Source organism: Manacus vitellinus, unplaced genomic scaffold (genome assembly GCF_001715985.3).
Source record: "Manacus vitellinus isolate BGI_N305 unplaced genomic scaffold, ASM171598v3 scaffold_6_pilon, whole genome shotgun sequence".
In the NCBI taxonomy this organism is placed as follows: Eukaryota; Metazoa; Chordata; class Aves; order Passeriformes; family Pipridae; genus Manacus; species Manacus vitellinus.
The window spans coordinates 35,050,508-35,194,686 of record NW_021940750.1 but is presented as its reverse complement, the minus strand read 5'-3'; the positions used below and the strand labels follow the sequence as shown (position 1 = coordinate 35,194,686).

The 144,179-nt window shown below is 43.8% G+C and overlaps 3 protein-coding genes across 8 annotated transcripts in view; 1 reads left to right on the top strand and 2 right to left on the bottom strand.

The window, feature by feature from the left end:
• Window positions 1-28,087, top strand: part of AHNAK2 (AHNAK nucleoprotein 2) — a 40,885-nt gene extending 12,798 nt beyond the window's left edge. Inside the window, exons 2-8 of one of the 2 annotated variants that reach the window (XM_018082761.2) lie at window positions 13,529-13,605; window positions 14,355-14,444; window positions 15,218-15,274; window positions 15,871-16,012; window positions 16,781-16,956; window positions 17,756-23,027; window positions 23,100-28,087. In XM_018082761.2, the coding sequence (XP_017938250.2) occupies window positions 15,877-16,012; window positions 16,781-16,956; window positions 17,756-23,027; window positions 23,100-27,100 (9,585 nt within the window). In that variant the 5' untranslated portion in view covers window positions 13,529-13,605; window positions 14,355-14,444; window positions 15,218-15,274; window positions 15,871-15,876 and the 3' untranslated portion in view covers window positions 27,101-28,087. Of the gene's footprint in view, window positions 1-13,528; window positions 13,606-14,354; window positions 14,445-15,217; window positions 15,275-15,870; window positions 16,013-16,780; window positions 16,957-17,755 lie in introns of both variants that reach the window. The other variant, XM_018082760.2, reaches the window with a different exon arrangement.
• Window positions 28,088-33,610: 5,523 nt separating this feature from the next.
• PLD4 (phospholipase D family member 4) lies at window positions 33,611-48,594 on the bottom strand. The gene is made up of 11 exons (XM_018082234.2): window positions 48,490-48,594; window positions 45,468-45,557; window positions 43,501-43,709; window positions 42,641-42,824; window positions 41,154-41,274; window positions 40,669-40,796; window positions 40,300-40,500; window positions 39,746-39,885; window positions 36,649-36,814; window positions 35,524-35,620; window positions 33,611-34,234 (listed from the first exon to the last, which is right to left on the bottom strand). The coding sequence occupies exons 1-11, from the start codon at window positions 48,490-48,492 to the stop codon at window positions 34,032-34,034; spliced, it is 1,542 nt and encodes a 513-aa protein (XP_017937723.2). The 5' UTR covers window positions 48,493-48,594; the 3' UTR covers window positions 33,611-34,031.
• A 4,921-nt stretch (window positions 48,595-53,515) lies between these two features.
• Window positions 53,516-112,150, bottom strand: CEP170B (centrosomal protein 170B). Of its 5 annotated transcripts, XM_018082663.3 has the most exons (21): window positions 112,113-112,150; window positions 110,706-110,841; window positions 98,784-98,873; window positions 95,720-95,798; window positions 93,194-93,252; window positions 91,785-91,923; window positions 83,276-83,377; window positions 81,775-82,251; window positions 79,497-79,559; window positions 77,861-78,624; window positions 75,672-75,860; window positions 75,365-75,473; window positions 72,171-73,943; window positions 68,625-68,874; window positions 66,245-66,404; window positions 62,381-62,419; window positions 61,675-61,818; window positions 60,079-60,167; window positions 59,431-59,524; window positions 58,460-58,511; window positions 53,516-57,732 (listed from the first exon to the last, which is right to left on the bottom strand). In XM_018082663.3, exons 2-21 carry the CDS (start codon window positions 110,808-110,810, stop codon window positions 57,497-57,499), a joined length of 5,013 nt encoding a protein of 1,670 aa, XP_017938152.1. In that variant the 5' UTR covers window positions 110,811-110,841; window positions 112,113-112,150; the 3' UTR covers window positions 53,516-57,496. The 5 variants fall into 5 exon arrangements, with proteins under 5 accessions (XP_017938152.1, XP_017938153.1, XP_008926086.2 ...); XM_018082664.3 differs by lacking the exon at window positions 62,381-62,419; XM_008927838.4 differs by lacking the exon at window positions 79,497-79,559.
• Between the last annotated feature and the right edge of the window lie 32,029 nt (window positions 112,151-144,179).

The following is a 144,179-nucleotide window of genomic DNA, read 5'->3' as shown; positions in this document are numbered from 1 at the left end:
AATAGGAACTTAATAGAAAACCCAAATAATGTGTTACAGAGAAATAAGCAAGTCTGGTAACTGATGTTGTCTGAAGATGACAGCCAGATTCTCTTACTGCACTGCTGTTAATTCAGCTGAACACCTTCAGAAAACAAATTTAGGTCAGAGAACAAAGTCTGAATCGATGTCTATGAAATAAGAGGAAGATTATAATCAAAAAATAAAATCTTGCTTTGCCTTTGCTGTTTTCACCCCCATAATTCTACTGCAGCAAAATGATTAGAGGCAGGTATTATCAGATTGCGGTAGATGATTTAAGTTTGCTGCCAGCACACTTGGAACACGTTATCTGCAGCATGGCAGGGAGAGCAAGGCTTGGGTAGAGATAGTCTCCCTCTGGTTGTGCCTACGCAGCACCGGGAAGGTGCCATTTGTGCAGAGCCAGTGTCAATCCAGCCCGTCTGGGGACAGGAGGAGTGGCTTGTGTAGCAAGCACTGGCTTCCCTGGAGAGTTGGTTGGGTTTGTGCAGCGTTCACTGAAATCCCACAGCTAGAGAGCTACTAGTCCCTGAGCCAGCTAGTTTAAAGGTTGCCCTGAAGGCTCTACAGAAGTGGTGATTTTTTTGCCTAGGCAGAGTAGGCACATTCCTGCTTTATTCCAACCATTTGTCTTCTCTTCCCTGCACCTTTTCAGGAACATGAGCCCTGCTCTGTTTTGACAGCTGCATTTAATAAAAAACATATGCATGAAAAATGTGTTTTCCAGTATTCCTGAGCTGGCACTGCTCTGCAAGGAGAGCTTAAACTTCCCTAGAAATTGTTCAGACACATTTTCAGATCCCCCTCTTCGAACACGGAGCTGTGAAGTGTTCATGACCTCCCTTCTGCAGAGGTGTGCAGAGTAACATAGATGTAATACCCACACCTACCCAAGTGATACGAGTGACAAAACCATCAGAGCCTCCTTGTACCAACCAATCCAGAAGTTGTTAACTGGGCCAGTGGTTCCAGCTGCAGGGGATAAACCTGCAGTAACATGTTACTTTGCACATGTGTGCTGAAGCCCTCTGAGAATGGGCCTTTGAAGTCCAGGAATCAAGAACCAGACCTAGCACCAAGCTTTGGCCAAGCTGTGTTTAAAAACAAAGAGCTCTTTTCCCAGATCAAACTCATAACAGGAGAACATGCCCCAGGAGATCCTGCATTTTAGCCCTGACCTGTTCACTGTGCTTTGCTTAGTGTTGTTGATCTGGGTCCTACACACTTGAGACCCTGGCCCAGGTGTCTTTTTAAAACCTTTTGAAATAATTTTTCCATGGTAGATTTACCTGTTATAGAAGTGCAAAAGGACATGTTTTTCAGTTAGCAGCTCCTGAAGCAGGACTTCAGGAGGCTTTGAGCAACTTGGTCTAGTGGAAAGTGTCCCTGTCCATGGCAGGGGGGTTGGAATGAGATGATCTTTAAGGTCTCTTCCAAAACACTCCATGATTCTATGATTCCATAACTTATTCTGGTCTATGTGTTGGTTGTCTTTGCCCTTGTCACATCTGTGCCCATTGGACCAAGCCCTGCACTTGATTTCTCTGAAAAAATGAGAGTTCTGGCTGTTTGTCTTCTAAGATCAGCAGAGCACTTTTCTGTTTCCTTTATTCTCTTTTGGTCAAATGGGGACAGACCTTCTCCACAAGTGTTCAAACTGTGATTAAGTAGTGTTCAAAGTAGTTGCAGTGAAGAAACAAATTCTGCTCTCAGTGTAGTTGCAGAATTCTGTCAAAACTGGCCCCAACACCACTATATAAAGCAAATATTTCAGTCACCACCAAAATGTTATTGAAATCTCAGTCCATGGAGGGCTTTTGGACTGCAGTATTTAAAAATGTCACAGTAAGACGGTGGTGGAACTTTTTGTTTTAGACAGGATAATTTCACGGTAGCAATTGTTCTCCTTTTCTGGCTTTATTGACTACAATCTGTGCACAGTGTGCATAAGTTGTGCAGAGTGCAAGGAAATATGCTGAGTTGGAAGGGACCCACAAGAGTCCAACCCTTAGCCCTGCACAGGACCATCCCTGAGAGTATGTCCCCCCATGTGTCCAAGATTATCGTCCAAATTCTTCTCAAACTCAGGCAGGCCTGGTGCTGTGACCCTTGGCAGCCTGTTCCAGTGCCCACCCACCCTCTGGGTGAAGAACATTTTTCTAATATGCAACCTAAACCTCCCCTGACACAAATTCAGGCTGTGCCCTCGGGTCCTGTCACTCGTCACCACAAAGAAGAGATCGGTGTCTGTCCCTCTTCTCCTCACGAGGAAGTTGTAACTGCAATGAGGTCTCCTCTCAGTCTCCTCCTCCACCTTCCTTAGGAGAAAGCAGTAGTCTCTCTGCTGCACACAGTGAACTGCAGCTCACAGAGAGCAGAGTCCTCACTGGGGCCATTGGATCAGGCAGGGTGCAAAAGAGCTAAGTAGTAGAACACCATTGGTTTAAAAATACTCTTTGCAAGGATGTGCAGCAAGCCCTACAGATGGACTTAAGGGCATCTCCAGGTGCCTCCCATTCTTTCCTCTTGCACTCACTCTTCACAGTTCCTCAGATCAAGGTGGTCATTGCTATTCTTCAAAGAGGAGACAAGCCACTGGATTTAAATGCACAGATTTAAATGACTCTCAGATCTGCCGCAAATAGGTGGATCTGATTCTTCCCTCTGGAGGCTTCTTCAAAGACTGTAACTGAAGTCCCTGGAGTCTTCATTTTGCTTATACTGGCTTTGTATTGGTACAAGGCTGTTTTATTTCAGTGGAGCCCTTGATTCATCTGAATAGGAAAATGTAATTTACTCTTCTTTATATATTAGTCTGAACCTAGCACAGCTGTTCATTGAGAAAAACCTTACCATGTGCCTTTAAAAAGAATGAGTGCTTTTTTTAACAGAGTCAAAAAATACTTAAACCTGAGCGTGAACAGACCATTATGATAAAGAAACAGTCATTTTCATAAGATATCATGATTTTTGTAATACAGAGAGGCTCTGAATCTTTGGAATCAGATTTAGGGTTGATAATCAAATCCAAGAAATATTTCTCTTAGTGCTTTCAAACAACTCCACCCATCTCAATTCATTCACCAGTTACTACATGGATGAACCACAGTGTAGTTACTTTCTTGCTATTCTAGTCTCTAACCAAAAAGAAATCCAGAATTGCAGTAATGAGTCTTTGAACAAATGGTTTCTCCCTATTCTTTATACTACTCTGTGTGAAACATGAAACTGAAATCTATTTCTTTAACTAAACTGTGTTTTTCTCTAATCTATTAGGCAAGCATGCTGGTTTGTTATTTTTGGGTGCTAGAAGGCACAGAAATATAAAATCAGTACTGAATTATTTAAAAACCACATGCAAAGATTAATTTTTTTTTTTGCAAAAATATAATGCACTGACAGTTTGTTGTCATCATCAATTTTTCCTTCTATAACCTAATATGTACTTAAAATTCCAGTGCTTTTCAGTCCTACATAATTATTTTTAATTTCAAAAAGTAAAGATTAAGTTCACAGATTTTATTTGGAGAAGAGGACAGTTATCAAAAGACATGTTTAGAAAATGTTGGGGCAAGGTATACATATGTTAGGGAAAGATGTTCAAAAAAGAGGTACAACCCAGTGGACCAAAATCAAGAGATAACATTTTTTAAAAGAATTTGGTAGGTGACCTATTCAATTCTTTTGAAATCTGACCTTTTTGTGACTGAAAACCAAGTTTATAATCCATTTATTCAGATTTGAATTACATTGATGTGGACAGAGCTATACTAATTTATTTATTTATCTGACTCAGTTTATCTGTAAATGAGCTTTTATCCTTCTGTAAACCCACAGTCCAGAAATTCTCTCTAATTCTGAAGAGAATGTCCTACTACACAAAACTGAGGAAAAGTGAGCTGTGCCAAATGCTGTTTTGCTACCACCACTGTTTATTGACAGAAAAGATTTTTATCTTAACAAAGCGAGGGAACTGTTAACTTTATCTTTGATGTAAAATATTTTCCCATAATAATTTTCTGTCACCTTTATCCCATATCTCTTGTATTACATATACATTAAGGAATTTAAAAGCTTAAAAGATATTTTTTCCCTGTGGTGATTTACATCCAAACAAGTTGCAGAGAGAATTTGCTCTCAAACTGAAAACCTGTTTCCAAGGGCAGATATTTATATAAAAGCCCCCATAAAAGGTTGTGGAAAAACTACACTTATTTTTTTTTTTACTGCATTCCTGTTTTGAGAGGGGCTATGCCCAGCATACCAAAGAGATGGCCAAAGTAACATCACTCCATTAATATTACTGTATCTGGGCACCTAATTGTGCACTGAATTTTATCAGTGGAGTAAAAGTGTTCCTAGATCTTCAGACCATAAGGATCATTATATGTACTTTCTCTATATATATGTATGTATGTATATGTTTATATTTATCTCTAAATACAAAAATTTTTACTGGGCATTGATTCTGATGAGGATATTTTTTAAGCAGTGGTTTTGAAGAGCGTTTTTCAGCAGTTTGGGCTAAAATGTCTGTTTCTAATTTGGAGTGGTAAGTGCCACTTATATAAAGCCTGCATCAGTCGCTTTGGGCTTTTTGCATAATGTTAGTAGATCCTCTATTCTTATTCTTCTCATGAGACTATTCGTAGGGAACAAACGTGCTTTCTACCAAAACCACCGAAAATTAGCATCTTCCTTTAATGTGTCAGAGAGAGGACAAAGAATGGTCAGCTTCCCTTTCTACCTCTCCTGGTCAGTACTGGGCTACCTTAAGAGACAGCTTTGGGTCACAGCCACTGCTTCTGAAGAAATACTGACTGAGGAATTGAGTCTCAGGGGCTGCCAATCAAGCCTACACAGGCAGAACGATAGTTTTCCATAAATGTATTCATTTGATTCATTTATAAATCTGAGCAGGGCTGTGCTTTGGCAGTAGAACAGGCAATCTGCTCTGGGAGAAGCCTGGATTCTTGGAGGGGCGAATCAGCGAGGAGAAGGAATGTGGAAAAGTTAATTTGTGTGAGCTTTATGGGCCTTATCTGCAATAGGCACCCACCTGCCTCCGCTTCTAGGCAAGTCATGGTAAGAGCTGAATTCACAGCTATCTAACAGGGAGGACAGTGGGAGTCAGCTCCTCACTCTGAGAGGAAGGCAGCTGTGCTTCGCTTTCCAAGTCTAGTTTGTAGTATAGGTGAAGGAGTTTCCTTCCACGGGAAGAAAACTGTAGTGTGCCTAATCAATATATTGGATAACCAAATAGCTGCAGAGTAGTTCCCACTAGGGTTTCTGAAGCTGGTAAGCAAGTGAGAGCTCTTCATTTGCAACATGTCCCCGAAGCCCTTCTTAAAACCCAGACCATCCAGATGGACAGTGACACCCCAGGAAATTCTAGCTGGGTATCCGTGCAACTAACTATTTACAGCGTGATAGAGACTCAATTACAAGTAAAACCAGTATATCCCAAGAGATAAACTGTTAAGAGTCCCAGGAGATAAAATTGTTGAGGATTACAGTGGATTAGACAAGTCTTTATTTCTTTATTTGGCTATGAATTGCTAACTTGCTTTTGCCCGGTCCAAAAGGGTGGTAAGCAATTTTGGTTCAGTCCAGGAATTAGAGCATACATAAAAAAATTGCTAAAAAGTGATTCCCTTCTCATACCAAATTTTTGAGAATAGAAGCCCTGCAATCCTGGAAAAATCAGAATTGATAATTATCAGAGACGGTGATAATTTACTCCATGTGATAATTTACTCCATTATCACAATAATTATGCAAGGGAACACTGTAGGAATTCATACAGGAAGTAAAACACAGATTGGAAACCCATTCTGTCACGTAAAACCTGAGAGAGAGGAAAATTCCTGCCTAAGACAAGCAGACACAGAGACACAGGGTAGGATGTTACACCTACCCTCCAGGCAATCAGACAAACTATGGAGATGATAGAAAACTTGAGCTTCTGAGTCAAAACCATGGCACAGGAGAAACAGCACTGAACCTCGGGTTGTTTGCTGGGTGTCATGAACATTTTCTCTAGCTGTCCTTTTCACTCTGCCACTTGTAGCTTTCATCTAGGAAGAGGGTAGATAGACTGGGAGAGACAAATTCAGGTATCAACCACTGCTGACTGCTTTTGCTGTTGCTTTTGGACATCGCTCTATTCATGTTCTTGCAAGAAAATTTGGTTAAGAGCTTGTTTTCAAACTCTATGAAATGTTATTCTGTTTTAGTTAGAGGTGAAATATCAGACTAATGAAATACTTTTGTAAATATCTTATTCTTGTACCAGAAGAATTATGTAGATCTGGCCAAACTACACTTCCTATATAGCCAAGTAACCAATAAATGGTGATAGCTAGATGAAAGTCATTAACCCAGGATCTGGGAAATTTCAATTTGACAATTGAAGAAAAAAAAATTCCCTTGTGCTTTTCAGGTTTAAATATGACTCATTCTGAGAAAATCTGTGCAGAGCTTCACCAGAGTGATTTATTCTCATGCTCTGAACTGTCCTATGTATTCTATTAAGTTTATCTTTGCCATCAGAGGAAAGATGGACCAGTGTAAGAATCAAGAGGTCCTTTCTGATCAGTCTTCCTGAAGGTTTTGCTCCTATTGTGAAGTGCGAGCAGGAATGCTTTTAATAGTTTCAAATCTGTGGGCAGAGCTTATCAATAAACACACACTCACAGGAAAGCCATTCACTCTTCTTTTCATCTGGGGGCTGTTAGTTTCTCTTTTTATGGTAGTGTTTATATATCTTCTTAGTTGCCAGTGCTCTTCCACATCTTTCCTGATATTAGTCAACCTGTAGAAAATGCTCTGTAAAATCCTACAGAGTTCAGTATGGTCTGTAAGGAACCTTAATTCCCGAGTCATTCCTCTACTTGGATGTACTTGGCAGAGCAGAGTACTGTTCCTTTTGATAAAAGCAGGCGCTAACTTCATGGACAAGCCTCTGGCTGGGCAAGGAGGCTCATGATTGTAACTTACATATATATTCTTTTCTCAAAAGGTTTTCAGATGAAATGATTTGAAGGCTTTTAATGAAGTACTCTAACAGCCAACAAGGGCAGCTTAACATACCAAGGCACTGAATCAAAACATCTTGTTCATGCCTTGAATGGAAGGAAACTATTCACACGTTGGTTATTTGGGAGTAGCTGCTCCTTCAGCACAACTGTGCCACAAGCCTCTGCTTTCAGCTCCGAAGGCTGAGCTACATTCATCACAGCACAAGTATGCAGCCCAGGGACAGAGTGCAGCCAAGGGGCATTACCAAACCAATGCAAAACAAAGGCAGGAGTATAGCTTAAACACTGGCCCAGCTGGTTCTGATAGCATCCCGCTGATAATAAGGCCTGTTAAACCCCTTCAGCAGCAAAACCTTTATCTTCATTCCACAGACTAGCCCTTTGTCTTCATCCCACAGAAATTTCAGGGCTTGGTGGGGAGGGTTCCACTCCCAGCACAGGGCAGAGGGGAAACACTAAAGGGGAGGTGCTGATCCTCACTTTATCACCTTTTCTGAGGCAGAACGGTTGCTTTTTCCACTGTGTCAGTCGTTCATTTCAGAGCTGACAAGCTGGTTCTTCTAGGTGGAGCTACTGGGTGCCCCCGCTGTCTCCCTGGCAGTGGTTCAAGTGAAGTAACATGACATTCCTGCGATGGAGGGCTGGGAGAGGCAGCCTCCTCCGTGACATTGCGCCCGCACTCCCCCTTGCCATGTATCCTGCCCAGATAGAGTGACAGCCGTGGCATTCCCGCTGCGGTCCTGCCATGCCCCGGAGCCCTGCCCAGCAGTTGTTGTAACTCAGTCCGTGGGATCTTGCAGGACAATGGAATGAATCCAGGTCTCTGGAATGCACTAGGAAAGCTCAGTAGAAGATGGATGTCTTGATTTTTTTTCCCGACGGTTTTCCCCAGCACAGTTGGAGCTGCTTACTGGGAATGCCATGAGCCTGCTGGAGCTCATGGTCAAGCCTACACAGACTGTGCAGAAGCCTGTGCCATAAACTGTGCTTTAAACCTCATGGTAGCTTCCTCTAGGAACACAGTACATGCGTAACAAGGTTTATTTGCAGACACTTTCAGATTCTTATCTTTGCAACTGATGCTTGCAGGATCATTTTCCTCCATCATTGCTTACATGAAAGTCAGGTGAACTTACCTATCTGAAAAAGTGCTCTTGAGAGGCCAAGATGAATGCCAGGCATGTGCATAGTGTTCCTGTTATCAAGTGCTTTCCTGAACTGGGACCCACAATTTTAAATATTCTAACTATTCTAAGTATTCCTTATTTCAAATATAAGAAGTGAATCAGAATGGGCTGCGGGACTTCACAGCAGCACTGCTCAGGCGACTGTGAGAGCTCTGAGGGAGGAAGAGGAATCCCAGTAATTCCAATACCTGCAAGAGAAGGAGAACAAGCTGTGGGGGAAAAAAATCAGGCACACCACCCCTCTTGAGAAAGGGATGCAATTTTAAAACCAGAAGACACTCTGAAGCAATTAGCAGTTACTTGCCATTCATGCATGAGAAATAGCAGACCCATGACAGGGTGCCTGGGGGCAGAGGGACAGACAGACTTGCTGGTACAGGGAGTGATGGTTGCAGGAAGAGAGGTCTGATACAGGAGCCAGCTGAAACTGTCCATGACAGCAGCCATGCACGTCTTTGTTTACAACAAGACATAAGCACACGAGGGAGCCCCGTGAAAACTGCTGACCTACATGTACGAATTCTTTAGTGGGTCAAACACAGTGCCAACAGTGACAATGACATTAAATTATTACTGCTGTTGTTTGTCTTGCAATTACTCACTCCTCCTTCTCCTTGTTAATAATACAAATCAGGTTAGGTGCCTGGAGTACTTTGCACTGTCAGAAAAGACCTGATCTAAAGATGTCCCAGCCTTGCCCACATGCCAAGGCACAAGTCTTCTCGTGCTATGGACTCACAGCTATTAATTTTCACAGTACTGCACAATCAGGACTTTTAGTTTCTTGTCATAGCTTAGAAATGGTAACTAACATACACCAAAATCCTGATAAAGAAAAGGCACAGGTTGTGAGCTCAAGTAACAATAAATGAGTGAGCAAAGCATAAAACTTTTCACCTGTGGACAGATATTTATCATGGATCAGATTTCTATCTGTTAAGAGAAGCTGTTTGTTGAAGTAAAGTTGAAGCTGATGCAAGGAAAAGTAATATAAAGTAATATAAGAGCAGGTTACTTCAATTCACTATTCATATACAAACATAACCTTGGTATAAAATCTTAAAAAGCAGAACCCCAAATCTAAGAATTGCAGAGAAAGGGATATAGTTTGTAAGCAAAGCTGGGATGATCAGCAAAGAACATTTTTGTTTCTTTTATTGACATCTCTGGTATTCTCATTTGCTGTTTTATTTTATTTTAAAGTGTACAGATTACAGTGATTTTATATGCCAGTGTTCCAATTAAAGCTAGGTTTCTCTTTATACAATACATTAAAGTGCAGTTGATTTGAATTCAATGACACTGTCCTACTTGAAATTTATTATATTGTCTCAAATGTGGTTTTGGAGACTGTTACTCTCTGAATGTGAATACTGAAAAAATAACCTGTTTTTATTTTTTCTTTGTGGTTTTACCCAGAACAGTCCATCTGGGTTGCTAGGCTAAAGATAAAATATTTTTTAAAAATTGCATTTCGAACAGCAAATACAAATTTCAGTCATATGATATGAAAACGATCCAGCCTATATAACTCCTACTGCTTACTTTCAAAAAATTCCCTTGTTCTGAAGTCAGTTCAGTGGTTATTACAAGTAGTCACTGATGTAAATTCCATCTTGTTTATGAAAACCTTTTGAACAAAGCATTGATTGTCCAGGGATCATAAAAAAGTTAAAATCTATAAAATGTTGGCATTGCTACTATTTGGGGCATGAGAATGACATGCATATAAATCATAGTTTATTGGCACAGGCTTTTATACTCAGAAAGAAGGCTTTGCTGAAAAGGTACTGTAATTCCTCTCTTTTATAGATTTGTTTCTAAAGTATTCTGAATCAGGAGAAAAATCAGAAGCAAATTCTGGTCTGCGGTAGGAATCAAGGGCACAACAGGTCTTTTATGGCATGGGTTGACAACTGTAGATGGGCAGTTTAGGCAGAGTTTGGGGAAATCAGGGTGTCTGGAAAGGCCTTGGTGTGAAACTTTGGGAGGGAAAGTCATCCATGTAGCTGATGTCCCTCCATGCAACCTCAACCACATCTCTGTTATCCTAGGGACAGTAATCTGTTGCTCCATTTTGTAGGAGAGGGCCCTACTATCATCATTTAGAAGAGGTAATGGTTTATTAAAGGCTTTCAGAGGAGTACTCTGTCCCATTCTACCCATCATGAGGTGGGTGAAAGAGGGCTTTTATGCTGACAGATTTTCCTCTTAACAGGAGGGGATTTTTCCAGGGACATTTTTGCAAACCTTGATCTGTAGCCCCTCCAACAAGGACAAGGAGAGCAATCTCCTGCCAATACTTGGCTAAGCACATGAAGGCCCCTTTGTGCCTCATACACCACTGCTTTTCTTGATCCATGGGTGGTGAAACTCCTCTCCTGGTGCAGTCCCAGATGAGACGTCATCCTGGCGAGGTCTCTCTCTCTATATCCACACTGAACAAGAACTGGCAGTGTTATTTGTTGGTTTAAAATGGCATCATGGTGGAAAATAAATGTTCAGATCTCACTGCACAAAGTGATCTAATTCTCTTGGATTTTATGGCAGGAAGATTTTAAAGGTGTTGGTCACCTATTCGTTCTAAGAATGACTTAGTTTTAGAAGCTTCAACTCAGCTAGAACTTGTAGGATAGCTGCAGAATCCCAGTCTCAAAGGGCATGCCCCACTGGATGGTGTAAAATCAACAGCACAGACTGTACAGGACCATTCACGTCCTGAGATCAGAGCACCCCGGTCTGGCATTGCTCCAGTTCCAGACAACAGAACTGTCACTGAAGTTACACCAGAGTAAAACTAGAGAAACAGCAGTGAACCAGCCTAAGAAGCCTCGCAGCTAAGTCTTTCCTGTTTCTTTTCCAGTAGCAAAATTATTGGCAGCCACCAGGGATCAATGCTGTTGTTAGCATTAAAGTGCTGCACCGAAGAGCAAACACTCCAGCGATCCAAGCAATTTTCTGTTAAGTCATTCTACTGGACTACAGGGCTTGTGGGTGGGATTATCCCAAGTGAAAAATATGGCAATGCCGCAAGACTAAGTCCTTACTATTTCTTGGAATTTTAGTAAGAACCATAAAATTTGTTGTTGGCACCTGAATCTTTAGAAGCACTAAGCAAATTAAACAATCAAGCCTCAATCCTGCAGCTCTTCTCCTCATATGATGCTTATTAAAATTCATGTGGTGAAGTGCTCCTTGAATGGATTCCAAAATTTTCAGGCAGAAATGCCTAAAATCAGGTTCATAAATCCATATCTAAATTTTTTAACAAGGTTAAAAGGCTCATTTTCCAATTTTCTTGAGCTTCTGAAGATTGCAAATTCTAGACCTTTTGGAAAAAAAAAGAAAACCAAATTTTAAGAAGGTTTTTAAACTGAATTAGAGTCTGCATTAAGACCATTTTCTAGAATTTTCTGGAACTGTCCATCGTACGTGTCAGGACTAGTCCTGTGAAGGCTAAAGGAGGCATGATCTAACAGCCCTGTTGTGTTCTGGGTTGATTCTAGTTCTCTGGAGCTAAGATACCACAGGAGAGCTGATTAAGATGCTGTACATATGGCTAATGAGGATAACTTCTGTCAAGTCTGAGACTTGACCCACAGACAGTTATGGGATATTCCCACTGGAAGCACAATATTTCTACTCCCCTTAACAAAGTGGTCCATCACTGATCACAGGCCATGACTATTCCATAACTCTGCCTGTAATAAATAAGTTCATCCTCAAAAAAAGTCAAGGAAAAAGTAAATGTAGGAGATCAGAAAACTGTGAAGAATGGCTAGTAAAATCACAGCCAAAATTTTACAAGAGCTTGACCGTGTGTGTGAGTCAGAGCCATGGCATACATGCCTAAGTCGTGCCAGCTTGTCTGCACACACAGCATGTAATAACCACATCCAGAAATGTTGTGTTACAACCCAAGGATTCTCCATTTAAAGGAGACAATTAAGAGTTGCACAATTCTTCTTGTAATTGTCTTCTGTAGTGTTTGATCATATTTTTAAGCCAGAGGATCTGTTCAGGAGAGCCAAAACTATGTATAAATCAAACAGAATCACAGGATATGTTGAGTTGGAAGAGACCCACAAGGATCACTGAGTCCAACTCTGAGGCCTGCACAGGACCATCCCCAAGAGTCACACCATGTGAGTGCCTGAGAGTTGCAGAACTGGGTGTGAGGGAGCTAGACAGCCTGCTGGCCTGGCAAAAACAATGTTGAGACAGGAAAGACATAGTTATCAGGACAAGCTGGTGTATCAGGGAATGTGTAGCTCAGCCACACTGTCCTCTACTGACTCTCTGAAAACCATGTTTTCATTCATGCTGTTTTCATTCTTTGGTGCCCAATTTAAAGCATTTCAACAGAATCATACTTTCAGAGAGCCCATCTCCTTCATCTCATCTCTCTCTGCCCTCAGTACTTCTAAAAACCAAGAAAGCAGTCTTTATGACTATGAAAGCTTCATGATGTTTGCTCTCCAGCTTTTAAGACCTTTGTCAGAAGCAAGGAAGAGTTTCAATATGCTCTGGTGTAGTCTTCTCTTTCTCCCTCCTCCTCTATTTATGTTGTCTCTTTTTCTTGGTGGTTATCACTCTTTCTTACACACATTTTCACAGAAGTGACGGAAACTTCTCCAACCGCTTCAGCAAAGTGGAGCTGACTGCAAACACCACATGTGGCACAGGGTGGTCTGTGACCTCCTCCCACAGAGACCACCCCACAGCCACCCTGCTGCCAAAGCCCTTCAAATTCTACCCAATCCACAGCTCAAGCCCCCCTTGGTAATAATAACACAAAAATACGGCAAACTTACAATTGTACACGTTATCCAATCTGGGGATTTTTTCCTTCACAAAAGCCTTCCTTCCCATGTTTCATTCCTTACCTGGATATGAATATTCCTGGTATCTTTGGAAAGATTGACCGGACAAGATCTAAGATAAGGAAAGTGGTGAGGCGCTGGCACAGGTTGCCCAGAGAAGCTGTGGATGCCCCATCCCTGGAAGTGTTCAAGACCAGGTTGGATGGGGCTTTGAACAACCTGGTGTAGTGGAAGGTGTCCCCGCTCACGGCAGGGGGTTGGAACCAGGTGATCTTGACGATTCCTTCCAACCCAAGTCCTTCTGTGATGCTGGGAATCTAAATGAAAGCAGGCCTTTCTACCGCTGGCCCTTGCATGTCCCCTGGCATGCTGCTCCAGAGGTTTTCAGCTTGCAGGCTGACTGCTCTGTGCCCTGTGGGGATCCTGCAGACACCAACAACCTGTGTGCTGCTTTCAGGTTCTGGACGACAGCTGAGACCAGCTGAGCCCCCCGGAGATGCTGATGCCAATGCGGATGCAGAGGATGAAGATTCTGTGAGTCTTTTAAAGTTTTTCTGTGATGAGAGTTTGGCAAAATGAGATCTTAAATATTTTGTTTATAGCTGGATCTTGCTGGTGATTTTCCTCCCCATTAAAAATCCCCGCTTGGGATTGTCCTGCCAGCTCAAAAGTGAGAAAGTTGCTTCAGTAAAAAGGCTTCTGCTCTTTGCCGTGATTCATCAGCATAAGTTCACTACCAAGACTTAGGAAACTATTACATGGCTGTTAACTACAGTAATTTTTCTTTAAAGATTTAGATGGTTTAGGTTCCCTGTTGTCTGACTCCAGAAGGAAGCATGCCAAGCACTTCTCAGCAGAAATTCCTGCTGGGACTTTTCCATGGTTTGCTTGGTTATACAGGGCAATAAAGCTTGAAGCCACAGGATGCAAATAAAGCAGGGGAGGGATTTTTTTTGCCTTTTTCGATTATTACTTATTGATCTGTCAGTATTTTCAGTCTGTTCCATCTGTAGATGCAAACAATACATAAAGAAAACCAGAATCAGTGTAGCACTGGTTTTGTCTCTCAGGTCTCTGTCCCTTGTGTTTTTGAGTGCTTTAACATGAGAATTTTATTTGATTTTGACCTAAGAAAAGAGTTATTGGTTATTTTTCATCCGACATACTAATGAAAGATTTATACTCAGAATGAGACTACGAGTAACTAGAGAAACTCTCCTAAGAAAATGAGTCACTATTAATTGGTTGATGTTTCTTTACCACCACTCATTTCTGTTCCACAGGTTAATGAAGTGGCAGTAGAAGACATTCGTCCAAGGCCACAGGGATCCTCTCCAGTTTACGAGTATCCCACAGAAGAAGAATATTTAAAGGCAAGACACTGAGTTTTTCATACAGGCATGGCTTTACCAAGTTGATTCAAGAGGCTTTAACTCCTACAACTTGCAGAGACTCATATGTGGTATAATGGGATGTTGTTGCAGCCATATTGTCTTCCTGTCCGCACCAAAACCTGGTCCATGTTCATTGATGGTTTTATTTTGTACTGGATTTACTGGCCATGTTCTTGTTTCTTGGAAAAAAAAAATTTGACTTCATTCCTTAAAGGACACGGGACAGAGCGTGTAAAGAAACCACAGTGTTTTTCCTGTTAGAATATATAAGTGACCTGAATCTAGCAAATAAGTGTTTCAAAATTACCTGTACCTCTTGGTTATTCAGTGTTAGGGATTTAATTAGTACGGCCATGTTAAGATAAGTAGGCAGCAGTTTGAAATTCATACTGAAGTTGAATAAGTAAAAAAAAAAAAAAGCACATTTACAAAAATAAAAGCATGGGCAATGTGCTACATTAAGACACAGAAAAGCTCCCCATGTCTTAAGACATTTGGTCTCTGGCATTCAAATGAATTAAATAATGCGAATTTTGGTACAATAAAGGGAGGCCTTGGCATCTAATTTACTACTGGGAATAGCATATTTAAATCATTCATGTTGTACATTGCACTTACAGATCTGAATTTTGCTCTGTTGCCATTAAAGTCAGCCTCAGTTCTTAGTCTAAACCAGGACTTTTAACTGACTTTTGTTGTACCTGACTTCAGCATGACTTCTGAACACTAAATAGTTGAAAATTATTTTTCAGCTTCAAGAAGAAAACAAAAAACATTCTACAGACAAATCAAAACAGAGTCATTCACAGGTCAGTCCTAAAAGCACTTGTAGGCATGAGCCTTGCAAAATAAAGTTTATTATTACACACAGACATGAAGGATGGACAGAAGGAAGGACAAATGAGTGAAGAATCGCTTTAGACTTGGCTTGACCAGGAACTTCACAAATTGCTTAGTTATGGCACAGGCATAAGCACCTACTTGTCCTATTCAGGGTCCTTCCATAATTCTTTTTAGCATTCTTCCTTTATCCTTCTTTGGTTTGAATACAGTAGAGCATTAGCTCTTAGTCTGTCTTTTTTGGCCCACTGACTTTAATTCAAGTGTTAACCATCTTAACAGAAAATCTTTCAACCCTAAAAGATTCCATGTGTTTCACATTTTAAAATTATAACATGTTTTCCCTGTGGCCTTGATCCAGCATAACCCTAACACATGCTTAATTCTAATTTAGAACAGAATTGAATCCACACTGAACGCGAGTGGGTTATCTCCATTTTAGATAACCTTTCCTGAGCTATTGAAAATATACCTCATCAGACTCAACTTTTTATTGTAGAGTAATGTAGAACTCTTTGATACAAATGAATAAAAATGATAAATTCACACCTTTTTCAATCTCTAGGAGACAATGGAAGTAACCCTGAAAACAGAAGCGGAAGCTGGTGCTAGTGGTTTTAGTGTGAAAGGTGGAGGAGATGAAGGAATATTTATTAAAAAAGTACTTAAGGAATCTCCTGCTTCAAAAATATTTAGTCTTAAAGAAGGTACAGTCTGATTTTTTGTTTTGATTTTATTCTATATCTTTAAGTAATGAGATATATAGCTGTGTGTGCACATAGATACCTGCCTGATCTGTCATCTCTTTAGGTAACAAAAATAGTAGATTGCAAACCAACTAATGTTTATGTGAGTGCTTAAGCTGTCTGTATTAATAAATTCAAAGATCACTTGCTTGAACAATAATGAAATATGATTTTTTAGTATGTGATAAAAAAAATTTTCACTGGAACAGTGAAAAAGACACATAGAAAGTGGTATATACGCAACTAAAATAAAAAAAAAAAAGGCACAACTCATGACATGCACGAAGAACCTTCCTTTGATTCTTTCGCAAAATGTATCATGCCACAGAACTGCAGTAAATAATGGTTTAAACAAGAACAAAAGTCCAAAGTCTAAACACTGGAAAATGTAAGAAAAAACTTTGTTACTGTCAGGGTGGTCAGATATTGGAACGGGTTTTTCAGAGAGATAGTGGCGTCACCATCCTTAGAAATCTTCAAAACCTGACTGCACACAGACCTGAGCAACTGCCCGTGGTTGACCCTTCACTCAGCAGGGCAGTTGGACTAGATGATACCCAGAGGTCCTTTCCAGCCTTACCTATTCCATGATTCTATTACGTGAACATAATTTCATATTTTAAATAAAAGGATGTGATAATTATTTTTTTTTGGTCATTGTTTCAACAGAATTTGAAAAACTGTAAGAATACACAAAGTAATTAAAATGATCCATGATTCCACTTGCAGGTGATCAGCTTCTAAGTGCTACAATCTTTTTTGATAACATCAAATATGAAGATGCACTCAAGATTCTCCAGTATTCCGAGCCGTACAGAGTCCAGTTCAGCCTCAAAAGAAAAATTGCTGTGAAAGAAGAGCTGGAACATTCTACAACTCAATACAAGAAGGAAAGAATAAGCCAGGTAGCTTTTGATTAGTTTACAAAGTTTGGATAACATAGTGTAGCAACGTGGAAATAGATCAGAAAACACACTTGTGTCTTCTTAAGACTGAGGTGTGTGTTTAAACTTATTAGTATGACTATTCATGACCAAAAAACAAAAATCCCACGCAGTATTTACAGCTTTTTAAATCCTGAGTGAGACCACAGATTTTATATAAATACACAATTTTATGTTAGGGTACAAAAGTATTCTTTAGTGAGTCTGTCTTTTTTTATTCTTTATTGTCGACTGATAGAACAGACTCAGGTAATCTCTATAATAATTATATGCAATATTTTCAAAAATGTAAAATATCAGTAAACATTTTTCTCCAAAGGTCATCCATGAGATTTTTTTTTTCTTAAAAATATGTGTTTAATCACTGATATCTTGATAGACATGATCTGTTCATAGGTTTCCATCACCTTAAAAATTATTTTTCTTCATATGCATCTATATAAATAATATATATTATATATATTTGTACATAGAGAAATATATATAGAAACCTCAATTTAGTGCAGTGTTTTGCAAAGAATGTAAACCTTCAGAAATCAATATATTACAGCCATAGAATCCATTTGTTTTGTGTCATTTCTTCCTGACACTATATACATATATACATATATATATATAATTTTCATTATTTTTTATATAAGAAGTAGATACTATTAATAAAAAGAACTTTTTTCTACACATTTTACAGTATGTCTTTTATTTTCTCTTACACCTATATTTAGGTTACTTCTAATCTTCTGACTACTATTTGTTCTTTCAGGAGAAAGAACTCAGTGAGAGCATTCCTGAAGAAACGCTTCATGTTTCAGGAAAAGCCATTTCAGAAGAAGACAGGGAAACATTAATTGCAAGCCAAAGAGTAGGAAGAAGCAAGAGACCTAAAAAAGACAGATTATCATGGCCAAAATTCCAGTCAATCAAAAATAAAAAGATATTGAGGCACAGAAGATCTCATAGTACATCAGATGCATATGAACCTGCTGTACAGGATATTTCTCCTACAAGCACAGACACAGAGTCTCAATTTCCACAAGAAGTCCATACCAAAGAAAAAAAAGGAAGCCAAAGGAAGCTGAAGTTCCCTAGCATTGGATTCAGAATGCACAGGTCCAAAACAGACCTACAAGAGAAACAAAAAAAAGAAATAAAAACTACACTGATCTCTGAAAGAGAAAAAATACATGAAGAAGATATTAGCCTGGAAAATCCTGAAATCCTGACTGTTGAATATACCACATCTCCTGCTTACAAAATGAAAATAGGGGAGGTACAGGAAACTTTAACAAAAGACTTAAAAGATATGAAAAATGGCATCCCATCTCATGTAAAACAATGCCCTGAAGTTGAAATAAGCATTAAAAAAGAAAAAGACAAGGAATCAACATCAAAATTTAGTTTACCTGAGGTACCAGACATAACAACAGAGATACCAAAGCCCAGTTTAGAAACACCTGATCTGAAAGCAAGTCCAACTGAAAAAACATCACAAGCATCATCAAAATCCCGAAAAAAGAAACAGAAAGGAACACCAGTTAAAAAAGAAGGAGAAAGTGAAATTAACATAGACTTGATGAGTCACACAGCTAAAGGATCTACACAGGTGAAAGGCCTAGAAATAGGAACTGCAAAAGCAGAGTTAAACATATCTGACACACTGGAAGCAGGAGAAATTCAAGTAGAAGAAGACACAAAGATACTAACAATTCAGAAAACAAAATTTGGGATTTCAGTGCCCAAGAGAAAAGAGACAGAGACTGAAACCACCAAACTGGGAGGTGATGTTCCACATTCAGAACCAGAAAAAACAATGGATGCAACTTCAGAGGATGGCAGGAATTTGGATGTGAAAACACACATACCTGATGCAGAACCAGAAGTATCTTCTTGGAAAATACAAATGCCATCATTCAAAATGACGAAAACACCTAAAACTGACATAAAAATAGCAAGACAAGAAAGCACAGGTGAATCAGAAGATACTGTAAAAAAGGAATGGATAGAAGATGGCATTCCCACAAGTGACAAAACCTTAAAGTTTGAAATGAAGACAGGTGAGAAAGATATAGAGGGAAAAGAAAGCAAATTCCGACTCCCAAAGTTAAAATTTCCTACATTTACTTGGTCAAATACCAAGGAGGAAACAGGGAAAACTGAAGGACAGATAAGTGAAATGGAAGGAAAAATGCCAACACTAAAAGAAGGAGCGGAAGCAGAGATATGTGGATCAGCGGAAGAAATTAAGGTACCAAGTGTTGAAGTGAAAACTGAGATATCAAAAGGAAAAATAAAAGAAAATGACATGAAAGAAAAGACAAAGGTCCAGCTGCCAAGTCCGAAAAAAATAACTATAAAACCTTGCAAGGTAGAAAATGCCTTTCAAAAAACTACTGGAGAAATATTGATGTCAACAACTGATATTGAAATAAAAAATGGTGAAGAACAATCAAAAATTGACATGAAGGCTCCCAAGGTGGACATCAGCGTGCCCTCCGTCGACGTCACCCTTCCCAAGGCCAGCGTTGACGTGCAGGCGCCCGAGGCGACCCTCAGCCTGGAAGGGGAAGCAAAAGCCCCAGAGAAGGAGGCCGCCAAGACCAAGGACGGCAAGTTCAAGATGCCCAAGTTCGGCATGCCTTCCTTTGGCTGGTCCAGCAGCAGAGAGGCCAAGGGCAGCGTGGCCGCCGAGGTGGACGTCAGCCTCAAGGAGCCCCAAGTGACGGTGCCCTCGGGAGCCGCCGAGGTGGACATCAGCCTCAAGGAACCCCATGTGACGCTGCCCTCGGGAGCCGCCGAAGTGGAGGTGAGCCTGCCCGGCGCCGAGATCCAAGCGCCCGGCGTGGAGGTGACGCTGGAGGCGACCGCCACGGGAGAGGGCGAGAAGGGTCGATTCAAGATGCCCGACATCAAGATGCCCGACGTCAAGATGCCCAGCGTCAAGCTGCCCAAGGTCAAAGCTCCCCACGCGCAGGTCAGCCTGCCAAAGGCCGAGGTCTCGCTGCCCAAAGGCCAGGAGGGCGAAGTCGCCCTGCAGGGCCCCGAGGCCGAAGGCGGCCTGGAGGTGGCAGCCGGCAAAGTTGAGGGCGGCGGCATGAAAATACACATGCCCAAAGTCAAGGTGCCCAGCGTGGTCTTCTCCAAGCCCACCGTCAAGGCTCCCAAAGTGGAGGCAGACGTCAGCCTCCCGCAGGCAGAGCTCAAGGCCGGCGCCGCCGACGTCAGCATCGCGGCCCCCGACATCAAGTTGCCCTCCGTCGAAGGCTCCCTCGAGCTCCAGGCGCCCGAGATAGACCTCAAAGCACCCTCCGCTGAAGTCTCGCTCGACGGGACCAAACTGGAAACCTCGGGCCTGAAAGGAAAGCTTAAGATGCCCAAGTTCGACAAGCCCAAATTTGGAGTGTCCTCCCCCAAAGCGGAAGGGCCCGAGGTCAGCCTGCCCAGCGCAGAGGTCGAGCTCCCCTCCGCCACCGTGACGGCCGCGGGGGAGGGCCCCGGCCTGAGCCTCAAAGGCGACGTCCCTGGCGCCAAAACCGAAGGGGCCGGCTGGAAGCTGGAGAAGCCCTCCCTGAAAATGCCCAAAGCTGACATCAAGGCTCCCAAGGTGGACATCAGCGTGCCCTCCGTCGACGTCACCCTTCCCAAGGCCAGCGTTGACGTGCAGGCGCCCGAGGCGACCCTCAGCCTGGAAGGGGAAGCAAAAGCCCCAGAGAAGGAGGCCGCCAAGACCAAGGACGGCAAGTTCAAGATGCCCAAGTTCGGCATGCCTTCCTTTGGCTGGTCCAGCAGCAGAGAGGCCAAGGGCAGCGCGGCCGCCGAGGTGGACGTCAGCCTCAAGGAGCCCCAAGTGACGGTGCCCTCGGGAGCCGCCGAGGTGGACATCAGCCTCAAGGAACCCCATGTGACGCTGCCCTCGGGAGCCGCCGAAGTGGAGGTGAGCCTGCCCGGCGCCGAGATCCAAGCGCCCGGCGTGGAGGTGACGCTGGAGGCGACCGCCACGGGAGAGGGCGAGAAGGGTCGATTCAAGATGCCCGACATCAAGATGCCCGACGTCAAGATGCCCAGCGTCAAGCTGCCCAAGGTCAAAGCTCCCCACGCGCAGGTCAGCCTGCCAAAGGCCGAGGTCTCGCTGCCCAAAGGCCAGGAGGGCGAAGTCGCCCTGCAGGGCCCCGAGGCCGAAGGCGGCCTGGAGGTGGCAGCCGGCAAAGTTGAGGGCGGCGGCATGAAAATACACATGCCCAAAGTCAAGGTGCCCAGCGTGGTCTTCTCCAAGCCCACCGTCAAGGCTCCCAAAGTGGAGGCAGACGTCAGCCTCCCGCAGGCAGAGCTCAAGGCCAGCGCCGCCGACGTCAGCATCGCGGCCCCCGACATCAAGTTGCCCTCCGTCGAAGGCTCCCTCGAGCTCCAGGCGCCCGAGATAGACCTCAAAGCACCCTCCGCTGAAGTCTCGCTCGACGGGGCCAAACTGGAAGCCTCGGGCCTGAAAGGAAAGCTTAAGATGCCCAAATTCGACAAGCCCAAATTTGGAGTGTCCTCCCCCAAAGCGGAAGGGCCCGAGGTCAGCCTGCCCAGCGCAGAGGTCGAGCTCCCCTCCGCCACCGTGACGGCCGCAGGGGAGGGCCCCGGCCTGAGCCTCAAAGGCGACGTCCCTGGCGCCAAAACCGAAGGGGCCGGCTGGAAGCTGGAGAAGCCCTCCCTGAAAATGCCCAAAGCTGACATCAAGGCTCCCAAGGTGGACATCAGCGTGCCCTCCGTCGACGTCACCCTTCCCAAGGCCAGCGTTGACGTGCAGGTGCCCGAGGCGACCCTCAGCCTGGAAGGGGAAGCAAAAGCCCCAGAGAAGGAGGCCGCCAAGACCAAGGACGGCAAGTTCAAGATGCCCAAGTTCGGCATGCCTTCCTTTGGCTGGTCCAGCAGCAGAGAGGCCAAGGGCAGCGTGGATGTTACGCTTACTAAATTCCAAATTAATCTAACAGAATCTGAATCAAAAATACCATCTCTTGCAGATGAAAACCTTTCAGATTTTGAAATTGTAAATGAAGATGGTTCTGTGGAGGAAGAAGGTCTGAAGTCCGAAGTTAAAACTAGAGCTGGTGAAATGTCTTTGGCTGACACAGATGTTACAGTTAAAATTCCTAAGTTTCGAAAACCAAAATTTGGAATTCGATCTAAGGGTAAAGCATCAGAAAGTGACATTGGTTTCAAAGTGGAATCTGAAATTTCCAGGGAAAGGATAACATCTGATATGACTGATCCTGATACTGGAAAACCAACTGACATCTCTGATGTCAAGTTAGGTGTAAAGTTGCACAAGCCTTCACTTGAAGTTGTTCTGGACGCACCAATACTGGATCCCAATCTCTCACCAATGGAAGTTACCATGCCAAAATCAGAAGGAGAAATCCATAGCACAGATTTAGACTGCAAGGCAGACCAGGAAGTAATTTCAGGAGAGAAGGATGCTGAGGAGAAAGAAAAATCTAAATCATCAAAATTCAAACTGCCTTCATTTCGTTGGTCTCCAAAGAAAGAAGCTATTGTTCCATCTCAGGTTGAGAAACATCTGGAAGAACCGCCTTTGTCTACTTTATCTGGAGACACAGACTCTGAATTAACTTTTACTACTCCTGAGAATCAGTACGTTCATGTAGAACTTGACACATCTATAGAAAAAGATGGTGAAAAGATCAGAAACAAGAAGTCCCAATTTACCATGCCAAAGATCTCATTCCCTAAAATTAAGGGTCAGAAAGTCCAAGTCTCTTTGCCTGTACTGGAAACTGATATTTGTGGTCCCAAACAAGAAAAAGAAGGTGTTTCAGTACAGAAATCTGAGAAAGAGATTAGTGGGGAAGGGGCTGGAATGAGCATAAAAATGCCAAAAGTTACGGTCCCAACTTTGGAATTTTCCAAACCAGAAGTCAAAGCTCCCGAAATAGACATGGATATTAGCAGGCCAACAGGTGAAGTCATACTTAGTATGTGTGAAGAAGATGATCTAAAATTGAAATCAGCTGCTGCTAACGCCAGCCTCTCCACCTCAGATATTAGGACGACAACTGAAGGTTCACTTAAGATGAAGAGTCCTGATGCAAGTGTTGAAAGAACATCAAGTGAAATTGCTGTGAGTGATGTAGAAATAAAAGCTGAAGGTCCTGAAGGGAAAACAAAAATGTCTAAATTCCAAATGCCGAAGTTAGGAATTACACTTTCTAAAGGGAAAGGGCCAGAAAAGGAGGTCAGCCAATCCAAATCAGAAGTCAAGGTTCCCCAGTTAAAAGCAACAGTAGAAATATCTGACATTGTTGTCGAAGGACCAAACTTGGAGGTGGAATGTGGCACAGGAACAGAGACTTACAGCCCTCAAGTCAAAATGACCAAAACTGACAGTAAGGCATCAGAGGCTGATGTTCACCTCCCTTCAGCTGACATTTCTATTCCAAAACCAGACAGTGATATTCAAGATTCAGATGCAGCACTAAAAATCAAAGGGGAAATAAAGCCAGATGGAGATGGAGAAGAGAAAGAAGGACATTTCAAAATGCCAAAATTCAAACTTCCATCCTTCAGTTGGTCACCAAAGAAGGAAACAAGTGTTAAACCTGATTCTGGAGCAAATCTGGAAGACCAAAAGCTTGCTGTAATGTCAAGCAGAATAGATACAGAAGTGAGAGGAACTGGAATGGATGATGAAGGTAGTGGGACAGGCCTTGATCTGGAAATATCTACAGGAAAAGTTGAACAAAAAAGTCCAATTAAAAAGCCTCAATTTGTCATGCCTAAAATTTCACTGTCCAAGATCAAGGTTCCAAAATCTCAATCTCACTCGTCAAAAGTTGAAGTTGATGCTACTCTTCTTAAAATGGAAAGAGAGGGTGATGATTCAATTCAGATACCTGATATAGAAAGAAGTCATTCTGAAAGGACTGAAGAAGGGGCACAAATAAGCATAAAAGTGGCTGATCTTAAGTTCCACACTTTGGAGTTTTCTAAAATAGAAACTGAAGCCTCTCAAAATGAAATGGGAATCAGCTCAGCCAAGATTGATGCTGCTCTGACTCCCTCAGAGGGGAGTTTTCAACAGGTTGACCTAAAGTCAAGTTCTACCGATGAATGTAACATTCAAAAAACAGATATTAAGTTCCCCAAAGGAGAAGCTTCAGTTGAACTGAAGAGCCCTGATATAGTAATAGAAAGATCATCAGTTGTGGATGGAAGAAAAGTGAAATTAGAAGGTCCCGAAGGGAAGATTAAAATGCCCAAATTCCAGAAACCAAAGTTTGGAATCTCCCTAACAAAAGGGAAATTCCCAGAGGCAGAGATCAGCTCTCCAAAAATAGAAGCTGAACAACCCCAGCTAAAAATTGCTGACATTGCTGTGGGAGTTCCAGCATCAGAACTTATATCTGATATATCAGATCCTGGAGTAGTTGTTTGTAAAATAAAAACACCCCAAGATCTGACTGATGGCATTGAAGCTCAAAAAGTAGACATAAGCCTCCAGTCAGTGTCTAAACCAAGGACAGAGGGAGCTATTGAGAGTCTTGAGGACAAAGAAATCAAATTAAAAGAAGAACATGAAATAAAAGCTGAAGAAGTTCGGACTGAAGAACATCAGGGATGGTTTAAAATGCCAAAATTCAGAATACCTGCATTTGGCAGGACATCCTTAAAGGAAAAAAAATGTGATGCTGATATTGAAAGTATGGAAAAAGCCCAGGCAAGCATTCCCTCTGCAAAAGTACAAACTGAAACAAGTATTCCTGAAAATACCTTCTCATTACCACATGCAGTTGCTGAAATTACTATTGGAAAAGAAGGGATTAAAAAAATTGAAGATTCTGTGAGGAGTTCTGATGTTAGCTTGTCGAAGATGGAAGGAGATATTTCATTGTCCACAGAAAGAACAGATAGTAGAGTGAATATTCCAAAAACTGAAACTTATGCAGACATAGTTAAGCGTGGTGCTGAAGGACAAAAAATGCATACTTCAGAATTCACAGTGTCTGCAGCAGAATTGCCTAAATCATACCTAAGTGCTTCAGAAACTGACAAAGACAACAGTTTAACAAATAGGTTTTCTACAGGTACTCTGACTTTTCAAGAGCATAAAGTCAAACCACAGGATATGGAAGTTCCAAAGGTAGAAAGTTCCACTAAGTTAGAGACTTCAGGAGTAGGATGCAAACCGTCATCAGCTGAAATTACTCTGGATGCAACACAGGAGAAAACAGATGTTAGACTTCCAAAGGAAGAGCTTGATGTTCAGAATAAAGAGGCAGCAATTAAAAAAGGAAAGATAAAGGGTGAGGTGAAAATTATAGGAAAAGACAGTGAAGAAAGTCAGTTAAAAAGGACTATGTGTGAATGGTCTACAACAAAGGGATCAGAAGATGGTACTTATGTTACTGCTAAGCTGGAAGATCTAAAAGTAGAAGTTCCAGGAGTGAAGACGAATGTTAAAATTACTAGAGTAGATCCTGAAATGAAATTTCAAGTGAAAAGTGTTGAAAAGGATGTGTCTGCAGGAATGGAAGTGCAAGTAGAAGATAGAGCAGAAATAAGTAAAACTAAAGCATACAAGTTTAAGATTCCGAAGTTTGGAATGTTTCATTCAGAAATCAAGGGTTTTGAAGGTGATAGCAATGTTACAAAGTCAGAAGCTGATTCAATATCTAAAAGCGAAATAGACACAGCAGAAATGCAGTTACAAAAACCAGAAGGATCTGTTGGCCTGAAAAGTCCAGCTCTGGATTATATGGAAGCATCTGACAGAATAACAGGGGAAACAGTGGACCAATCAGAAAGTGGCCCAGAAGTAATTGTAAGAATTCCCAGACTAAAAATACCAAGATTCACTTTTAAAACTCTCCCAATTGAAGCTGATGTTTTAGTGTCAAAAGTGGCAACAGATCCAAAGGGATCTAGTACTGATATTGAAATAGTGCAACTGGAAGCAAGCTCTGCTATCTCTGATGAAACACCAGGGGCTTTAGAGGGGAGTATTCAAAAAGCAAAAAGCAAAATTCTGATGCTGACTGAACCTGACATTAAAACAGCACAAATGACAACTACCATAGAGTCCTCCCTTTCAAATGCAGGGCAGGACATTCATTGGTCTTACATAGAAGGCCAAGAAGTGAGTGAGAAGGTAGAACCTGAACATGTTGCTATTGAAAGGTGTGAGATCTACACTACTGAAATACTGAAAGAATCAGAGATTCTGTCATCAAAAGTCAAAACTGCTACATTGGGATTCTCATTGCTCAAGGCAAAGTTGCCTGAATCCCACAGTGACTTAGAAGTGCTAGTCCAGCAGCCATCTCCAACAGAAGGTGGATCAGTGAAAAAATCTACATGTGCTGGGGAAAGCTTTGGAGTAGCAGCACAGAGAACTGGCAGTGCTGAGCCTAAACTATCTGACAAACCACATCATGAGTCTGAAAAATTTAGTGGAGAAATAAGTTTGCCAAAGTTAAAAACATATGCTGCTGAAGCAAAGCCTTCTAGTAAACTTGAAGAGGGTCTTCCTGATAAATCACCAGAGCGAATAACTTCAGGTCCTCTCTCTAAAGATGAGGATGTAGCTGAAGCCGTGGAAGGTGAAGAAAAAGACAAAACCAATGAGAAAGAAAAGGCTGATAGCAAAAGATCTCCTGGAAGATTCAAGTTTTGGCTTCCAGGGATTGGCTTTTCATCTTCTGGTGATGAAGCAAGCACAGATGTAAAAACAGAAGTAAAAAAATCAGATCCAGAAGATATGAAATCTGCTGACGCATCAGATGATTTCTCTAAGCAAACTGAAAAAACTGGATGGTTTAGATTTCCCAAGCTTGGTTTCACATCTCCTTCCAAAAAGGCTAAGTCTGTTGAAAAAGAAGAGATGGGTCATAAAGAGGGAAGAATCTCAGATGAAGATAGCCCATCAGATAAACCTGATGTATTTTTTGATGCACAAGAAAGCTTATCACCTAAAGAAACAACAAGGGATGAAAAAGTTGAAATTGATGGAGCCTCATCTATTGTGACATCTTTGGCAAGAACTGAACTAATCTTGTTGGAGGAAGAAAAAGATAGTAAATCTAATATTGATGGAGATATAACCAAATGAAGGTTGTATTTTCTCAGTACTCAATGAAAACAAAATCATCAACATGCACAGAAAAAAATGGGTTTTTTTAATTTTCTGGTAACTGAAAATTAAAACCCAAAGCTGATGTTAATAAAAAGAGTTTAACAGAATTTACCACATGTAAATTTTCAGGTACATGGATGTACTATATTGTGCACTAATAAAAATAATGATTTCTTCAAATCTGCCCCAAAGGCAAGAATTATGACAAGTACAGAGGAGCCCATAGTTTGATCGAAGTCTGAAAAAATATACCTGAATAATGAAAGTAAACCATGGAAAGGCTCAGTGAAAGCAAAAGGCTTTTTAAATAGGCTTCTCAAAACACACAATGTAATTACATTTGGATAACAGTTTATTTCCGGAATGGGTTATAAACTAGTACTATAAGAACTATATTTAGCTCTTTAGATTTTGGACCTTTCTGACCTACTTTTACTTTCTTATTAAAATGTTTTTCTTTATTTCAGCTAAAGTAGTATGTATATTCCACGAACATTTTAATATATAAAATAAAAATTAAATACTAGTGTAGAGAGACTAATGCTTTACCTCTTCCTCTCTTCTGATTTTTTTATTATTGTGGTGGGTCATATTTAGCCTTAAAAATACCAAAACAAAACCCAACAGAATAATTTCAAGACCAAAAACTTGTAACTATTTCACATTTTTAAGATACCAGAATAAAACATGCTTACAAAGAATAATTATATGAATGTGGATAAATAAATTTTAATGTATATATTTATGGGATAGTTAAATGCTTAGAATGATCTGCCACACTGGTGGAATTGCTTCAAAGATTTTCTGGGAAAGGAGGTGTATATAATTATTTGCTTCTTTGTTTATATCAATGCTTCTCTCGAGGGCACAATGGAAACCAGAGTGCATATGTGACAGCCTTCACATGTACCATTAAAACACTGTCTGTATTATTAAGTCACAATAAACTCACCATATGGATAATAACTCGACTAGTGTGAGTTACTGATGTTTCTGATTCTGAAAATCCCAGCTTAAATTTGCAACAGGTCTCGTTACAGTAGTTTTCTAATCCTCTTTTTCCTTTCTCCATGTTCTATTTAGTACAGGGAAAGCAGACACAGCAAAACATTTAGCAACTGGATTTTCAATGAAGTGTACTTGATCTAACCATCTGTAAGTTGAGATGCTCTTCATTTCTAGGTTTCTTCATAGAATCATATGATGTTAAGGGTTTGAAGAGACCTCAAAGATTGTCTAGTTCCAATCCCCCTGCCATGGGCAGGAACACATCCCACTAGACCACATTGCTCAAGGCCTTATCCAACCTGGCCTTCAATAGTGCCAGGGTTGGGGCATGTGCAACTTCTCTGGGCAACCTGTTCCAGTATTTCACCACCCTCATAGTAAAGAATTTCCTCCTAATATCTAACCTAAATTTCCATCTTTTCACTTTGTACCCATTACTCCTTGTCCTACCAGTAGACTATTCCTGATGAAGGGCCCCTCTCAAGCTTCCCTGTAGGCCCCCTTCAGATACTGGAAGGTTGCTTTGAGTTCTTTACACAACCTTCTCCACTCCAGGCTGAACAGCCCCAACTGTCTCAGCCTGTCTTCTTAGAGGAGATATTCTAGTCCTCTTATCAACTTTGTGGCCCTCGTCTGGACTTACTCCAGCAGTTCCATGTCCTTCTTATGCTGGTGGCACCAGAGCTGGATGCAATGCTCTGGGCGGTTCTCACAAGAGCAGAGTAGAAGGGGAGAATCACCCCCCTTGACCCGCTGGCCACACTGCTTTTGGTGCAGCCTGGGACATGGTTGGCTTTCTGGGCTGTGAGCGCACAATGCTGGCTCATGGTGAGTTTTTTCGTCAACCATCAGCCCAAATCTTTCTCCACAGGGCTGCTCTCAATCATTTCTCCACCCAATCCCTAGGTGTGTCTGGGATTGCCATGACCCAGGGCCTTGCACTTCACTTTGTTAAACTTCATAAGGTTTTCATTGCCCCACCTCTCAAGCATATCTTTGAGGTACACTTAAATTTCTGAAGAGAACTGCAGGCAGTTATTTTAGAGAAAACTCCAGTTATGTCTGAAGAGACTCGTATCATAAGTGTTAAGCATTGTATTATTTATTTGGATCATACAGAATTTCCCTGAAGTTTCCCTGAGTATACACATCATTGTTGAATAGACCCAAAATTACCACATCAGGCAACAACAGCACATACCAGGACTGAGGAAAACATTGCAAAGTAGACAGAAAAATTGAGTCCAGAAAAAGGTGATGTATACAATAAAGGACATGCTATTCTAACAGCAGCTCACATCTGCCTGCAAAGCAGCCTTCACATAAGACATTTCTCAGGTAGTGTCCATTTACTTGGGCCCACAAATAGGAATCCATGTGGGCAGCACTGACCATGAGTGTGGCAGCAGGTGACAGAATCAAGTCAATTGAACTCTGAGACAGCAGTGGCCACAGAGCAATAATCTGTGTGATGTTTTCAAAGGATGAATGAAATAGTTAAGGGAAGAGCAGTAGAGAAAGGAAGCAACAATAAAACCTTCCTCCATGGAGGCTTCTGTCAGCTTTGGAAAAAGTGGAGGGTAGCAAAACAGGAACCAGGTTAACAAGGTATTACCCAAGGGTCTGACCACAGGAATAGCTAAGAACAGAGCTCAAAAGAGTGCAAGAAGCACAGCAACAAACCTGCAGCACGTAGATATCTTTTCTGCAGGCTGATTCTGAACACACCTGCACACCTTGTTTGAGATGCTCAGGTCATTCTTTCAGCTGTGGTAGGTTTCCTTGATTACTGCTACTTATTTTTTTAACATCTGAAAAGGTGGGCTGTTCAGTTAAATATCTACGTTCAGTCCCCAGTCAAAAAACCCTGCAGCTGTGATTTGACATGCAAAAGAAGGTATAAATGCATTAAAAAGACAGACACTCTGACCACAGTGATTTTTTGCATTGTTAAGAGCTGAATATTGGTTGGTTATTGTTTGTTCTTTGAAGCAGGACCTCTCATATATCCCAAAGGCAAGACAGCCAAAATTAATCCTGAATGAGATAATATATATGAAGAAGCATAGAGCAGAATAATCACAGAATGGTTTGGATTGGAAGGGACCTTAAACACCATCTAGTTCCAATCTCCCTGTGATGGCAGGGACACCTTTCACTAGACCAGATCACTCAGTGACCCATGCAACCTGGCCTTAAACCCTTCAAGGGATGGAGCAACCACAGCTTCTCTGGGCAACTTGTTCTAGTGCCTCGCCACCCTTACAGTAAAGAATTTTTTCATAATATCTGATCTAAACTATCCTCTTTCACACAAGAAAGAGGATTTAAAGCCATTTAGAATAGAATAGAACAGAATAGAATAGAATACTTAATTGGAAGGGAACAACAACAATCATTCAGTCCAATTACCTGACCACTTCAGAGATGACCCAAACATTGTCAAAATGTTAAAGTTGTTAAGGGAATTGTCTAAATGCCTCTTGAACACTGACAGGCTTGGGGCATCAAACACTGCTTGAGACAAGTCTCTTTTGGTGTTTGACAACCGTCTTGGTAAGGAAATGTTTCCTAATGTCAAGTCTGAACCTCCCCTGATGCAGCTTTGAACCATTCCCACACATCCTATCACTGAATACCAGAGAGAAGGGATCAGCACCTTCCTCTCTACTTCCCCTCCCTGGAAAGCTGCAGAGAGCAGTGGTCTGTGAATCAGTGAGGACTCAGGAGCTGTCTTCTAGGGATTAGGGAGATATTTACAACTGTCAAGAAATTAAGTGTACCTTGATACAGCATAAATGGCAGATGAAATGTTTTCTCAGTACCTGGATGAAAACAATGAATGTATGTTTTATCTGGAACACTTGGTAAAAGAAAATCCTAGGTAACAGCAAGAAAAAATGAAAGTAGATAATACTAAAGCTTTTGGAACAAGCTGGTGTCCAACATGTGAAGCCAGGTGGCTTTGCAGTCCTGTCAGTACTCATAGCCTGTGGAGCCAGCCAGGTCCTGTCTTGCTGTCATCTGCATTGCTGTCAGCAGTGCTGTAGCCACAAAGCACTGCACCAAACCAAGGGCTCTCAGAAATGAGCCTGCTGGGAGAGCAGTGCAGCAGCTCCACGTGAAAGGCACTCAGATAAAGCAGAGGGCTGGTTCACTCACGTTGTAATCATAACACAGGTACATGAGATGAGCTGATCAGAGAAGAGCATCCTTGCTCAAGATCCAAGCCAGCAACTCTTTGTAGACATAAATAAATCAATACTGGCAAAAATCTGAACAGCCTGCAATCAAACTAAAAACTCATAGAATATTCTGAGTCAGAAGGGACCCACGATGTCCAGCTCCTGGCTCTACACATGACATCCTCATGAATCATGCCACATGTCCAGGAGTGTCATCCAAATGCTTCTTGAACTCTATCAGGCTCAGTACCATGACAACTTCCCTGAGGAGCCTTTTCCAGTGCCCAACCACCCTCTGGATGAAGAACCTTTTCCTAGTATCTAATCCATTCAAGGATAATAAATAAATGCTAATGAATACCACTGGAGTCCCCAGCTTACGTTTGGTACAGTCCTCAGAAATCACAATCTAAATGAAAGAGATAAGTAACATATGCATGCATAGGTATTAGTATTAACTCTGTTCCATAAATGGAAAAGAAAAGAACTGAAACTCAGCCTGGTTATAATTTACATGATACTCTACTTTTTAAATAGAGAACAAGTAAATAAGAATCAAGTTTTGAAAGGGCCTAAAAAGTCTCACAAGAAACCAGGAAAATAAACTCAAGTTCATCTTAGATCTCATTAATTGTCTTGATTGTAAACCACCCCTTCATATGTAGAGGAAAACCAGCAATGGTTTCAGTAGAGAAAATAAAAGAGTACTCCCATAAATGTCAATTTTTCCTCTATAAGCTGAACCTTAAACCGCATGAGTCTTGTATGGCCATAAGACAATTCTGCCAGCTTGTCCAAAAACTCTGTCCCACTGAACAATTAATCCAGCACTGTCAGATTTGAGTTCACGAGAGGAGGAGAAAGAAGTTTTCCTTTTGGTTCTACAATATCTACCTACTCCAAAACAGGGAAAACACAGCTTCGAGTGCCATCTAGAGGAGTGCAGACTCTACAGAAAACTGTTCTGTTGGTTAAGGATGTAACTTCTCACAAAGATTTTCAAGCTGACTCTAGTAAGGAAATAGGAAATGAGAACGCTAAAAGCACCTGCATCTTCCTCAATATTTTTGCATGTATGTGAATACTCAAAAAAATTCAGTGATATCTGTAAATGTAACTACATGTCTTAAAAAATTCTGCCTAAGTAACAAGATGTATTGATTTGTAATGATCCAAGGAATCCAAGGAATCTTAGAAGTGTGTGGAAAAGATAGCTAAGGAGCAGCCTGGGAACCAAAAAATGAAAAATCTGTTGGGATCGTTTCCAGAAGTCCTTACTTGTGTGGGGATCTGTGTGTATTCGCAGAGGTATACATCAGTCCACACACAGAGGATCACAAAAGGTCCCTTTGTCATTCTCAGCACAGGGCAGGGATTCAAAAGCACGTCCTCTGGAGGATGGAGAGGTTGCACCGTGGTGGGAAAGCCTGTACTCCCCCTACCCAGTGCTGTGTCTGTGGCAAGTGAGGGACCTCCGAGCCAAAATGCAACTGAGTGAGCCCTGCCAGGCCAAGAGTGAAGCCATGCATTGCCACACACATTTGAGGGCTGGAAAGGTCTGCTGCATTTTTAGAGCTCAGAGGTGGAGTGACAGGACAGGTTTTTCCCCAGTCCTTCTGTGGAATCCTGCTCTGGACCTCAGTCTCTCTCCCCTCTGCTGTACATCAGTCCCCAAGCGAAAAGTTGACTTTATGACTCTAATTGCAGTGTCAGGCAGAGGTGCACAGCCCTGCTAAGGCTCATGGAGCCCCAGCCACGTGTCAGTCACACCACTCCACAGTTGGAGCACATGCCCTGCTCTCCTTTCCTGTCACTTCAGAGAGTCACCCAGGGCAGAGACCACGCAGTGGTGGATATGGATGTAAGGCACCAGATGGCTCAGGGTTATGGCCCCTGTGTGACTGCAGAAGAAAAGGCAGCCAAGAGACATAACACTGGTCAGGGCCAGCACCTGGGCAGCCCAAAAAGAGCGAAGAGGCTCTCCAAGCACTGCCCCCAGTGCAGGTGGGGTGCCTTTGCCAAAACAGCACCCATGCAGCAGCTTTGCTCTGCTCCCCCATCCTGTTTGCTGCACAAGACCAACACACAGACATCCAAAAATCCCCAGGCACTCAGGGCTCCAGGGCAACTGAGCTGGAAGCTGGAAGCTGCTCCAAGGTTTAAATCCCAGGCATTTATCTCCAGCAAGTAGCCTGAACACTTCAAAATAGGTATTTCCCTAATTCCCTAATTCCTGAATGTTTTTAAAAATCTGCCTTCGCTATTGTAGGTGACCATATACATGGCTCAAATCTTAAAGTGGCCAGGAGTTTATTAAATATGCTTAAACACATGTAAGCAAACATTGTTAATGGAGCGTTTAGGTTGAAATATATAATCTCTTAAGATAAAATAGCACAGCAATAGTGGTCTCTGGTATATTAAGGTCTTCCACGTCTACATTAATATCAGACAGCTTGTCATACAACACTGTATGCATTTTATTAACTCTGGGATAAGGTAATCACACAAAAAATTAAACATCACACACTGACTAATGGTTTTACAGGTATAGTCAGCTATCAGAAATTCTCGTATTATCAATGTGGACACCATGAGGAAGCAATTTCTCTGACAAAGACAAAAAGAAGAACATTCCTTGATTTGCACGGGAACAAGGTTCCAATGTATTTTTTTGTTTTTATTTTAAGTGCACTTTTCAATTCACTTCAGAGTCAGCCTTGCCAGTTACAGTCTTTCTGTCCCTGCACATCTTCCAGATTCACTGCATATTTGGAATTCCAGTCTCGCTCAAAAAGGTTTTTTACCTGTTCCTGGACAGGCAGTTGCCTTCTTTGCAGATTGGTCCAATTCTGTTTGATAATTAGTCCCACGCCAGCTGTATTAGTGAAGTAATCTTCTGACCAATTGGAAGTCCCTGTGCAATGGAAAAGTAGCTGATCAGAAAACATTCATTTCCCAGTGTTCTGTTGGATCTCCAGGCTTTGTTGATTTGCTGTATGACTGCAAATCTCATTAGGACCAATGAGGCAGAAAAAATCAGGTCACCTCCTTCTTATGCCAGACCTCAGGTTTCGGAAAGTAAGTATTAACTGCAACCCTGAAAATTCATAACCTTCTGCTTCCTTAGAGCCTGTGACAGAATGCACAAATCTACTAATTATAAATATGGGAATAGAGTGCAACACTTGATTATTAAGAGGGGTAAAAGCCACTGGTTGTCATGGGTTTCTCTGTTTAAAGAAAAGAGTCCTTAATGGACTTAATTCTCTTTACTTGTTGAAAGAAAACAAGAGAAGAAACTAGACCCTTGATCAATAAACCCTCAGGAGCTGTTCTGAGCTCAGCATGCAATGCCTGCTTCTAAACCAGGCAAAGCTGGGAATCCAGCTGCAGGCATTGTCTAGTCTCTCCCCAAAGCTACCTCAATTCAGAAAATCAAACACTGTGAAAAAAACAAATGTTTTGTCACTTAGCACTTCCCCTTGTGATTGCCTGAGTCAGAAAAATCTACTGTCAATTCCAGAAGGTGCTTAGGCATGAAAACAAATTATCTGCGTATCTGCCTTCAAAAGACAACTCAGTATGAAACAAGTTATTAAAGTATTAAAGGCAAATGGAGCTGCAAACCCTCAGCCAGTTGGAAAGATGGGCTGTTTGCTGGTGTGCATTGCTTGGAGGATGAGCTGACTGAAATGACAGAGCCCTCTCACATCCCCTTTTTTGAGGGATCCTAATAAAAGAGTGAAACGTAAACACCATCCCGACTTTCAGGAACTGAGCAGCAATTGACATTACTGTTTTCTCATTTCCTTTCCTAGAGTTCTGTTCAACAAACAGTGCGTGGAATTAATTCCTCCCAGCAATTTCTTGTTATTAAAGCACGATAATGTTATACACTAGAGCACCAGCTACCACTGCATCATTCTGAGCACACAGGCTGTGAAACTCCCACTGTGCTTGTCACAGGCTGTGCACTCAGCCTTGTCATGCTCTGTTCCTAATGGTTCACAATCATATGAAATAATCTCTTACTGAACTTGACCTACATTATCATCTCCCCTTCACATCTGTACTTCTTTACCCAGGACAGACTGCTTTATATGGCAAAATGAGATATTTTCTGATATTGCAGCCCATCCTGTCTCAGTCTCAGTCCAATAGATCTGGAGACACTGTAAGTATTTGAAAGACTGGAATACATACCAATGTAGGCTACTTTATCAGTGACCATGTATTTGTTGTGATTCACTCTCCCATAAGGAATGTTTGTGTGATTCATAACTGGAACAATGAAGAGTTTCTGGAGGGAGAGAAATTAAAAATATAAACAGAAATACTAGAGTGAGGAACAGACTTCATGATTGGACAGTGCATGCTTTCTATAGTTTCAAAGAATAGAATAATATGGGGAGAAAGAACATTCCACACTCTATTATTAAATACACGATAAAAGAAATTTTACTCTTATCCAAGAAAACTAACAAATAGTACTTCCACTATACATAAAATTGGATAAGCAATTGCGATCAGATACAGATAATGTTTGCCTCACAATGTTCCATTAGTGGCACAGCTATTATCATTACAGGGCAGACAATTAAATGCAGTTTTAGACAGCTGTTTAATAGATCTGCATTTACCACTGATTGCTGCTCTTATTTTGTGCTAAAATGGGCTGATCACAGACATGAGGGGTACTGCAGGAAACAATGATGCCTAACTTTTTGTGTTAACTCTTACCAAAATCTTCATTTCTGTCCCTTTTTTTTTTTCTTTTTTTGACTAAAATCCTTTCTTTCTTCTGTGACATCTCTCTGTTGTGGTAACTGCATCATGTTGGGAGTACCCACACCATCCCCACTCTACTTGATACATTCCAGCCTAGTGCCTATGGCCTGTGCGTAATATTTAGTGTTCAAAAACAAGTCTATTTGTACAGATATAGTAGATCTCTCAGTTGTAAAAAACTGATAGCAATTAGACCAATTTAAAATGCTCCATGCAGGAAGAGGTCTCTGAGAGGAGCACTGAGTTATCATATGAACTGTCACTGTCACGGTGCTCAGCAAAAGCAACTGCCTGGATAATGTCTCAAGTGCCACAGCCAGGCACATTCCTGATATCACTAGTGGCTTGGAAATAGCTGCTTCCTCAAAGATTTTATCTTGGGCCTTATTTTCACAAGGATGTGAAACAGTCACTACAAAAACAGACAACCTACTTCTCTAAGAGCTAATCCTTGCACATGCAAACGGCAGCTTAGACTCAAAAATCAGTGTGGGGCCATATTCTCAAGCTGTCTTTCCAAAACCAGGTTTGTTATCATACCACGTCGACCCTGATGTGGGCATGTGGGTTGTTGAGAGCACGCAGGGACCTCAGATAGTTGAGCATGGCTGGGTCAGAGTGTGTCCAGCAGCTGGCCAGGAGACGGACTTGCACTCTGTGGTTGAAAGCTGCACGTCTCAGAGCATTGTCGATGGCTGGCCAGTATCTGCAGAAAAGGAGGTTTGTGGAAAAAGGGATACTTTTTAAACAGTTCAGCAGAAAGCTGTGACAACAAATTGAGACTACAAGTGACGCCGTGCACAGATGGGATCTCTGATATCTCCTAAGTGGAGCACTTGTGCCTTCCCTGGAGGGGATTTCGGCCTTTTACCGAGTCCGTTCTTTTCACAGTGTGTTTTGAGGCCTCCCAACTCTGCCAAATTAGGTTGGAACTGATCAAAAAGTTTAAAGCTTAGTAAAGTGCATGTACACAGATACATACACAGCATGATGCCATCATGCCCATTTCCTTAGGAAACTAAAAATAACGACAGCAACTCCAATGTAAAGCCAGATCATGCAGCAGAGAATAAAAAGGACAGTGCAGAGGCCAGAGGAAAGTTTAAGAACCGTTTTGCAGAATATGGCCTTTTCAGAGACCTGGAGACTGTTTCAAGTGTCCACAGGGGTCCTGTGCCGTGAGCCTTCGTGGGCAGGCTCCATCCCTCCCCACCCCTCCTTGCCCTCTTTAGCATGCTGTGTGCCCCTAAGGTAACAGACACAGCTGTGCTCTCCTGAACACGGGAAAATCCGTTTTCCTGACACTTGTGTTGGCAGTAGCTTAGGGAAAAATTTTTAACATCCTTCACCCAGCTACACGACACTAAGAGCTGGACAATGCACATCCCAGGGCTCGTAACTCCAAACACCCACGCAGCATTTTCATTCTACAGATTGTAAGAAGTGTTGCATGGAGGAAAACAAGCATCTTTAGTACAGATTGGAGGGTTGATGCAGAGAGAGGACTGGCACTGGCTCACAGTCCCATGAGCAATGATGAATTAATTTGCCTAACTTAATCCTTTTGGTCTTATGTACAAAGGCCTGAATTCTCTAATCCTCCCTCGTGCATCATCCTATTGCAATCAATGGACTGGCCCTGTGCTCTCAGGCTCAGCTGACTTATAGATCCTGAAAAACTTTGAAAAACATGCTATTTGAAATGCTATTTTTGAACAGTTTTAATTTTTTAAATATATCAGTTTCTAGTTGATTAACACTCAGGCATTAGACAGCAGCTTTGTTTCCTCTGCCTCAGCTGCTGGAGGAACTTAACCTGAACTAATCAGCCTCAATTCATGGCACTACAGCTGGTTGCTGTGGAGATAGCCCCAGGCCCTGCACCGCTTTCCCTGGGCCTTTCAAACTCTTGTTTGCATCTGATCAGCCCTAGATGTCACAAACGGTGGATTAAGCCTTCAGATGAAGAAAAGGGAGTATTAACACAATCCTAAGGGGGGAAAGAGACTTTCTGTGAACCTATTCGTGGCTAAAATCAGGAGGTGAGAAGCCCAGAGACTCAACTGTATGACACAGAAACTGAAAATGCTCTAAGGTGTTTGATTTGTTAAAAATATCCTCCAAGTGGAAGTTAGTCTTGAGATTTTGTTTCTTCCTGCTAACACACACATGCCCCAGCCAAACAACATAGGCTTTACACCACCATGACACAGGACATAATGCATGGTATCATTCCAGCTTAATGGCAACCCAGAGCTTACCCTATTCTTTGCAAGCCACGTTGTACATAATTATTTCTCTTGAACTTCTTTCTCAGGTTATTTAGCTGTTTGGAAAACTCAGAAATGTTATAAGCAGATAATTCAGAGCACTTGGTTGCATGTAAAAGTCCTAATTCAAGCATATCTAAGAAGATTTGGAGTCTTAGTGCTGCCCCATGACTGACTAACTTTCTGTGTTACTCAGATTTGAGTTGATGTGCAGAGTCTGTATAATTCTGCTGTGACCTTGGGCAGCCCACTGGGACCGTGGCAGTGGTTCACCACATGCACGCTCAAGGCCAGGTTAGGTGGGGCTTTGAGCAACCTGATCTAGTGGAAGGTGTCCCTGCCCATGGTGGGGTGGGGGGAGGAACTAGATGATCTTTAACCCAAACCATTCTATGATTACTCCAGATCACCACTACCACTCTCTCTCTGAGAGCATGCTGCTGTTCATATCCAGAACTTGGATGTCCTTAGATGGAATTATTAGAAAGAAAAAAAAAACAACACACCCCCAAAAAATCACCACAGAATTTTCTTTTAGAGACTGTTTCAGCTCTCATTGCAGAGGTCAGCAAGGACAGCTAGTTACCATCCTCTAAACTATGGGTCAAATACATCAAACAGGCAGCAGAGCCAGAAGTCAAGGCTCCTCAGAAGTAAAGGACAGAAAAAAAGAAAAACAGGAGCAGAAAAGGAGACCAAAGCAATATTTTCTCTGAAAAGTCTGACGTCAGATATAGATCTCTCGTATTCCCGTTCCTCTCTCTGCTCTGTTGAACTCTTTCATAAAGCTCCTCTGCTGAACTTTGAAGGAAGCTGTACCTGACTAGTGTGGCACTTCACAGTTTTCTTGCCATGTGAAGAATAGAGGAGGCTGCTTTAAAACACTAGCAAAGCACATGGGCAGTACTGGATACCATCCTTCCTGTAGCATCAGTATTAGAACCATAGAATCCCAGAATCATTAACGTTGGAAAAGACCTTTGGGATCATCAAGTCCAGCTGTCAACCCAGCAGCACCACCGAGTTCACCACTAAAACATGTACTCAAGTGCCATGTGCATACCTATTTTGAACACTTCCAGGGATGGTGACTCCACCACTTCCCTGGGTGTCTAATGCCTGACAACCCTTTCTGTGATATTTTTTTCCTAATATCTAGTCTAAAACCCCCCTGGCACAACTTGAGGCCGTTTCCCCTCATCCTGTCCCTTGGTACCTGGAAGGCACAGTCCGCGGGACAGTTGTAAGTGCAGAGCAAAGCCTCAGTTCTCTCCACTCTGAATGTTTTCATTGCAGAAAGGGGACAATAGCATATTTTTCCCTTAAATAGTTCAAGTCAACTTATTCGCTCAAGGTTAAAATTGTACCTTCTTGGATGAGTAAAACGGCTGGTGGGAAAATATTCCATAACAGAAACATACACAAACTTCCGCGCCTGACTGATAATACTGATTATAGAATAGAGGTCATGGGTGCGACCTTTTGGACAAAATGCTGGAGGAGAAGCCTGTAAAGAAGAAAACACACATGTCAGTGATTTAAGTGTTTTTGTTGGTTTTTTTTCCCCTTGGTCAGACTGTGACTCATTTATATTCAGATCTGTCCAGTTTTCATTAAAATAGCACAAAACTCTTGAGGTGGACTACTATCATTCCTCATGCCTTCCATGTCCTGATGGGTGAGATATTTATTGATTTATTGAGCCAAGGGGTGATTAAAAGAGACCTGCACACTGTTCCTGCCATAGTACCTGACAGCTGATGCTCGGTCGATCCTTATTCTTTGAGTAGGTCCAGAGAAACCTGATGAAAAAAATATTATCCAACTGGAACACAAGTACCTGAGGAATGCTGAAGAAACTTTTCTGACCATTCCTTAAACGTAGTTTACAGTCTATTATTTTATTCTCAAACGTACTTACAGAAAAATAGGCTTTTGTCAAGATTCCATTAAATTCTACTTCCAGAGGCCGATGGTTGTTAATGAGGGTAGAATAATTAAGAGGCCAAGGGAATGGGATGGTAGCATTAGCATATCCAAGATCCCAGTAAGTACTAAATGTTTTCCAGAGGTCTTTGGCCAAGCAGCTGCAGTTGTATATCACAGCACCAAACTCCTTCACCTGCAAAGAGAGCAAGACATGTCACAGCCCCAGAAGGAGCCATCTCCAGGGGTTTCTTTGCTGCTCCTTCCACTCAGTCAATATTTAATATCATTATGATTTTTCTCTGTTGTGTGGTAGAACACGAATTTTCCCCCAGATTTTTGAATATGCAGCAGCAGAGCTTACCTGAGATAAAGACCTCCAGTCCATGTTTGCACTACCAATATATATGTGTTTCATGTCTACTATCCAGAATTTGCTATGCAACACTCCTCCTGTCAAATGTCCAAAATCAATCTTTTTCACATGAGCCCCTGAAGAAAGATTGGGAGGGGGAAAAAAGGAGTTTAGATAAAGCATGGAGATGGTTCCTCAACAGCCAGAACATGTCTGCATATCTGACTCTTGCAGCCAGTAATAACTACCAAAATTCACAAGCTCTCATTCCTGAGAACACAGTAATTTTAAAAAAATATGCAAAACGTGAACTTTCAGAAAAATCCTTAAGGGTGTGACAACATACAAAGAAACCATGAACTAGTGAAGAGATAGTGCTTATCCTGTGAACCTGTGTAAGCACTATGATGGAACAGGCCCTGCAGACCAGTTTCCCTCACGTGTCTTTTTGCAGTGCTGAAGTTCTGAGTGTGTCACTGAAGGGAAATAATTACCTTTTTCCTCTAAAAGTTCAAGGTCTGTTGATTTTGTAGCTAAAGTTGGCACACTTGCTGCAACATACACAGAGACATTCTCTGCGAGTAATCTCTCAAACCTCTTCAGAATATCTTCACCCTGTGTAGTACATTGTTATTTTTTATATTTTGTTATAAAACATTTAGTAAGATATATGTAAGTACAGTGTTACTATGGGCATTTCCTTTGAAGAACCCCAAGGCAAGGAAGGTCAGAAATTTCACCTATTTCAGGAGTGTTTCAAGTAAAGAAAAAAAGGAACAAAGATTCTGATCCAGCATATGAATTAAAGTTTGTTTTCTGTCATTTAATGCTATTATATATAATGTTTAAAACTATAACCACAAACATCCCAGATTTCAAAGATTAATGTCCCAGTGCAGATCAACTGCTAGATCCTGATGCTCAACAGATACCTGGGGTCATCTCTCCCTGAGGATAAAGTTGACAGAGACTGTCCTACACTGAGCTGTCCCTGAGCAGAGACGGGGCTTGGCCTTATGTCTGTCACTTTCACTTCTTCTCATGTGGAGTAAGTGACTCTTTTTATCCCACCAGAGACACCTGGGGAGGAAGACAAGAAGAGCAGTCCCAGAGAGTCCATATGGACAGTGAGGAAGGTGTGCCAGGAAGGAGGCAGAGGCTGAGGCCAAAGTAATAACTAACCCAGCAGCTGGTCCATCAGCAAACAGCACGATTCCCAACACAGCTAAGCTCCATACCGGCCTGAAACAGGGTGGCCTTGTCCCTTCTGTTTTCAGAACAGTCCCCCAGACCCTGCTCAGGATTGCCTGGGAAGTTGCTAGCTGCCACAGGCCAAAATGGAGCCAAGGGAAAATTAAACATGATGGACAGTTGCAAGGTGAGCCTGGGCCATGGCCTCTGTCATTTATTTCTGGTGGTAGAGTCAGAGAGGCTCCACAGGAAGCCTGGCCACTCAGGGTGCCCAGGAGGACAGCCCTGCAAAGTAGAATGAACCTCCTTAGGTGCTGTCCAATGGCAGGAGTCAGGGACAGCTGCACAATGGGCAGATGCAGGTGCTGTGAGAGAAGCAGCCTCTGAAGCAGTCAAAAGTCCAGCAGACTTTGCTTCCTGACCCTTCCAACTAACCAGTGGGAACTGGCACACTCACTTGTGTACATGGGATCCTGTGGGCTTCTCAACTCTGCCACTGGCAGCCCGTAACACAGGTGGACCATCCACAGGGTAAGCAAGTGTGGGTTTGAGGCTGATCTCTGCTTGCTCTTAAAATACAGCATAAAAGTACTCAGAGCCATGGACAGAGCCCAGATGGAGTGTAACTTTACTGAAGAAGGAAGGCTGGAGTGTTGCTTCAGACCGGCATGGAAAACTTTCCTGGGTTTGCAGGAAGAGTCAAGCAATGTCCCTGAGAGACAGACCTCACAGCCAATCTGCCACATGTACACAAGAAATACAACCACAGATGTGCTTGATTTTATCTTACCTGCTTGGAAGATGAGTCATTGACACTGATATCCTTCCCGGTAAGAGACCAATAGTAAGAAGCCACATGAATTTTTTCCTGGGCTAGATCAAGCAACCTCATCCAAGCTTGATACAAGGGTTTGGCTGCAGTGCTATTTATCTCAAAGGGTAAGTCATAAGGAACATTTTCCACCAGGTCAAAGCTGCAATGGCAATTGGACATTATGAAGCAAGAGACAGTGACCCAAGCAGGACACCTGTCAGGCCATACAATTGGCCATTTCAGAAGTCAACCTCAAAATCAAATAAGCTGAGCTGGATAAACAAGCTGGGAGTACTCTCTATCCCTAGTTTTTATAGCCAGGCTTAGACTGTACATGCTGCAGAATGACTTCTCAGTAGCTGTTCCGAGCTTTTCATTTTACTGTCCTTAAGATGAGGAGAAAAGTAACCTTGTGGGGCTGTCTGTCACTTCAATACCCTCTCCACCCTCTCGCAGGACAGACAGCCCCTGCCATTCCAGCCTCTGAGAGGAGGTGAGACCAGCAGAGGTTGATTTGCCAGCTGGTCTCCTTGCTGCCTCCCACCATTGTCACAAAGGGAGGGTGGCTGGAGGTGGTAGAGGAGCAACAGAGCTGTGCTGAACATACAAGCACAGGACTGGGAGTGGAGCTCTGATACTGCCCCGACTGCTTCTCATAGCAGGCAACTACTAATTACCCAGTGCCTAAACAACAGCCACACTCTTCCCAAATTAATGTTACTTTATCAACTTATAATACAACAGGAAGAGAACAAACTGCATACTGAAATTATCAGTATTGTAACTAGTTCTCCACCGGGTGACTGCTTGTCCACATGCCATCAAACCTGACTCACCTGCAGGAGTCATTGGATCTAATGGTGTCCTCCTCAGCTATTGTGGTTCTTGGGAGATCTCCATAGAGTCCTTCTTCCTCCTCCAGCTGTTTGTAAATGCTGACAACTGTTTCTTCTCCATTAGGATCAGTTGTGCTGTCCACTCTCAGGAAGTAAACAGTCATCGCGACAACAACGCCAAGCATCAAAATTGCCCCTAAGATTTGAAACTAGAACAGAACCCATACAGGAGAAGATTTAAGTGATCACCAAGTCACTGATACACCAGTGAAAGGATGACTACCTGTTCAGGTAAATAAATCATGATCTTTGAATAGTAGTTCTGCTTTCAGCTACTGCCAGACAGTGTTCTTAGATGCACCACTGAAAGGGAGGACCACTTGTTCAAGGTCAGCTTGGATAGGACTTTGAGCAACCTGATTTAGTTGATGTCCCTGCTCATTGGAGGAGGGTTGGACTAGATGACCTTTAAAAGGTCCCTTCCAACTCATACTGTTCTGTGATTCTATGACCACAATCTAGGTGAGGGTTGCTTAGTTTTGATTTATTTTTTTCTGTGCCAACATATCAACCCCCTGTTTTTTTCCCAAACCTTTGACGTTGATTAGTTTTATTTTAGCACAGGACCAGTGGAGGTTCAACAAAATTTCTAGCAAAATCAAAACAAGGAAATCCCTAACACAAGATTACCTGTGGGATCAAGCCCACCACTACCATAAAGAGAAAGTTCATGAAGTCAGGGGAGAAAAATCAGGTCAGAAGCAGAGGGAAGTTTTGTGGTTTCTGAATATGTTCTGCTTTTGTCTTCTAACTTAAACTCACTTAAGTGAAACTATAGAAATCTCATTTATCCACATCAACAGTATTCCCTTGTCATTCTAGCGTTGTGAGTTAGCTTCATTTCCCTTTTGCTGTACTTTCAGGGTTTTTTTCCTGAATGTAGATTAAAAAAAAAAAAATACCCTGGCTACATTGTATATCCAGGTCTGAAATCCAGCCACTCACTTGCTGGAAAGTATAGCACCAGGCTCTAAATGCTGCCCTATACTGAGGAGGAAAAGACAACCACCAGTGCAGATCCATTTCCCCCCAACAATTATGATGTCTGGCTCCCTGTGGCAATTCTTGGGAGCTGGGAACATCCCCCAGCCTGTGATAGGCAATGTGCACTTTAGAGCTGAGCTTTTGAACTTCTAGGCAGGAGAGCCAAGTCTGGGGTGGTTGTGAGGCTGTAGCCATAAATCTGAGCTCCCAGAAGGCCACGTGGGAAAACCGCACAGGAACCAGTTGCCTCCGAAAGTTTCTATTTTGATTTCTATGCGGATAAATCTTCTTTCTTTTCATTTTCTCTGCTTTTCTCATAACCTACAGTGCTGCCATTGATTTCAGGCAGTGACTTGAATGAGAAAAACATTTTAAAACTATCTACTTAAAATTTTGCCCTCTGTCTTGTTCTCCATCTCATCAAGGGCAAAAAAACCCAAACCCACCAATTTTTGACAGTTCTGCATTTCATCCCATGAACACGCTGACAAGACTTAAACATTGCCCAGGTTTTAGAAGACATTCCTAAGGTAAGAAATCTATTTTGAAGTCACATCCTGGCTGTCACCATGCTACGCACTGTGATGCCCAGGTGCTCCAGGCATGCTGAATAAATGAATAAATGAATACATTAATAAATGCTATGTTAATGGTGGAAGTGAAGCTCTTTGTGTGAGTGTGGTTTAGGTCCTGAGCCAGACAGAGCTGCAGGATTTAGCTCCACATTACTCTCTCTCGGCAAGGTTTGATCAGTCTACCAGATAAATCAATGAGGGTTTTGTCACTCACTTGTTTACAAATAGGATTGAAACCTACATGGATTTCTAAAATGGGCAATAAAATCATTCCTCTTAATCTGTTATTTCTTTTCAGAAATGTAATCTCAGCTCTTGTAAGCAAATGTAGTATATCCCCATAATTACCGTTTTGATGTCTTTTTGATTGTTCACGCCTAATTTCATGTTGGAGGACTCATTAAACCTCAGGGATGTTTTTAATGCCTTTTTCACAATCTGAAAAACAGAAATGTATGCAAGGGGAAAAATAAAGCTTTATGACAACATTTGTGTACAGCCAGTCACAGACAAAAAAATGCAGGTTACTGCCATTGCTTTATATAGTGCTCTGAAATTTAAGTACAGATCTGTGCAACATCCTCCCTGTATTATAGGGATCTTGAGTGACATTAACAGATTCTAAAGTGAGAGAGAGAGACAGGTCCCTGCAGTTTTTCCCTGGTGCTGTCTACACACAAAAATCCCTGCAGTAATTGATGTGTAAACAACTGCATCGCTGCCTCTTCCAGCCATCCTTCAACACCCACTTTTGTCCTGTTACAAGCGAACATATTTGCCAACAAGCAGTAATTAAAGTGCAGAAGCTGTGGGTGAGAGTGTACAGCATCAGTGTCATCCTCGTCTGACTCAGGCTCCTGCTCTCTTCCTGTGCCTGTGAGTTGCCTTCAATGCCAGTGTCTCTTCCAGAAGGGAGTCTGTTAAGAGGACAGGGACGAGGCTGAAATAAAAAATCCTCCTCTGCCCTGTTGCAGCCATGACTAGAAAATAAGTTGTCTTCTTTTCCTCCTCAAGCAATATTGCTCCAATCTTGTGTTACCACCAGCAGAGGCAACTGTAAGAGCAACTACCAAAATATGCCGAAATTCATAGCAGATGGTCAGGCAAGGGGAGTTGGCACTTGCCTGTTTTGCCTTCTCAAAAACCTGACAGATGCCCAGTGGGTCACTCATCATCCCTGCGTTGGCAGAGGTGAATTTACCCCATAGGAGTCAGCTGTCATTTTTTGTGCTCAGAGGCAAGAAGCACATCCTGGGGTGTGGTAGATTTCAGAAAGTGCTACCAGATGATATCACCACCTGCCCAGTCCCCAAATTACCACTTCCAACCCCTGAGCCACTGGGTGTTTGTGTCCTGGAGGATGGTATCGGATACGCAGTTGCTCTGTGGGTGGCCACACTCAAGCTTTAGGTAGGAAGGATCCTGCCAGACTTGTCCCATCCATCTTGCCATATGTTCACAGCTATTGTCACCTGAACTGGATGGGCTTATGGTGTCTGCCCTGCCCCACCAGTAAGGCAGCATGGCCATACACATTCATGCTGCATCCAACTCCTGCCCACTCCATCTTTCTGTACGGATGCTGTGACTGCATGGACCAGGCAGGAGTTGGACACAGTACAGATACAGCCCCAAAGGCTTCTTGTGGTACCCAACTCACAAGAACTGGTGGAGCTGAACCAAAAGGGTGGAGGATGTCTTGGAAGAGAAGGGAGGTGAGTCTGAAACAGTAACTTGGGAAATGCAGAGAGGGATGTGAAAAGAGCAGATGAGAAAGAATGACAAAGATGGGAAAGGTAGAGACGGAAGAAAATGTACAGACACTCATGCTTAAAAGCATACTAGAGCTGCAGACAGTAAAGTTATGTTTCCATTTCAGGGTCTGTTTGTTGCTATCATCTGTAATCACTATAGCAGTGTCCACCTCCCAAGGCAATTTTACTCACAATTTTCACTGTCACTTCCTTTTGCTGCCCCCAGGCTCAGTTGCAAGCTTTTACACTAGAAATAGTTATAAATGCTGGCAGGTAAACATCCGTTCTCCCAGCCCCAGAGAAATGGGGTGGCTGCCAGCAGTGAAGGACACTTGGCCATTCCCTGGTTAATGTCAGGTCCCCATGCCCCCAAGATCCCAGTTTATGTTTTAAGCACAGTATGAAGACCCAATGTCCTACCCCACAGAGTTGACAGTCCAAGCAGACTGGGGGGCATATAGCACACCATGCAGAGAGAGCTGTGTGACAGCAACACATATCATTCCCCACCCTCAGAGAAAGTGGTCACATACCAACCCAGAAAACTTAGGGAAGAAAGGGAAGAGAGAGCAAGAGAGAAGATCCTAAAGAGTTGGGTAGGAAACTGAGGCAAAGGGATTTTAAAGGAGGAGGAGAAAGGCAGCTGACAAACAGCAGCAGCTGCCCTTCAGCCTGGACCAGGAGAGCCCACTGAGGCTGCAGGTCACACTCCACAGCTCGTGGCTTTGGCACAGCTGTCCCAGTCAGCTGGGCTGGCCAGGAACAAACAGCTACTGCATGTGCTCCTCGGCACAGAACCAGAGCTGAGAGGTGACACCTTGTCCCTCTGGCCCCCAAAGTCACATTTGGTGACCCAGGCAGTGTCTTGGTAAGGAACTGCAGCTGTCAGCACACTTACAGACATGTGATGACCGCAGGAGGATAGAGCTTACCAGAAACTTGTTTCAGTTCTCTTTTTCAGCAACAGTTACAAGATGGTTTAAAATAGCAGCATTTTTCTTAAAATATGAAAGTGAACAGATCTTATACGTGCTGTCATAGAATCATCTATCATTTGGTTCAAACAAAGCCCTGCTTGACCCTATCTTTGACTGGTGATAGGTTAGAGTCCCACCTGCTGTACAGAAGTCATGAGAACTACACTAAAATAGGCAGTCTGATTTTCAAGAAGGAAAACATCAGAGACTAAGACAGAATTCTTAAGAATAATATTGTAGCTGGTCAGCAATTAACTATGGCTCCCTTGAAGCTTTCAGGGCTTTACCAGCTGCCAATTTCAATGACTGAAGTTCATCCAAGAGTAATAAATACAAATGCTACTTAGCATTGCTTCACAGGCTGGAACACCAGCTAATACCAGGCTGCTGAGTATACGCAGGAGATTGCTGTTTATAACATTAAGCCTGCTTTCTCCCTTCCCCCAAAATAACTTTTCATACTTCTTTTCTCCACCAGTAACACACTGTATGAAATTTTGGATTTTAAACACAAGGATGCGCTTTTTCACTACACAAAATCCTCCACAGGAGCTGTTTGAAGCTCCCCAGATGAACAAGGTGCGTTCATCTCTCCATGTCTAACCCCAGCTCTCCCAAGATGATGGCGAATGTTCTTACCATCCTGGAAGATCTCCTTCTGTGTGGATGTCCTGCTGCACTCTGATGTTACTCCCAACTCCATGTACGAGGGGCAGCGCGCATGTTTTCGTCAGCAGATTTGTTTGGGGCTCTTCTGGTTTTTTGCCCTCCTCCTCTAGATCACTTCCTCTTAAACACCAAGTTTCACAACACGCACTGACAGAGTCCCAAGTTATCATCTAGTTGTTGTGACCCAGTTCTTAGACGCCAGGTCCTGATCTTCACCTCTTTGACATAACTTTCTGCAGTGTCTGAGTTTGCCTGGTTCGAACTCTGTTGGATGGCCAAGTTCCCGCTCAGTGGTGTGAAGTCAGAGTCTACATCAGCACGAGAAAACACTGGTTGTGGTTGGAAGGGCTGCTCAGCTTTGGTGCTGTTTGCATCCTGGACATGGCAATATTCTCACTGCATCACTCTTAACCCACCAGAAGCTTCATTTTAAACAAACAAACCCTTCAAACCCACCTCTCTGCCCAGTTCCTCTTGCAAGCACTCTCCTGTTCAATCATCCTTGGACAAATATAAGGAAGCAAACTAGCTCCTTTGAAATAATACAGCTTTTGTCTTAAACACATGGCATTTGGAATTTGCAGTGATGTTGTTGAGGGGTAAGGTTACATCTGACATTGAGTTTGGGGCAACTTCTAAGAAATTATGTCTTCTGTAAAAATCCAAAGGCTGCACCTCAGCTGACACAACTCACTGTGGCAACACTGGTGTTACTCTGCAGGCAGCCCCTCATTCCTACTGAACCCAAGAATGCAGTTCCCTAATTCAGTATCAGAGGAAGGATGCAGTAAGGAATCAATGAAGAGACAACTTGGCACACGAGGCTTTATCGTACCTTGTATTAAGCTGCTGAAGACAGAAAAGCTAAGAGGAGCCAGCAGATAGGCTCAACAGAAAGAGGCCTTTCTCTGGGAAACTGAAGGTGTTTTGAGTTCTCTGCTTCCCCTGGGACCAAAACACAAGCACTGACTCCAAAAAGGGCAAAAGTTAGAGAAAAGAAGATGGTGGAGTAGATAGGACACCTGTCTGACCAGCCAGCTCTCTCCTGAATTTACTGCTATCCACAGATCCCTTGTCACTGAGGCCATCCCAAATCTCTATTGAAAGAGCTTAAAAACAAGGCAAAGGCTGCTGCCATCCCTGTAGACTTGGGTTACCAGAAAGCTGGAGGCAGGATCTGCAGCCAAGGAAAAGAGACAGCTCCAGAGAACCAGCACACTAAAGTCCAAATCGCCCCCAGAAGTGTCCCTGTCCCTCCGCTGATTTCAGAGGCTGAGCATCCCAACTAAATATTTCAGCTAAGAGCCTGCTTGCGTGCAGGACTGAAATCCTGGCATGAACTATGCCAACATAAATCACGAAAGCTCCCACTGACTTCATGATCGTACCACACAGGCAGCAGCGTGAACTTTGTATGAAGTTCAGGACTTATCATTTATTGCTCCAATATCATCAGTTTAGGTCAAACTGGGGAGGCTGGGTTATATCAGGGGAAGAGCAGCTTCCAGAAAAAGGACCTGTATTTCTACTTCTTGGCAGCTCTCTAACCACTTGCAGCACTGATACATTCCATCCTTTCCTTCTCCTCACCTGATCTCACATACCAGCCCAACAGCAATTGTACATTTCTATCTTACTAGCAGTGTTGTAGTTTTGAGAGGTTAAGTGTGGAATATGTGGAGAGAATATGATTCTATTTGACCAACTCATGCGACTGAAAGGAGGAAAAAAGTGAGCGGCAAGTTTCAGGGCAAAGAAGGAATCTCCTTTGTTCTGCCTCTTCCCCATCTCTCAGAGAAGGATCCTTCTAGTTGCTCTGGCTGACTTGCCACCATCCCCCAGACAGAGTATGTACATCTCTGGCTGTGTGGTTGGATTGCACTCTGTGGTTAACATACTCCCTCTAAAAAAGCATGCTTGGACTACAGTTTGTCAGAAGGGTGCATTAAAAGACACAGCGAAAAGAGCTTTTTCTGCCTGTGTGGGAGATTTGTGAAGAAGAAACTGCCAGTTTAACACATTCTCATCTCCGAGAGCTAATTATAGATGAAAGCATCACTACCACTGCAGAGATTACTACAAAACTACATTTTTTGTTGCACGAGAACAAGGCGGCTGGGCTCCAAACACCAACAGCCAACAGAAGGATGGGAGGCAGGAACAGCCAGGGTCCTTACACTTGAAAAGAAAAATGATTTATACTTTGTGCCAGAAGATTGTATACTCAAATGAGCTGGGGGAGGAAGGGGGGGAACCCAAAAGAAGTCATTTCAGGTCAAGAATTTGGAAGTGATTCAGCTGACAAGCCTAGAGAAAATTTCAATAAAATTGTGATTTGTTCAGAAATGTTTTTTTTAAGATTTACTCAATTTACACGTTTTAAAAAATTCAATAAATTCACTGACATATCTGACCATGGACTTGAAAAATTTAAGTTGAAATATTTAACTTATTTGGAATCATCTTATAAAATCTGAAATTAAATACTAAATACTTATGAAACATGTTTTGTTTGGAAAAAAATTGAAAAAAAATAAAAAATGCAGTGATTCGTGTAGCTCAAGGGATTACAGAGTGTCCTCTGCTGTATCAGTGCTGTCACTTGTGTGGCACTCACTCTCCAGTAACACCTAGGAAAGAGGACTCGCAAGTATTAGGAAAAGCTTCAGTGTGTGCTGTCTTGAATATATCTGGCTTTGTATTACAAAAATTATACTCCTTCTCTTTTATTTGCAAAGTACCTGCCAACCCAGGACACCACTGGCCTGATGCAGTCACACTCCTCATGTCCTCCTGGACATAGAGAGTAATTTTTTGCTTACAGAGAGGTTGCTTTCCCTGAGATGAAGGTGTGTCATGAGCTGCGTTATAATCCATCCTCTTCAAGCCTGCCCAGCTGTCAGCAACTGGGAGGGAGATCCATTCCCTGGGAGAAACAATGCCCCAAAGTGACCTGCTCTCTGTGGTAACTGCTCTTGCTAAAGCCACAGGTCCTCTTGCTGCAACTGAATTTCACCCATGCCTCTGGATCCTTTCCTGTCTATGAAGTGTTCCCAGGTGCCAGGTGGATGCTGCATATTTTTTTTGTGTGTGTGTTTGTATTATATTTTTTTCCTTCTTACGGTTCCTGCAAGTTGAATGTTGACAGAAATATCAATGTTGAACAAACCATTTCTGGCACCAGCTCCTTTGGCAAGTACAGTGTTTTCAGTAATTTCTGCTCAGAGGAGGAAAAAAGGCTTAATCAGGGTTGCATCCTAGTGAGTACTATTTTCTTGTGTTCATTTTTTTCAGTCAGAGACCTAAGCAGCTGTTCCACTAAATTAACACACTTTTTCTAGGTAACTGCATAGGCTGTGCTCCCATGCACCGGTTCTCCGTGTCTTTGCAGGGTTGCATCCAAATGGTTTTACCCTGTTAAGGAAAACAACACACCCCCCAGCCAAACTGCCCACTGCTGCCCCACCTCGGCAGAGAAAGCTGAAACCAGCAGGGCTTTGCTCTTCAACAGTCCACAAGTGTCCTTACTGAAAAAAAAAGCACAGTCCTCCCTCTCCCACCATCTCATGGGCAGGACCCAACAGACGAGGGTCTCCTGCTGGATTTTCACGCAACATCAAAAATAAAAACCTGTCCCCTCCAACGACTTAAAAGTTTTGCTCTAAGGAAGGATCCTGCAAACCCTGCTCAAGGCAAAGCCTTTCTGGTGTTCCCTGCTATGCACACGTGGAAAAACAGGCTCTACTTCCCAAAGCAAATGAGGATGCTGGAGAGCCAGGCAGGCTTGCAGCTGAAGGCTCAGCAGGAAGATGCACAGAGGAGATCATTACTTTTCCCATCTATCCTTTATTTTTAAACTCTGCCAGATAGCAGCTTTCATTATGTTGCAAATAGTTTTGGCCACAGTTCCAGTGCCTCTTATGTTTATTCAGTCAGACTGTTAAAAATTAATGAAGTGGGTGCACTATTGATTTCAAAAGGGCACTTTGCACAGCATCCTGACTCAAACATGGCTCTGGATGCCAGGGGAGCCTGTGGAGAGGCAGTGTCGTGAGTAACCCAGCCCTGTATTCCAGAGAACACCGAAAACCTTCTCTGCAGACACAGCACATGCAAATAAGCTTCAGAAAGCTTTTTAAAAAAGGCAGATTTTTCTTTTTTTGACACAAAATCCCTCTCTAAAACTTTTAAATAGAAAAGGTCTCCTGTTCAAGTATCAAATGGAAAGGTCACCCAGGGGCTGGAAAGTCTCCCACTGATTCTAGTTAGGGACTAATATTTTCTTCCCCTTTCTGTTTTAGTTATTGCTGGCAAAGAATGCCATGTTTTTATCAGCTGCTTCCTATAGGAGCTGTGCTAATGCAGTCTCACATGGTACCAAGCAGGGTGGGGGAGGCTGGAGGCTGTGCAGGGAATTAATGCCATTTCAAAAGTGCCAGGAAGGATGCAAAGCTCAGACAGAACCCACAGGAGGGAAGGAGGACACTGGCAGAATGAAGGGAAAAGTAAAAAAAAAATACTTCATAGACACATAAACTCCAATATATATATATAGATGTGTGTCTGTGTGTGTCTGTGTGTGTGTATGTAAGGTGAGAGCAAAAGAGTTAAGTCTAATAGTATTTTCCTGGGGAATGATCATATCCAGGCTGGATTCAACCACCACTGTTAATCACAGCAGTGAAACAAAACAGTACTAAAAATTGAATCAAGTATCACCATACCATACTCAGATGTACCACTCTCAGGTGACAGGGACTTAGGGACTTCAACCCTGTAGCTACAGAGAGGGGAAAGGGGACTCTTGTTCTTTTGGAGAGGGATCTGCCCCAGCCATATGTTGGGTGTCACCAGGACTGACCCAGTTGCACTGTGAGTCTTCAGTTCCTGACAATTCTCTCATTGCACCACATTTAACACCAGTGTAAACAGGCAGTTGGAAAAGTTAGTCCACCAAACACATAATCCCCTCCAAATTAACACACAAAATCCATAATCATTGTCACATGATAAAAGAATGATTTATTAGAGCAACTTTATGATAAAATTATATAAAATAACAATTTGTTTTTTTAAAGACATCCACAATATCACCTTGAAACAAAATGTACAGATACTGCCTATAATCCAAACAAAAATAAATTACCATTCAAAAAAAAAAAAAAAAGAAAACAAACCAAAAGCAGAAAGAAATCAGGGCAGGAGAAACAAATCAAAATTATACACAGCATTTCAAGAGGGTGTGGAAAAGAGAAAGTCATTAATTGATTCAAGTTATACAAATGTGTTTCAGCTTTACTCTCAGACAGCTCAGCTTGCATTTGTGTTGCATGCAAATGGAATGATCCAGTGAACAGTTGAGAACAGCAGAATCAGCAGCATAACAACAGCAGAGAGTGAAATAGGCACAATTCAGCATGGGGCACATTGAAAGTGAACAGGTAGTTCTGTCTGGTCTTTGCAAAAGTTATACACATTTACCAACTTCAAAAATAGCTAGTGCGATCTGCAAAACACGAAAAAACTAGTAGAGTCTTGCACTCAAATACTTTACACTTTTTCATCTATTTTTTTTTCTGTCTCCTTTCTCGTCAGTAGGCTGTATGTAAACATTCCACTAGTTGTACCTTTACTGAAATACTCAAAGATGATGCAGACGTTCTTTTCCCCTGGAGCACGACCACGACATGACAGCACTGCAGATACAGCCACGTCCTCGCTCACAAAGCTCGTACACATCCTTGCAGGAATTTACATTCACGCCATCGAAACAGAATAACGGGATTTCACATCCGAAAGCATCAAACTCAGAACATGGTTTTCAAGTATAGTGGAAGAGCTGAGGGCTGGGATTTTGAAAGGTGCTCAGGGCATCAGGTGCCCAAAGCATACGGAAACCCGAAAGAACCCGAGCACTTGCTTCCCTAAGACTTTGAAAATCCCACCCTCCGTTACATTTCTTTAGTCAGACACAAAAGACATGAAAGCAATATGGTGTGAGAGTGACCCACAGGTCAGCGTCACCCCTGCCAAGCTCAATGCAAGGCCCATCCGCAGCTCACGGAAGCCAACGGGAATCTCGTACACTGATCCTGGGCCACCCGGATACACCACTACATATCAGTTAGGTTCACACTGGAGTCACACAGGCATGTTTTCATGGTTGCATACAGTACTGCTTGTAAGAATGAACAATCAGCAGAGGAGTGGATAGCTCTTTGGCTTATCTGGAGCAGACAAGTGCAATGGGAGTACTTCAGAAGCAGTGAATACAAGAAAAAAATCTGTTGTGTTTCATCCTTGACTAGCAAAACCATTTTAAATGCAAAGATCCAAGGATGAACACTGTGTCAGGACACAGAAGCGTTTTATAGTTTGGCTGAGTCACAAATAAAACAAATCAAGCTGTACATCCTCCCTGCCTTCACACACACATTTCCAAATTATCAACAGACACTGATTGTTGCATCCTTATTACTCACTTGAAGAGGTACCATATTTTGCAGGTTGATTTAATTGATGCAAGGTGTCTGTGGGTTTGCTCTCAAGTTCAGAACAGAGCAACCAAGGAAGAAAATCCCTCCCTGATGTGTTCATGAATCAAAGAAGAATCAAGCAGTTTTCAAGTGAAAGTAAACAGAAGTCCCATCAAGGGCATGTTGTAGAGAAACAGAATCCACTAGCACACAGGCAGGAAGATGTGGAAACAACAAATGATGACAGATGTCTTAGTAATTCACTTGTCTCTACAGCAAAACTGAAACTAACAGCAACACCTTATCTGTGAAGGTCCTTCAACTCCTAGTGAGTTGGGGTAGCACCTGGTAAGTTCAAACCCTAACTAAGAAGGGCTTGAAAAATTGTGTCTCATATGTCAGGAATGATACCACCACTTATGATATTCACCAAGGACACAGTCAGGTATTTCAAGAAAAGACAGATCAGAATAAACGACTGAATTGACACATTCAGATAGTGCGTATATTACAGGCAGAACAACATCAAGGGCAAATTCTTTTTCTATTCTGCATTCATCTACGTGAAATCCAGCAGATTTCCTCATGGAAGAGCATCTCCACACAAGTAGATGAGTCTTATAACCTACTGGAGATCTCGGAAGGATATTTGCACCTATTATTCACCAGCCAGCATCTTGCATGCTCAAAAAGAAACTAATGGCCTGTTGGCATACTCCCATTTTTGGGACCAATCCCCTCACTGCTGAAACCAATATAAAGCTCCCACTGGCTGCACCAGGAAAGCAATCACGGTCTTCACTAGTAAGGTTAAACACTTTGTGAGCATCCCTATTTATTTAAATTATTTTAACAGGTTCCCACAGTTACAACATTCCAGCAGAAAAGCTCAGGTAACTACTGAAGCTAACTAAGGAATCCACTACTCACCCCAAAATATAAAGTCAGCACACAAGACGCAGTCAAGCTTGGGAAACCATTTTCACTGGTTAAACTACATACTGTATGAGGGCAAAGTGGAACTCATCTGCTCACCTTTCCCCGTAAATGTATCCTCCACAGCTACAAAAGAACTTCTTTACCCGATTACTGTTTATTGACCTGGAAGAATGAAAAAGGAATCGATACAAGACAGAAAAAACTGGGAGCAAACACATCTGGAAGAGATCCCCTCAAAAACAAAACTTTTGTTCTTAGAGCAACAGAAATTGCTTAGTGTTTTGCAGTTAAATACAAAGACAGAATACAAACCCCAACTTTTTTTAAATAAGAAACTGCTCAGTGCAAATGCGCACAATCCTTAATGGTTTTGGGATTTTAACAGACCAAAAACTGAACGCAGACAAAAGTCCCAAACGTACCAAGTGCTTGACACTGCTGAATAGTTTCTGAAGAACACCACAGAATGGTGGTCTTTGCAAGCACTTTTGCATTGAAAAAAAATTCATAACAGAACTAGCCATGAAGGTGGAGCTACATTGAAGCCAGTATTTTTTCAGTGCTGTCAAGTGAACACACTAGTTCACAGCAACTGTGCAATTAAGTTTATTTCATGAGCCATTGGAACAGCTGTTTTTCTTTGCAATTAGCTAACTGCAAACACCTTAATCTTTGGCCCAGCCAAGAGTATTTGTAGCTCAGTGTAAAAAACTGTATACTTAAATTAAAAAAAAAAAAAAAAGCTGCTTAAAGACAACATTTGTACCGAAATCATGAAAATTTGGCAAGCTAAACTGTAAAATATAACTTTTTGTACCTACCCCAAACTTTGGGTCTGAAATATCATCAAAAATAGTAGCTGTATTAGTCTTCTTTACAGTTGTACCATTATTAACTGTTACCCTTTCCCAAGAGAGGAACAAAGGGTTCTTTCTGCCTTGTTTTGGTTTTTGGACTGCAAAAAGGGATGCACAACTTCAGTGTGGTTGCCTTTTTATGACTGCTGGAAAGGAATTCTTACACAACTGCAGTAAGAGTTTCTCTCAGAAACTCATGATATTTATTGCACGATCATTCTGTCGGATTTGCGCGTTGATTCCAACAGTTGTAATGCTTCACTTGTACACTTAAAAAAAAAAACAAACCTCAAACAAGTAAATCCCAAACAAATATAGTACCAAAAAAGGTGTCTTTTTTTTCTTTTTAAAATTGCGCCTCATTACAACTGAATAACTATAAACAGGCCAATGCAAGAACACTTTAGCCTCGGCAGTACTGAATGGAAAATATGCAAAGCCTGTTTTCTTATGGCACACTGGAAGAGTGAGTAATTTTGTAAAAATCAGTTTGCCTCTATGCTGAATATGTGCTGCTCCACAGTGCTAGTCTTGTTTAAAAGGCATACACAGACTTTCCATTCACCCTCACAGCATAGATTTTTCTTTTTTGTGCAACGTGTTAGCAATCTAAACAACTGCTCCACACAAACTGTCCACAAACCACTCATACACGATACTAATGCGACAGTAGATTACAATATGACAGCAATACAAAATATTGTATCAGATCACGTATTTCTCTCCATCTGGAATGAAATTCGAATCTTGCAAGCTAGAAGACCCACAGTTCGATTTCTGAGTGTAGTTTCTCATCTGTGCTGGGGACAAAGTCTCCAGTGTGGACCCAGAATTGTTAGCAGTCCTGACTTTAGTGGCTGTAGATTGTTTAGCAGCAGAAGATGCTTTGTTACTGGCAACTATATCCAAGTTTCCAGTGGGGTCAATGATAGCGTTTATGACTGGGGAAAAAAAGAAAAGAAAGAGACATACACAGACATATTAGCAGCACTCAGCAAAGTTTCCAAACAGAAGGTTGCTGCCTTCATTTTGAAGGCAGTAGAAATGTAGGTAGTACTTTTCTTCACTTAATCATGTTATTTTCCTCATTAGTACCTTCAGGCCCAAACAGCTTTAACAAGCAAAACCTCTCCCAAACCGAAGCTACGTGGACACTCAACTTTCTGGTTAAATTGGAAAAGACAAACTACAGCAGCCAAATGACAACCTTTTAGCAGGAGCCTAAAATGATGCCTGGATGTTTTCATGTCTTTATTAAGCTTTTAGATGATGCAAGAGCTTGTCTTGCTTTTCCTATTGCAGAGCTATATGTGCAAAATTCAAGCCCAAAAAGTATAGCACAGCTTATTGGCTTAAAGAGCTGCTAAATATTATTTCATCAGAACAGACCTGTCCCAGTTTATCCTTTGGGAATATGCTAATTATCACAAACAAAGCACTTCCACAGTAACAGGGTCCACATTTCAAAAGTCAACCATTTTCTTAAAAATTGCCAGCACAAGATAAATCTACCGTTCATTCCATATGCACTCATCAGGGAGCACTGTGCTAACAAACTAAACTTCTGCATCCTTTCCCAGCTTTCAATGGAAAATCAGGTCACATTATTTTATTTTGTGCAACTTTACTGACATTTGAGAGACAAAAGGAACATTTTAGATGACCAACCTTCAAGCTGTTTTTGAACTCGCCTGAGCTCCTTCAGGATAGAACTGATTTCCTAGAAACAAAAGCATCAAAATGGAAAATTAAGCAAGAAAGTACTCAACTGACAAAGGAATCTAAGTCTTACTCCTTCTGCCTTATCTGATTAAGGACAGTCAAAGTCAGCCTCAGCCTTGCCTGTTTAACAGACATGACATGCTTTTGGTCAGTGCACAGGGAACCCTGCTCTGCAGCATGTCACTAAGTGCTAAAACACCACCCAGTTCACAGTCACAGTGGTTTTTAGATATGAAATGCTAATCAGGTTAACTGTATAAAGGCTCCTCCTTAATATTAAATACACAAAGATATTTGTAAACTCAACTCCTAGATCAGACAAAGCATTTGGCCACATTTATACTGCTGTAGCACTGAGCTACACAGGTCTTGCACAATGTTGCTTAGCATTAATCATATTTTCTGGGTCCACTACTGTACTTAAATCCTTACTGACAATCTCCATCAAGGACAATTAAAAGTCATGAGAACATAAACACCACCCTGAGGCTGAATCACTTGAGTGAATTCAGCCTGAGGTGAATTTTTACTGCCCTAGTATCAAACTGTTACAGGTGAAGAAAACAAACATTCAAGAGAAACACCTGTCTGAAGCTGTGGCAACCACATGGTAGGTGATCTTTTGGTAAATGTTTAAATGAGGCCTAATGACCCTAAGCTTCAGCATTTGTTAAGGAACTGGGTCTTTGAAGATGAATCTCAAACTGACAAGGGAACGAGTCTGGTGAAACACAACAGCTGAAGGAACTCACTTTGTCACACTTCAAACAGTAACAAAACTCTGCAGTTCAACACATGAAAATGAACCATAAATTTCAGAAATGGATTTGAGAAGGGCCAGAGATTGATGTTTTGGTTTCTTACAAAGCTTTCATGGACGAAAGTCTTTAGTATTTCCCTTGTTTGCATGGTCTTACCTTGTTTGAGGTCTTCAGAATTGGCACTTCATTTTCTGAATTGATTTTGGCCTCCATCTCCTCCCAGGTGCTTTCTGAGTTTTGAAACAGAATCCTGTACCATAAAAAGTAGAGCGGGTCTTAAAATTGCCATCCAAAAGCTCCTTGTTTAAAATACTTAATTATCACAAGATGCAGCAACAAAAGAGATTAGTGGATTAGCGACCAGACAAAGCCCCTTTCAGCTGATTTAGGAACAATCCAAAGTCCTTCCCTAATTGATGTCTTCTGAAGCAACAACAAACTTTGAAAAGATTTCACAAGCTTGGTGATCTGCAGGTTTTTACAAGAGCCTTTGTACAGAGAAGAAAAGAGGAAACAATCCAATTTTCTACTGCATCTTTGCACAGGCAACATTTCAAAGTTAAGGCATCAACAGGTTTTACAAATCCAGCATTACAATTCCAAAGGACAAACATGAGGAAAAGAGATAGCAAATAATCATATTACCCCTGGTCCACTACACACAGAGAGTTTCCTACATCTAGATTCCCTGCATCTTGATAACAAAACTTTCCAAGACAACAATGCAATATCTTCCACAAGCAGCAAATCAACAAACTCACCGGGCAAGTCAGCATTTCAGGCCAGGGACAAAAAGTTACTTACTTCATTTTTTCAGCTAGGTTTTCTGTATTTTCACGTATTGTATGTGATAACTGGGACACTGGGTTCAACATCAGATTGTCGAAGATTACCTAAAATATGAGGACAAATCAGAGAACTTTTAGCAAAATGGCATTCTACAAAACTGGAATTTTTTGTACAGTAAATGATCTTCACTGAAGCATCATCATCTGTGTGGATGATATCTCAAGTTCAAGGGAGATTATGATGATGTGCAGCTTTGTTGCAGCACTTTGGCAAAAAGGTTAATACTAACTCGTTCAGACTTTATTTTCTAGAGACAGAGAGACAGTTGTCTGCAGTAACATAACTATTTAAGCAGTTGTGAAAGAAGAACACTTAAGACTTTCCAAGCCTCACAGATACCTCCCCTCCAAAAAAAAAAAAACAAACCCAAAAGCCAAATCATAACACAAGAAGCCACACAAGCAGTCTCACTGAAACTGTCTAATGTGATTTACATGAGTTCAAGCCAATTTAACAGCCAGGTATCCCACAATTTTACATTCTGCTTTACTAAAAACAACAAAAAACAAGCCCACCAAACCCCAAATATTCAAGTCCTGTGGCTCAGCAAAGCCTCCAGGCTTCTGCCAGGAATGCCCACATCAGCTGGGGGCACTCTGAATCTGCACCTTTTATCCAGCCTTGGCACCTCTCTACAGGAGAGTGAGGGATTGCTTCAAGTCAGACACAGGATAGGAGCAGCACTAGTGGCTCAGCCCGCAGTCACCCTTCATCTGCCCATCTGAGTCACCTCCAGAGCAGCAGTGACTGTGCTGGAGCCCAGCTCTCCCCTCCTGCCTGCACTGCCTCCCTGAAGCCTCTGCCCCAGCTCTTCCCTCCAACTAGAGCTGGCAGGCAGAAAGCAAGAAGAGACAGCTGAGTGCTGCACTAGCAGATTGCTCCTCCTCTCTCTGGCATCCTCACCCCACTACAGCCCTCACCTCAATACCATCCCCAGCCTCAAGTTCAGGTCAGGCTTCCTCATCCTTTAGCATCATCCCAGTGATTTCCAGGTTACCCTGTACTCTCAGCCCAGAAGAATTGCATCAAATGGCAATCAAATGGAGGGAGCAGTGCAGAACAAGTGGCTTGGCAGCTGTGCCACAGCACTCCAGCCCAGCTGCAGAAACCCCTCCTAAGGTCCAGATTCTGCCACTGCTACCCCATGGGCAGCACTAACCAGGATGCCAGTTGCAGAACAGTAAGGTACCACTTAACTATCAGTGCTGCAGATTTCAAAGTTGAGATGTTTGTGTTTTTTCTTTAAAATAGCAGTCAAATAGCCCAAGCAAGCTCTGACACTGAATGCCTCCTCCCAAACAAGTGACCAAGCCTCACGTTTTAGTGGTGTTTTACACAAGAGAGGAAACTTCCAGTAAGTATTGGCAAGAGGGGTGATTCTGTTCCTCTTTTTTTTTTATTTTTTTAAAACATTGTTTCTTTACCCACAAGTCAGGGCTCTTGAGCAGTGAGGGGGTTTGTTTTGAGTAGCCTCCTTTGGCAGAAAGAACAAGTATACATACTGCAGCTTAAAGCAATGTCATATAAAAAGTAAAGAAAAAGGTGGCCTGCCTCCTCACGGTTTCTTGTCCTTGTTTTTCTTGAGGGATCCTCTTCTCTATTATCGTTCATATTTTGGTCAAAATCCTTCAGTTCCACTGATCCCGGAGGCACTTTCTGGTAGTTCAGACTTGCTTCTGGAATGTGCTGCACCAACTTGGAAATAATGAGTAACGAGTCATTAAATATTAGTAGGGAAAGGAGGCTCACAGGCGCTCACTGCAGGTATTGCAGATTTTTCAGGCAAGCCCGAGAGGAACACTGAGTCATTTAAGTCTTGTTCAGACAGGTATGGGCTCGTAAGCAAATTACTAGACCCCAATCCTGCAAGTGTCTACCCACTAGAGTCATACCACAAAACTCTGCAGGGCTATTCTGCTTTATAATTTTGAGTCTTGAGCATATATTTGAAAAGTACATCTTTATCTTTTTTTGAATTTAGCTAATATTCAAAAAGGCCCTGTTTCCCCATATCTTGTGTTTTAATATCTCAATGCAACATTAAAGACACACTAAAATTAATCAGAAACCATTTAGTAACACATGAAAGAGATGAAAAAGCAATACAAAACCACTTATAATGCACATAATTAACAGGAAGAACAGAAAAGACAAGACAGCTACTCCTGTTTGGTTTACTGACAAAAACTCTAAAACAAGGGGAAGAAAATAACAGTGACAAGACAGAGGTACAAAAATAATGGGATGGAAAGTGCACCTGAGATGGATATGCCAGCCGAAAAGATCTACGAGCAATCTGTGTTAAAACAGAAACAAAGAGGTCAATGCTAGTGAATGACTGTGACAGCAAGTATCAAAGAGAACACGTGGTTTGGGGTTATTTTGGGTTGACATTCCCAAAAGCGCATTCCTGAGGGCCAGCACTTGGTGCCCACCCCCATCATGCATGGAAGCCCAAGGAGGTCCTGGTCACCAACCAGTTCTGCAGAGGTGGTCTTGGGCAGCTCCCCAATTACTTCAAAATGGACTGTGCTGAGTAAAATCCAGAGCCCTCCGAGGACAGAGAAAGGGCCAAACTTACAGCCCAGGAGGCTCTTTGGTTGGCAGAGCACACAGATCTTGTGAGGAAACCATGTGCCATCCAAGGTCCAGGCTCCCCACACTGTACACGGCAGCACTCGGGTTATACACAGGCAGAAAGTATGAGATATTATGGTGCAGGGGCACAGCAGCCAAAATGTTTAGCTAATAAGCTTATCTTCTCTAAGCAGAAACAAGAAGTTAGGCTGCTTGCAGCAGTGAAAACAGTGTCAGAAGGGAATGAGGTTTCTACAGGGAACGGTTCTCAGCACAACCAGCTGAAAACATGGTAAGGACAGCACCTGCTTCACCATCACCAGGAAATTTATGTACATGACCTGGTCTCTTCTCATGCCTTCTGTTCTGTCACACCTGTAAGCACTTCCTCTTGTCATACACTCACACTGAGTATGTTAAACAACAACTTAACAAAGATAATTGGGCTCTTTAGTTTTTCCTACATCATTATCAACTCTAAAGAAAAACAACAAAAAGAATTTTACTAAAGGGCTAAAATATGCAGAATTGGTGGGTGATTTGGGATGACCCAACTTGACTACGTTTCCAGCAGCTGAGCTTTCAGTTTGATGGCTCAGCTCTGCAGAAAGCTGGGTCCTGTAAAACCTACACACCCACAAGCCAAGGCTTCACAAACAACCCACAGCTTTGGTAAACAGGAATCATGAAGGTTTCACCCTTGTTGAACTCTTTTTTTTTTGTTGTTGTTCTGCTTGGGGTTGTTTGGTTTTTTTGATTAATTTGTAGTAGTATTCAGCTCTGTATGCCAAGAATCTAGGTTGTTATAAACTATACAGCTGAGGCTAGAAAAACAAACAAGAACACCCCAAACATGCACTGGGGAAACCGACAACCTCCCTGGCAAACATCCAAGCCAACACTGGACCTGAAAAGACAGAACATGAAGAATAAAGTTTAAATCTAAGGCTCCACCTTAATTTTTAAGAGGACACTCGTGATTTTAATCTTTAACCAAGCTTCTTAATAAAAGCAATTTAAAAAGCAGTTCATTTGAGGCTGAGAAATGCTGTGCCACACACTGGTCTGAAGTGAAGCTTCTGAGACTGCATTAAACACTCAAAAGTGATTCCAGTATCAGTGCTTATTTTTCCTGCATTTTCCCCCTCTTTATTGGAATAGGTATAAATATTTAGTAGTAGAAAACCAAGAGCTAGTAGAATGGCATACAACACTGCATGAGCCAGAGCAGGATAAGAGACAGTCATATACAGTAAACTTTTCTTATTCGCATCCTTCCTTTTATCAGATGTTTCAATACATTACTATTATAACCATAGTAGCTATTTCTCATCACTACATCCTTTCCTAGAATATTTAATATAAAGCTATTTAATAAAAACTCACAAAATTCACAGTGCTTCCTATCGCACACACTGATTCTCAGATATTTCCTAACAACTTCCCTGCATTAAGCCAAAATAATCATTTTAGCACAGATTCAGCAGCACTTAGACTGTGGGAAGCAGGTCTGCTGATTTTGGTCTAGTTCCAAAGATGAGAAGTCTGTTTATTAAACCTACATCAGTTTATACTGCTCCCATTCATAACATGACCCCCAAGCTGCAATACTCAGGATCCCAAGCTATTCAGGAATCCAGCTCCAAATCTCAGCATTGCCAGCACAAAGTCCTGCTGATTTAACCTGTTACTGGCTATCACTAACATAAGGCAGCAAAACTTACTGGGGCATTTTGGGTGTAACTCAAATGGCCTCCCAGCTGCTGGTCCTGCTGAAATCACGGTGCAATCTAATCCTATTTGGAGTGAGTCTCATTAGAAGCCCTTAAAGTGTTTTTAGCCACTGCTGCCTGAGCATACCAAAGGTGGTGGCTCCTGATCTGTCTTCAAAGGCTCACACCAGTGCTTCTTTGTCCTTTACATCACTGTAAGACCTCAAAAACTGCTCTAGCAGTGGGTTCAGCTCAGAGCATTCCCTACAGCACAACACAGCCCTACATCTGCTCTCCTCACTATTGTGAGGGACTGACTGGCATGTCCCACACGGCAGCACTGCAAAGCCACAGAAGAACCCTCAATTCACCCAGATCCAAGCCATCCTGGATTTGTGATTCTGCCATTCAGCATCACAACCAAACACTTTGTAGCCCATCATTTTGCACAAAGCAGAAACACTGTGTTTTGCAGGTGTCTTCCTCTAGCAACTGAGGACATATACCTGTGCCTGAGCTGACTTATGGTGGTACCCTTCAGTGGCACTCGACAAAAAAAGTAGGTACACTACTTTTCCTTCCCTGCTTTTCTGGAAGCAAGTGGGTGCTGAGCAAAACATTTCATTTGCAAGTCAGGAGTACAGCAGATCTGTCACCTTTACTGCTCGAAAAGAATAATACAAAAGGCAGTTTTGCAGGCGTGGCACTTGCAAGGAAACAAAGCAATATAACACTTTTATCTCAGAGCCCAAAGTTATTGCAAAACATTTGTGCACTGCGGCTCCAGAAGGCCCCAGGAAAAACCCCTCCCTGAGCAGGCTGCAGCTGACCTCGGTTTAGCACAACCACAGCCACACTCGCCTGATCTGGGTACCTCCTTAAACGTCTGCTTTGCACCTTCAGTGATGATCACAGCACGGTCACAGGGCCGCCAAGGACTCTCTTGGCAGAGTAACAGGTTTGTTCTTGAGCTTTGAACCCTGCTTAGGATGGGGGTCTGCAGACCTCACAATAGAGGGCCATCTGAACAACAGAGAGCTGTGTATTTTTTTCAGCCCACACTGTTGGTAGACAAGAGGGAATTTGGATTTAAACACTAGCAAAGGCAATTTTGCTTTAGCAGCTGGACTCCTGGTGACCTTGCAGCCAAATCTGAGCTGAGCTGGTCCCTGCGCTGTGGTACCAGTGAACCAAATGTAGAAATTGCCTCTCTCCTCCCCAGCCCAGTGCAGACAAACTGTGCTACACAGTTTGGGAGGAAGCCACAGCTTCACTGAAGAGCTGGTGGACAGCACTTCCTAAGCTACCTGCCTGCCTTCCTGCCCAACTCCCTGGCTGGAGAGTGGAGTCCCTGCCCTCACCCACCAATACACAGATGGAGGGAAGGGATCCGAACAACACCTGCACAGCATTTCAACAGTTCTGACAGAGAGGATACAGCAGAGGTACAAAACACACAGCTGACACGGAGCGTGCATCCAGAGCACGTGATCAGTGCCTTGTCTGAAACAAAGAGGAAGGCTCTGGCTCCCTGCACAGCAGCACAACACGTGCCCTCCATCCTGTTCCTCAGATGCAAATTTCAGGGACCAAAGACTGACTAGAAGCCTTGAGAACCTTAGAAAACAATATGATTCCCACCCCTTGCAAGGCTGGCTGTGGCACAGAGGACAAAATAAAGAGCACCTGGTGTTTTTCAGGAGGATGGGTGATGAGGGTTTTTCCATATTGCAGCAACTGGGGATGGTGCCCTGGTCTCCCACCATTACCATGCTCCACGTACTTACTTACTAGAATTCAGAGGCAGAGATTTATGTCATTTGGGATCTTACCTCTTCTCTTGCTGATATGGTGGAAGCAGGAGTGTTGGGCACAGAGCTGAGGGAGGTGCTTGGTCCCGTCCCCGATGAGCTCTGTGAGTCCCCATCTCCAGCAACGTCGTGAATCTCTCGAGCCAGGATGGCCACATCCTTCACCAAGGTCTGGCTGAGCCTAAAGCACAGGCAGTGAAGCAGAACCATTAGGACATGTGATGCAACACGACACATTTGTAAAATATAAAAAGAGGAGCCACAAAAGGTTTGTGGGAACGATGACCTCTGCAGAGGCTAGGGAAAGCAAAGGGTTTTGGGGTGCCTTGGCAGGGTGCTGAGAAACACTATGTCTGTATATAAAATAAATCTGCTCCTCTCCTGAGCATAGCTTCAAAGTAGAGATTTGATACAAAGCAAATTCTAGTGACTATACCCTACCAGAAAGTATTGGAGACAATCCATGAAGAAGTTTTATGTTATTGTTCTCCCTCACCCATCCACTCACTGTCTTCTTTTTTCTTCCTTTTTAAAGTTTTTTTTAAATACAATACAGTTAATTTTTCTTCTTGGGAGTTCCTTTTTTTTTTCATTAAAAAGTCCATACAGTGGAAAAAAACTTTTTTTTTTTTACTTAAGGAATAAAAGCTCAAATTTGCTTTCCTTCTTCCTTGTGGTTTATAGACTGAAAATCACAATATGCCTCCACATTCTCCAGAAGAGCTGAGGGATTACCAGGGTAAGCACAGCATACCTTAGAGGGATCTGGTTTTCAGAAACCAAGTCTTGGAACTTCAAGCCCCTTGACAGGTGTCCAATTAACACTCAGTAATGGTAGCACTTTGCTCTACCTGCTCTAGATCTTAAAAACAGTTTCCAAGTCTCTGGATTGTTGATAGCAGAGCTTTAAAAAACCCCTCCAGATCAGAAGCAGCTGTTGTGGTAATTTTAAAGGAAAACTTTCAAGAGAAAAAATAATCTTGCAGCTAGTCAGCTTCATCTGAAAGACACTTTCTTCTTTAAATTAAAAAAAAAAAATCTTATCACAGAATCATAGAATATTCTGAGCTGGAAGGGGCCCACAAGGAAAACAAGCAATGTGATAAAACTGTCAGTTAATCAAAACATTTCCTTGGAAAGAAAACGCATAATTGAACTAATAAAAACCAGCTTGAGCTTCCTGCCTAAGGTACCCCCCCCTCTCTGTGCTGGTGGGGATAGACCTGTCACGGAACACTTCCATTATGTGATTCACTTACTGTAAACAAGTGGCATTTTCCCTTTTAACTCTCTGACTCCTCCAAACCCCTCCCAGTTAATTCGGGAGCAGCAAGGGAAATCAGAACTGCAATTACCAAGCAGACTCTGTGACCGAGCCCTGCAACGTGCAGCGCCAGACAAGTCTGACGCAACCATTTATTTATAGCAGCTGCGAGCCGGAGCTCTCCGGCACTGGGAACGCTGGTGGGAGGGAAGCCAGCATCTCCCACACCCACACTTCACGCAGCACAGGTAATGCAGCCTGGTTTGAAGGCTGACACACTTTCTAGCAGCTTGACAGAAATTTTCAGGCAAGAAAAGCCCTTTTGAGGTCAGTGCAGCAGCGCTGAGGGTGATGTGGAGATGCTGGCCAAGAGCAGACAGAAGACAGCTTCCTCAGTCAAAAGTATTTCAAGTATGGCCAGTACAATGGAAGACCAGTATTTCTGGAAAGCTGGCATAACACAGTTGCATATTAGGGATGTCAAACCTCAAATGCCACTGTTTAAAAAAAGGAATCTATTTGCTTTACTGCTGAGGTCCTCCAGGCAACCGTCGGACCACCAGTACACAGTAAGTCCCGTATCCAGGGACATCAAGCTAAGCAACAACTCATTTATATACAAGGTCTAGACAGATTTGGATTCAGTTGTGCTAAGCAAAGAGGTTTCTGCCCTGCAGCGATTACTTACTGCTCCCTCACCAGCTTCAGGCAAAGCAGCTACAACAGTTTACATATTCAGTCTTTGCTAACCCATTTGACTTCCTCTGCAGAGAATTAGGACAGTTCACACCAACCACACTGTGACTTCCAGCAGAAAGTAGAGATAAGCAGGTATAAACAGTTAGATCTTCTGACAGACTTCCCACAGCTTGATCAAGAAACAAACCAAGATACAATGCCCTGCACCTTGGCATTAACTAGAGAGAAGGTACAACCAGCACATCCTAGCCCAGGCTGCAAAGGTTTATTGAAACCTTCTGAGTCTGAACAAATTGATGTTCAGATGTAAAGGGGATTGGGGGGGCACAAAAACAGGAGAGAGCCTCTCCTTCTACCTCCACACCTGGGTTTGTTTTGAACACCAAAGAAAACAACCCATTTTCAACACATGGGTCAACACATAAAGCCCCACCTCACCTGGCTATTTCGGCTATCTCTGCTGTTTGTGCCATGAAGTTGTAGGGGTCAGGGTGGTCATCAAAATCTTCATCATCATCTGTTTCTCTGCTGTTGTGCTTCTGCTTGCCCAGCCCAGAGCCACGTATCCTCGGTGTTTGTGTGGCTGTTGAAGTATGGGAGCGTTTGTGTTTAGGGGAGCTGTGATTTGAGCCATATTCCTCCTCCGAAGTAGAAGTGTAATCTGAACCCTGTGGTCTCCGCCTTGATGCTTATAAAAAATGAATTGGTTTCAGACCAAGGACAGTAGTAAAGAGTAACTACAAAAGGGCAAAAAGGTAACACAAAACTAGCCCAAGAGCACAAGGAAAGGAGAGTTTCTGTGCAGATTTTAAGTTTAAACAGCACATTCTCAGAGCTTATTTCCGAGTTGAGCCCCTATATGGCTCCCATTCACTATAAAAATTTGGAGGGGGAAATGCCAATGGAAAATCAAAATGACTGTGTTAACGACTCCAATGTAGTAAATTATTACCACAGACTTCGCTTTCCATGCACAGAAGCTCTGTGTATAAGTAGCACACATTTCAGACTCCTCATAGTCCCACAGAAGTCCCTGTCTAAAGAAAGCCCAATTTTCAAGCCTTAAGACACCTTTCCAATGAGCTGCAAGTACAAGCAGAAGGAGGGGTTTTTGAGTGAAGAGTAGACTATGGTGCTTGGTGTTATTTGCAAGAGTCCACACCCCTGTGTTCACCTCCTGCCTCGCAATTCCCCATTAATGACACTCCACAAGAGTGTTCACACAGTCAGGCCTGGCTCCAACCCCCAGAGCCAAGTGGAAGCTGCCTACTTATCCCAACCAGTTCTGCAGATCTGTAGACACCCAAGTCCCTCCTTGTATGGGAAGTATCAAGGTGTCCTTATTTGAAAACTGGGCTCCCAGTGTTTGCTGCCTTGCTACACTCTCTACAGATACTGCTTCATTCCCTGCTGTCTTTCCCTGGAGCATGAAGACCCACCAAACACAGAACCAGCAGACTTATTTAAAATTACAACAGCTAAAAGCTTCACTGTGTTACCAAGACTATCGTAACACTGAAAAAGGGCAAGTGAATTAAGCCAGCATCATAGATCATACAAGCAAACCCAACAAATTTTGCATATAACATGCAGGTAGAAACTACAGATAACTGCTGTATAGTGAAAGAAGTATTCCCAGACACTGGCTATCTCATCTACAGCTATACAAATGCCTTGGCTTAGAATTAATATATATGTATATATATATATATACAGAAAAAGTAAATTTAGTAGAGTTGTATCTTTTTTTTTTTTTTAAACACAGTTTTAGAATCAAGAGGTCACCCTGTCACTGAATAGCAATTTTAAAATGAGGAGACTGATTTTTCAACCCTGTATGCCAAGGGAAATCAGAATCAGCACCCTAAGTATCATTTAAATTACACTGAGTAAACAAATCGTGTACACAGAGGAGAAGGGGAGACAGGCCCTTAGCTTTCAGAATTGGTAACTTGGGTTACTCTGATGTTATCTGTGCATTTCACAGAAAGTTACTTCAGGTGGCCCAACAATATACTGGCATTTCTTGTCTCATGGCCAGATAGTTCATGCTGTTTCTCCGCTAGCATGACTAACTTTCCCCCACTGGGAGAGTTGGGAGCTACTGTGGTTAGCTAAACACTTAAAGAACTCCTGGAATAAATCAGCCACGTCTGCCTCCTTACCCCCAAGGCTTGACACTCAGTGCTCTCAAGGGTTGTTGTACCATGCTAAAAAACATCTTGATGGCACAGTGAGTAGTCCAGTTTATCAACATTTCACTTTTGTTCCAGGAGGGGAGTTCTAGGTGTTGATTTACTGTATCTACAACAGCGTTAGTATAGGAACATGCATCACAGGACAGTAAGCACAATGAAGCATGAAACACACCAGTGTGTATTTAGAGCTTGCACAAGGTCCACAATCCTATCAAGGAATTAGGAGGTTAGTATTTTAAGAGTAACTAATTCAGTGGAAGGATTAGCATCATCTGCTACAACTACAGGCAAGGAGAGGTGTTAGCATGCTGCTACGGAGCTCTGGAAATCAAAAACCAATTCATTTGAATAAAGAACTGGCCAACACTTATCATTTTTCTCCGAATGATTTGAAGTCTGTGGTCCAAAGGCAGAGGGAGTGCAAAGACCTCCTCCTGTTCGGAAAACTCTGACCACATTATTTTGCTTTAAATTTGTTACTGTTTAACAAGAAGTTAATAATAGCATCATCTCAAAAAAGGCAAGAGAAGAGACTGCACATACTCTTTTAGCTTAATCACATTCTGATTTACATGCATATACAAATGTGTAAGAAAAAAATCATTACAATTAAAGGGAAGCTGGATGCACTAAAACAATCCCAATCAAAACAAGCAGCAAATAACATTTTTAGCATGCAATAAAAATGAATAATGCAAGAAGGATAATTACTTCAGCTGTATGAAAACATATTAAAGGACACATCAAGAACTCCAAGACCCCCTACAAAATCACAGAACTGCTGAAAATAGCATCCCTCTCAACAGGACTCAGAAATCCAGCCGAAGGGGTTCTTCTTGTCCCTTTGGCTACCTAAGCCAAAAACCTAAGCAAACAGATTCCTAAAAACCTAAGCAAAGAGATCTGCTTTGCCACATCCATGGCAAGTCAAAGACTACAGGCACAGACCTGGAACTTAGACCAAAGTTGTCGGGGACAAATCTCCCAATAACAATTACCATTTTGGAGTTGTCATCTGAATTGGGCCCATCTCTTAATTAAAGGCTGATTTCAGTATGACAAATGTTGATATTGCAAGGGTTTGTTGAGTGCTCAGCTACAGGGCAAGATAGATCCCAAACCTCTGCCTCACGGAAAACAGGACTGCACACCTGCCTTACCTATGGCAGAAGTGAGTGAAAATACACAGAAGTGAGAATTTCTTGGGGCAATCAACATGCAGTGTCCAGCCCCATATTCACATTCACAGGAAGAACAAGGGAATAGCTTTCACAACACAGGGATGTTTATTTCTTGTTCTCCTGTTTCAGATGCCTTCAAACCTGCCACCTTGGACATCATCTGTCACCAACACCATTATAAGCTCTCTGGAAGTAAACTTTCAATCTTAGAAGTTAAACAGGAACAGAACAGAGTTCCTTGCAGAATTTCCAGCTGTAGCTCTGGAAAGGCATTAAATTCTATTTGTTTAATAGAAAAATGGCCAACGTGCCATGGTCAAATGGCAACTGGTTGTTCAAGAAACAAAGTCACTGGAGGAAAAAAAAGTAGCTGTTTGCAATATTCTCACAGACACCACCACAATATCATCTCACTGGGTATGAGAGATGCTCTGCTGTCTCCAAACCCACAGGAAATCTGCATTAATGAGCAGCATGGATGTTGAGACTTTTGTACTCACCAATGCAGCTCCTGTACTACTGAGATACCAATCCTTGGCAACCATGTGCAGCCTGTAAGTCAGAAAGAGGGGAACATGGGAGAAACGTAAAGCAAGAGCACTTACTGGATGAGGAGGAATACTTGACACTGCTTGAACGGGTCCTGCTGAAAGGCTGCTTGGCAGAGGCAGCAGCTGCTGTTTTCCTCGCCGCGGCTCTGACCTCCGAAACGCCCGTCTTCCGATAGGAATCCGCACTGCGGCCTGAAAACCCCGTCCTCGACTGCGCTGTCTCGGAGTCACTGGGCACTGTAAATGAGCCTGCCCGTTTCCTTGGCATGGCGAGGATGTCCAGCCGGGAGAGCTTCTTTGTCTCCGTGGGCTGCTTGGGGCCCTGAGCGGCGGCGTCAGGGTTGGAGGCCGTTTTCTCAGCATCGACACATTCGTTGTCCGAAGCATCTCCCAGCCGCGCACGGCGCAGCTTGGAGGCCCGTGTGGGCCGCGGGGTGGATAAACTGTTGGAGCGGGTGAGAACCTGCTGGATTTTCTGCACGTTGGAGGTCGTTTTGCTCTGGTCCTCCTTGGTGGCCTGAGTGTAAGGTTTCCTTCTGGGAACCGGCCGGGTTACTGAGTGCTCTTGGTCAGACACGACCGCGTCAGGGACTGACAAGTAGGGTGAGCTCAAACCTCGCTCATCATCCGTGAAGTCAAGAGACCCTCGAGTCCCAGCGCTCCGCTTCATCTGGAAGCGTTTGGCAGCTTCTGCACGGTTTGATGCCTCTGGTGCTTGCGTTTTCCGCTTCTCCGTCAGCCTGTCCCGAGCGCTGGGCTGCCCGCACTGGTCCTGGATGGAAGGTGTAGAGGAAGATTTCTCCTTCTGCAAGCTTGCAACTGCTTTGCGTTTTGGGGCACTCGTCGGGACATTCTTGCCGCTCACCAAGCTGACTGTGCTGGCAGTGTCTACGTCTGAGTCCCCTGACAAGGAGTCCTCCAGCTGACCAGCAGTTTCCGAGGGCTCCAGCTGTTGGCTTTGACTAAGCAATTTGGCTTCCAATGCTGCCAAGGCAGTTTCAGTGTCCTTAAGAAGAAGATGAGTCTCCTGACTAAAGTCCATATGACTTGACCGAACAGCCTCTAAATCTTTAAGCAGAGGGTGACTTGAAATATGTGGGAGTTTATTTTGAGGAACACCACTGCTTGATTTATCTTTGGTAAAACTTTCCTGTCTAACAAAAGACGCTGTTTCCTTTCCTGATGCGTTTTCTTGATCTTGAGGAAGACTCTGATGAAGGGAAATAACAACTTTTCCAGCCGCATTTATATAAGCGCTAACATCTTTGACCGGTGGCTTTCCAGCAACTGGTGTGCCAGCACACTTGAAGGAAAACTCCTGATCCTTAACATCTTTGTCTGCTTGAGCATGGGACATGCTCAGAGAGAGCTTGGAGGGAACTCCCACATCATTGCTGTCATCGCCAATGTAGAATGAAGTAGAAACTGGCTCACTCACAGCTCTCACATGTGAGATCCGAGAGGCTCCTGGCTGCCGGCTCTCTGATCTATTGTCTTCCCCCATCTGCTCTGGCATTTTATTGTTCTCTTTATATTTCTTGCCTTTTTCCATGCTGAAGCCATCGTCAGATCTGCTGGCATCACTGAGGCTATCCGGATCCAAGTCTTCTTGGATGAAGAGGCGACTGCTGGGATCTCCATAGGCTTCCGTGCAGTGGTCCTTCACGATGGTTCTCTTGGTAACCTCAGAATAGGACTCCTGGCAAACCAGGACCGTGGGCGTGGGGCTGTCTGATTTATCGCTGGGTGGGAGTTGGGGAAGAAGGCGCCTTGTTCTCGAGGGCACAGAGTTTTCTGGTTCCCCGGGTTTTGGGGCTACACCGCTTTCTGAAGAGGATTAAGTGGACAACAATCAACTATTGTACAACTATGCCACTTATTTACTTACTTATTTAGTCCACAAAAGCAGTCCCAAGATGCACTTAGAACTAAGCTTTTACGTAGTATGAACATCAACAGGGCCTGGTTGCTCCTTGCTCCCTCAGGCTTATCAATACAGACAATATACCGAATTCCTTTGCTGAATCACACTGCTCAACACCACTCCTCTCTCAAGCTTGGATTTCAGATTCATTCTCCCATAATATACCTCTCAGTACAAGCACATACTTTAGAGGCTAACTGCATAGCTGGCACCTATCTGCCATCAATCAGGCCACAGGAATGAGTTGAAAAGCCATCAGACATCACTGATCCAGTGTTTTAAGCACCATTCTAGACAATATCTCCCATTTGACTAAATAGGTGGTGTTTTTTCACACTACGAGTTCTCCTACAATCATACTCCACAGCAAATTCCCAGGAAAAAGACCCTGTAACATTTAAGAGGCTCTGAATTAGAGTTCACTGCCCCAGTGTGGGTGGGCTTATCTGCAAGGACACACTTCATAGAAAGAGCACTCCTATTTCTCTCATGCTGCTGGCCAGGACTCCATATCTGACACCACCTTTAAATACCAGGATAACTGGTTATTTGGCTATGGTAATATTTCAAGGACTCCAGGAGTCAGGTTCTCACATGGTGTGAAAACAGTAGCAATGACCCCTGAAACAATAGTTTCTTCTAATCTTTAATGGATCTATCTATAGGTGTTGATGTCAAGAAGGTTAATGACAGTACTTCTAAACAAAAAAAGTTGAAAACATTTACAAAACCCAACAAAGTGTTTTTCTCTTTCCTCACACACCAAGAAGACCAACAGGGTCTGTCAGCTGTCTTCCCAGTTATGATGGGAGTCTGATCTCCTCCCACTCCCCTTCTCCCCTCCACACATACTTTTCTGTGCTGATCTCCATGCTTCAAAGCTGCCACTCAACAGCAAATCCCAGAACAGCCTAAATTTTCAACACAGCCAGACACAGGAGAAACACACCAAAAAAAAGCACAAGCCAGCAACTAACTCCAAGGAAACTTGCAAAGGGTTTTCATCTGGGATCATAAGCCAATCTAAAGAATCACAACTTGGGGCTAGTTAACACCCAAAGCCTCTCTCCTTCCCAGGTGCCCTTCAGTCATGTCAAACCTAACATTTAAGAACCTCTTGGATGACTCCAGAATGCAAACCAGAGGCTCCTTCTGTCTTCAATCCACTGGGAACAATTCACTCTGTCCCTCCCATCCCCAACTACACTGCTTAAAACAAAAACTAAGTCACAGCCAGATGCACAGAAGCCCTTAATTTCTGCTTTTTGTATCATCCTGGCCTAGATTCAGCTTCCTTCAAACAGCAATGCTGAATGAGACTTACCTGCACTTCCATCACCCTGCCCAGAGACAGATCCAGGCTCAGAGTAACTGTCCGCAAGGCTCGCCCATCTGGACACCCACTTCTGACTCCCTTGAGATGCTGCAGACATCTATAACAAGGTGGGGAAGACAGTGTCAGAAAGAGGGTCTGTAAACAAAATCCTAGCCACAAAAACCTCTCCTCTCATACACATATCATTCGGTCTGCTCTCAAAATGGGAAATCAAGCTACACGTCACATTTACATCCAGACAGAAAACCCATCTACACCTCCACCATCCCAGCAAATCCACCTGGACTGCCCGTACCTGCGCTTCAGCCTGGGACCCACTCACAGCTTTTGAGGAAAATGCCTGGAGCAGGGGTGACTTCTGACTAGTGCCATTTTCACTGATTAGATGCTGATGAGAACTGGAGTCGTCTTTTTCACCTTTAATTACTGGTCTAAAGGCTGAAGAGATTCTGGAAAATTCAGGTGACTCAAGAACGCCAAAAACCTGAAAAGGTGTTTGCATGGGAAAGATTAAACCCAAGAAAACAGAAAAATATTACCCCAAAATCCAAATCCATGAAGCATTAGTCACACACAAACTATGACCCCAAAGGGCCAAAAACACTTGCCAATGCTTCCATACCAACTAAGTAAATCATTCTCTTCTGTACTCCACAGCAGCAGCTTTAAATATACTTATTCATAGAATTCCATTCACACCCACCTTTCCTCTCTCCTTCATTATTTAGGTGCATTGCCTTTAACAGTAGCAACTTTCACTGAAAAGGAGTCCTTTTTCATCCCTGAGAAATTTGGGATAAGTGTCAGGAAAGCTATTTACCAGCTCATTTGTGGAGAATTAGAAAGAAAAAAATAGGAAAGCTCCAACCCCAGGGTCTTTCATAGACTGTAGCAGCAAGTGGGATGAGCAAAGCAGCCTTGCACTGCCACATGAGGACCTGGGAAAGGATCCTCTGAGATGAGGGAGTGTTTGAGCTACTTGGATAGATTCCCTTTGGAGATAAGTTGGCCTTCCTAAGGGGGTGAACAAGATCTATGCATTAGCAGGGCTTGTTTCTTTTCCCTGACTACAAGAAGTTCAGAGGAAGATACAACCATGGAGGTGCCTTGGCTGGGCAAAGACTGCTCCACTCTCACCTCTGTTAAAAAGTGTGTGGGCAATGGTGGGGGGATAAAAAGCACCTCAGAACCTAAGCAAGTCTAGAACTCATATTTTCCATCTTCCTGACAGAAACTCTGACGTGCAGCTGTCAACTGCACCAAGTCCATGGCACGGACCAGAAGTGCGTGGCACAGGACAAGAATTTGGCCAGTTTGCCTGCCCAAGTCACATGGCTGCCAAGACTACTCCTCAGAAATATTTGTATTTTTGTGGCATTTGCTCGACCAGAACAATTAGTCATCTAATGTCAGGACTAGGACCTTGCTGTGGCTTTAAATACCCTGCCCTGAGAGCTTCCGATCACATTTCAAACAAGGTGTAAGGAACGAATGGAATAAACAAAAGAGGGAAGCTAGATCCAGGCTCACAAAACACTGTACACAAAGCTCTAAAACCAGGTTCAATTAAGGTTTGCTTTAAACCTCACCATCCTCCTGACTACACTTCACTAAATCTTCATAGCAACTTGCCAGTTTTGTTTTCATAATAGACCGCAGATGAAAGTTAAACCTGAAAATCAGCCAAACTTTGGTTTGCCCTGCGGTTGCTTAGTTGGGTGGGTTGTTTTTAAGCTTCTCCCTCATCTCTGAGGTTTTGTTTTTAGGCTGTCACTCACTTTGAAAAATCCAAACATGTATAGATCCATCTAGGATTGCCTCTGCCCTAGATCACACCCTTTTCTATCTCATCTAGCTGCCGCTTGCCCTGCCAGCAAGCATGGTCTTTCTAATCAGGCACAGCCAAGTACAGAAACACCTATCACTAAGGTTTATGAAGGATGAAGAGTACCAGCCCTTGGCATCTCCTTTGGACTACCACAGGATGCTCCCATCTTCCTAACAGTGGGCAGAAGGTGATGCAACATCAAGGCAGAGGCTTGGGAGCAGTCCTAGAGAGCAGAACTGCTCCCAGCCAAAGCTGTCAGCAGGATCAGCCTGATCTTTATTCAGGTGTTGCCTTTCCTCTAAACAGATGGCAAGCCCACTCTTTCACTTTTGCATCCAAATCCCATTTTGGAAGCAAAGGCAGTTCTTTGCTGTGGGTTTATCTTGCCTTCTTTTACTCTGTGGATTTTTTTCATTTGTTTGTAATTCTGTTGTTTTGATGGGATTTTTTTGAAGACCAGCCTCACAGTTTGTTGGGGCCTATCCTTAACACAGGTTACTCAGGATGATTTTCTACCCATTTCTAACCAGAACCACCTGCTGCACCCAATTACATCCCCTCATGGCAAGAGCTAATTTAGGTCCCCAGCACAAGGCCTGGAAGCCCAAGCCTTCAGCCCTCAGCATACTAGTCAAGCACAAAAAGGCAGCTTTTACCTGATCTATCATTTTCCGTGCTTCCTCCACCTCTTTATCCTGTGACTCCGTCTCAATGGTGTATGTGCCTGTTTCACTTATACTGTCTTCCTCATCATTCCTCCTGCCCTGGGCAGACTTCACCTCCAGAGGTGGGGTAGAGGCAGACTCTGGTTCTGATGATATAACCACACGTGGAGCCACTGGCATGGGCTGAGGGGCTGGTTTCTCAGCACTTGGCTTCCCAGATTGAGCAGTCTCACGCAAGTACTCAGCCATGAAATCCTGAGCCATTTTAGACTTCCTCCCAACGCTCCCATAAGTTTTGGCTGATGCTCTGGAAGCAGAGGACGACGAAGAGTTGATCCGATCCTCAGTCTTCTCCCTCTTGAAGGAGCTGGTTCTTTGAGTCCCACAGGAGTTGCTATTGGGTTTGCCTGCCTGGGCTGTGAGGTGGGATGGCGGCACTGAATTTCCCGCTTTCTCCGCCGGCAACGCATTCTTGCGCTTTTCAACCTTGGTCTTCATCCCTGGGTCGGTGTCGCTCTGGGAGGAGTGAGCGCTGTGCGTGAAGGACTGCGACCGCTTCTTCCGCGGCGTGTCCTCGAAGAACTCGATGACGAAGGCCTGCTTGTTGTGCAGCATCTCGTGGGGATCCCGCCTCATCTGGCGCTGCAGCCGCGTTTGCTCTGTCGGACGTTCGCCGCCCGCCGGTGTCTCCTTCTCCGCCTTGGGCGCCACGGGGTCTTCGGAGTCGCTCTGCGTCCCGTCCTCGTGCCTATTGCCTGGAAACAAGGCATGCAGATTTGACTTTCATATTCTCAGTTGCTGCGGCTCTCTCATTACCTCCCAGCTGAAATTTATAACTTCAGTTAAAATAAAAGCATCCTATAGGATTAAACAACTCTGAAGACATCTGTGTGGTACAGAGATTGTATCCCAACAGAAGAAATAAAAGAGAAAGCAGCTCTCTCCTGACCCCACTTTTTACCACTCACTGGCTATCATTTATTTATTTAAAAACAATTTACTTACAAAGAAGTAATTTCAGCCACATGGGTTTCTGATTTTGTAATGCTGGTTGGTTTAGATACCTATGCTTTGTTTCTTTCTTTTTTCAATTTAAATAAAAATGATGATATTATTTTGCCGTTCCGCCCAATTACTGTAGTCTAAGATCACTTCATTAAGTTTTCTCTGCAGGATCAGTAAATAAAACCCTCAGAATGCATCCCACGAAACCAAATCCCCATGATCAAAGACCAGATCAGTGCATTATAAGCAGATACATCTCTGAGTACCCACATTACCCTCCTCTACAAGGGGAAAATAAACCAGAGGGTAACAGAAAAGTAAATTTGCAGGATTCTTTACTTTTCCTGGAAATCTAAGAATCACACCATGACACCCCCACGAGTTACACCATCCTATCACCAGCCAAGCAAAGGTTAAATCATTACTTAAGAGTTTACTAAGCTTAAACTAAATTTATAATTATTTTCACTTATGTTAGCAACAACCATCTTCACAACCACCCCTACAGATCAGTGCCTGCCTGACCCTCAGCACCTTAGCTCAGCACTGTCAGAAAGTAAGCTGAAGTAAAACAGAAACTTAAAATTAAAACAAAAAATTAAAAGTAAAACAAAAAACAAACCTTTTTTTGGAGAAGGAAACGGGTGTGAAGGCACAGAACACGATTCAGTCAACGACCAGGAACCTGTCATCGGGAGAACGGGGAAAGAGGTCTCTGCGCTCTAGACTGTAATATGTAGCAAGATATACTGGCTAAAATACCACGTGTTTGAAAGGAAAACTGCTCAAACCTACTTTGCAAGTTCTCCAGACTCATGGGTGAAGACCATTTATTACATCAAGTTAACTGTGAAAGATTAGAATTTAATGTAAGATCCATTCAACCCAGGAGTCAGTTCTGTGAAGAGTCTCCTAACACCCTCATGAAGGAAGCCAGCAAACTTTGCATTGTGCCCTGAGGGCTGATAAGCTTCACCCTTGGAAGGGAAACTTCCTAAATTAAAGGTCTTGGCTAAGAACTCTGCTGAATGCCAAATGTTGGGGACACAAGGAAAACATCCACCACACACACAGATGCCCCAGCAGAACACAGTGCACATCCTCTCAAGCTGCAAAGACCTGACCTCTCTAGCCTTGATACCAGGCTTTACATTCACCACATTGTTCATGGAAGTGAACAGTTGTTACTAATTAGCCCCAATGGTGGGCACCTCTGATACTGAAGACTTAAACCTGGTAGGCAGTCAGTGGTAGCCTCCAAGATATCTTCCAAATTAGCCCTGCCAGAAGAACACGTTAGGCAGCTATCGCAGATAAATGACACCCTGTCCTCTGCCAAAGCAGAGGTGGATAAACTCCTCAGGCCACCAACACTGTATGCCTTAATCAAATGTCCAAAGGTTGATTTCTTGATATGCAAATTATGCATTAAATTAGCTCAGCTTCTCTCCATGCCTTATGGACTGTAGAGAGGCAAGTGTCATCAGTCTAGTGTTCCCATGCATTGCTCATGAAAACCCTAGGACAAGCAACAGCTGCCCAACTCTCTAGTTTTCTCCAGGAGGAAAGAGCAAAACTACTGAAGCACATTTCTATGCATATTTCTATCCCTGACAATGTCCTCCAGTAAGTCAACAAAATCCAACATGACAATAACAAAAAATCCCCAACCCAAACCCCTCTATCATACAAGTCACAGTAGACTGAAAATAAGACCCTAAATAACCAAACAGGGCACCTCAACACTGTCCCTTATTGGGAAGGACTAGAAACAAGCAATGGCAACAAAACAGTTCCATTTCCATGCCACGCCCAACCCCATGGCTGAATATGAGACCTGTCAAAAATATGTATCCATAAAAGCAAGTTGGAGGTGTAATATGTAAAACTCTTCATATTACGATTAGTTTTTTTATAACAAGGCCCAAGCAAATATTCCTTCAAGGGAAAACAAGGTATTGCTCTCATTTAAGTAGGACCTTGAGCACAAATAGGTCTTCAATATGACTTCATCAGTTAAAGCTGCAAAACAATAGCTTTTCCAGAGGCAAGGCAGTGAAAATGCGGGAATGTGGTCTCCTGCTAGCTGTTCAGTGCACAGTCCAAGAGAGACACCCAAGCAAGCCTAAATCACGTAAAATATATTCAAATTTGCATGAAAATCATGAGTCCCACAAGCTGCACTAAGAACTGGGCTCCAAACTACACTTCAGACCTTTGAAAATCCTCAAAGAACACAGTGACACATTTAACAGGACACAGGTCCACCAAATCCGATGTTTTTGAACAAAGAAGAATTACAGAGAAGCTTTAAGAGAAGTTTAAGAGAAGAAACCTTCTCTTATAAGCAAAACAATTTCCTTTATTTGGGATCATGTACATCTCAACTCTATCCATACTCTCTTTGTCAGGACCTCTTGTCATCCAACCAACTGGCTCTGGTCATTACACCCATCAGGATGATCACACTTAAGACTCTTCTGGACTACAGCTACAACGAAAAGTCATTCCATCAGCTAGGAGAAGACAAGAGAACAAAATTCACTGAAATACCAGTGTTTATCAGTCTGCCTGATCACGTGGAAATTATTTTAGACATTTAAAAATCAAACCAGTTTTTTTTCAACCAGTTACTGCTGAGCTGGCATTAGAGATGTAGAGCAGTCACATTAGAGTGTCCCCAGGCCAACATCACACATGACTTCAGGGCCAGGCGAAGAGCTTGCTAGCCAGATTCAAAACATTAACAGTCATTAAAGTAATACTCTTCATCTTGCAAATTTGGAGCAGAGATAATAAAGTCCAGTTCTCCTTGAAAGGAGAAGGGTTCTCCTCTTTTATTATGCAGCATTTGCACAGCCAACAGAGAGCTATGCCCACATGACAAGATATTCACTCACCTTTAAGTGTCCTCACATGAACTGGCAGGTCACTCTTAGTACTGTAAACATCATCTCCTGCAGACTGACGTCTCATCAAGCTTGGGTCATTCTGGACAAGCCAGTCAGCCACTTTGCTCTCTGCCGACATCACTTCTGTGTGGGCTGGTTCCTTACTATATGGTCTTCTCTGTCTGAGTGAAAATTTAGTTACGTGGTCTTTTATCTTTATTTTACCCGGGGTACCATCATCAAATTCAATGGTGAAAGAGGCATGACTCTGTACAACAGGGGCTACCACAGTATCAACATCCTTTGTTGGGATCTCATGGACCTGTGTTTCTGGAGATTTGGATGGCTGCTGAAATTCTTTAGTTGGAATCTCAAAATAACTCGGCTCTCTCCGGAAGGGAAACACAGATTGTTCCTGGGCATCTCTGTAAGTAGAAATATTCCCATTCAGTTCCTCTTCATGTTGGGTTATCTCTTTGGATCTCTCTGCAAAAGGAGAAAAAAGAGGCAATAAAAACCTTAAATTCACAAACATTAGCTGAAATGGAATAAAGAAAAAACCACAAGCTCTGTATTTGTTAGCTTTGTACTCTGGCCTCATCACTGAAACTGGTGCTTTATGGTCTGACCACCAGTTGTTATATTCACTTTGTTCCTTCTTCCACTGCCCCCAAAAGAGAGAGCTGAGCTTGCACACACACACACAGAGTTCTATGTTTTGACAGAACCTATGTGACTGGCACCATTTTAAGGTTTCTGTATGCCTGAGCTGATATGGAAGAAGATCCCATTTCACTCTGCTGGATTCACTTAAACACACACAGACACACAGACCCCCATTCAACTTCCACAGTTCAAAGGAAAAGCCTGAGTGTGCAAAGCTAATCACAGGTATGATTCTGTTGGATCAACACCTAAATCTCTAACATCACTAAGGATAAAACCATATTTTTTCAGTACTACTCAAACTTCTTGGCTAGAAGGTCACTCACTTATTTTAACCTCTTGGAAGGGCTATTAATCATAACCCCTCTCTGCTAGAGAACAGATACACGGTATGTGCACTGAAACATAACACTTATTTGTGCAGTAGAGCACTATGCTTGACAGAAACATCAGGTTTACTGCACAGGCTGAAAAAGATGCATCTTCCATACATACAGATTCACAAGAATAGGAGTGGTAAGACAAAATGGCTTCCAAGTATGATGAGATGAGAAACAGATGCAGCACTGCTAAGTAACTAGGTCACAAAAAAGCTTAGTAAGGCCTTTCTCATCCACACTGAATTATTCCACAACTGCTGTTTCTAATGTTCAAATATTTTAGGGAAAACATTTTAGTTCTCCCTTATTCCAGTTTCAGCAGCAGCAACCTACACATAGGAACGTGCAAACACAAGCACAAAAAAAAAAGAGCGGCAATTAAAGCCTTGAGACGGGATGGCTTCACACAGTAAACACCAAAAGTGTGTCCCCCATCTTCTCCCACCCCACGTCGCCTCCATTACCTGAGTAATGTTCCTCTTGCCTTCTGTCATCCTTGTTATTTGCATCATCTTCCCCCCACCAGGAGGGCTGCCCATAGAGAGGGGTGCGGTAAGTGTTCGTTTCTAGGAAGAAAATAAGCAAATACTTTGACACAGAAAATATCAATTTACCAGGTTCACAGAAGTCAACCACATGCCAAAAAGGGAAAACCAGCAGGGCCAGATGAGACCATGAACCTGTTATACTGCAGTTTTAACAACAGCAAATTATATATAATAATATGTTCGGGCTTTTCTCTTGTTTTGCCCTTTTTTCTTCTTTACATTCTACTGCAAGATGGTGACTTCACCTCCCTTTGTTGTCTTTCATAGCTGTGTTTCCCAAATAGTGGCTCTTCTCCCTTTCTAGCCTCATTATTCACAGGAAGTGTAAGATTTTCAGCAGGACAGACTACAAAACACTAACCGCAAAACTGTCCACATCTCATCAGCAATTTAGGTGAAAATCAGACTTTTCTCCGCATTTTAATTGAGAAGACTTCAGTTTTGGCCCTTTCTTGCCCCACCACGTCCTTGGGTGTTTCGAGGTTAGAGATTTTTTCCACTATTTACCACTCCCACTCTAAGTGACACACATTCCACAGCGGGAAATTCTTGAAGCATTACAAATTTAGGAAAAATGGTGAAACCATCTCCTTACACGTTCATAAAGAAGTAGAAAACTCTTGCTCTCTAAAGCTTAAAGTAAACCAAGTGGATTCCAGAGTCACTGCAGGACAGAGGGTTTTTTTCTTGGAGAGGCTTCCCCTAGAAGAGCCAGTCTTGTATAATCTTCTCTGCTCAGTGAGCACTCACTGAAACATCAGGGCTTTCCTGCAACAACTGGTACCCAAAGGAGCTGACCCACTGCTTCTCGTTTTGTACTCCACAAAATGAGATTGCATTTTGGCAGTGCCTTAGGCTGCTGCTATTTATGCAACAAATAAGAAGAATACACCCCAGTTTACCTGTGGTGTAGTTATATTATGTTTTTATAATAGTTTAAGAGAAGCAAATAAAGTAGCTTTTGTTCTTTCATCTAGAGGTGATAGAAACACCAGGACAGGTCAGGGGCTGAAGTTAAGCTCTATCTTTGTTAGCTGCTTCTGCCTCTACCCGTAACAGCCATCAGCACTGGCTTTACCAGCCACGTCTTAGCCCTGGCTCTGGCTCCAGAGCCAAAGCCGGGCTTCTACTGCCAGCTGCTGCTCGGCTTGTGGTTTTCAAACCACACACTGCTCTGTGTAAAGCAGCTCTCAAACAGTCCTGCAACTTTGCATTCCCTGCTTTAATAGGGACATGGCAGAAAGCAATTGTTAGCATAAGGGAAGTCAGGAGAGGAAGGGGGATTAATAAGTCAAAGAAAAAAAACCAGAAGCCTAATGTTATGCTGCTGTTTCTAAAGCTACACAGAGCCAGTGGCCACTGCTTCAGAATATTTTTTTCTAGAATCATTCTAGAGATATATAAGGTCATACACTGACAGTCCATAGGAAAAAATTTTGCTTTACAGATGCAGCCCAGAGGTCCTCTTCAAGAGATCTTATTCGTGTTTCGAAATGAACCATGCAGCCTCCCTTCACACTGAGGATCAAAAGAGGCTGAAGGTATTACTCTCCTCTCTGTCTAGAGTGTGTGGAAGATAAACCATGTTCCTATTATGTAGGCAGCCTTTGAAAGTCCAAAGGACGAAGCATTTCTCACCATGATAAATTGGAACTGCCAAGCAGTATGTTTCATAACTGAGGATGGGTAAATCACTCATGGGAGAGGGGGGTTAAAAAAGAAAAAAACAATTCACAAGGTTGTCAATGAACAGAGGCACTTCAGTGTAAGGTTTGGCTTCTGCCAGACTGAGACCTTCTGTCACACAGCCCAGCAGAAACCTACCACTCTCTCTCTTTATGTTATAACTTGCTCACTAGACCCCAGATCCAACCACGTAGGATCTGCTCTACCAACATCAGGCACTTCTTTTGGGCACACAATGGATTATCACCCTCTGACTTGCAGTACAGATCTTAGGGTTGACGCCCTAGAGGCAAATTGGGCCAGGAGAAGGAGAACAACACTTTAACACAAATCAACTAACAACAGCCAGCTATGTCTGAGCTAATTCGTGCCTAAAGATCAACGGGGTTCAATAGTAATGGGTTCAACTACCCTATACATGAAATACAAAGACCACCTGCACTCGACTCTTCCACAAGCAGCATCTTCCCCAAGGGTGGGTGCTGTAACCACTTGCATCTTGCAAAGAATTGCCTCATCACATCCCAGCCCCTCACAGGATCACAAAGGCATCCTAGTCTAGAAGTTACCAATTATTTATTCCGAGAAAATTATGTGCCCAAAGAGGCAGAAGTGTGTTAAGAGAGCTCACACCCATGCTGCAGCACAGACATCTTCCCAGAAACTGCTGCAAGATCTGTGTCCCACCTGTATACTGAACACAGGAGCCTTTGTCCCCCAGGAGCTTTTCTACTACAGGGAAAACGCAGTCAGGGGAGCTAGTCAGACTTTTGGTCAGACATTTGCTCTTGATGGGGAATTTGGTGATTGCAAAGGAAAAAAAAAAAGTATTTATAAATAATAATGAGCTCCTCTGCTGTCTCAAATTTCCCTGAGCCCTAATAGGTGCTTGGAAATTCCCCAAACTTTCCCTCTGACAAAAGCTAGCACAAAGACAAAACCCCTCAGCAGCCAAGCAGCACCTAAAAAGTGTGCATCAGGTTGGCCAGAATGCACAGATCTGGATCCACCAGGGTGGGAGACATGAGAGACACTCCACTGCACTCACTGCATGGGAGAAGGCTCCTCCTGCCCCACAACACAGAGCTCATGTGGCCCCACCTGAAATGCCTGTTACAGCATCTGTGACAAAGCTGCACATTTGTGCATGTGTGAAGTTTCATTCCTTTCCTCTCCCAGCCTCCACAATAAACTGGAACTTCATTTTAAAGCTGCAAAAAGCACAGATGGAAAGCCGAGGAGTCAGCAACTTGCTATTTGGGGGCAGTTTTAATATTTTAAGAGCAATTAATGTCTCCACTGAGCATTCATATTAATTTGTATTTTGAAAAACATTATCAAGTGACATAGACATCATTATTCTTGGCTACTGCTGAAAAGTGTTGTGGTTTAACCCCAGCCAGCAGCCAAGCCCCACACAGCCACTCGCTCACTCTCCCACCAGCAGGACTGGGGAGAGAAATGGAAAGATAAAAGGTAGAAAACTCATGGGTTGAGATAAAGACAGTATAATAGGGAAAACAAAAGCCATGCAAGCAAAGCAAAACAGGGAATTAATTCACTGCTTCCCATGGGCAGGCAGGTGTTCAGGCATCTCCAGGAGAGCAGGGCCCTATCACACACAATAGTGACAAACATTGTCACTCCAAATATCCCCATCTTCCTCCTTAATTCTGACACTTGATATACTGAGTATGATGTCATATGGTCTGGAATATCCCTTTGGTCAGTTTGGGTCACCTGTCCTGGCTGTGTCTCCTCCCAACCTCCCAGGCACCCCCAAATTCCTTGCCAGTGTGGCCATACAAAAAGCACAAAAGACCTTGGCTCTGCGTAAGCTCTGCTCAGCAATAACAAAAACATCTCTATATTATCAACCCTGTGCTCAGCACAAATCCAAAACACAGCCATACTAGCCACTGGGAAGAAAATTAACTCTACCCCAGCCAAAACCAGCACAAAGAGCTACATGAATTTGCTGCCCTGTTCATGTCAGAAGCTTCTGTCCCTTCTAATTTGCCAGTACAATAGACCTGACACCCCCTCCACTCCTGCTCTAACACAACAATATTGTAGAAAAAGGGGAGGGGGTTAAAAAAGAAGCATGATAGGAACACAGCTAAAACAGATGGCTGTGACAGAAGTGGGCCAGGGAGCAGCTACACATGCAGTTGTGCCAGGGGGCTTTGCTCTTCACCAGCTGGGATGCATTTTGGGTAGCGACCTCAACCTGGACCTGCAGCATGTCTGCCTGTGTCCTGACACATGCAAACCACCCTGAAGCCACCACCTGTCTGCTGTGTTTTAGTGTAAGATGGATGCCCTTGCAAGAGCAGAGGGACTCAGGCCTTGCTCGGGTGAAGCAAGGAGCACCAATGAACACAAACTGCTCAGTCATTTTAATGATATGAGACTCCCTCCAATTGATGGCAGCTCGTTACCACCTCTCTCCACTCCGTGTCAGGCTGCCCAGATGGTGCCAATTCATTTAGACATATTTCTTGGCTCATCAATTCAGGCAGACAGCCCGAAAACCATCCTTTTAGATAACTGAATTGAGGTCAGCACAAGCATTCAGCCAGATAAATACTGAGCTACCAGTCATGGTGTAATACAGGGAAGACCACTGACACACACATGTTCTGCTCCTGGATTTCCATCTTTGGGGCAGTCACTCAGAAGAAAAAATTAAGGCTCTTTTAGCACAGAACAAGGGAGGTCCATTTGTTTAACAGTCTGACAAAAAAGTGGCCTGTTAAATTAATACAGAACTATCAGTCACCTGAAAGAGAGGCACCACAACAAGAGAAAATGAGACCTTTGAGTACAAGAGGCATGTTTATGGAAAAGTGAATCACACAGAACAACACAAGGGCAGGACCAAAAATACAGCCCAGGTGACAAAAGGGAAAGGAGAAAGACTGTGTTGATGCTGCTTTCCAGCAGTGAGTGGGCAGAGGAGCTTTCAGGACAAGTATTCCAGCTCCTATTACAGAGGGGTCTGATTTCCCTTGAAGGTGTCTGTCCCCTGTGGTGAGGATAGGACTGAGGGGCTGTGCTTTCACCCAGGTCCTCACAAAGCTTCACACCATCAGGAGAGAGAGACAGTCAGCAACAGCAAATTTCTTTGCTTACAGAAGCACACACGGCTTTGAAGCTGTCTACTGCAAGTCATAACAAAAGCATGAGAAATCCAGCTTGCTTTAAGTCAAACCGTTTTTGATTCATTATTAATAACAATAATGTCCATCTTCAGAAGATGCAGAGAAGGCTTCATATGACAGAAGCCTTGGGGGAAAAAAAAGACGATCTAGCTATAACATTTTAAAATTAATTCCTTACATCTCTGCTTTTTAACTCCCCTCCAAAATAGAGAATTCAGACTTAGTAAGAATAACCAGAAACCAAAATTCTTTGCTGCAGTATTTATTTCACATGTGCATGGCTAATCTAAGCCCCAGTCTTTTGTACCTGCTGTGAACATACACAGATCCCAGGTGCTTTCAAATCAGGCTGATAATCAAATTTATTTGTATCAGTGGCATGGTCAAATTTTTAATATATTGCAGTTACTACCATCACGGCTCAGGCAAAAAGCAGATACACCACCACCACTCCCCTAAATTAAAGGCTAGGGCAGAGCTGTGTGTCTAAATAGCTATTGCCATGATCTCATGGGGAAAGCAGCCAAAGACCATGGAAACCACTTGACAACTAGGCACAACTCCCGCTGCCTCCATCCACGCTGCCTGCTGACCTCAGCCCTGGACATCAACAAGACTTTCAAGTCGTTCACTCTGTTGAGAAGACTCCCTAATCACACCGATGCTAACCTGGTGAGCAAGCCCATTTCACAGATCCTGGGAGAAGCTCAAGTCCTACTCCTGCAATTCGTGATGCCCATTTCAGCTGGACACTGCAAGCAGCCTCCACCCCTGGAAACTCAGGCCTGCAGCAGTTATTCAGAGGTTAGTCATCAGGTTCAGGATTACCTAGTCCCATCAGCTGTGAGAGCTTTGAAAAAAGCAAAAAATTAAAATCAGCCCGAGGATTAACTGTGTTGAGAACAGAAGACCACAAACTAGCTTATCTCATCAAGTACCTCAACTCAGGTAGCAACAGATGGGGACAGGGATTGTGACCGTCTTGAAATCTGCTCAGTTCAAGGCTCTACCTGGCTTCCTGATTGCTTAAGGCTTTAAACATGAAAGCTGATGGCTATTTTTAGCATTAACTAGCTGAACTGTGGACACTCATATTCATATCTATATCCAGCCCATAGGATTTGCCAAGCTCCTTGCCTCAAACATTTCACAAAGACCAATGATTTTCTGCTTACAGGCAACATACACCCAAAAGCTGCAAGTTCAACAGCATAAAGATTGAATTGGCTGTTTCCCATTCACTCCCCTGGATTTCTTTATCCTCAACCCCTCACCTCCTCCCATTTCTAAGCAGCTCTAATTGTTCACATTGTTTTGTTAAACCTCTTCTCTGAAAGCTTGCATTCCCTCCGCCTCTTTTCCACTCGGGCCCTGGGAAGCAATCCTTCAAAAGGCTTTTGTCACCCCAGACCTTGCTTTAATTAGTCAATGCAAATTCCTAAATACCTACAGGCTTAGCAAAGCAGCTCTTTCCCTAAAGCCTCTTTCTGCTGCCACTGAGCAAGCCCACTCCTGGTAAGAACACTACATTCTTCTTTCCACTGATCATTTTAAATTGCTGCCACTCCTCCCGAGCAGCCAAGGAGAAACCGTGCACGTGTGCAGCTGAAGACAAGGTGAATTAGTCACATCGCAGATGAAAAAGGGACCCACTGATCACTCTGCTCACGTGACAGAGATGCTTTTTGGAGAGCGAGGGACTGGTTTAATGCTCAGGCTCCCTCCTTGCTTACGCAGGCTTCAGTCCAATCCAGCAAAATACTTCCAACAAAAAGTCCTAATTTCCTCCATCGTTCAGTGGGGTGAGCAGCAGTTCACAGATTTTTTTAGCTCTTCCCATCAGTCCCACTGCACGTGACACACTTCAGCGCTGGCACCCAGTAAGAACTCACAGCCCTTTTTGCCTTAGACTGGGCCCACTAAGGATGACAGAAACATAATGCTGGTCTGCAAATCACAGGCTAGAGAAATGGGTCACCTTGCTGAAGAGTCACCTAACATCCTGACTTTGAAGGTGCTCCAAATATCAGGCAATATTATGCTATGTAGGTTAAAACCAACCAGAGCGTATTTTGGAAGGTGGAAAGAATAAAAATGAGAATGTTCATGGAACCAGGCAGCAGCAGACACACACTGGCAATGCTTTTCAAGAACCTCCTGCCCCTTGAAAGGCAGCTGGAGAGCTCTTCCTACAGTGGGGTTCACCTCTTCTCACCCTCCACAGTGTCACAGTTAATCATCACCAATTTGATCCCTTTAGCTGCAGGCTTGTCAGGCAGAGTCCCAAACACAGTCACACAACACACAGACACAGCTAAAGCAACACAAAGAAAGGTCTTCTGGTGCAAAAAATGGGAGTTGGACACATGGGTGCATGTGCTTCCACACAGAGCTGGAGGAAACGAGGAGACCAGGGAGAAACATTACCCTGCTTCAGTACAGTATGTCAGCTTAGAGGGGTTTTTGTAAAGACAATACAAAAGAGATTAAGGTCAACTAACCCACTCCAATTAGCTATTGTGAAGTCTTAACAGATTTGCCCAAAGTTGTACACTTTTCTAGAAAGCTGCTGTATCTATCTCTAGGTAACCTCACCCAAGACGCTCACCTCACCTCACTCTTCTACTTGCCCATCCTCTTCCATCCATTCACCTCCCTCATTCTTCCTCCAACAGACCCAGTGAGCAGTCTCTCAACTACCCCAAAAGCTTTTCAATCACTCTGCCATCCTGGAGCCACAGACCACCACTGGCAGTCATCTGTCACCATGCTTTAAAACCGTATTTGTTCCTCCCATGTACCAGCAAGCTCTAGAAGGCCACCAACTGATACCTGTGCAGAACTGGGGAGAGACCTGTCAGGGCAGAACACACAGGAGGTAAGAAGTTGGGTGAGATGGGTGAGACAAGACTGCTGGGGAGGTCCTGGCACACCATGACAGGGAACAGGGAGGAAGTAAGTTTGACAAAGGGTCTTTCTTTAAAGGAAGGCAGCAGTTGGTAACAAAATGGAGAACAGAAGGAATTTCTCAAATGGAAAAAGTATGCAGCTGGGGAACAGTGAACATGAAGCAAACACCTCCCAGTTTGGCAGTTGGTTTCAATCTCACATACTGGCACATTAGGAAGTACAGCCACTTGAGACCATACAGGGCTTTTTGAAAGAAGTGGCTTGTTGCTTCTTTGCCTGCCTGCCTGCCTGCCTCACCATGCCACAGCAGCCATACATTTTCTGCTCTGAGTCACCGTCTCTGTTCAAACACCAGCTCACGATTAGGAAATTAAAAATAGACCAGACATGTGCCAGAGAACTTACCAAACCTGCTCAGCCCACAGGTTTTCCAGAACACCCACAGTGACAAGGCACACATGAGCCATCACACCAGCTGATATTTTTTGGAGGCTGAATCTCCAAAAGCCAAGAGTGTGGAATAATCAAGGGGTTTAGAAAGATGACCCTTCCAGAACTGCTCTCAGATGCAACCCACAACACTCCATTGTCAGAATCATGACCCAGCGCAGGGCTCAAGCTGCACTTTGTTCAGAATCTTGATTAACTGGTTCCTGAGCAGGTACCTGTAATTGCTTTCCTCTCTCCTTTCTCCAGCTTTGCTTGCGGGGACTCAGCGTAGACGCCATGCTCCATGGGCTGCTCCGCCCTCTTCATCGCTGTGCCTTTGTAATTCATCTGGAGCTGGCTGGTGTACTTCTCATGCTGCAGAGACACAAGCAACAGTGAACCCCTCTTCCCCGCCAACAGATCACTCACAGGCAAATACTGCAGCTCTGTTCTGCAACAAAAATCATGCACACCTGAGTAGGTGCCACCGAACAGCAGAAACGCCAGCCAAGAGGCTTTCAAACACCCCATTTGGAAGCCATTAAGTGGCAGTTCTAATCCACGAGAAGGTCACTGTGACTTAGCTATGCAAAAAAACTAATTAGAATAAACTGAGAAGAATCAGAACTCAGGCCATTTTCCATTCAGGACTCAAATCATGAAATCCCCTTTGTTCTTAAAGGAACATTGTAACTTATTTCAGGGCGCTCATCTGCATTATCTCATTTTTTCAGCAAAGGCAATTGGAATCTATTTTAATTATTTTTCTCCAGACCCTCTCTCCAGCTAGGAAAGTGATTCTGCCTTAAAACAGGTTCCATATTAACATAGTAAATGAGCTATTTAGAAGTTGATTTACTACAAGTAAATTAATAAAAGGGTGTACTCATCCAGATTACCCAAGTAAGTTCAATGAATCATCTGCCCAATTCTAGCTGCTACATTATGACCTTCTCCAAGTCCTAAACATGGAACTAGGGCTAAGAAGACAGTAGATGCTACTGAGCTATGTGTGGCACTGATATCCCAGTCCCAGAACTGAACATGACAGCTTTCTTGCCTAGAGGGGCTTAACTTTTCTGACTTAGGTTAAGAGGATGCTTGAATATTTCTTACCCGCTACTGAAGTGTGTTTAAAAAACACCTCACTCATAAGAGGACTGACTACTGAGTAAGTAAAATTTGGGAGCTTGAAGGCAAAAACGAGATGATACACAGGAATAAATTAAGCAAACTTTAGCCTGCTGGAGAAGTGTGATGCAGTTGGTCAAAGTCCCCACGCTCAGAAAAAGACACCTGCGCTCCTCCTCTTCTGGGAAGGAACAAGGTCTGCTGGGCTTTACCCACAAGCTCATGTGCTGACTGTTCCTTGATATGTTACAGCTTTAAGAAACCTTTTATTTTGTTGGCAGTCACGAAATCAGAAGTAACTTCATCTACCTGTTAGCACAGGTTAAGAGAGATTGGAGCTGAGATAACGGGAAATGTATCTCTCCTCAAAGAAGGGTTTTTATTAAGTCCGAGCCCAAGGAGAGCCTCATTTCACCACCATCAGGAGTATTTTAATATTTCCCTCTGCTTGACCATCACTAGTGTATTTAAACCATTTGTTTTTAAAAATACACCTGCACCCAGTCACCCTTACCTTTAATGCCTCTTCCGGGACTTTGTGTTGAATTTGTTCCAGGACGTACATGTTCGAATGTGCAGAACTCGTTAAGGAAATGACAAAGAAATTGGATGGAAAGAGAAGTGTAGCATTTAGTCACAGAATGAAAACAGGATCATAAAACCAGATTCTCTGAATCTTAAAATACATAGGGTACTAAAAGTTGCCTGGGCTGCATCCCACCATGGTCTTTGTTTTGCATGGCTTGCAAGAGTGTGTGCAATCGCATTTCCTGGTCAGACCTGTGCCAACTGAGGGGCAGCAGACAAGGGGAGCTGGGCAGGAGAAGCCTGGGGGAGCACTAGCAACTCTGTGCAGGACCTAGGGGAGCAACCAGAGCCCTGACTCAACTCACACCCCGCTCCTCTCCACCTGGCTGGCACCTTCAGGCAGACTACTCACAGTATCCTGGCCAAGACAGTCCAATCTCACATACTCTGGATAAAGGAGCAGTAGAGTTCAGCTCCCTGCCTGGATGCCTGGGACTTCGGTGCTCTCTTACCCTGACAAGGCTTTCAGCCACTGCAATTTCCTAGATGAGAAGTAAATCAGGTCACGGGCTGTTGTGACCTCTTAGGAAGGGAGGCATTCACATAGCTGAGCCCAGGCAATAATCCTCAGCAACACTGTATTAGGGGGAAAAAAAAAAAAGTGAAAAAAAAAGTAAAAAAAAAAAAAAAAAAAGAGTAAGCATCTGGAATGTCATCATGGACAACCCAATCAAAGGGGAGGAAAAAGAAAGGATGGAAAATGTTAGACTAAAAATAAACCAAGTGATACTGGCCTAGCAGGGAAAACTCTGCACAGTCTGTAAGTGAAACTGTAAATGGAAAAGAGAAATGCTCTCGTGCGACAGAACACAGCTGACTTGAGACCTCAGGAGATGTTGCCATACACACTGAGCTGACTGCAGTGTGCACAGGAAGCAATGCTAAAGAGAGTGGCTCCAAAGCAGCAAAGGAGAGGAAAACATTGTAACTGCCATAGCAACTACACTGGAGTAGAAAGATGACTAAAACCTACGTTCTTTAAATTTTTCCTGTTGAGGGCAATAAATTCTACAATTCATAAGTGCAATCACTCATTTTACATGAATATCCATGTAAGGGCTGCAGGATTAAACACTTCAACTCAGCTGCTCAGAATTGCTTTCTATAAAAAGTTTAAACCTGTATTGCAGCCATTAAAACCCACCCACACTCCAGGCACTGGCTAATGCTTTCCTAGGACTACAGTTCACAGCAAGTCTTCTGTGAGTTTCTCCATATATAGAGAGACCAGAAGACAAGTGACCAGCTATATCAAAAAAACTCATTTGTAAAGTCAAGAAAAACTACAACTGAGGTCGCTTATGGGACTGTAATAGGTTTCATTGAAGCTCAGCCTCCCCTCACTGCTTCAGCTCTCTGGGCTCCAGCAAAGCTTAGAGTATTCCAAGGGCTACAGCACGGCCAAGCACAAACTGGGGTCAATAAAAGGCAGAAGAATGTGGCCTTGAGGTCAAGGATGCAGAAGAGTCTTCCAGCCAAACATTTCACACCAACAAATGGTAAAACTTAGTCTCTGCCTCTATTCTCAGAAACGTCTGGACTGTTTTAACTGACGTTTCCCCAGAAAAGAAAAAAGAAACCTGGAGAAGACACTTGCTACTTCTAAATTCAGCTTGAGTGGGCAAAGTTTGGCAGATAGAAGCAACTGAAAAAAAGTGAAGAAAGTATTAGATTACATGAAAAGGCAGCAAAAGGAGCCTCTACTTACCACTGTTGCTCTGCAGGCTAAGAAAGGCAACATCTATGCTTAAAGCCTGTCATACAGTCACATCAGGATAAAAAGGAAAGGGATGAAGGCAAAGGTGTTTTAGCAGACAACAGCAGGATTTGTGGCTCTGTAAACAAAGCAGTAACTGCAGCCTAGCTTCCCTTGATAGAGGTGAAACTTGCTATTGCTAAAGAGAGATTTACTCTTGCATTTTGTGGCAGAAGCAATTTGCACAGGCAAACTTTAATCAATACAGAGTCAAGGGTCTGACCACAAGCCCCACAGCCAAATGTTTAAGGCTGAAGGTCTGAAAATTGTCTGAAAGCAAGCATCTGGGTGAAATGACTGACAAAACCATGCAAGTTGGATGAAAAATAAGAAGGAAGATGTTAGTTCATACAAAACCATATGAACCATGTTTCCTCCCCTGCTGGTACCAGCTACAGTTGCCACACAAATAAAAAGAAAAAAATGCAACCCTTCCTAGGAGGAGACTGAAGAGGCACCTCCACAGTGCAGGGCCTGATTCAAAGTCCCATGAAGGCAGCAGGCACCACGAATCTGCTCTGCATCAGGTTCACGGTGGAGAAACGCAAGCTTATAATCCATCCAAAGGCTCCAGGAGACAAAACAAACATCCTTATTCAGCAGTCATGATTAGCCCTGGTAACTCTTCACGCAGCAAACAGCACAAAACCCAGACAAAGACTTGAGTCCCACTCCCTCTTCAGACAGGAAGGATATCATAGCCAAAGCGAATGACATCGTTCAGTTTGAGGGTGATGTACTTCTGGTCAGGAATCCTCACGTCATTGACGAACGTCTGCAGGAGAGAAGCACAGGAATGGGGTTTGACTGACGGTATCAAGGATCTCAGAGGGATGGGGCTCCTGGAGGGCACCCACGCCCATCTGCCAATGGCACTGCACATGTTCAGGGTGCACTAGCACAAAGCCAGCCAGGCGAGGAGCTAAGTTCCCTGGAAAAACCAATGCCGGCAAGCAGCTCCCATGGGCAAGTCAGAGCACCCCAATTACGCTTCAAAGCACGGTGCTGTGAAGGGACCTCCAGGGAGATTTACCTTTCCACCAACTGCAAATGCAATTTGAGTCCCCGACTTGAACACGTAAATGAGGTGCCTGAAGTTAAGAACTTCAAATGCTCTCGGCTCTCCTACACCCTTCACAACCAGCAAGAGCAAACGGTGCAACTCATACTCTTAATTACTGAGCTGGGAATCAGCTTTCCGCTGGATGTCAAACAAGACCGGTGTCAGCCCCAAGGCCTGATAATTTAACAAGCAAAGCCTATCACAGAAGAAGGGGAAAAATATTTGCAGCGCCATCACCATGATATCTGAGGCCACATTGTCCATGACACCAAACTCCTCGCACTAAAAATTCACATACTCCTTTTTCCCATGCTCCAGGTAGTTAATTGAGGCCTAAAGAAACTAACACCTTTATAAAAGTGCAAGAAATGTACTTCACAGCTGTGAACAAACACCTTTGATGTCTCTGCTTTCTGAGCGTACCCACTGTGAAGCAATTCTCGCAGAACAATGGAGGATCACATCAAGAAGTCATAGACATATTTCACAAATAAATCCATGTACTTTTGTAATAATCTGGGCCAAATAAATAAGAATCTCAGCTGAAGAAGCTCCAGGGTGCTGATGGGGATTAGGCACGGAGTTGGATCCAGGGCAGCCCCAGACACACACCTGACTTGGCAAGGTGGGATTCACCCAGCCTCTCAGACCAGGAATGGCTGCTGGGTCTTTGCATCCTCAGTACAACTGCAGCTACGGTCTGAGGAATCAAAATCATGCTAGAAAATGAATTTACATGCTTTTGTCACTGAGGCACAGTCTGCCTTCTCCCCTTGTCCTTCTGCCTTCTCCCCTCAGCCAAGCCAAACATGCATGATCAGACCTATTATTAACCACAGAGGAAAAATAAATGCTTGAGCAAGAAACTAGAACCTCAGCAGACAACAGCCCCCAGCTTCCTGGCAATTTACAGAAGAGCTGGGAAACAGGCCTGTAATTTCAGCATAAAAAACACTGTAGTTAGTTAAAAGGCACGGAATTCCAATTTATGTGCAAGTTTTAATATTTAAAAAACCCACAATAATCACATCCTAAACAGGAATAATTATTTGCTGAGTTTTCTGCAAAGCAAAAGTCTGCAAGAAAACCCATTTTGATAGTTACCTATTTGTCCATGGTTACTTCAGATAAAATAACTCAAGGAAAATGCTTACTGCAGATAGAAACACTACCTTCAAAAACAAAAAGCTCTGAATAGAGAACTGAAGAATCACCTGAACATTATAACAAAAACAATACATCTTGACAATTAAAATGAACCAGATTATCCAGCAAAGCCATATAATGCATTGTTGACAACTCAAAGTTAAATACAAAATAAAAGGAAATTCTGAAAATGGATTTAAAATCAAAAAAAGTCCTCAAAAGTGATTTCTTTAGTTTCAGGGGAGAAAACAAGTTTTTAATGACAATTTTCAAATAAGGACATATATTTCTTTCCTGCAAAGTGAATTTGGTTTGGCCACAGTCTTCTTCAATAGAAATGTGTTTGATCAGCTGCAGAAGACAGACACTGCTGTAACTCCTTTTACTCCACTCGCCCTCTGAGAACAAGTCTATTATTAAAATGTTGTAAATTCATATGCTTTAGCATGCGAAGATATAAAAGAATTAGTGGTACAAGTCTTCCCTCTCTTGTAAACACAATTTTTAGCTGCTGTTTTGCCACCATGAGTTAAATACCACAGGTTTTGAACTCAGGGCCCAGCTAGAGCCCAGACCAGTTACTGGAAATATTCCCATTTCAGCAGGGCTCTGTGCCTTCAGCTATTAGGCTGAGAAGGATTAACACTCATTCGTGCTGTGTTCAGATGCCAGAAGAGGCAGAACAGTTGAGGGCTGCTTTTGCCACTGTTTTTGTACAAGTTTCTGGACTCCTCTTGTGGTTTTGTAGTTGTGATGGTGGAGGGCTTCTGTTTCTAAGTCCAAAACAATGACTGCAGTAAAACTCCCACTGGGAAGACAATTATGTGAATCGAGCTTAGACCTGCTCCAGCAGAGGAATAGCTCCACTGGTATGAAGAAGCTGCCAAAATAGAGGCATGCTATGACATTAGGACAGTTTAAACTGCAATGGTGTATTTAAGTATCACAGAATGCAGGTGGGCAAACAAAACCATCACTGAGCTGCCTAACACCACTGCATGACTCAGGAGCAGAGCAAGGGTTAAGATGGAGGCAGGTTCAGTTCCCTGTTCTGGGCTCACATTATTCCTTGGTCTTCACACAAACCAGGAGCAAGGCAGGCAAAAGAGAAAAAAAGTAGTTTCTCCCCAAAGAAATTAAATGTCTCATCATCCCATAAATCACTCCATGCACTGACAAATGACTTGCCAGAAGGTCACCCTGTTCATGCTGAACAGCCGCTGCAGAATCTTCATCGCCAGTTTAAAGTTAACATCCCCAACACGAAACTGAATTTATTTCCTCCTCTTTTGCAAGGGGCTTTATGATTTGGGGAGCCCTGAAGCATTCTGCAAGGACACCGGGAGTCAGAAATACAATATTCACCAAGACGAGATGCCACATGACCTCCATCTCGGGCCTTGCAAATAATTATGTATGTTTAGCTTAACTCGTGCCAACAGCTGCAGTGACCCAAAAGGGCCTGACAGCAGAATTTAGAGAGCACAGGAGCACTTGCAGACTCAGCACACCCCGAGTCTGCCTCTGCCAGCCGGGAGGTTTGATACTTACGCCATTTAAACTCCCGAGATCCTTCACCCAGTGCTCATCCTTCTCCTTGTCGTAGTTGATCACGGCGTGCTGCTTATCGACACTGCGGGACTGCCAATGGAAGCACAGTGAGCGTGAGACCGGTCAGCCATAAGAGACACTGTTAATCAGAGCAACATTTAGACATTAAACTAACTTGATACAGGGTAGGGGGAGAGGGGGGGAAAGCAGGAAGGATTAAATGTTATTTACTACTGCAGATAATTGAAGGATAAGAAGTAAACGCTTCCACGGTTGTTTAAACAGTTCACTGAAGACAATACACTGTTTGCATGGAGAGGGGGAAAAAAAATTAAAAAAAATAAAAATCACTGAAGGCTGTTAAGACTATGCCATTATTTCAATAAATTATATCAATACACACTGAACAAAACCAGTCAAACTGAAAGCCTGGGGGGCAGGATCTCAGCCAGTGCGAACTAGAAGAGCTACATTTTTCAACTGCTGAAGCCAGTGGCCTCATCACTAGGGATGCTCCTATATGGGATCATTTCTTCCTATTTTTTCAAAGAGAAAAAAATCATTTTTTAAATTACAAACCAAACTCATTCCCAACAATGTATACTGTTCCCAGGATTATGTCCTGGAGTTGATTTAAATTCTAGGATGTGTTCCAAGTTGGAGAGAGGTTAGTAGACCTGGAATGAGAAAGAAAGCAATGCCAGGAAAATTCAAATTTTAAGCTAGGTTTGAGAACATTGAACTTGACGGTGACCTGGTGCCACTGGCTTTGCCACAATGCACAAGTATCACATGCACCTTGTCTTCAAAACAGAGTATGACACTTCAGCAAGAATCATGTCAGACAGCAAGAATCATGTCAGACTTCTGAGGAAGAATGAGATCTACAAATTATTTTGAAATATGGTGTGTTACAGCTATAAAGACATCAGACTGTCGGTATTTAGACCTACTGCCTCTTGTAACTTGAATTCTGGCTGCAGTTGACCTCAGCCAGACACTGGAACTGGTAGCTCCACCAGCATGCACACAGCACTGGTATCCCAGGCCAGAGGAGGGGAGGGCATGCTACCAGAGCAGGGAGACAAGCCAGGCCTCAAGTCAGCTAATCCTCATCTTCCTGGGCATCAACAAACAAGTTCTTGGTGAAAAATCCTTCCCTTTCCCAAGTATAAACATGCTGGTTTCCACAGCACCGCTCTCAGCAGGCCATTATCTGCTTCCTTGCAAGCATGCAGAGGCAAAGATTGTTTCAGGGCATTCCTGGTGAAAACACAGAGGCTTTTTTCAGACAAACTGCTGCTATTTGCAGGAATTTCTTCTGGCCCTGCCAATGTCAAGCACATTGGTAATACTGCAACAGCTGACAAATGGCACCTCCTTTCCCTGTAGAGCACACATCAGCCCAGGAGATGTGTCCTCCAGACTAACCCTGAAGTACCAAAATGAAGCAAGCATATACCTGGCCAGAAGATTGCCCTTCCACCTTGCTATGTCCCTCACACCATTCGTGACATGACACTCCAAGCAGAGGCAGTGAGGAAAGGGGCAGTTTGAGTCCATGCCTCCAGCTCCTTTTCTAACACAGTTATCCATACACTACTGAACTTACAAGGCAGCACTTCATGCTTTGCTCTCCAGCTGGTGCTGCTCAGACATCAATCACCCCCCAAAGATACCAATAAGAACTGGTGGGACAGGCAGAGACAAGGTGGTTGGGAACATCTCACCTATGTTTCCTGCCTTGTTGAGCACTAAACATGGGAATCAGCTCACAGCAACGTCCTCTCAGAAGGGGTACATGCAAATCCCTCGCTCCCATGCCATCCCCACACTTGGTGTCTGACCTGTGACCTCAAGGCTGGGCAGAGTTTAAGCATTTGCAGTGTGAAGCTGCTGTTTCTCCGTTACTACTCACATGAGATGCAGCCCCTCAGTCCATTTTGCAGTTGCCTGAGTTGCTATGGCAGGGTGTGCAGTGTAAGGTAAGGATGGTCCAGGTAAGGATAGTTGAGGGATGCTGCCAGGCCCTGCCCCTCAGCACACGGCAGGAGGACAGGAATGTCTCCTGTCACAGCCTCAGCTATCACAGCAGCTCATGCTACGCAAGCTGGGGTTGTTCCTGACCTGCCACGTGGTCCCTCCCATGCTTTGAGGGGATGTGAGCCCAGGGTCTGTCCCCACAACAATCTGGCTGTGTGGGCACTGCACCTGGGCTGGGGCTCCTACAGGGTTCACCACAGCTCTCCTACAAAGCAGAGGGGGAAGACCATCCCTTCCCCTCATCCATGGCCATTTAAGTACTTCATCCTGCTGGACTCAGAGACAATTGAGTACAGGGCCTGCAAAGATGTGGTCATCCCTGGTCCCTCTGCTACCTGAAATTGTGGACATCACTGTTCCCAATGAGATGTGAGGGAACATTGATTAACTAGTGCAGCAATGTTTGTTTTAGCTTTTTACAGCACGTCATAGAGACTCATTTAAAGATTAACAGACTTTAAAGGCAGAACAAACCCTCTAGTCCCCCTCCAAGTACAGAAATGCTTCCACCCCAAAAAGGTAACCCAGAAAAAAAAAATGGGGTAGATTTCATTTGGTATCTGATTTTAAAGGAATCCACAGGTCATCTAAATAAAAGTTTATTTTTGGGAACCAGCTGTCTCTCAAAAATTCTGTTTGCCCTGCATCTGACCCTGATGTAGGTCAGCACAGCCTTTGGTCTGCTTTGTTTTACAGCATCTGACTACAGCCACTCAGGGGTCCCAAATCAGATGAGGGTCATCTCAGGGGAGCAGACATGTATTCCAGCAACATATTACCCTACATAAATGTAGGAAGAGGTCACCAAAGGAACCAATTTATGCCAAAACTTCCTGTTTTCCAAGGAAGTTTCAGCTGTGTTCAAGAAAGCCCATAACAAAAGGAGTAAAAACAATATGCAAAATCTGACCCACAGTCTTCATACAACCTCTCAGCACCTCTTTAAAGAGCACATCAGGAACGCAGCAAACTGTTACCCAGACTGCACCTCTGTGAAATTTCATGCTTTTGTGGAGAAGAGAGGGATTTTCTTAGTTTTGTTTATGTTAAACCAGCAAACATCACAGGAACTGGCAGCAGGAGTTCCTAAGGGCCTGTCTCCAAGGAAACTCAACTTAAAATAACTAAATTCACACCTTATTTATTTCGATGCAGACTTGCCAAAGGTCACTCTTACTTGAGAACTGAGGTGTGGTTTATTTCAACATCAGTCACATTCAACATAAACTGCTCTTGTGTGCAGTGACAGCAGCAACCCAGAGGCTGGTGGTGCCTTTGCTCCCAGACAGAGGAGCAAAGTGCCTCAATCCCACTTCCCAAGAAGAGACTAACCAGTGTCCAGACTGCTAACAACTGAGAGCCCAAGAACAGTCCTGCAGAAGTCACTTCAGCCTAGCAGGCCAGTGGTTTATAATATGTGACCCACTGAATCACAGAAAGTGATTTAGGAAACCTGAGTCAACATGTTATAGAGCTGCCTATGGGTGCAGAGCTGCAACTCCACTGTAAAGATTTTAGGCATTTATAAATTGAAAAACTGCAATTAAGTTGACTGAATCACAAACATAAGAGGACTCCCTAGCCTAAATGCACACTTGCACCAAATATTGAGACCTGCTTAATGATCAACCACTACCTCCACAACAAAAGGCAAGACTGATCCATATGTCAGGAGAGGACACAGAGGTCCAAGAAAAAAAAAATCACAACAGAATTTCCAATAAAGTGGTGAAAAACCCTGAATTGCCTATATCCAGATGTCAAAATCAGCAAAGAATCAGTACATCCTTGCAGTTAGTGTATTTAACCAGACTTGTGATGAAGTCAGAAGCACTCCTGAACTATGGTCAAGGATCACTGAGGTTTTGCTTGGATCCAAACCACAAAACCAGAGCTGGAGAGACTGAGAAGAAGAAAAGAAGGCAAGCAAGGGAGGTGTCCTCCTAAACAGCAGTGATTTGCAGGCAAGAAAGAAGGGTACATTCTGAGAGGCTGGGAATGAAGGAAGAGTACAGGGTTCTCACCATGTCCCAACACTGGACCTGTTATCAAATGAAAACAACTCTCAGGAAAACACGTGTGCTTTTCTGATTAAGTACATTTACACTTCTCTGCAGGGAAAACATTGGACACTGATTTGTTACTACACTAGGCACATCCAGGGCTGGCATTTCCAGACATTCAAATCACTTCCTAATATAAGGTTGTGCCGCTTCTCCGTCATACCATCTACAGTGCCTCATGTTTTAAATACCTAGTAGACAAAACGCACACGCAGCATGTAACTGAGGACAGAGGTACTTTATAGCTCTTCTTTCTCTCAAGATCATATTAAGCAAATAGTCCAAAACATACACAGGAATGGCACCTGTGGGTCTGCCAGTCCCATACCAGTACTAAGATCTTGGATCACCAGCCTCCAATCAGTCATGCAACCAGGCAGCTTGCTTGTGATTCTCAAAACTGCACACATCAAATCAACAAAAGCCCCTGCTTGGCATGGGAGCAGCAAAAGCAGCTTCAGAAGCACGCAGGAGTCTCCATGGAGGCACAAATCACGCTGGCTACGTGCGCTGCAGACACCCCACAGCTTTCTGTTTTTGGTGAAGGGTCTGATACATAGAAGAGGGCACTCAGGATGAAAGCAAAAGCAGAGACGCCAAGCAAAGCCCACAAGGAAACGAGACCTGCTTAGGAAGGCAGGAGGAGAAATACAGGCAGACAGCCTGCGTTTCCCCACAGGGCCGGGGAGCAGACGCAGCTCAGCTGTCTACACGGATACAGATGCTACTTTTTTCCCAGGAGAATTACCATGGGCGAAAGCCTCCTGCTCAGGGTTGAGATTTGGACCTCAGCCCTGCCGGTGCCGTGAGGCACCCTGGTATTGGAGATAAAATAAACAAACGAGAGCAGTTTCCCTGTTCCTCACTGCAGTCTGTTGTGCACGTCTGGTAGTTCTGGTGGCAGCATGCAATAAACAGTTGCTCAAATACTTTCCATAGTGAACAGGTTACATTTCTGCCAGTACTGTGCTCTGCACAAGTGTCCCAGTAAGGGAATACAAACCTCTGTTGGTGTCCCACTTTAGAACAGAGACAGGCAAAGCCAAATAATAAATAAATAAATAAATAAAAAATCCCTTGCATTCTGACCTGAAATGTGAATTTTGCTTCTCAAAAGAAAAAAGCTGGATAACATTTAATGATCCACAATGCATTTCACAGCGTTGTGTGTATTGGCTGCTTCAGTACTTTTCCAGAATATCACTGAATGCTCTGTCCTGCCCCAGGCTGGTTGCAAATGTGCCACCCCCACGAGAGGCAGCCTGATCGCTCCCAGGAGCAGGAGCTGACAGCTTCTAATGACTCTGCCTAGGCAGACAAATGTCTCTTCAGCAAGTGCAGCCACCTTATCCCAGGGCTGGACTTGCTTTACAGCTCTCAAGCTGCAGAGGCTCCTGCCTTCAGCTTTGCTGCAGCCAAGATCGTGGGCTTTGTGGATCGATGGCAGGACCAGGGCCTGAGTATTCATGAAAAAATAAGGCACTGAACAAAAGAGAGAAATCCCCCAGGAAAATGAAACTGTAATCCCCACAGCTTGGCAAAGGGATTTGGAGGCTGGCATGGTTCCTGTAAAAACTTAACCCCTTATTTTGGGGTAAAATGGGTTTTTGCTTGCTGGTTCCCCTATTCCCAAAGTGAAGCACTGGTTCAAGTGATCCAGGGTCAGATCCTGACCACAGGCAGGGAACATACTGCCCACAGACACACTGGCTTTCCCTTTGTTTTACGCAGCCACCCAGGAGGCATGGAAAAGCATCATTTTAGGTGGGACAGAAGCCTGACTTTTTATAGTCCTGGATCGGGATCTCATACAGGAAAGGGGTCCCCTTTTTCTCTGCCCACTCCACAGAGGAACAAACCCTCACTACACAAGCCCAGCTTCCAGCACCTTGCCAGCCCCCTGGAGCCCTCTCTCTCCTAATAACCACCTGCCTCCAGTGCCACCATCACCTCTCTCCTTACCCTGCCTCCAGCAATGAACTCCCCTCCCAGGTTTGCCTGTCCTGCCATGCCTCTGGCCTCTTACGCCCACACTTCATCAGCCATCTTAATCCTCCCTTCAACTGCACATTAACAGAACACAATGGGAGAACGAAGAGCCAAAAAAACAACTCTAGGCCTGGAAATACGGGACATGCATCCTTCCTCCCACAGCTGCTGCCCCAGCACCCGGAAACACTACCTGTCAAAAAGAAGCACCTTCCCAAGGCTAGATCCATTCCCTTCTGGCTGTAAGACACCTACTTCATTTGTAACACCTAACAAATTACTCTTGGCAATTCCCAACATGCAGAGACTAACTTAGGTGCTTGTTTACACCCTCTGGATAAATGCAGCAAAACAGCACAAGTGGGGCATTTCTCTGTCCTAACTACAGTTTCCCTCTTCAGCCCTACAATTCCATGGGGAAGGAGGTCGGGATACAAAAACCAGCAGAGATTCCCCATGGCCTCTTCTGGGAGCTCCCAGTGCAGGAAACCCGTGAGCGATGGAGGGATATAACATCTGCACTGTGGTGAATTCATCTAAGAAATACCAGGTAAAAGATAATCTACCAAGTTCACACCATCTGCCTCTCCCCAGCATAATCTGCAGACAAACTAAGCCACACCTATTCGCACTTGTTTATGTATGCACTCACTTAACTACACAGGAGAGACATGGTATTATCAAGTACGGACAAGGGAAGGCAGGATACATCAGGTCAACAAAACCCTAATTTGACCAGATGTCACACACACGCAGGGCTCATCTTCGCACCGTGTTATTTGCGGAGCGTGCCGTGCGCCCTGCACACCAAACACAGAACAGATCCTGAGGGAAAAAATGCCCGGTAACGACACAATAACAGATTGCATCTTCATGCCTGTGTACACAGGGGTAGAAGCAGGATTACACAGGCAGCCCTCGCATTAGTAATGTTGTAACTGCTCCGCAGTTATAAACACTTGACTTAGCAGCCATAGGAATATTCCTCCTATGCCTAGAATGCTTGTAATTCCCTAGCTTTTTAACAAAGCAAGCTAAAAAGAGGAAAACGCAGTATTATTACCTTTCATCTGACTCACCGGAAGAACCAACTTGTATGTTCAGCTCACAAGCCCCTACCACTTGAACTAATTGATATCATAAGCAGCATGTGATGTCCCATATGGACCAGTGACAGGTGCTTGGCTAGTAGCTTTCATAGATATCTGCTGACACTAGAATAATACCACGTCTTGACCCATCTCAGGCCTAAGGGCGATGCTGCTCGGCAGTCACATCCTGCAATTCCCACTTGGCGCACACGGAACACCTTCTGCCCTATGTGCACCACCCTCCACTCTTCCAAGTCCTGCTGTTCCACCTCTCACTCTGCACAAATAACAGAATCCTTGTTGTACTTCCTCACTTGGCCAAATCTTAATCTCTTGGTGAAGTTTTATAGGAATCCAACCACTAGATGCAAAGATCTGGCCTCTGGCTTCCTGAAACACAGTCCAAGAGGTTGAACAAGCACTCTGGAAGTATTACACTCTTGGCTTGTCTTTACACTTTCCTCGACAGCTGCTTTGACCACTGTCTGAGTCAGGATACTGAGCTAGATGCATCTTGATCTAATCTAGTGCAGATGCTCTTACATCTATACCTCAGCCTTAAGAATCCCTGTACCCAGTTCCTCTTTGCCCAAATTGAAACAGTTCTCCAATCCATCTCTTTGCCAACCTCACTCCAAGATGAAATCACTAAAGACAATAGTATCAAACAAGGCCCTGCTGACCACATGCAAACTCCAGCTTTTCTTCAAAGGTTTGGAACTTGGTCAAACACATTTAGATTATTGATTGGGGAGGTGGGGGGGGGAGAAAATCAACCACCTTCAACATAAGCATTTACTCTTGAAAAGCTTCAGTGCCCCAGCTCTATAATGCCAGAAACTTCAAAGAACAGGTTAAATATATTTTTAAATAATTGACATGAAGAAAACAGCATTTTTCTCAGAGCTGCTCACAGCAAAGACCAAAGACGGGAGATGATCACGTCCAGAACACACTGCCTAAAACAGACACCTGGAAAATAAACTCTCATCCCAAACACTTACAAAGTTTAGCAGAATTATAAGCAATTGCAAACAGACTCTCCTGATAGGAAATGTCAATTTGTCTCAAAAGGCACACAGGACAAAGGCATAAAACACAAAGCATCATGCTGTCTGCACCTACTCCTGCCGTAGCTCACACTCGTGTACAAACTCATCCACAGTAGGACAACTGCACACCCAGACCATCACTTTAAAGGGAGTAAAATGCTCAAGGGAGCACTGGTTAAACATTTTTCTTTCTTAATTTTTCCAGTAAACACCACTCTCAAACAAAAACAGGGAAATCATGACCCTGCTTTCCATTCTGCTAAATATTTACATTTAGGGAAAAAAAAAAAAGGGCAAAAAAAATATGTTTTGCTTAGGAGCAGAGGGTAATGTTTTAATGTTTTAACAGTTAAGTGAAAATTTTGAGTTTGCAGAATCTTTGTCCCCTGAGTAAATACCCATCACATTAAGTAAGTGATCAAAGTCGGTAAAAATGGCAATTAAGAAGGATGTTGGGGGGAGGGGAGAATTACTTTCTCCAAGATGCTCCAAAAGCTCTTTTAATTCTGGTTTAAAAAAAAAAAATCAAACCTTTTCAGAGCATTACTTCCTACTACCACCACCCTTCACATTAAAAAACCACACTAGTGCAAGTTAGAGGTCCAGATTTCCATACTCCTGCAGTTTGTTGACTGTTACCTGAAGGGACCAGTGAGACTGCTGAAATCAAGCATTGTTCTCCAGAAAAAGGGCAGAATTGAGCCCTTGGCTTTGGTAACAACAGTGCATGCCAAGCTACAGCTACGCTACACGGCATTTTCACCCATGCATTGACATTCAAACCCAATGTAAATCTCGCATTTACTTGTACAAGAAGCTTTAGAGTGCTGCAAAAACATTTAAAATATTTCTAATCCTCTTAGTAGGTACGGAAGATATCAAGGTAGATTATGTGTCCCTGCTATCAGACCTACTTAATTTTAAGCTTAAAGACTCTGAGTTTCTTCACCTCTTTATAAATCGGAAAGTAAATCCAACACCTGTATGAATTAAATAAAACAAGCAAAACTAAAGCTTGATTATTCGGTGACAAAGCCATCATTTTTTTCTGTTTAGGGATCCGATACCTTGAGACAACATGTTCCAAGAAAATATCAAAAGACAAGACACTCCTAAAACAGTAAAATGAGAAAGGCAAGACTGCAGGACAAAGATCATCTCTGTGTCGTGTGTTTGCGCACCGCGTTATACACATGGTCTCAACAGGGAACCACAAACCATATCACAGTGAAATCACTAAGCAGTAACAGTCTTAGAGATGAAAAAACACCAACCAGGTCATCAGTCACTGCCAGTCTGTGCCCAGCTGTGCACTTTAAAGGATTAAATGCCAGTATCTTGAAATATATATGCAAAATAACTGTCCAGCGAATATACAGTTTCAGGGTCAGTACCACAGAAATACTACAAGGTGCAAACAACTGTCACAAGAGCTATGTCCATCTGCTCTGATAACTGCCCTGCTTCTTAAGCTTCCCCCAAGACAAATGATTGTGCCAGTCTGCACAACGATTTTGTGACACGGACAGTCACAGTAGGGGAAAAGTCTATTTTTAGATCTCATCCTCCATCTGCTCAGATATCAAGTCTCTGTTCACAATCTCTGTTCTGCACTGAGTCTTACTACAATCATCTCATTTGGAGCCCCAGGTAGCTCTGGAAAACATCTTTGTAAGCAAATGACTAGGAAAGTACTGTGCTGTGCTGTTCAAAACAAGACCTTAAATGTGATACTAGAAAAAGCTTTATCACTGGAGATAGTAAACTAGTTTATAAAGGGTCACATGTAGCTCACTCTGTGAACACAAACTGCTGGCTTTTACAGACAATCCAGAGCCTTCACTCTGGTGAAATAAAGGAAACTTCTTTTCATACTACCCAGCACTACGTATGAGCCCCCAAATACAACTGTTTTAAGGATACTGCTGTCTCCTCCAGGAATCTCAATTCATTTACCTTGTAGAAAACCACATGGCAAATGTTGAGTGTCACAAGGCTGCTAGTCCACAAGCAACATTGACAAGCCAGCTCAGACTTTCAAAGAAGCATGAAATACTCTGGTTGGTACGAAGTGACTCACAGTCCACAACATCCAGTCAACCCCATAAACAAACAGAGAAACAAGCAATGCATTTTAAGCATAACTGGTATTTGGGTACCTGTATTTTAGGATGCACAGTTTCAGACACGTGACTGTCAGAGTACTGAAATCTGACAGTAAAAAAAAACAACACTCAATACCTTCAAAAGATATTAAGATGGGCAGCCTAAAACTCAGGCCATTTCTGGAAACCAAGGCCACTATGTGTTTTCTCCCTTCAAGTCATGAGAGAACACAGCATTCAGGTTTCTGAGCAGCCAAATGCAGACTTACAGAAAATATCAGGACATTCTTTATGTCTCACCTTTACATGCCTCGCCAGTCAGACATGTAGAAAGATGAAATAAAAGATAGTCTGATTCATGGGAGAACCCAAACAAACGATGTGCTGTGGAACAGGAGCTTCAGACTCTACCACTGCAGCACAGCCATGCAGCACAGCCACTGCCAGACAGCAGAGCAGTACAAACACTGCAAGCTCTCCTTTTGCGGGCACTAACATTTTATTACAGCTAGACAGCACCTTGCCTTCCAAGTACACCTTGTACAAGAACTTCTACCTCCCTAAACAGACCTCCTGATACAAAATCTCTGCAGTAATAACAAATACAGTCTGCTCAGTAGTCATCAGCACAGCAATTAGGACGTATCTGTGATAGCAGTGGAAATTATGAGGGAGACCTTGCTGTGCAGGAAGCTTCCTAATTTTGCGACCAACAGACATGTGTGCCACCTTTGTAAAGGGGTAAAAGGGGGACAGGCTGGTGCAATCAAACATTTTTTGTGCATTTAAGTACTTGGGGCATGGGTCTAGCAGAAGCACTAATTTAATTCTGAGCTTCTATAAATTCCTGAGCTAAACTGCTCACGTCAAAAGCTCTTTGCAAGATTCCAACTCCATTTGTTAGGAGCGACATCCACTACATGATACTGTCAAACATCAGACCACAGTCAACACTTCAGACAACGCTGGATTAGGTCCAGCAGAGACACATGCTGGTATGGAAAGCACTGACAGAAGCTGCAAGTTTACCCAAGTAACACAATTACTTTGGGAAGAGGCCACAACGCTACTCACCCCACCAGCTAGAGTTTCTCTGCTAAACATCAGTATTTCCTACCATGATAAAAACAGCTCAGTGAGAGATATAAGTGCTAACAATTTAATCAAACTTAAAGGGAAAATTGGTAAACAAAAAACCCTCCTTGCATTCAAATCACATGTAAACGGCACATGTATTAAAGGCTAAAAAACCCAGCAGCATAATCACAGATCAGGACAGAATGGTATGTCTTTGTTTACTGCTTCTAGTAGCATCAAGACAGTTAATCTATTTGATTAATCTCCCACCACTACAGATCCTATCCATCTGATGACACGGCAATTTGAAAGAAACCCCACTTGAACTGTCACAAACATATGAAGTCTTCGTGGGAAACACAGACTCAGGATAAAAAAAGGAAGTTCCTTTTAAAAGATGTCACTTGAAGAAAGCATGGAACATCTCTACAGATCCCCAGCATTACATTCATATCTACTGAATCTTCAGGAGAAACAACAACAAGAAAAAGAGCCATGTTACCTGGAGCATCAGTTCACAGTCATCTCTGCCAACAAATATCATCTCCCGAGGGAGCCGATGGCGAATGCCAGTGCTGCTCACCAAGAACCACGAAGTCACGCTCATTTTGGCGCTTGGCACTTAACCTTTATACATCCTAAACACAAAAAAACACAACACACAATGAGCTATCAATGAAATGTGCAAGCGCACCAGTGCGTAGCCACAGTGCCCAAATTTCCCTCTGCCATGGGACCCAGTGCTGCCTCTTCCACTCTGTGTTCATGTCTTAAACTTCTGGTGGCAACAAGAAGCTGTGAAGTGTGTCCCAGGACCTGCTGCCCATGTGCCATGTGTAGCAGCTCCGCAGCCCTGGAAATATTCCCAAAGTAAGACTAAGGGTCTGAAGAAAGGACTGTTTAAAAAAATGAAGCATCCAGCTGAATCCAATCAATGAAATGATGAAATATAGTGGGTGGGGGAAAAAAAGAAAAAACAATAAAGATCTCTCTTCCAGAACACTTTCTCATCGCTACTGCTGTGCATGGACCACAGCCTGAGCTTCCACCACCATCAAAAATCTGGACCAGCACATCAGTGAGGTGACATAACCTGGCTCCTCTAACCTTTCCCAGCGCACTCCCAGGAGTGGTTACACCAGTGCTGGGAGGGAGGAGGGAGGAGACCAGCCTCCCTATTGCTCATCCCACTTCCACACTGATGTAAGTTGGGAGCCCGCAAATCCTTCCTTCCTTCCTCCCCCGCTGCATGAGCTGGTCCAAGCTCCAGACCGCTCTGCCACCCCAGGACTGGAAGCACAGGCTACGATTCCCACCGGGGGGTTCCGGCGCACACCGGGCGGGGGAGCGGCGGCCGCGACCTGCGTGCGGCACTTCCCGAGGACTCTCCCTGCCACACCTGTTTGTCGTCGCTGCCACAGCCCGGCTGCGGGCAGCCCGTTCCTGCGGCCTCTCCCACAACATCCCATTTTGCCCTCCCCGGCTGAAGGGAGGGAGATCCAGCGGCACACGCCAGGCTCTCGCCCTCCCCTCACCCACCTCCCGGTGGATCCAAGTTGCATTCCTAAGCGCACCGGGGGAAGGAGATCTCCATTTTCCCCGCGCTGCGCGGCGGCTCCCGGCCCCACCGCCGCCTCCCCGGCGCCGGCAGCGCAGGTGGGGACGGGCGAGCGAGGTCCCCCCGGGCGGGCTGGGGGGTGACGGACACGCCGCGCCCGCCGCGCTCCCTCCGCCGCTCCGGGAGCCCGGGCCGGCCGCCGCGCCCGTGTCGCGACAACACGCGAGCGGCCGCGACGCACCGCGGCCCCGACAAAGCGCCCCGGGGAGGGGGAGGCGGGAGAGCCGCCGGCCGAGCCCTCTTTGTGCGGCGGCCCCGCAGCCCCCCGGCCCCCGCCCGCCGCCGCCCTACCTGGTGCGGCCCTGGCGCGTGGCAAAGCGGCGCCGCGCCCCCCAGCCGGCTGTGCTGCCCCGCGGCCGCTCCCGGCGCCCGCCCCGCTCCGCCCCCCGCGCCGCAGGCCCGACGTCAGGAGGCGCTCGCAGCCTGCCGGGCCCGGCCGCGGCACCGCGCTTCACCCCCGGACGGACCCCGCTGGGGGCTCGCCGGTGCTGCCGGGGCGCCTGAGCCGGCAGGTGCCTGCGGGGGTTCTGGGCCGCGCGTCATCGTGCGGTGTTACAGAACCGTGGGATGGCTTGGGTTGGAGGGGCTCTTGAAGGTCAGCTAGTTCCAGCCCACCGCGGGGATGCCAGCCTCTAGACCAGGTTGCTCAAAGACCCATCCAGCCTGGCCTTGAACGCCTCCAGGGATGGAGCATTCACAGCTTCTCTGGGCAACCTGTGCCAATTCAGTGCCCTGGTTCAGCATCCCTCATTTCAGGCTCTCAGAAGGACTTAGCAAATGCCAGCGGAGCCTCCGACATCTCACTGACTGGAATGCAGCTGTCCCTGACTTGGGAAGGCCTAACATGTAAGCTTGATGCCATGGGACCAGAGATGCTGCCTCCACTAGCCACTGGAGCCAGCCCCAATGGCAGCCTCTTCTCCCACCCAAGTGAGCCTCAACACAGCCTCTTCTCCAACCCAAGTCCCAACACAGCCTACTCTCCCACCCAAGCGAGCCCTAGCACCGGCCTCTCTCACTCTCTGCCAGGGAGCGTGTTGGCATCCACCTCCACATACACTCCCCGTGTCCTCTTGCAGGGCAGTACCTAAATGCAGTTGGCAGGACAGAGTTAATCTTGAGCATCTGACCATGGAATGAGAGCCTGAAATGGGTGCTGTGAAAGGACATGCCATTTTATGGGTTCTTTTCAGGTGTGGGTAACTAGAAAATCCTGAAGAGCAGTAAGTGCAGGGAGCGATGACCGTTTTTTTTCCCATTTTGAGGAACATTGAGTGTTATGGCAAAAGCTTTTTCAAGAGAGCCCCAACTCCCGCAGATGTCAGTGGAGCTGCAAACAGCAGCAGCTTTGCAGTGGCGCTCTGGCTGCAGCTGACACAGGCGGCTAAGAAAAGACTTCAGGAAGACATCAAGTTCATAGTGATGTTTCCCCAGGCTCATATTCCAGCTAGAAAGGCAGCTTTGCGTTTGTACATTGCACATTTGGATTTGAGTATTATTTCTCTCAGTCACATGCAAGAGCTTCCCTTGGTGTCTTCAGTGGTGTTCTTTAAAGCCTGATGGCATGGAAACCACAGGTCCAGCACACTACTCGCTGGTGGCAGTCCTACAGCCACATCACTCCATGGGCTTACTCCTGGTTTTCAGCTTTGCTGCAAGGCTGAGGAGCCAGGGAGGGCAAAACAAGCTGCAGCAGGACTGTGAGGTGGGAAGGAAAACAGCATTTCCTCCTTTTCCTCCTTTTTCTGAAGAGCAGTAGGACTTTGTCATTATTTAATTAATAGTATTATTGCCTTCTTTAATCAACATTTGACTTCTTCCTTGGCAAATACGTCCTGCCCCAGGGTGATTTCAAGGTATGATTATCTTCAAAGTCTTTGAAGCTGGCTGAGGCTGCAGCATCTGTGTTTTATTGGAGTGCTCTAGGTCTCTCCTTAGAGTGGAGCACCACACCCTTGCAGCATGCCATGTCCCTTGGACTTCTGTCAGGAGGATGGAGTGAGCAGCTGCCACTTCCAGGCACTTTGAAGGCTTTTGCATTGAGTGCTGCCATGAGATAATAGAAATCCTTTATAAATAAAAATGGACTTCCACCATATTTACCAGCTTATCCTGTCATTGAGTGATGTTTTATTATTGATTTAACTGACCTATAGCTTAATTTTTTATAAATATTATTCACTTCTTTCTGAACTACATCCGTTTACGGGAGAGGCTTTTCTATGAACCAATCTGTAGAGCATCTTTATACTGCTATAAGGGAGTAGGATAATTTACTTCTTTATACAAGCCTGCCATCTAGGCAAATCTTTGTTATAAGTTACTATAAAAGGGTTAGTGTTTGCTTTAGTTGCTCTTTAAGCCCAGTTTTACCGTTCATTTATCCCTGTGTATTTATTTGAGCAGTCAGTCAGTACTTCAGCATTTATAGAGAAGAAAAACAGTCCCTGTTCCCACCACGTGTCTTTTGACCTGATTGAAGATGCAGTTTAGGCCAATGCCCTGGGCCTGGCTGAATGCTGCATTACAGCCTCTTTATTTTACTCCAGTGATATGAAAGGAAAAATAAGTTAATAAGTGGACTATTTCCTTCTCCTTTCTCCTCAGCCCACACCCCTCCAGAAAGAGGGGCTGCATGCAGCGTATTCTGGTGCTACACTATCATCTTTAAATTCCAGGCAGAGCAATGTCTGTGGGGAAGAGAAGCTGTTGCACTGCTGTACTTTGAGTTTTACATTTTTTCCCAATTGAAACAAGCTCTTTTGGCAGCCAGTGCAACCCCTGGCTGCTCAAACCCCCAGGCTGACCAAACACACAACTGTCTTTGAAAATACAGTACTATAAAAGTGTCTTAAAACCACCTCTTCCTGCTGGGAGGAGGAAGGACCTGGGAAAGACCTCAAGAAGTCGGGTGCAGCAGCAGCACCATGCAGCTCATGCTAAGTTTGGAGCAGAAGGTGTTTATCATGCAAATCTCTCCACATTCATCTACAGCACTGTCACCTTCAACTACAAGGGACATGCAGTGGCTGTATTAACCTGTATGACCCAGACAGCAGGAGGTTCACTGTCCTGTACATTGTGCAGATGCAGAGTAATGACCAGTCCCTGTCCCAGAGCACTCATATTCCCAGTAAACAAGATTGAAGGTAAGGTAAAATGTCCAGGCAGAAGAATAACAAATCACCGGGCAATTTGTATCCAGAGCTGTTGAATCAGGTCATCTGCTCTACTGAAATACCTTCTGTCTGACACCCTGAACCCACAGCTATCACGACTTTGAGTAGAACCATTTTAGATCCCTGCTTCAAAACAAAGATCCCAGCATCCCCAGAGGAGCTGAACTAAATCAAGCTCTTTCTGGCAGGCTCTGATGTGAAGGAGATTTTTGACAGAGTTCCCAAATGAGAACTGCATCTTGCTGCAGAGTAGGCTTCTGCTTCAGACTGATCATGGCCTGATCCAGATATGCTGTGTGGCTTCCCCTGTGAAGGGCAGTTTTCCCTGTGCATGAGCCAAGAGAAAGAAATAATTCTGGTTATGGCTTAGATATTGACACGATGGGTAGCTTATAAGTAAAGGTGTGCAGGACTGCTGAGGCAACTCAGCCTGATTAACTCGTCGCAGGCTGGATGAGATCCAGTATGTGCAGCTGCGTGCACATATATTCACAGGCACGTGTGCAGCTCATGAATTCCTGACTGATTTGCATCAAAGAGCTGTAGAAGCAGTTGTCAGGCACTGTTCCCCAAGATTATTTTATTTTCTCTTTGATAACTTACCTCGAGATGCATCGGGAGAGGTTCACAAGTAGGTCACGCAGGGCTTCTTAACCACTTCTTCACTCAGATGGATTCTGCTCCTCAGTGATAACTTTCATTCCCAAAAAGCCAAAATTGGACACAGGCCAATTCTTTGGGCCCTGCTGCAGGGAGATGTGCGCTCCTGGTGTGTGCCTGCAGCATTCTCACTTCAGATGGGGATTTCTGTCTTGGTTTTTAATATCAGCAGGAAAGATCTGTGGACTTTTGCAAGAGCATGCTGCAGGTCTGGACCTGTGTCCCTCGTACTGTTGGCTGCCAACAGAAAGGGCAGGATTGAGCCCTTTCCTATGGAGCCTGAGACCAAAGCTTTTCATCACTGGTTCTGGGTATCAGCATGAGCTAGATCATCATAAAATGCAAATAACCCCCCTTCTGAATATGCATCTTAAAGGGCCATTTTGAAAATCTTTACCCTTTTTTTTTTTTTTGGTTGTTTGTTTCTTGCTGTTTGAGGATTTTTAAATGACTAAAAATATTTTAAATTATTTTTAAATGGATATTTATCTTAATTTTAGCCGGCCTGGTGTAGCAACCTTGCTGAACTGAGTTCAGACCAGCAAAAGCAATCTGCCCCTCTTCTCTGTCTAAGCACCAATCTTTCACTCTGCCCAGTACCTCAGCCGTGCTGGTTGCCAACATTCCCATCTCCTGTACAGCCAGGAACCGGCCCCAACCCTGTCCAGTCAACTGGAAAACAATAAGACTATTCATGTGCATGGTTATTCCCTGGCATAGATGTTTGCAGATACAGTCTGAGTGGGACAGGCCTCTGTCAGTTTAGATGGTTCTACAAGATGGCTTTTTACAATCCTACTGTTTTTAACCCGTTTATTAACCAGTTATAGGGACAGATCATTAGCTGGAGCGTGGTAGCATTGCTCAAAAGGGCTTCAGTTTGGCATCCTTGCTTTATACCAGCTGGAGAATTTTTCTTGTACTTTTCTTACCCACAACATAGTCCTGTGTACCAACATGAAACTTAATTTTGCTACTATGGAATTTACTGAAATAGAACCCTATATACATTAACACTTCTTTTCAGAATGTGCAGTATGGCCTTCTCCAGTATCCTCTTCCATTCCCCAGCTATCCTGCAAAAAGCATTGTATTTTTATTACGGAGAGGAATTTGTTCAACTGTTTTTTATTTATGACCCTCATAACTTGGAAGGGGTGAGGCAGGAAGAAATATCAGTGCAATAAAAGAGTGGAGCTGGTGTAGTGTGAACATTGTCAGAATGTCTCATCTAGGATCTGTGTGGCATAAAACTTCACTGAGAGAATTAAAACATACGCTTAAGTGATCTCGTTTTTGGGGGGTTTAATTAGTAAAAGCTCGGCAACGATGATGTCGTGCTGTCTGATGAGATTAGGTCAGATGATACATAGTTGTATGGTGTGGCATCTTAAATGGGAATCACCTTATGGCAAGTCGGAGCCATTTCAGTATCACATTTAAAGAAATAGCTTCTCGGGGAAAGTTGATTGGTTTCATAAGAGAAGCAGCAGGGTTTTGAGGCCTCCTGTGTGGGAGAATGGGAACAACAGGCAGCTTGAGATAGTCTCTATTTCAAGGTTTTTTCCCCTCTTATTCGTTCAATTAATTTTCATGTGTGTGCGTATTTCTTACGGAACAGGTTGCAAGCCTACTTAAACAGAAAAATGATTTCACATGGCCCAGAGAACCCAACACAACACACATGGCCAGAGGGCTGTACTTTACCCTCTCAACCATGAAAAAATTCTTTCTCCTCTTCGTCTGTGGTTGTTGTTATGATGCTAAGGCAGGAATATTTGATTGTATACTAGAAATTCAGGATTTCTTTAAGCAGTTTTGCTCCAGTAGCAACCTCTTTTCCTTTCTTTTCCCTAGTACTCAGCTCAAGCACTTGCACATTTTCAGACCCAGCCCAATGTATTTTGGAAGTACATTCACTGCAGGGTCTATTCCATGCATGTGATCCTGTTACCCTATTCCAAGGGTCTGCTTAGTCAGAAGATGCTTTATAAAACTTCTCTCATTAGATCACTTTTGTGCATTTCTAGGAAAATCCTCTTGGTTTTTAGTTCACTGGGGCCACTTAATTGATATTCATGAAGAAGATAAAAATCCTAGTTCAAAAGTAAACATCAGTTTACAGTAAAGAAAACCAAGATTGTCATTCAACGGGATCTCACTGATTTATGAACTGCATAAAGTTGCTCCTTGCCTAAGAGACTTATTAAGACAAGACTTAGGGACTCAGCAAGGGGTGAATGAGAACTTGTGGAAGAGAATCCATTCCTGTATGTTTTGGTGAAATTCATGCATTTTACTGGAAATCCAAGACTGATAAACTTTTTTTGCTGGCCTTATAAAGAAGGCAAATAAAGAAGAAGATTTTAGGTTACAGCACAGTTGCATCTCTAGAGCAATCTTTACTCTGTAGACAAGTGTTTGCTCTGCTGACTGACACTAGATCATACCGCTCTGGTGTAATGAAAATGTCAGTTCTGCTTGAAACTATCTTCTTAGTTTCTTACATTATCATTTTTGCCTGCAAGATGAAAAGCTTTGATGAAATATTTAATAGGTACATGTAAAAATATATATATATACTTCCCTTTCAATTGCAGAATATGTCTACAATAATATCCAATGCAGCAGCAGAGGCCTTACAGGAAGAGATGGTTCATAATTTGCTGCCCTGCAGGGAATAATTTATTGCATCACTTGGAGATTCACATATTTTCTGCCATGTGAAGTTAAAACCATACTCCACTGTGTTTAACTTCAGTAATGCTCTTTCTTCAGCTGAGACTGGTGGAAGAATGTTATGAATATGGATGAAAGGTCAGCGTTGTCAGGAGGAGCCAGCCTGCTTCGCTGGGGTCAACTGTAAGGGCAGCTTGAGTAATTTATAGCATGCAAGCCATCAGTTGGAGATTTATACGCTTGCCAGGCATTTTATGAGGACTCATCAGAGTAATATTTATTTCTTTGGGGAAAACAGTTGGATTAGCAGCACCACAGGAGAATAAAAGCCACAAGCAGGAGACCAGCAGAGCGGTATTTTCGAGTGGTAGTAGTGGTGTCATTACATGGTGACTCTTAAAGGCTTCAGTATACTTTAGAGTAATCTTCTTTAGTCAGCAGGTGCATGAACTCCCATGTGTTCCACATTCATTAAATCATCTTAAAACCCTGCAAAAAGTGCATGTTTGCTGACTGCACATACATGCTCAGGGCTGTCCTTCTCACCACAAGAGTTTTGTAAGTAGAAGCTCCATCCATTTCAGGGAAACAGAGGGATCATGACTGAAAGAAGCTCTCAGGTAAGCTGGGCACAGATCATTGCAACACTCCTGGCAAGAATCAAGTTCCAGGGTATTTCCATGCTGATGAAATTAATCCCCAAAAATGAGTTGTGAGTGGGTGAGATAGTTGATTGAAGAAGGCTAAGTGACATCTGAAATAAAAACGGATGTACCACAGTCTTGGTTATCTGCCAAGCATGAAGCAACTGTACACTTCCTACACACACAGGCTTTGTTTAAATTTTTCAGAAGAGACTCAGAATGCCTCTCACCTTTACTAAGTTTCACTATCTTGCACAATATTTTTTGAGATTAATAAAATTTTGGGCCCTTTCAATATTTACACCTTCAGGATGGATGCCTGCTGGGAGATAACAGTACCATCCAACTGCCTTTGTTAATTATCACCTTCAGTGTGTGGGGTTGAACTGCATTTTCTGCAGGAAAAGCTGAAACAACTGAACTGATTGCATCAGGGCACTGCAGGCAGAAGGACCATGTTGTATTGTAGCTCACTGGCCAGATCTAATATCAGAGGGCACAGAAGCTCTCAGAGGAGGGTCCAGTCATCAGCTTTGACTGATGCCTCTCCTTTTCCTGGGGCAGTACAGGTTTCTTCTGTTTTCAAAGACTCATGCTCCTCCATGGCACTGGTTCCAGAGAGAAAAGGAGGTAGATAACACCAGCAAGCAGTGTCTCTAAGCAAAAACAGGGACTGATTACCAGTCAGTGCTGGTCACACCTGCCCAACAGCTGAGTACTTAGGGATGAGAATGGATTATACTGCTAAATCTCAGTAAGGGATTTTAGCCATCCTTTTCTGTCCTGGGACATGCAGAATAGGTTCTGCATCACATCAGTGGGCGCAGCCTTCCCCACAGCACATCCCCATCTCAGTCATGCCTAGCTCCATTTTGCCACTGGCTGCTACAGGTCAAATTTCTTCTCCTGGGATCTTGAAGAAACATCCTAGAGCTTTCCGCCCACTCACCATGAATTAATTTCGAATACAGAGATGTTCATTAACACTGTATTTTATCTTAATTTCTCATTCATTCCCGAGGGTTATTTTCCTCACTCTACGTGAGACATTTCTCAGTACCTGGTCCTGCATATGCATCAGCTCAAACACATAGTGGAGAACAGAGGAGCCACAGAGAGATGCCACGCAGAGGTTCTCCAAGTGGTGTGGTTGAGACTGGATGATCAGGAAAAAACAAGAGCAAAAGAAAATGCAAGGAGAGCAAGAAGAAGGCTGAGGACAGTACACCTAGGTCTTGTACAAAACTGAGCAGGTGGGACATGAGAATTGTCCCACTTTAAGCTTTGTCCATCATCTTTGGTTCTCAAGTATACTGCAAGCATTTTGAATCAGGGACTCTATGAAATACTGGGTTTTATACTATGCATTGGGCTTTTCAGCATCTGTCTAATACAAATATCATTCAACAGAATCTAATGTGTACTTGGTAAGGTTGTAAATCAGATCCTTTTAAGACCTCAGGTAAACTGGAGATAATGTCTTTGTAGAAATTTAACTATGATGACAATAAAGTGAGGAGGGGAGAGAGCTGGTGATATAGTTAACATTGATGACATCGTCTATGATTTCTTTATTTGTTGGACTGCTAATGGGTGAGTAGAAAAAGGATCACACTCACAACAAGTCATCCTCTGAGCACAAGGAGAAGATTAATAGGAAATTCTCCAGTGTGTAGTTTGACTGGTCCTATGAGCTGTTGTTCAGCCAGAAGCTGATTGCTTGGGACACGTCTGGACAAGGAGAGGAACTGAGGTTAACCTCTCTCTGCGGAGAGCTCGCTGTGCTCTTTCCCAGTGAGCTCAGCAAACTCCATGCAAATGTCTTTTGCACGTATTTGAAGGGAGGAAAATAAGCAATACAATGGCACAACATAAGCAATACTGGTGGCAAAAAAGGATTTTTGAAACTTCCAGTTAATACTTGAAAGCATTTTTAACTCTGCCTGGAGCATTGGCCAATGATTTGCCAGGTTTCTTTGTTCCACCCTGCAGGGTAAAAAAATCACGCAGAGGTATGGCTTAGGCTTCCTTGCCTACAGATCTGCCTTTGCAAACAGAAATGGGCACAACTGCTTTCAAAGAGATGGCATTTCCTGCTTTAAAGCAAAAAAAAAAAAATCTCTCCAGACCAACCAACCATCCAACCAAAAAAACCTCCCAAAATACCCAAACCCCAACTCAACCCCCTACATAGCTGGCCTTTAAAACAATTTGTATTTCCTTATAGAAAAGGGGGATGGAGGACAGGAGCGACTGTATCATTCCTAGAGCCCACAGAGCCCCACACACAGTGAATAAGAGGAGAGATTTTGTGCGGGTGGGGCTGGGAAGCACTCACAGCAGCACAAATCTTGAGCCCAGGAATGCCCAGGAGAAGACAAGTCTACCTGATGTGACATAACCCCCATGAAGGGGTGTCAGTGCCTTCACAGCCCTAGTCACAAGTTGGGTCACAGACTGTAGATGTCAGCAGTGGCAGCAATGATGTCATTGGCCATCCGGCAGTTCTGACGGTGCACTTTTGTAGCTCTCTGCCATTTCTGTGCTGTGCTATCAGAGTTAAGCCATTTTCTTCCAGCTTCTCTGAGCTACAGCTGGTTAATTTTTTTACATCAGAAGCTCTTAGAGAGGATGGTGCACAGAAACCAGCTTTTAAAAACATTATATGAAAGATGCCTGCTGTTGGGAAATAAATGTAAGAACGCCATTGGCTTAAGAAAAGTGCCGTGCTGCCTTTCAGACCAATTTAAAACTTGAATTGCAGCCATTTTTAGCTTTAACAAAATTGATAAGACCGTATGCTGTGTCAGTCATTGCCCATTTTAATTTTTGAAGTAATTTTGGCAGCCAGTAGCAACGATTATCAACATCTGGGAGGTTGAGTTCACCCCTGAAGATCCTCTGGGATTTCAGTGGGATTTTCATATTGCTGCAGTCTTGAACGATCAGTTTCTAAATTGGTCACAAGTGCATTACAAAGAACAGGGCAATAAGCTGGCATTTGTTTCTAGTTTACATTAAAGATGATGCTCACTTCAAAAACACTTCCATCACGAGGTGGAAATGGTAAAATTGATGATGATGATGTGAAAAGGACTGAGGTGTTCAATAAATATTTTTGTTCTGAATTTGGAAACAAGAAGAATCATGTACAAATGTCATGAGGACAATGCACTTTCCATCCCATTAGTAACCAAGGAGGCTATTAAACAGCATTACTAGAGATAAACATTATTACCTTAACAGGTCCAGACAACTGTCATCCTCACAATCAAAATGAATTGGCTCAAGGGATCTCTGACCCACTCCCACTTAATCTTGGAGGACTGCAAATGTTTTGGAGGACTGGTAGAATGCTGCATTTTGGGTAAATCATTTAGAAAAATCACCAGGGCAATGTAAGTAATTCTAAGCCAGCCAGCTTAGCCATTCTGGGCAAAGTACTGAAATACTGGTATAGAAGTCAGCAATAATGTCAGTGGAAATAACAGAGGTCAACACAATTTAAAGGGAAAAAGTCTTGTGAAAGAAACTTGGTTTTCTCTTTTCCTTAAATTACTGGCCTGGTTGATAACAGCTACTAAGTAGATATAAGATAGTTGTCTTTTGTAGACTGCTTTATTGTTTGCAATACTCTCATGAATTATGACAATAACATTCAGGTAGGTGAATGAAGAACTGACAACCTGGCAAACCCTGAGTAAAATACAGACTTCAGGAAAAATTCGGTAAGAAACAGAGTGTAACCAGGTCCTGCTGCTTCTTCTGAGGTGGTTGGTTTATGCAGTTTGCGTAAAAGTGACTCCGGTTAAAAAAAACGGGAATGTCATGGTTTGCAGGAGTGCCAGCTGAAGCCAGTTTTGTACCACTGCCTTCTCTGCTACTGGCTATGAAAAAATATCATTGTATAGCTGGTTTGCAGCTGGTCCCTCTGGGTATAAGAAATCCAGAGTGGTGTGGCACAGGAGCTCAGTCCTGCAGCCTCTTTCCCGCAGAAGGGACAAGTGCTGGTTGGACAAAGAAACAAGTCAATCTGAACTGCTCCACTTCTGTGCCCATGAGGAGCCCCCAGACACCCCTCTGACCCTCTTGGCTCAGGAGATCACCTGCTGACTGGAGATGGGCCATATCCTCTCATCACTCCCAGAAACCTCCCAGTCCCTTGTGCCACTGTCCAGCTTCACGGACCCACTGGAGTGCAAGAGGCTCAGAGTTCAAGATTCTGGTTTTCAGTCACCAAAGCAGTTGTGTTGGGAGTATTTAGCACAGCTGAGCACTTCGTCTGTGCTCTGACTGCTTTTGCTAGACAGCATACAGTTACAAAGTCAAGCAGTAAACATGAAGATGCTGACATCTTTGCACAGCACGATTTCGCATCCCTGAGGACTCACGGTCCAAATGCCTCTTCTGGGGAGGAAGAAAGGCAGAAAAGGCTTTGGACACCCTCCTCTAGTAGGAACAGATCCCTCAAAATCTATTTACATTAGCAGAGGTTCCCACCATGGGCATTTATTCAGCTCTGCGTAATTACCGCTCTTGCCTTTTGGTAATTATTTTACTATCCATGAAGAATTGTAAAGCCATTAACCTGGAAGAGAAAAGACAAAAGCCTGGGCATGTGAGTAAGACTTTGAACACCAAATTCATTCACTAGTTAGAAACAAAAGTGCATGTTAATTAACAAAAACTCTGTCTCAAGGCAACTTCTGCTTACTACTAATGGATATCATGAAAATTCATAAACTCAGGGCTCCCAACGGGAGGATTTGCTGACTGCAGACTGCTGTGTGGACCCACATCTCTCTGCTCCTTGCAATTGAAAGGTGGGGGATGGCCAGAAAAGCCCCTCATTCAAGTGAAGGGATAAACTCCTGATGACTTCAGCAAGGCAAGTTTTTACATGCTGTGTCCTTGTCTGTCAGGGACACTCATCGCCCCATGCTCAGGGAAAGGTTTAAACTGCAGCCTTTGCTATTTGAAGAGAAACTTAAAGCTCTTGACCTAAAATTAGCACTGCCAGCTGCATTTTGGGCAGTACACCAGATTTTGCTTTGCTCTTGATACAAGCCAGGAACGTCCAGACCACAACAAAAGCTCCAAATACCCCAGGGACCTGCTCCTACTGAGGGCAGCCACACACAGCCAGAGCCTCTGTGTGATGGCTTGTGCTCTTGGAACTGATGGCTTCCCTGGGAATGGCCATGTACCATCAAGTAAAGGGCCACCTAGGCAGCAGTGCCTCTATGGCCACAGTCAGAGTGGATTCCTGGAGAAAAATGCAAAAATAATTCCTTACCCTGGGTATTGCCCGGCGGCCAGCCATTCACAGCTCAGGGCCTTCCTGAGGTCTGTGTGGTTTCCCTCTGCTAAACAGCCTTTTGTGAATCTCCCCAGGCTCTCCTTGAACTCCTTATCATTTTTATCATTTGCAATATAACATTGCACCAGAGAGGTCTAAGGCACGTGGGGTCTGCCTTCCTTTAGAAGGGCACAGCGGGCTCCCCGGTACTGGTGGAGGCAGAGGGGATTTAGGACATCTGTATTGGAAGGGCTCAGTGCATTTGAAAGCTGTTATAGATCAGCTTACACTGAGTTTTCCTTCAGGCCTCTATGCCATTACTGTGATTTCTTGGCAGTGAGCTTTAGTGATTCACCTGAGTTGAGTCATGCACAAGGCAATGTGGCTCTGGAAGGTTTCCCACAGCAATCACTTTCCTCAGCAAGTCCATGAGGTGAATACAAAGGATCTTGCAACTGCTAAGCCTTCTAGGGAAGGGTTAGGGTTCTTAAAAGAAGTTCAGCCTGCACTGATCAGAAGCATAAGCTTCATAAATCAATCTTAGCTCCTTTGCTGGAGAAAAGCAGCTTCTGACCTTGAAGAAAGATGGCATAGGTAGAAGGCTGGGTTTGGGAGACAGGGAAGGTAGGATAGATTTCCACAAAAATGACAGAAGCCAAGGAGGTAAAGAGCAACACTGAAGTGACTCCAGAGCCCACCTTCCTGCAGCAGGCATGGGGCAAATAGTACAGGCTGCGTGGATGGGTAAAAACCTGGTTAGAAAGACAGAAGGCAGAGAGATACCAAGAATGCACCAGAGGCAACAGCACTCCATATCTAGGGAGGAGCCTGGCAGTCAGTGCTGCAGCTGGCATTACCAGTTAAAACAGAGAGTGGAAGAATATATGGCATTCCCCAGCACCCCAATCCAACACCCATTCCAATCAGCAGTTAAGCTGCTGCTCTTTTCAGCAGGGCATGATGGAACAAGGCAGGGGGTTGCGAGATTTTGCATAAGGTGATGAATAATTCCAGCAACACCTCCCCTCACCACTACTCTGCAGCAGCTCCACAGTCTAGATCAAGTATTATTAAGAGGCTTTCTATTGACCAAATGACACATCATCTGGCCCCACCTGTGTCTATTCATGATATCTGTTTGTTGCAATGCTTTGACTGTCCATACCATCCCTCTGAAGCCACTGCCAGTATAAACTAAATGCTACCGGTGTGCTCTCAAGGTGGGATTGCAGTAGGTTACTCAGAGGACACAGGATCAAAGCAGGGCAGGAGGTGAGTAATCAGCCCTGCAAGTCCATGTGCAAATATTCACACACACTTACATTCCCAATGCACAGAACCACCCCAGCTGCAGAAGGGAGGGCATCAGCAAAACTCAGCAACCTGTGATTCAGCATCTTGAGCAGTCAAAACCCAGAGTGGCCTTGGTGACATTAACGTTTTGATTTTCAAGATCTGTGTTGCTTGAACCTGTTTACCTTGTGTTTAGCTCCATAACCTGATTAAATCATGTCAGCAAAAGAAGTAAGCTCAAAATTATAGTGTATGCCCAGAAGTTCTCTTTAAGGTATTAGAATAGAATAGGATAGTTCCAGTTGGAACTATAGGATAGTTCCAGATCTACAGGGATCATCTAGTCCAACTGCAATATTTGCTTATGCATGTTCTCCTCAGAGCCACCTACCTTGTCTAGTAGATATGCCCAGTACCTCCCAGTAGATTCAGCTTTATTCAGTTACTCATAGTTTTATCACAAGAAGCATTTATTTTAAAATTTGATATGTCAAGCACATGCCTTAGATTAAGTTTACTTAATTTCCTTGATGCCAGTGAAGCAGGATTTCCAGAAAGCCATCTTTGTCATGGCTTAAAATGGTGTAAAAGTACACACGGATGGGAAGCCTGAGTGTAAGAACTGGGCCATATTCAGATGCTAGGGGTTCATCCAGGTGCTCTTTGCACCTTAATCACAGAATCATTTAGGTTGGGAAAAAAACTTAAAATCAATGAGCCTACTCTGAAGACTAGAGCAATGGGAAATGGCAGGTGAGGGGGCATAGGTGGCAACTTTGCCATCTCCATGTGGTCATATGTCAGTGTGCCTGAGTGAGGAAGATGAGTCAGGTGGGGAAGGGAGGCAGGTGTGAAGACCAAGCTCCTGTCAGATCTCAATTCTTGTTGAAACACAGCACATTGTTATAGTTTCTGAAGAGGGTGGGTTGCCAGCATTTCTTTTCCTTTCCAGTCTTTCTTAGAAATAACTAAAAAAGAACCTTGGCTTCAGTTCTGGGCCTGAGGCAAAGAGAGGATAGAGGGGTTTAACCCAAATGACTAAGACTTAAACCAAATATAACTAAGTGAGAACAGGTTTATGAGAGGAAGTTAGAAGTAGCAGTGCCAGTCTTACCTATGAAAAGTATTATGTCAACTGTGCTCAATATTTCATGGTTTCAGTCTTTTCCAAGATTTTTAATAGGCTGTAAACTTGTTCCTTCATATATTTGATCACCTCAAGAGATACTCATATTTGGAAAATTAGAGAGTGTCTAAATGAAATAAGGGATTTTAAGATTCCCTCATGGATAATGGACTTTCTAAATTCCTGCCGTTGCTCTGATTCCTTCATCTGTTTCAACTCTGATTCCTTATAGGGCAGCACATGAATACCACAGTGATATTAAATACAAATATACAAATATTTGTATACACTGGTTTGTGCTTAATTGAAAAAAAAAACAACCAAACAAAAAAAACCCACCAAAATTAAAGAATCTTTGGGAATGTGAACTCATTTTTTGAAAGCTAAATAAACTTGTTGTAATGCAGCTCAGCAGTGCAAGGCTGGTTTATACCTGTCTTGGCATCTTCCCTTCCAAAAACACATAAAAGAATTGTCACAATCCCTTTTATACAGAAAACTGTGCCTGCATGAAAGAAGGAGATGGATGAGGAATTGTCTCTGATGTTGATGCCAGTATAGTTAAAGAAACAGAAATGTCAATTGCTTCTGCACCCAAGTGATTACATCTAGGATGTGATACAGAGGTGAAACAGGAGCAAGGAATGCCTTAAAATGAGTCCTCCTTTGACAGTCACACTTGCTGTGGGATACACAGGTGATTACTTCAGAGCACTCACTCAAAATTGCCTTATTTAACTTCCTTACTGCTCAGTGATTGATGTTTGTCCCTTGAAAAACAAATGCTCTCAAATTTCACATACTTTTCTCTTCCCCTTTTCTCTTTTTTAGCACAGACTTCCTTAGATGTAATATAAAGCTTAGCTACCTCCCAGGCTGTGCCTGGTCCTCTGTTATCCCTGGGCAACTACATCACAGCACCCCACATATAAATAGATCAGTCTCTACCTTGAACATTACTGTGGGCTTCTCTTCCACTCGGTACTCATCCCCACAAGGACACTCTACCTGCTCCAAGAGTTAGAAGCTGGTTCATTCCCAGACAAAACTACTGATGGGAAGGCCAGTGCCAGGATCTGCTGATCCTGGTGCCAGCATATAAACCAGAAGCCAAATCCTTCACCCTCCCCAGCACATGGTCGCCTCACCACACCACACTGCAGCAGTATGGCCAGAGATGTGGCCACGGCCCCTTCACCTCCAGTCTGCTCTACTGGGCCCAGCTGGCCATCTCCAATATCTTTTGCATGAGAGATGATGGTGGAAGAGCATGTTCCATGCATTGTGACACCATCTTGGAAATAATCATTCATCCTCTTCCTCACCAGGGCTGCTGCTTCCCACCCCAGATACTCCTTGCTTGTGCTAGTGCAAAATTCACATTGAACACATAAAGAGAAGAAACAGACAAACAAAACCCAAACCAAACCAACAAAAAACCCAAACCAACCAAACAAAAAATAATAATAAGAAAACACTGTTTTATCCTGGGACAGGTCTTCAATGGCAGAACTGCTCCCTTCATTGGCCACACCACTTTCAAGTTCTGTTCTCTCGTTGCTTCCTACTCATGTTCCTTTCACACAAAAGACCAGACTGAGCAGAATATCCCAGATGAAGTCTCACTAACCTCTGTTCTGTGGCCTTTATCCCACATTCTATCTACTGGAAACACATTCTGGGAGTGAACACACCACCATCAAGGCCATGTCAGGGGGTGGATCTCAGTCCTCTTCTCAGTGGAGGCACTGAGGTATTCTTCTTCCCAGTCACTCCCAAGTATTGAGTACCTGTTCAATGGCAGAAACTCTGTTGTTACTTCATGAGCTCATGCTCACAGCAACTGAATTTCCTCCCCTTCTCCTACTCTTTCCATCTGTGTCCTACTGAAACACACCATCTCCCCTGTACTGGCAGTGCTGTCTCAGTCTCCTTCTGAGGAACTGCTCCAGCAGCTTCCTCCAAGGCCTTCCCTGCTACTTACGTTGCTCTGGCCAGTTCCTTTCCCCACCACAACACTTCTACTACTTCCCCTCTTAATGCCTAGTTTCCCAAATGGCACTTTATCAACTGCTCTGAGAGACAAGGCAGGTAATGTATGGATGAAGTAGATGTTACCTGGAAGATCAGTTCTCTTATCAAAGGAAGCTAAGAGGTTAGGCTGCTATGGTGGACTTCGGGTAAGATCTGTTGAATGTTATCTTATTTTCTATTTCCTTCCAGGTTGGGTGAGGATTTATCCCTTCAAAGCTTCTTCAAAGCCTTTCATCCCACAGAGGTGAGATTAATCTCACCTGTGGCTGTCTTGGCCCCACCCTTCCTCTCATTTCAAATTTGTGCACAAATGGAGTGTGTTATCTGTGCTCCTCCAGATCAGAGTACTTCCTTTCAGCAGAAGTTTTCAGCAACATTTCACTGCAGGCTTTTAGCAGACAACAGCAGCAACCAAAAAACCCAACCACCCCGAAAATAGGATGGTTCCAGTGCTTAAAGGGGTACTACAGGAGAGATGTGGAGGGACCCTTTATCAGGGATTGTAGTGACAGGACAAGGGGTAGCAGTTCTAAGCTGAAAGAAGGTAGATTTAGATTAGATATTAGAAAGAAAATCCTTACTGTGAGGGTAATGAGGCACTGGAACAGGTTGCCCAGAGAAGTTGTGGCTGCCCGATCCCTGAAAGTGTTCAAGGCCTGGTTGAACAGGACTTGGAGCAACCTGGTCTAGCAGAAGGTGTCCCTGCCCATGGCAGGGGTTGTTAGAACTAGGTGGTCTTTAAGGTCCCTTCTAACCCAAACCAATATATGATTCTAAGGTGCAGTGAGGCAGGGAAGGGAAAATACGGCATAGTTTCTCCTGCCCAGACATTGGAAGGTAATATGTTGTCATTGGCCATGTCACCACCTACCTGCAATAATTATACAGATCCCCACTGTCTTTTAGCTGTGCTCTCAGGATAATAGGTTATTTCCTTCTGAGGCAGTGAAATTAACTTTTTCACCCCATTTTACAGAACAAAAAATAAGGCACAAGGGGACTAGATTTTAGTCATATAGTCCCATAATAGCATAAATACACATAATAGTCATGTAATGACTATTTTAAAATCTTTAGATTCACTCTGCATTGTGCACCATTTTTCACAGTGCTGTGAAAATCAAAATGTGATTTTGTTTGCTCAGTGCAGGAGAATTGCTTACTGTTACCAAAAATACAAAGTAGGTTTTCCCAGCAAAGAAAAAAAAAAAAAAAACCACGGCCTCGAAGGTGGTTTCACTTACCTTTTTTAGCAAAATACATTTGTACTCAACACATAGCCCTTACTGACTCTACTGTAATCTGTAAGTGCATAATATGCATTCAAAGTCATTTTAAGGTGTTTGTCTGCAGAAAGTCTTCCATTTTTGATGTGCTTGTCCACGTCAATACATTTGACATTAAGAAATGGTTGGTGCTCAGTTTCACTCAGGATTCGTGGATGAGAAGTACCCAACTGCTTGACAGAAAGGCTCAGCCCGTGGGGTTTTTGGTGCTGTTAACTCCCCCCGAAGCCAGCCTTGAGTGGGAGCAAGCTCCTACTGCCTGTGTTTGCGTTCCCTCCCTCAGCGAGAACCTTGTGCTGCCTTTCACCACGAGCGTCGAGGCGGTTCCTTTGCTCCTTTGCTCTGACAATGCTATTTTTCGTAAGGCGAGGTGTAAGTATTACCTTACGTACACACTAGAGGATGCTCTTGGGTCATCAGTGAGAGACAAACCGCTTCTTTCCGCTCTCGATCTGCAGCGGTTCAAGACGTTTCAAGGCTCAGAAAGTGTTTCAAGGCTTAGCCAAGGCTTAGGCTGTGTTTCAAGGCTTAGAAAAGATAAGAAGAAAATGTTCACACAGGGAAAAAAGTGTAATGTAAATGACAAAGTAGTGACAGAAACTACTCACCCTGCTCTTGCAATGCTGTTACCGCTCAGTGTACATTTAAAATCTGCATGGAGGCAGGCAGGGACTTAGATAAGCCCAGTAGTTTTTAATAGGTGGTTTTTGTTTGGGGTTTTTTTTTTAATCACCTATTCATTATACATTATGTGAGACGTAAGAGAAGGCTCCAGGGAGACCTTCCAGTGCCTTAAGGAGCCTACAAGGGAGTTGGAAAGGGACTTTTTACAAGGGCAAGTAGTGACAGGACAAGGCAGAATGGCTTTAAACTGAAAGGTTTAGATCAGATATTAGGAAGTAATTCTTGACTGTGAGGGTGATGAAGCACTGGCACAGGTTGCCTGGAGAAGCTGTGGATGGCCCATCCCTGGCAGTGTTCAAAGCCAGGCTGAATGGGGCTTTGAGCAGCCTGGTCTAACAGAAGGTGTCCCTGCCCATGGCAGGGGTGGTAGAACTGGATGATCTTTAAAGTCCCTTCCAACCCAATTTTACGATTCTATGATTTTGACAGAGAATATGAGGCAAATACCAGCTAAAGGACACTTTTAAATACTCATATGCTGTGTTTGTTATTGTAGACAACAAGGAAGGAAATGAGGAAATTTGGGGCTGTTGTGCATCTCTACAGCACTATGGAGAAGCTCCCACCCATCTCCCAAAAGGCAGGAGCTCCTGAGACTCAGTGAAAATTCTGAATTTCACCCTCCTGAACACAGGAGCTCTCTGTGTTCAGGTCACCAAGCACAAATGGGAGCCCATCCTCCTGTCAGCTCTTGGGGTATTGAGGGAATATTTCTGGGTCCAAGGTGCTCTCACTCAATAGCCTGGAGAATGGAGATCAGAGGGAAGTTTAGGCACACACTTAAGCACCCAAGTGCTCCCATTGACCCAAGATTACATCTACCTGTATAACCCAGACACGCAGCAGTACCTTCCCTCCCACCGGTAACAAGGGAACATCTGCAGAGGTTTGTGTTTATACCAAACACTTGTTTGTAATGGCAATAGTCTCTTGCTCTGCCACGGTTTTATTTTGCTGGTTTGACAGACTTTCACTAAATATGCCCCTATTCCACAAACTGCTTCATTTTGCCACCCACTGTGGCACACAGGAACAAATCCAGTGTAACGAAACACCTGGATGCAAATTGAAACTGTCCAGTGAGATTCAAACTAATAATAGAAACAGATTTTGAATGAAGGGCTTGCAATTTCAGGTGGAGGTGGAAAACCCAGGGGGGAATTTTTTGGTTTTTTCTTTTTTTAAATGGTCTCAGCATTCTCAAAACAAAAGTGAAAGAAAAACCTGCCATAAAAGGGCACATTAATTTCAACATGAGGTGACTAGAGGAGGCTGTGTCCATCATAACTATACTAAAACTTCAGTTCAGGTGGCTCTTCAGGGGCCCAGCACCTGCAAAGCTGCAGTCAGGAGAAACCTTTCCCAGGAACAAGGCTTCCTCCAGCCTTCAGCCTTGATAGTTCATCCAGCAGAGCTTTTTTCATACACAAAATTTCCTGTACTTTGCTCCTGTCTGAAGGGAAAGTACATTTTGACCTCTCCCACACCACGAAGCCACCCATCAGCTGAAGTGATGAGGGAAGCCACTAACTCCTTTGCTGCCCACACAAAATTGTTAAGCCCAGTCCACTCTAGTGCTGGTATGGCCCCAAGGAACAAGGTAACCTAAACTCTGAAACTCCTCTGGTGGGGAAGTTTATGCTGCTGGGTGAACTGGTGGAAAACCAATTATGAAAACAGGTTAACAGTGCAACTGTTAGTCATGATGCTCACTTGGGACTGCAGGTTGCAATTCAAGGCCATGCTGCAGTCCAGAGAGCATCTTAATCACTCAGACTGAAGCCGAAACTCCTGCTCTGAACTTCAGACCCCTCATTTAGATTTGAACCTTTTCTCTTGGAAAATCTGCTTTCCATGTAAATCCCCAGATACCCTTTCCTTCCCGAAAGATGTGAGAAAAGTTTGGCCTAAGCAGCTCCATGTGGTAACAAATCCCAAAGGCTAATTGCGTGGAAAAGCATTTCCTTTCATTAGATTTAAATTTTCTGCCTTTTAGCGCCGACTGCACCCTTTTCCTTACATCATGGGAAAGCAATATTTAATGCACAGAGCTGGAAAGGGCCCAAGACCACCGAGTTGTTGTGTGAAGGCCAGCAGGCTGCCAGCAGATTTAAACAACTGTTGATCATCACCACCACCACCAAATTCCAAACAGATTACCAAAAAAGACCAAGGCCAAAGCCCTATTTCTAGGCTAGAAAAACAGATTCTTCCAACTGCTGTTATGGTGAGGAATTCAGCTCGTTTGCAGATGACATGAAGAGTGGAGCTGTCAGTCGCTGGCAGGAGGAGAACACCCAAGACTTGGGAAGTTGTACCTTTCTCCTTTGTTTTGCCTGGGTACTTGCTAACACTGCAAGCAGCTTTTCAGCAGAAAATGCCAAATCAATCCTCTATTACTTGGAAACGAAGCAGGAGTTATTCTGACTTGCCTCAGCAGCATCTCTAGGAAGAGATCTTGAGGGCGTAGAGAGTAAGTCATGTGAGGAGCAGCTGAGGGAGCTGGGGGTGTTTAGCCTGGAGAAAAGGAGGCTCAAGGGGAGATCTTATCACTCTCTACAACTATCTGAAAGGAGGCTGTAGCCAGGTGATGGTCGTCCTTTTCTCCCAGGCAACTAGGACAGGATAAGAAGAATTGGCCTCAAGCTGAACCAGTGGAGGTTCAGGTTGGACATCAGGAAAGAGTTTTTCACTGAAAGGGTGGTTAAGCATTGAAATTAGCTGCCCAGGGAAGTGGTGGAGTCACCATCTCTGGAGGTGTTCAAGAAATGACTGGACTTGGCACCTAGTGCAATGGTCTGGTTGGCATAGTAATGTTTGGTCAAAGTCTGGACTCAGTGATCTTGGAGGTGTTTTCCAGCCCTAGTGGTTCTATGATCTAGGATGTCTTTGCAACGTGGAAAGGTTTCCTCCTCCCTCCCCAGCTTCACTTTGTCCTCCCAAGCATCCGCAGGGGCTGGTGGCTCTGAGAACATATTAGGAAAAGCCAGACCAATGGACAAAGGGAGAACCTGGTAGTGCCCCTGATTTGCTCTTGCTGGGGAGCAGTGGCAGCTCTGGACAGAATTTGTTTCAAGCCCACCAGCCCAATCTGGCCTGAACTGCTGTAGGCCGGTCTCTCATGGGAATAAAGCTGGGATAGCAACAGAACAGGCAGCTTCAAACCACATAGCCCTCAGCAACCTGCAGGCAGGGAGTGGAGGATCCTGGATGTGGCTATGCCATAGGAAGGAGAGCACAGGCTCAGGCTCTCTTTCCTGTTGTCACCTCCTTATAGATGCTCGGCACTCAGTCTATCGCAGAAATGGTCTCCAGGGATGGGGCAGGGTGGAGCACACCCCTCTTTTCCTGAAAAAACCCTAAAAGTAGCTCTGTGGAAGAGGTCATGCTCCCCAGTCCAGCCTTTCCAAGAACCAGGAGAGCACTGGCTATGCCAAGCATCCCTGTATCAGGCCTTCAAACACAGCTTTGCTCCCATCTTTGAAGCAGAATAACTTAAAAAAAAAAGTCAAACTCACCTATAGACCAATAAGTCAAACCAGTGTGGCCTCCCCAGCTCATTCACATGGCTGACACTGGCCAACAAAGCCATCATTCCCAGCTCCACCTGCTTCTTTTTGCTGTGTGCCAGCAGCAGCCAGCTGTGTGCCTCTGGCCACGCTTGCGCCAAGCCCTCTCCTGGGCACAGACCCACGTGTGTTGGGCAGAAGGGGCAGCAGGCAAGTTGGGAAGCAGCAGAGCCCATCCCACAGGGCTCTTGGAAAGTTTCCTGCCTCTGGACAAGGGCTTTTGTCTCTGGGCTCTGCAGAGCTCAGGCAGAGACACTGAGTTTGTCCCCACTGGGAGAGTGACGCAGGGTTTGGTTGGATCAGGCAAGGCAGAGGATGCCCTTGTACCTTCCTCCCAGCCCAGCCACTACCAACAGGGATGACATAACCCGCTGATAATCCCAATGAAAATGCAATTAAAAATTAGGCATTACCACCCAAATCCTTTGCTGTAACAATGTGCAGGGTAAGCTTACAGCAGATTACTTGACAGCTCCCAGCTATCCCAGCTATTCACGTGCATAACTCCAGTTTTCAAAAACAGCTGTTCCTGTAACCTGCATCCTCAGATAAACTGGCACTGCTTTACTCCTGTCCCTGAGAAGATGTGGCATGTGGGGGTCAAATACTCCTCAGAAGCAAGAAAGCTCTGTGGAAGTCTCCTTGTATTATCTGTAGGCTGGGAAGAGGTCAGCTCAGAAAATATCTGGCTACTACACATGAAAAAGTGGTGTTCAGGGAAGTTATCTGAAGGGCAGCAGCCTTCCCAAGGCACAATTCTGCATCCATTTAGGTCAATAAACATGAACTTCAGCTAAAATACTTAGCAGAGATTTCTTCACAGATCCCTTATTCAAAATATTTGGGTGAAAGAAAGTGCAATTATGATTTTTGTAGGTTTGTGGCCAAGAAAATACAACCAGGTTATTATAGTGGAAATGGTGTCACTTGTATCACCATGGGGACAATGTGAAAGTTGTGGTTGAGGCAGAGCTACGGATATGCATTTTTGGGGAAAAGTAAAAAATACACATTTGGCTCCACAGTATATCCAAACATAGAAATAAGTGAATTCCAAAAGTCAGAGTTCTGAGATTTTTTTTTCGTTCCTGAGGGTTGTTTTTACAATTCATGTTTGAAAATGGCTGAATTACAGTTTCAAACACAATCTCCTTAATAACTGGTCTCATTTCCTCAAACAAAATTTATCTAGGATTAAAAAAAAAAAAAATCTCTGCTTCATTCCTCCTCACAGTTGTCTTAGCTTTAAAACAGCTTCCACACTAAGTTCAACACGAGCATCTTTTCTGTGCACATCCCACACACAGTCGGATGGGTTATGCACGTTCATAACTTCAGCAGATAAAATTTTGCTTAAACACGACTCGTCTCAAAGAGCCCCAGAACAGCCAAATCTCTTGCCTGCTGTACGCAGGCGTCAGAGCAAGGTCTGTTTGCATTCACATGTCATTAAAGACAATATCAATGAGTTGATGCCAGGCAAAATTGGAGAAAGGTATCAAATGCTTAATGATAAACCAGGGACAATTTTATATTGAAACATAAATTTCAATGTAAAATTGAGAAAGAGCTGCTCTAGTCTAAAGAAGCAGAGAAAGAAGTGGAAGCAGCAGCAAAAGTGCAGGCAGATGCTAAGGCAGCCTCTGCATGCAGAGGGGGAGATGAGGGAAGAAACTGAGCTACAGGTTCTGCTTGTTGTCAGTTAAAACCAGCAGAAGACACAGAGATAATTTTCCCATCCCAGTTTATTTCCCTTTCTTTGTGCTTATGATGCATGTACCGATTAAAATGATTTTAAAACAAATCCTGAACTGTTGAATAAATTCGAGTTCTACAGATGATTTTGAGGGGTTAAAAAAAGACAAGTATATGAAATCCAAATATTAACACCTCTGGTTTCTTTAGGAGGGTAGAGGTGATTTTGTTGTGTTTCTCTCTAACAAATAGCCAAATGTATATTATTGTTTTGTACCTGAAAGGGTAAAAACTCAGCCTGATTCATCCTGAGGCTGGGGGAGAACCCACATTCTGACAACATTCATCTCTGAGATACCTTCAGATTCATTTCCTTCTGCTTTTTCTGTTGCCTTCCCACTGCTTTTTCCCAACTGCCTTACATAAAGAGGCTTGTGCCCATCGCACCCTCATATGAGGATGAAGGGGCTCACCTGGCTTGCTGACAATCTGCTGTCCCTTCTGTGTTGGAGTGAGACAGTGGCTTTGGTTTAGCTCAGTTTGTTGCACAGTTTTGCATCCACAAAAGTGGTGGGAAATGGCACAACAGGCTCAGTTTGATTCTTCTAAAGGGATTGAGAGGCAATATGGAAAACAGCACATCAAGAATCCTCTGTGACCCAGGTTTCCTCTCCCACATCCCACGCTACAAATGTTTCATGTCCTGGATTTGGTTTCTGGGTTGCTCTGGCACTTCCCTCAGCTCCAGACACAGGGTACATGGAGGAGGTCAGCTTGGGGACTAGACCCCCTCCATCACCCCACCCTGTTCAGGCCTGGGGGGGAGCTGGGAAGCCCAGTTTGGCTGGGAAGTACTTCCCATGTGAGTGTGCAGGGCCAGGCACCCAGGGCATCCTCCTGCTGGGAACAGCAGAGTTCTCCTTCATTTCACAGAACCCAAGATTTCACCCAAATATCTTTTGCTCTTTGCCATTCTAGAGAGAAGGGGATCTCTGTGGAAGATGGCAGTACTGCAGAAGTGACTCCAGCAATACTGGCCCTACCACAGCCAAGAGACAAACACTTTCTGCTATTTGCCCCTCAAACTCTGGCCAATATTTACTGTGCTGCCCTCAATGCACTAGTGAAGGAATCCTCTCACATCTGCTGCTTGCCAATAAGCAAGTTAATTTAACTCAGTGATACAATTCAAAGTGGTTTGAGTCACCTACATCCCTGGCTTTGGGTGTTCAGACACCGCATCCAACCACACATGCATTAATAAAGGCTTAAAAATAGACCATCGATTCCTCTAGACCTGAAATAACACATCTGATCCCAGAAAAGCAAAAGTCCCAAGAGGGACAATGTCAGCCCTCTTGGGGGTGCAATGCAGGTGGTTTCCCTAATGTACCTTCAAGTGGTGGTGGGTGGGTCCTCCTGTTCTCCCAGAGCCTGCAGCTGGGGAGGGGGCACTGGAGATGCTCCAGCAGTGCCAGTGCTGCTGCCTTGGCTGGGCTTAGGTGCTGACAAACACCGGATCAATTATTCATCAGCTAAAAGGCAGACTCCTATTACAACAGATGTTTCTCCGAATGTTTGACACTGCCCATTAACTCACCCTTTAATTTTAATTGCTTAACTAATGGCTATGTTCAAGGTTAAATGAGCTTAAATCTTTATTCTTCTCTTGCGCCGCTTAATATAAAGATACTGTCGGACTAACAGAGAAAAGGAAGGGAGAAGGAACCAAACCAAGTATCATTTTTGATACAAACAAGCAGCCAGTTAATCCTCCACGTGCCTGCCCAGGGATGGGCACAACACTCAGACATGGTTCTCTCTAAAGCAGAGAAGCAATGGAAGGATCCCTCAGGCTGAAGGTGTCTGTGGGGTTGCAAAGCCAGGCTGAACTTGGGACCACAGCCAGGAAGGAGTCAATATGGGGTAAGCATCTTTCCTGAAGCCAACAGAGAGAGGAATCACCTGCTCAGGGAGGTAGGAAGCATTTATTTCTAACACACTGTTTAGGTACCCTCCAAACCGAGAACTCAAGTTACGTCATTTAGGTTTGTAAGTCACAGTAGTGCTGGCCTGGCATGGAAAGGCTCCTGTGCTTCCTCCTATAAATATTTATAGACCATCTGAAGAGTGGAGTTTGCTGGCCAAGAGGGGAAGATGCTCTGAGGAAAAGGAGAGCTTCACCTCCCTGCCTGGGGCAGCAGGGAGGGATTTGTCTCTTGGGAAATACGACCCCAGTGAAGTGCTGGGCTGCAGGGCACGGGACATGCTCCCTCCCTTGCTGCTGCCACTATGTCCTTCTGTCTGATTTCTCCGCTCATTTTGTACCAGGCAGGACCATTCAGCTGGTGCTCGGCATCTCAGCGAGGTCACAAACACACAAATTTCTGCAGCATGCATAGCCACAGCCTTGCTGTGTGCCAAGCCAGTATTTACCATGCATTTCAGCTCTACAATTTGGTACCTCTCTAGGAATGAGCAACATAGGTGCTGCTAATGCCACAGAACGAAGCATGCCCGGTCCCCTCACTGCTCCCCACTGCAGGCACAAGGATGTCCCCACAGCAGTACCTCACTGCCAGAATCAGTTCCCTCAAGTCACACCAGACGAAAACATAAGGACACATCCTGGAGAAGGCACATCACCAGGCAGGAGGCTTTTCCTCAGCTCAAGATACCCTTCGGCATCGCATCTGTTGACATAACTCAAGAATATGTTGCACCATTTTTCTCTAGCAGGGCATATGGATTTAGTTTGGATAGTTCAGATCTGCTCACAAAAAATAAATTACCAGTACCAGCAGGAATAATGGGAGAGGCAGGACCAGACCCAGCACTTCCCAGCCCAGGGAGTAGCAGCGCCACAGCACTCCTATCCTGGGAGGGGGACTTGACACACATGGTCAAGGAAAACACTTCTTATGTTCTGTGTCTTACCACATTAAGGACATGAGGGAAGGTAAGAGGATGCAGACAGAACAAGCTTTTTTTATTTTTCAACATAGAAAAGGAAGCAGGTCTCCTTCCTTTCTGGCTTGCTTTCCTTCCTTTTGTCCCTCTCTCAAGAGCTGAAGGAGTGGAGATTAATGCAGACCATTCTCCAAGTTGTTGTTGTCTTTCAGGATGTGTTGGTCCAAATATTTCTCATCTATTTTGTGAACAATTTGGACACTGAAAGGTGAGCAGACACCATGCTAGGGGACAGGGCCTCCTCTCTGCTTTCCTGATGTAGCTCTAGTTCAGTTCAGCTGTTACAGCCAAACCAGACTCTAACACTAAATTTCTACTGGGATTTTGTAAAATTCCTTTGGTTACACCTCTCACTCAGATTCAGGAGGCCAAGTCCCCTCTTTTTGTCCTGGAAATATTGAAGGTCAGTTTGGATGGGGCTCCAAGCAACCTGACCTGGTTGAAGATAGGTACAAGGGCACATAGCAATAGAAAAAACAGGAGGAGTGGTTTTAAACCAAAAGAGGGAAGTTTTAGTTTAGATATTAGGAAGAAATTCCTTACTGTGAGGGTGGTGAGGCACTGGCACAGGTTGCCTGGAGAAGCTGTGGCTGCCCCATCCCTGGAAGTGTTCAAGGCCAGGTTGGATGGGGCTTTGAGCAACCTGGTCTAGTGGAGGGTGTACCTGCCCATGGCAGGGGGTTGGAAACCAGGCAATCTTTAAGGTCCCTTCCAACCCAAACCATTCTGTGATTCTATGAAGATGTCTGCTCATTGCTGGAGGGTTGGACCGAATGACCTTTAAAGGTACCTTCCAACACAACAGTTCTATGATTGACCAAGGAGGTTATAACCAATTGCTTCACTATCATCATGCATCAGCCACTGGGAGCATGCCCGGGCCTTGTTGTCCACATGGGAAGAGGGAAAACCATTAAAAGACATTAGCCCAGCCCCTGTTGCCACAACCAGCATTACACCACAGCTGTCAAGATGAGGGGTGGCCATGGTTAAACATTCCTCCATGTCCTACAGAAGTCTAACATGAGATAAAATGCTCCCTCCTTCCTGCCAGAGTCTCCTCTGCTCCAAATCAGTACCAAGGAAAGATAACTGAAAACCTGTGGCCTTCATGCATGCAGCAGGAATGTTTCCCAGCCCTTCTCCTCAGCTAAGCAATTATAAAGTGGAACAAGCCTCTTTAGCTCAGATTCTAAAGTGAAAAGAAGTTCTTAGCTTAAGTTGCTTTCTCCCCCCCCCTCCCCAAGCAGGCTCACGAGGACATCCACTCATTTGATTTTGGCTCCAGCTCAGCAGCGTTCGGTAGTGACAACCATCAATCCTGCCAGACAGCCGATGGCACAGACTGCTCGGAGTGGGCGATCTCAATTTTTTTTTGCAGCTACACTGCAATTTGCGTGGCGGTTCAACGCAGGCTGGCGGGCAGCCAGGCGCTCAGCACCCTCCTCCCACCCAGAAAGGTGTCTCTGCAGAGCAAGGTGCCGGGGCTGTGCGGCGGCTGCCAAGACCGCGGCGTGAACCGTGCCAGTCCTGCAAATAGACACCGGATCGCAGAGCTGTTAATCCTACACATTTCGGTGTCGCAAAGTTCAACACTGAGATGATTTTTTTTTTTTTTATTTCCCCCACCCACCGAGTTCAGCCTGAGTGGTGTTAAGCTTAAGTTTATGGATGGTTCAGCCCAGCCCGATTTTTTGGCAGAAAAGGGGAAGGTTGCACCGAGCCCTGGCGATGTCGCGGTCTGGTTACCAGCTCGCCCCTACCCTTTGGTGAATATTGGATTTCTGAGTGCAGAAGTGAGGATTTCATTCTTTGTTCTTGAACTCATTCTTTCCATCCCAGGGGCCAGTGGAATGTAATCTCTCCAGATGCCAGCACCTCTTAGGAAATTGTAATATAGCAGCTATGCACTGTAAGTGGCTTATTCATACATGGAGAAAAGAATAGTAATATCCTTGGGGGACGGTTTTGAAATGGTGCATGGTGACACAATCCAAGGGACAGGTGGGATTTACTTCAGCTGAGGATCTGTCCCCAAACACTTGTTTTCAAGAGGAGTAGCAAAGCTGACATTTTGTCTTTTACTATTGGTTTGTTTAAAGTCTTTTCTTGCTGTTTAAAGCCACCAGTGCTTCCTTCCTGGGGAGGGAGGCAATGCTTTTAGGGTTACTGTAAATAATCAGAACCAGAGCAATCAGCTGAGCAAATTATTCTGTCCACTGACACTAACAGATTCCACCAAGCTACTAGGAACTTGACCAGCTTTTTTTCCCCTTTTGCTACTGCCATAATAAAATTAAGATTTGCCAAAAGAACCTCTTTGGAACAAAGTAAAAGGAATGCCTTGTGCAATTCCAAGGAGCATTCTCAAAACTGTCCTTGACCAACTCTGAATTCAGAGGTTTGTCAAGAAGAAAAGGCACACAGGAGAACAAGGGAGCCCAAAGAGCCAACTGACAGATTACCACACGACAAAGCTAAAAGGGAACTCCAAACCCTGCCAGCGCGGCTGCCCACAGAGCCTGCCAAGAGCCAGATGCTGCCACAGGGATAATATCCTCCAGGGCTGGGGAACCAGGCACTTCCCAGCCTACCAAGCTGAGAATAAGGGGATGGAGGGGCAGCTGTGCACCCCAAGCCCATCATATCTACATGAAAAAGCCCTGAGAGAGGAACAGTCAGGTCTCCTCAGAAAAAAAAAGAAGAAAAATGAAACCCACCAGGGCATCTGCTTCTTACCCTTGGGGGAAAAAAATAAATAAAAGCTGAAAAAAAAAAAAATTGGAGTCCTTCTGCATAGTGTCTTTGCTCCTTATGCAAAGCAAACTGCCACTGGCAGCAGGGGGAGAGCAAACAGGTCAGGCAGGGGAAGAAATGACACATAGCAAGGAAATAACCAGCAGGCTTTGCAGAATTAGGAACCAAACACACACACGCAGGAGCCCAGCGCTCACCCCGCTCCAAGTAGACTTTTATGGGTAACCATCTCTGGTGGGTCTGCAGCAGGATTCTGCTGAGAAAAGGGTAAGTTAACACAGACACATCGGTGTCAACATTACCCTTGAATGGAAGTAGCATAAACACAAAATATTTGTTTCGCTGCTACTGTGCAACATCTGTTCCCAATGACTTACTCATTCCCCGCTCTCCCTCCCTGGGGGTTTCAAAGTACACAAGGAAGAGGGAGAGGCTCGCAGGTAGAGCTGACACTGTTGTGCAACATCAGAGCCCGCTCTACAGCCTTTCGTGGGCAAAATTCTGCCCTGCTGTGCTGGAGTTTGCCCTCCTGGGGCTGAGCTTCCCAGGACACAGCCAGCTATCCAATTCTATAGAAATTCCAATTTCTATAGAATTTCCAGTTCTATAGAAAGTGTGTTATATTTTCTCCGATTTGGTACCTCCACATGTGAAAATCTGCAGGGGTGGCAAACCTGAAGACTTTTACCTGAAAGGCTGCCAATCTAATACTTTCCTTAGCAGAGTTAAAAAACACAACTCTTAAAAAAAAAAAAAAATCAGACTTCAACTCATTTTTTAAAACCCACTGAATCAGCCAGCTTTGGCTGCAGTGCCAGAAGCCAGCGATGCAGTAAGAGCTCTCACTACATCTATTTTCCTTCCACAGAACCCTTTAACACCACACAGTTGTAAAAGCTAAGGGAGTTTGTGCCAGGTCATGATGTGGAGACAGGCTCTCCCAGGGAAACTCCCAGCACTGACATTTTAGCAGCAAGGCTTTTAGGTATGTCAGCTTGAGAGGAGAATTGAGAGATCCAGATATCATGACTGCGCATGAGATCATCCTGGGGGACAAATTCAGCTTTTGTAGTTACATTCCTGATACCTCCCTGCACTCCCCTGTGCTCCATCAACTGCGCGCAGCCGCACCGCATGCCCTGAAGACCCAGTGAACAGAGAAAAACACACACAAAGAGGCATGTTTTGAAAAATCATTTCCAAGATAAATCTCCCTAAGTTTCCATATTCCAAAAGCAGTTGACATTTTTTTTGTTGGGTTTGAAATAAATGAAACAAACCCCCAGAACTTCTTATTTGAAGGTGAATATAAAGCATTGCAAGAACTTGCCAGTATGCTACTGGAGGCAATGTGAACACTGCGAGGAAGTCATTGGGCTCACACCATACTTCAGAGCAGTACTCAGTAAGTTTCGGCATCTTTTGATGTTTGCAAATACTGTAGAACAAAGTGTTGTCTGATCTTTTAAATTCTAGTTCTACAAGCAGCAAGGCTTAAAAAACCCGAGCCCAGTAAAGCAGATGGCTTTTGTTGTTGAAAGTCTTGGGTGACTTTTTAGCCTAATTTTAGAGGTAGCAGGAGTTCCTGATTATTTTGATGGAGAGGAGTTAAATGCAGCACTCAGAAGTATTGCAGCTCATCTGCCCCACCACGAGCCAGAGCACCTCGGCCCCGTTACACCAGCAACAAGAACCAGAAGCACTATCACCACCATTTTAGGGTGAGACCATGGCCCAGAGCCCTGTGCTTTGCCCCAAAAACTGATCATACCTTCTCTGTTCAAGTCTGCAACCCACATTCTGACCTCCTCAAAACTGTCCTCATCCATTGGGTGCAAAGCCTGGCTCTCTCTTTCACTGTCTCTTTGGGCAAGTCTTGCCCTTGCAGCAGGGGATGACGAACCTCCAGACACTGCTGGCTGCACCCCAGGCAGTGGGACACTCAGTAAGGTTAAAAACAGCACGTTCAAGTTCCAAAACGATGTGAAAGGCTGAAGCTCTGCCTGCAACCCTCCCAGGCAAGCACTGCTATCCCAGGCTTATTGCATTGAGTGGCATCATTGACTCCAGCTCCTTTCCTTCCCCAGCTTCAAGAAGGTCCAGACAGGACAATACCGAGTGCTTGAGATTCTAACACCTCCGGATACATGGAGCTGAGTGGAATCCAGTGCTCCACTTTTATGGCACTGAAACTAAGATTGGATTGCAGCTCAGCAGCTCTGCAGAGCTCCCTCAGACCTGCTCCACACCTAAAGCAAAACTCAGCCTCCTGGGTAAACTTGAGCTTAAGCAAACTTGCCACACTCCCTGAGAGGCATGGAGCTGAAAGTTTGTCTGCCAGGTGTAGGAGAAGCAGGAGACAAAGTGCTGCCCAGACCAGGGAACGACAGTGAGAAGGCATTAATCCTGCTTCACCCTTCCATCAGTTTGAAGCAGAGCAGAGATACAGACACCTGCAGCACCAGATCTCACAGCCCAGGTGT

Bases quoted from the DNA above. Each gene is read 5' to 3' on its own strand.
- PLD4 (XM_018082234.2), bottom strand. The intron at 42,825-43,500 runs GTGAGTCAGGTT...TTGCCATTGCAG, and splicing joins AGATCCAATGACTCCTGCAG to CTTTGACCTGGTGGAAAATG. The intron at 41,275-42,640 runs GTAAGATAAAAT...TGTACTACACAG, and splicing joins ATGACTCATCTTCCAAGCAG to GGTGAAGATATTCTGAAGAG.
- CEP170B (XM_018082663.3), bottom strand. From the start codon at position 110,810: ATGAGCGTGACTTCGTGGTTCTTGGTGAGCAGCACTGGCATTCGCCAT. The intron at 78,625-79,496 runs GTTTGTTTTTTG...CCTTGTTTCCAG, and splicing joins GTTTCCTTCTCCAAAAAAAG to GCAATAGGCACGAGGACGGG. The intron at 66,405-68,624 runs GTGAGGTGGGGC...CCTGTGCTTTAG, and splicing joins GAGATAGCCGAAATAGCCAG to GCTCAGCCAGACCTTGGTGA.